The 132,491-nt window shown below is 37.3% G+C and overlaps 2 protein-coding genes across 3 annotated transcripts; one reads left to right on the top strand and one right to left on the bottom strand.

Annotated features, from left to right (window-relative positions):
* The first annotated feature begins 22,816 nt into the window (after positions 1-22,816).
* On the top strand, positions 22,817-42,165 carry LOC115414946 (N-lysine methyltransferase SMYD2-like). The gene is made up of 12 exons (XM_030128316.1): positions 22,817-23,026; positions 24,915-24,978; positions 28,825-28,935; positions 29,014-29,074; positions 31,957-32,081; positions 32,213-32,280; positions 34,325-34,427; positions 36,137-36,247; positions 36,765-36,885; positions 37,250-37,424; positions 39,980-40,088; positions 40,292-42,165. The coding sequence occupies exons 1-12, from the start codon at positions 22,857-22,859 to the stop codon at positions 40,370-40,372; spliced, it is 1,299 nt and encodes a 432-aa protein (XP_029984176.1). The 5' UTR covers positions 22,817-22,856; the 3' UTR covers positions 40,373-42,165.
* LOC115414945 (tyrosine-protein phosphatase non-receptor type 14-like) lies at positions 41,616-105,961 on the bottom strand. Of its 2 annotated transcripts, none has more exons than XM_030128313.1 (20): positions 105,543-105,961; positions 84,519-84,940; positions 79,092-79,267; positions 65,466-65,563; positions 62,946-63,013; positions 62,064-62,134; positions 61,867-61,954; positions 61,681-61,769; positions 60,483-60,570; positions 60,230-60,312; positions 58,098-58,158; positions 56,544-56,622; positions 55,029-55,504; positions 52,716-54,098; positions 49,105-49,245; positions 47,006-47,224; positions 45,376-45,504; positions 44,903-45,137; positions 44,638-44,801; positions 41,616-43,102 (listed from the first exon to the last, which is right to left on the bottom strand). In XM_030128313.1, the coding sequence occupies exons 2-20, from the start codon at positions 84,690-84,692 to the stop codon at positions 42,974-42,976; spliced, it is 3,951 nt and encodes a 1,316-aa protein (XP_029984173.1). In that variant the 5' UTR covers positions 84,693-84,940; positions 105,543-105,961; the 3' UTR covers positions 41,616-42,973. The 2 variants fall into 2 exon arrangements, with proteins under 2 accessions (XP_029984173.1, XP_029984175.1); XM_030128315.1 differs by having other exon boundaries at positions 55,035-55,504; positions 105,543-105,960.
* Positions 105,962-132,491: the final 26,530 nt, after the last annotated feature.

The raw sequence follows: 132,491 nt of genomic DNA, 5'->3' as shown, positions 1-132,491 counted from the left end.
AACAGGAGATAGTGGACTTTAGCTCCTCAGTCTTAGATCAACGGCCCACTATCTCAAAGGCTGCCAGCCTTTCCCAATGTTTGCCCAATGTTTGTCCCTGCTCCGGCACAGAAAACGTTGACACGGTCCCCAAGGTCCCTCTCTGAGCCCCTCCTCCCTTCGTGGTCACTTGTTATCACACACTCAGGTTCAAGAACATTTTCCATTTGGTATGAAGTGTGTTTTTAAGAATGGGTTTGTTTTTTTTCAGCCTTAATTACACATTTAGTCAGGCATGTGTTTTTGAGCTTGGTGGACGTGGAGGTTTTAAGGCACACCAACCCAAAAACAAGAAAAATTTGATAAATATCACCACACACAACCACTGATGTAACTCCTCATGCTGGGGAAACTTTGTGACGAACACACACAAGGACTCAGGACCTCATTTCGATTTCTTCTCTGCAGTATCCTCCTACCAGCGACCAAAATGAGCTGTCCACCGTTTGAACCATTTTGACACCTACTCCTGCAAAATGACTGTGGGCTTGAAACTAAAACAGCACAATATTACTGAAATCTCTTTTAGAGAACTTTTGTTCCCACAGGGTGGTAATTGTTTTGTTTTGTTTTGTTTTTTTTTTCTCTATATTTAAAAAGGTGCATTGCTGCTTTATTGCTCATAATATTGTGCAACGATCTAAGTTTTAATTAAAAACTTACTTCATTTCGACCAAAACCATAAAACAGATTTTGACATTATCCAGATTGATGGAATCAATGTGCATGTGTTAGTAATTAAATACTGGATTTCAGCTATTGTGAATACAGAGCAACACACTGGTCTTATGCCCAAAGCCACTGGCAAAGTGTGGGATTAACTCTAGGTTGGCATCAGTGGATGAGGACACCTAGTGGTCAGTATGTGCAGCTCGTACTTGCTAGGAGACGTTTTTGATGTCTTCTTCATCAAGTCCTAATCCCTTTGTACTCTTTTGTTTAATTCTCTTTGTTCTTCCTTGTCTTTTTTATCCATTTCATTACATCCTTGTTCTCATCCTTTTCTATCCCATCCCCCTTTTTCATCTTCATCTCTTATGTGTGCGGGCGCTCATTTGTTTTGTGAAATTGGAGGATTCCAGTTGGACAGATCATTGTGCCCCCTTTTCCTCCCAGCCTCTCTCCCTCTCTCTCTGGAAAGCTCCAACGCAACTGGAGCCTCGGAGGCTCAAGAGAGGAGCCTGGGAAAGGAGGAACAAAGGGCCGTCCGTCTGCAGCCATCGCCACTCGGCACCTCCTCCCCCTCTTCTTCCCTCCCCTGGTCCCCTCGCTTCTCTTCCCTCTCCCCACTGGCCAGCGCCCCAAATTAAGACTTCAGACAAGAAAATGGGCTCACTAAAAAAGGGAGAAAGAGAGAGAGAAGGAAGTCCACAACAAGCCAAGAGGAGCAGAGTGACAAAGCCTCTGTTGTTGGATGGCAGGGCCCCTCTGTCGCTCTGCGAGGAACTGTCACTGTGTCAACTTGGACCCCTTATTGTGAGGAACACAAACCATAATGAACACACACACACACATAAAACATACACGCACTGTCAGAAAGCATGCAGCATGCACGCATACACACAGAACACTCACTCATACTCACATAAAAAGCCTGTATGAACATCCAGTGTGTGAAACTCATATGAACCACAATACAGACACGAAACAGAGTGAAGCTGACACATGTGAACACACCTTGGTGCAGGAGCTGAAGTGAGTGGTGATACGCTTCCTTTAAAGCGACTGAGGTGAGGGCTTGTAAATGTGTGAGCACAAGTGTGAACATGTGTTGGAGGTAGACAATGATTGAATGAATGATGTAAATTACAGCAGGACACCTATTGATATAAGGCCTTTAAGGTGCACCACAGGCCCCAGGGGCAAACACCTGTTCACAGCGTCTAGGAGGTACATGCACATTCACACACACTCACACACTATAGAGGAAAAGATTAACAATCACACATAATGCAAATAGTTTTGACCAAAAATACACTTGCTCGCTTACATTAACAGGTCGTGGGAAGTAAGAGTGTGTATGTGTGTGTGTACGCGTAACACATAACAGTGCTTTCAGGACAGAGACACAGACTGAACTGGTTTTGGCTTCTTCCAGTCTAAACTGGGTCTAGTGGGTCCAAGACAGATGGCACTCAGGGCAAAGCCGGTCTGGGCTCGCTGTCTCTCTTTCTATCTTTCCCTCTCTCTCCCTCTCACACAAACACACATCCACACAAACTCTTTTAATAGCCATTATTGGCATCCTTTGCCTCTTCTAGATCCCTGAATCAGAAATCACAGAGGCCCATTATATTTCCTATTGACCCATTTGGCTAGATGGTGGGAGCATCGAGTGCTGGATTAAATCAAAAGCAGTTTATAATCCCGTAATTCTAATGTTTTAATTACTTAGATGAACAGGAGGTGTTTGAGCAAAGGCTAATCTCTGAGACATAAGGGGGAGAGAGAGAGAGAGAGAGAGAAAGAGAGAGAGGTGGGGGGGGCAGGAAGAGATTTGTTTTCCTCCTTTGCAACACATACACAGGCTTATTGGTGGAATATTAGCAGTGCATTAAAGTTTATCACCTGTTATCAACACAGATTAAAAGATTCACAGACGTTATATTTCATATTAAGGTGACACTCAAAGTAGAAGTGTAAAACCATTACTAGGATTAGATCTGACTGTGTTTTGGTATCTAGTAAACATTTGCTTCAGACGTCAATATAACGCACACCATGTTGCAATATTCATATTCTTAATTCTGTGATTTACCCCAATATTCTTTATCTGAGACCTGCAGTATCTTGAGTGACACCCGTGGCTGTAACTGATCCCACAATTGTCTTTGATAACCACCCCTCCTGTCAATCACACTGTAGGACAAAGGCTGCTAAACCAAGGCTGATGACCTCATGCCTGGGGTCTGCTTCATACCGAAGGGGTCTTAACACCGTTCAGCTCGCCTTTTGTGTCTGGGGCCGTTTTTCAGACGCTGCTGAGTACCGAGAATTACCTCACAGTATCTCTCGGGGCTCAGGATGCACGCACACGCACATGCATCATTACACATCCCCTTGATCCATGGGCCTGAGTGTAGAGCCAGGGAGTGAGCCTTAAGACAAGGAGTGACAACCGGGACAGCTGCAGGGGCTGGAAGCCAGTCTTAGTCCCACTCCCCCCGCAGCCCCTTCCACCACCATCACCTCCCACACTGCCTCCAGCCAGCCAGCAAAACAGCCATTGTTTCTGGCCCGAGCCTGTGGTATTTCATTTGTCATGAAATGGATACAGGACGACCATGAGGTTCTTTCTCCAAAAAAGACGCAGCTACTGCTACCACCAACACTAGCCAAACTACCGCTGCTAGCTACTGCTACTACTGCTGCTGCTGCTGCTGCTGTGACTGCTGGTTGCTTACTCCCCTCATCCTTAACCTTCTAGTGCAGCTTGCCCCAAGCACCCTGCTCTGAACTATTAATAAACCAGCCTTTTTCAAGGTAGAGAGGTAGGGAGGGGGTGGTCTGAAGGGTATTGTTTTCTGAAGGGGTGGAAGAAGAAAGAAAAAGACAAAGAGTGAGAGTGAGGGAAGCTGTCGGCTTTAGCTTTCATGCCAATCTGTTTTTTTGTCATCCTATATGATCTTCACTTTCTCAGGTTTCTCAGTGGACATTAGGCAGGTTAGGCCTGTGATCCAGGTAGGTCAACGGCATCCTGCTCAGCTGTTGTCAGTTTCTGCTGCATCTGAGTTTGGTTCAGAGGGTGTTACAACAGAGTAACTATATCATCCACAAAATAATTGGCCAACCTTTACACATTCAAATGGAGAGTTGACACTAAGCTACTCACACATGCCACGTCTTAGAGTGACTTTCAGCACGTAGTTAACAGGAAAAAGGGGGAAATGCCAGCGCTGTGATGCATCTCGTGGCATCTGACAGAAGGTGATGTTAAGATGTTCGCCTCACCGTTAGCACTCCATCATATACTGTAAGTAACCGTGGCTGACAGAGTTCATGGGCACAAAAACAATACCCTTCTATCTCCGTCAAGGGCATTCCTTGGCACAACAATAGGACCATCTCCTCCCCCCATATTTTCCTTTCCTCCCCTCCTCCTCATTCCTCCAGCCCCTCCATCAAAGAGCATTCCAGCTCCAGAGCCCCCTAAGCCCTTCACTCTCGGCCTGTCCATGTGACACGGCATGCAGACAGTCATCTTTAAGAATTGATTCACTCTGGTATCCAAAGCCTAGGGAGCTTGGCTGCCAAGATACCCAGCACAGGCGCCACTCATGGGGTCCAGGTACACAACAGCTGCTCCCCAACAATAAAGGCAAAAAATGGGAGGCACTCAGGGGGAAGATGCAGCCCTAACCTCCCTCTCAAGCCTGAACTGGTCACCTTGAGCCAGTTGTTGCCTGCCTGCCTTCAGAGACGGCAAAGGATTGGGTCCAACTTTGGGGTGAGGATAATGGAAGGGGGCTGGCTATTGAAAGACAATAACAATTTGCGACAGAAATGGAAGTAGAGAGCAAATGGGGATAAGAAGGGAATGAGAAATATTTTACCCTCCTTGGAAGAAGCTTAAAGTCATGACTGTGCAACCAAGATATGTGACACACAGACAAACCATAAATAAGACAATGGCATGTTGTTTCTTCTTAGGCAGATCGTCTGGTGGCCCAGCGCGTTGCATGTTGGAGGTCAAGTGAAGGAGATGCAAGCCCATCCCAGAAACCTCACACACACATGCACACACAGAAGTACCACCGGGTATGTTGTGATACTGGAGATAGAGATCACAAATCATACAGTAGGAGACAGCAAGATATTACCTCACCTGAAAGTGTTCCATAAACTCCACTGTACCAAGCCTTGGGAAGTGGTATCACTCTTCAACCAGGTCCTGACCCACACACACGGTGATTTATGATGATACAATCTAGCACATCATCCATCATAAATAAGGGAGATTAAATGAATAGACTGAGGAAGTGGATATAGCAATTCCACCTCCAGAAATTATGGATACTCTTGAGCTACTGTATATTCTAAAAAGCTGAGGAGAAGAAAAAAAGATTGGTCTAAGGAGTAAGATATAATACACTACTTCCACTTCTTTTGATTCAATGGCACGAATATGTATTTATTTATTCTATGATGTCATAAAATCCATCACACACATATCAGTCACAATAGTAAAAGTTGAGTGGATGATTAATTCTACAATGGGGATTAAGATTTAATAGCATTTTCTGTTTATTTAACCCCGCTAGCATTGTAAAAACCCACCAGTGGTTTAATTATGCATATATATATATATATATATAGTCTGTTACCAAAATATATACACTACAAACAAAAAGTTAAGGATATTTAATTTTGTTGTCCCAGGTTTGTGTTTTGGGTTGTAAATAAAACTATGTCTGGTCATCAAAAAAATGTGTTTCAATTCAATTCACACACAAAAAGGTAAAAAGTGCTGTGCAAGAATCCCAACTGAAAAAAAAAGCCCAAAATTTAAAAATATCCTTAACTTTTTGTTTGTAGAGTATATAAAAAAAAAATGAAAATAAAGATGATATGATGATGTCATTAAAAGAGCACCAGTCAAATCTTACACTGCCAAAAATAATGTCAGAATAGTACTAAAAATGTGACATTCCTGTTGGATCGTCCAGATTTTTTTCATACAACTGAATGGATGTAATTATCAAGATAATGCAAAATTATTGCAGTTCACTCAAATAATTCCGAGTAATGCGATTATGTAATAATGTGTTGGCCTAGACACATGAGGACATGGGTGTGACATGTTTAGTCTGTGTGTGTGTGTGTGTGTGTGTGTGTGTGTTAAAAAAGCACCAAGTTAAGACTCATTTGTGCAATTTTTTTCCACATATTTTCATCTCAGTTGTGAAATTCTATGAAACCGTCACCACAATGCAGTAAACATCAGTTACTATAGAATTATTTTATCAGCATATTTCTATTGTGGGTATTGTATCATGAGTTCATCGCTTATCGTGAGGACAGAGAAAGGATAAATTTAGTACTGTCAACACTAAAGAAAGACAAGAGATACAAAAGTAAGAAAAGAAAGAAGACAGCAAAACGAAGAGAGGCAGATCCATTTGGACAGACAGGAACTTGGCATCATCAGTCTTCCTGTTAGAGCAGAAAGGCAGAAGAGGGAAAGCGACAGCCATGGAGAGCTGGGGAGAGAGGGGGAATTTACCAAAGCAGCTCAGGAGGGCCCTCATTACGATATTAAACAAGATTTAATAAGTGAGAGTGATTTGATGAGGTGATTATCCTGGCCCATTAATCAAGCAGGCTTCTGGCCTCGCTGTAATATGGCCCATCTTTCCCCCTATACCAAAGCCTCTTAGATGCTGAGCTCCTTAGTGCACTAACGCCGCTTCAGAAACAACACCAGACCAAAAAATAAATAAATAAATAAATAAATAATGCCATATTACGTCTCATCTCTCAAGCCTGCGGGTATTTTCAATGCTCACTCATCCCTCTACCTCCCCGTCCGCTCTTCTGGTGCATCTGATAAATTGAACTTCTTAACATTTGGGTCAGAAAGTAAAGTCTTATCAGAGGGGAGCTAAGAGTGATAACTGGTAATGATAGCCAGAAAGCATCTGTTGGCTTTAAGGGTTTTGGGTTGAGAACAGAAGGAAGTTGCACCGATTCCACTGGATTTTGGTTTTTGTAGCGGGGTAGGAGGAGTGTGTGTTTGAGGAAGTGTGCGTGCATCAACTGACGTCATGCAATGCTTCAAAGAAAATGAAGCTGCATTAGGGCATGAGGCTCAAGCAGGTCTAAAAGAGAAAAGGTAGTATCAGTGTATCACTGAAAATATCAAGTAATGTTCAGAAGTAAGACCAAGTTAAACTTAACATCATTTGCAGAAACTACTTGAAGATTTGACATGTTTTGCATTTCCTTTCCCATTTATCATCATCCATTAGACATTTTTTTTACATTTACTTTGTAACAGCTGCACTATTTTTTTCAGTCATTGACATTGTTCCTTTAAAAGCTTGTTACACACTTTTCTACACATGTTTTGCATGAGTGTATTTTCAAGCATGGGTGAAAAATATCTTCTACAACCAAGAGCTGAAACAGGTGCCACATAAACAATAGCTAAAATTATCACGGTAGAAACTGTATCATAGATTTTCTGCAAACATAGCAAGATTTATTTTAACAGTTTCATATTTGTGGTATTGTCCCTCAGCACACAAGTCATGGCACGATCCAACTGATTTCATCTCATTTAGTGTATTAGGTGTAAATTGGACAGCAAGGAATATGCCAAGACCATTTTAGGAGGGAAGTTTGTGGATTTTTCCACTTTTCCTTTTACGTGTAAAGTGTTAATCAATAGAAGAACGTTGGATTTGTGATTTTAAGAGGGTTTTTTCAGCTAAATTACTGAGAGATGAATAAAAGTAGTTTTCTTTAAAAATCCATAGTCCATGTATGTGCAATATCAGTAAACCATAACTAAAGGGCAACATTTGCAAGAGTCTCAATGTGCATTATTTGTTGATATAACTTAAAGCAGTGGTTTCCAACCTTTTTTGGCTCATGACCCAATATTAACATCACAAATTTCTGGCGACCCCAGACATTTTTTGCTCAAATTAATTTGTTTTGATCATATAATAGTTTGCTGTCCTATGGTGCAAATAAACGTCAATTTTAGATGACATTAGTCTATAATGTATATTATTATGGATGGAGGAAGAAAAGCCAGGTGTAGATTACTCAGAAAGTGAGAATTATTTTCCATTGGTCAGACATGTACAGTCAGTCCAGCTTGGATTTACAAGGCTGACAATTAATACTGAACAAACAAGAACTCAAACTGAACTCAACTTATGAAAGAGCTGCAGCATCTGAAACTGACCACAATGAACATTTGACAGATAAACAGTACCACAGTGCTTCGGTTTCAGCTTCACAGTTTGTCATGGCTGTTACGTATTGTGATTGTCTCTCTCAAGTTCACCATATATTTTTTATTAGTGAGGTTTTTTTTTTTTTTTTTATGAATTACTAGAAATTTCAGGCGACCCCATTTGAATTCCAGGCAACCCCAAGCTTGAAAACACTGACTTAAAGCATTACTGATAAGCAATAACTGCAGGAACATATTCACAATGAACACATTATGACAAACCAACAGGCTGCATTTTGATTTTTTGTTAAGCATTAAACATCAGAGGTTCCTGATTTTATGATTTTATTAGACTGTAATGTGCTTTTTTTTGTTCTTTACTTGGATTTTATTACCTATACGATTATTAAACTGAGAATGCATTCAACTTCAGCTTCAGCCGTGCATCAGAGTCCAGCTTTCATGAACTGGATCATCCTCTAATGATCTATTTTCGACTACAAATGTGCCAAATAAACTGTAGCTTATCACCATAATGTGTAAGCACAGCTAAACCCACAATAAAAAACACTTCCTGGTAACACATTGAGACATTACTGTAACAGTGGCATAAATCACACCTCTCAGGCTGTTTATCCCTACAGAACTTTCTAAACTTCCTGTCTGGAAATCCCCGAGTCCATATATTTATTAAAGTGAGGAATGATACAGCAGTGTAGTTAAATATAACTTCAAGAGAGAGAGTTGATATTGCAAAGACAGTCGACCCCCAAAACATTTTAAAAGCTCAAGTGGAAGAAGATTACCTTAAAGCAGGCGTGGGACGGAGCTTTTTCTGGGAACTGCCTGAGAGTATTAATACAATAAGCACAGAAAATATAATACAAGAATGTTTTTATCAACATAATCCGGAGAGATGAAGCCAAACCAACCTGGAATATAATCCCAAGGAGACGGTCCCCTGGTTATCTTTCATCAGTCACTGCAGACACATAACACAAACACACACTTACGGAGACACACGCTGTCTCATTGTCTGTCTCTCTCCATGTCTCACTTTAAATTATCATCAGATAATCTTCAAGAGGATGTTGTCCCTTCAGTCTCATCTTTGGTGCAACGTCCGCAACAGAAATGAGGGTCAAGAGGTCAACGGCCGGGTTAAGCTGTTACTGAGAGGTCAGCCTTAACATTTACATTAATGCGGCGTCTTTGGTATGATACGTCCTGACTAACTGGACACTGGACAGGGTGTATCTGATCGGACTGAACTCATCTAGTGAAATGTTCTGCAAAAACAAAACAAAAAAACCCACAAAAACAAATAGAAGTTTTCTATTTGTAACCTCACCTGCGACTATTGCCATGGTGATTTTATTCTGTTCTACTTAACTTAATGTCATTTGCTTGTTAGTTGTTTTTAAAGGTTTTTCTGGTGCATTTTCGTGTATATGTGGCCACCTTTTAATTAAAATTAGCTCCGTTAATTAGCTCTTTATTGCCTATAAAAAATAATTAAACAATAATAACGAAGCAAATAGAGCTGTGTAAGTACTTCTGAAGAGCACCTTGAGGGAGGGAAGTATTTACTTAAAGGGTTTACTTGAAGGACAGATGCAGAATTCGGTAGCTGACACTGAGGGCTGTAAGACAATGTCGCCTTGGTGAGTTACTTTCTCTCTCTCTTGCTCGCTCGCTGTCTCTCTGCCTCCGTGTATCTAAGCAGCGTAATTTGAGTAAATGACAGGAGAACATCTGCTGTGCATAAGAGAGAGGCCAACACTTTAACATGCAGATGTCTCTCTCCATCTGCATTAATTCAATAATTACCGCAATGGAGGGAGGGGAAAAAATCTTTTTTTATAGCTTAAGACAATGTTATCTGTGCCAGTTGGTATGGGGAGGGCAAAATGGGAGGGAGTGAACGAGTGTGTGTGCGTACGTGTGCATGTGTTGCGAGAGGAGGGGTAGATTATTACACCATTTAGCCAGAGCAAGCTGTCACATTGCGGAGAATCTCACTAATTCCATTGTGCCCTTGGTGAGTCACTGACAGACTCCAAGTGACCGATGATGCCTCAACGCCACCACTTGGCCACCAGACGTCCAACCTGCTTCACTCGGGGTGTGTTTATGTGTGAATGTCAGCGAGTGCATAAGTTTCTATTTGCATGTGTGACCTCTTTGTAAATAGAAACATCAGCACATATACGTGTACATGTATGTGTGGCACAGAGACAGAGATTATAGAGTAATGCAAACTTACCCAAAATAAAGCAAATGTTAATTCACAGCAACATAAACAGTACAGGTCGAGGCTTTGGCATATTACCACTGAATCAGTTCTAGTGACATCCAAAATGTCAGACAATCATATTTTGGCTGGCACCATCAATTACGATGAACATATTGGGCCACAGAGAGCATTCGCATGTAATGGTTTCCATTCAGAGAGAGCTAATTACTTTATTAAAAGCATTTACAAAGCAATCAGACAAATTTGATTATGGTGTCCTTGTTCTATAAATGTCAGAAATAAAATGTGGAAAAGATGATTACAGTAAGAGTAACAGGGTACTTTTCACACATTAAGGTCACAACATTAAAATTAGGAGTTTTGTTGGAGAGGAAGAAGAAATGTAGTGATATATGACAGCACTGGTATCAGCTGATATCAGCCTTGTTGACCATCACCAAGATGACATTCAATGATAACAGGAAAGAATGTTGACTTATGTTGTCAAATAAACTTGTTTGACTGAATTTGTATGGAAAAAACCCTTTGACATTTTTTTCACTTGTTTTTAGCATCGACATTTCTTAGTTTCCCTGGATCTAAATTGAAAAAGTCAAAACACAAAAAAACATCTGGATCAGTAATCGGCCAAACTGTTAAACCTCAATATCAACCTAAAATTTACATTTAATGCATCCCTACATCACAGTGTCAGGATGTTAAGCCATGTTCCACCAAACAGCATACCAGTTCACCAACAACCTGCCCGAGCACATGCCCTCTCATATTAAAGGTCGCATTGTCTGAGTGGCTTCAAAACACACTCACACAGACACACACAAACCATTAGAGGATGAATCACTGTACATATACGATTACACACATAAATAAACATACAAACTGACATAATACTCATGAGCATGTACGCGCTTCTGCATCCACCCAGACGTGCATCCACATCCATTCACAGCCACACACACTCATGACTGACTTCAGCATGCCTGCTAAACATAGGGACAAAGGAAAATATTTGTATACTTGGCAGGCCAACTTCCTTTGATTGCAGCAGTGGTGCTGTAGGAAACAATGCACAGGCACTATTAATACACCAAGGAGAAAGAGAATTCCTCTTAGAGGAAAGCTCAAAGGAGCCATCGGCCAGGCTATTTACAGACTTACTGACTGATTGGATGACTGACTGCACTATACTTACTGTAGTCTCTGCATCTTGTCTTACTCGACTCTTTTTCTGCAAGGACTCTGACATGCTGACACATACAGTACATTGTGCATTAGTAATACATATTCTTGCATAATACCTTCTTTTATGCATTTCGCTGACTATTCTCGTTAGGACAGTTTCAGTGTACAGATATCAAATAGAAGTGAGTGCACGAGAAATGAAACAGATCTGTTATGTACTTCCACTGCTGTATCCGATCCACACGGCTGTGACATTTGACTGGTGGTAAATAGCCGCCTGGCCACACTTATGATCGCCTCTCCTTTCTAAAAGTGCCCAGTTAAAGAGCATCAAATCCCCACTCGCTAAACCCACACAAGCCCAACCTTCATTAGCATAGCTAACAAACTCCCTGAAAGAGCAACAGTGAGGGAGAGAACAATGGCAGTCTATTAAAGGGGAAGATGAGGGGGTGAGAGGAGGAGAGGAAGGGGGGAAGCTATTGTTCTGGTCTTATTTAGCCCTTGGTGTCACCCTGCAACTGTTGTCACTTCTAAGTTTAGCCGGACGGCTGAAGAGGACAGTGTGGAGAAGAAGGAGGAGGGAAGGCAGGCGGAGGAGGTGGGGATGAGGACAAGAGGAAGGAGGAGGACAGAGGGAGCATGGTTAGAGATGGGAGGGAAAAAGAAGGATGAAAGGTGGAGGATAGTTTGGAGGACAAGATGCATGAAACATTTAAAAAGGTAGATGATGTTGACATCTGTCCACACATTAACCTTGTGACCTATGTCTCTGCTATTTGAGACTAGAAGGGCCTCTTAAGGGTTTATTTGGGTTTATTTAGGTGTACAATGCCAGTGTGGAAGAAAGTAGAAAACGCTTCATTTCTAATTAAATGCCTTATTAATTTTCCATTAAAGGTCCAGTTGACACTAGTGCACATATGTTTATAGTCTTATTTTCCAGGTCATCTGCAATTTTACACAAAGTAAACTTCTAATCAAAATTTCTTAGAGGTGTTAACATAATACATATCAATAATAAAAATGTGGAAAAGTTGTGTGTTTCTGTTATATGCACTGATGCTAATGTTATGTACCTATTGGTATGAAATAGTAGGATATTTAAAATTTGATAGTATCTAAACAGTCAATGCCATAGTTTCTCGACCCATGAAATCATAAGTCTTAGACAAGCCTTGATGTCTTACCTGAACTATTCTTCTCTGATATTTAGCTGAGTTTTTAAAAAGTGTGTGAAAGGCAACATTATGTTTATGATGTGTGTGCATATTTGTGTGTCTCTGTATTTGTACCGAGGAAACAGAAAAACCCAGTGTCAGTATTTAAAAAGTATGAGTCCAGCCTAGACAACAAACACAACCAGAGGTGCCAAAAGAGGTGATGAGGCAAGAACCAAGGAGAAGGAAAGAGAGAGAGAGCAGGGGGGAGAGGGAGACAGATTAGCCCAGCTGTCTGCTCATAAAGCGGCCGTGGGGTGAGGCGCTAAGCCCTCCAGTGAAAGCAGAGCTTAGGTGGGTGACACAGGGCAGCGGACTCCACTCAGCCCACAGTGGCCTACAGCATAGGGTCTGAGCCAAAGCAAAGACACATGGATAAACAGTGGGAGATGAGGCTCCACGTCTGCAAAGCCCACAGGGCTAAGACGGACGAGCAGCCGAGCATACAGGCAGGCGTCGCATTCCCCCCCAGTCAGGAGTGGAGACAGGGGGGTTAGGTTTGAGGCTTGGCTCCCTCACCGGCTGACAAAGACAGGACAGGATGGTAGACACTGTCTCAAGCAAGTCAACAAGTTCATCAGAAAGAATGTTGATTTACTGTATAGACCCCCGGCTCAGCTACAGGGAATATGGGGATAATTACACAGAGTCTTGGCATGTGGCCCCCACCTCATCCCAAAATAATCCCCTTAACCCCTTAATGTTGACTGTGACAAATTTGCATCAAACTGTTTCCATTACAGAATCAGCTGAGATAGCATATGTATTCCCCCCATGCATATTCAATACGTACCCAGGAACTTTGACCACTTATTGACCATTATGCCTCTTGACACACATTTGCATCAAATCCAATTTTCTGTCTGTTTTATCTGCTATAGTCACATTAACAGTCTCCATTTAATTTAGCATCTACGCGAAGGCAAAAACACAAATAGTATGTTTTTTTTAATATACTTACAAATTCAGGCCTTAAGAGGATAATGACCAAATTCGTTGCTCCTATACTCTCTTCTTGATGCAACAACACCATCCATCTCTGAAGCCATGCCCTGGTGATGACCCCTTGTTAGTACAGCAGTGTGGGAATGGCCAGCGATGACAAGGTCAGAGTATAAGGTGAGGACAAGTACTGCAAGAATGAAAGTAGCTGAGGTCTTTAACCACACTGGATTTCACACACAACACTCATCCACGACCTCATGGCAGAGAGGCATTAGCAGCTGCTGTTTTACGAGGTCCCCAATGTGACAATAGACCACATATATCCATCAACAGTATGGCTTTAAGTTAAACATAAAGCACCTTCGAAGGCTATAACATCAGACGGAGCGCTCGTGTGGTCGAAACCTTGAAGAGAAGTCAGCACGCCGAATAGAGAGCTGACAACACACAGATCAGCTGTGAGGCTATAATGTGTAGGTTGTTCATGCAATTTGAGCTATGAACTCTGCTGTCTCCATGTTGATAACTTAGTGACAACACAAATCCACTTACTATTAGTGGTAGAGTTACAAATACTAATCAGTTAACTCCTATGATTCTAGCCTCATAAAAAGGTGAATATTTTCAGTTTCTTTACTCCTCTATGACAATTAGTTTAGATCCCTCCAATACCTTCAGGAAGGATGCAGCTTTTCTTTCTGGGATCTGATAAAGCTTTAGAACAACTCTGTACAGCACTTTGTAATATATATATATATATATATATATATATAAAGAACAAAAAAAATGAAATTTTAAACTGAGAGGTTATAGTTATTGAAGCATAAATTCGATTTCTTTATTTTATGCTTTAAACTTTAATACATAAACTCATGTCTATTAGATTTACTACATCATAGCAGTTCACATCTATAGATCCAACAATTCAGTCCAGTGTTTGGAGGGTCCATCACCTTCAAATTCCCAGCACATCAAGCAAATAATCACCATGAGTCATTACAATATATACACTGTATACTATAGTATAGTATAAAGAATAAACAGAATATTTTTCATTTTCTAAACAGTCGCCAACAACCAAAAGCACCTGCTGATCTAAAATGTTTAACAAGTGTTTCCAGGCACAACAAACCCCGCCCCTCACATGTATTGTAGCTTATTTTGGCATTGATCCAGCTGATGTCATCATGTCTATACATGTGCTGATGTCAGCATATCAATTGCCCCTATATATGTGGCAAGTTTGAAGTAAATTGAAACAAAATTGATATTTTTATAGACATTCGAAATTTCGCGCTTTATGAGTAAATGGAAAAAAAAAAGATTTGAACTACATTTCCCAAAATATTCTGGGTCACTGGCAATGCATAAATCAAATTTGGTATGAATTCACCCAATAGTTTTGCTGCTACAGACATTTGAAATTTCACATAAGTGAATAGGGAAAAAAAAAGATTTAAAAAATTAATAAAAAATTTTAACTTTGATCTACTCTTCTCAAAATGTAATCACATCTATTCTGGGTCACTGGCAATCTATAAACCCAGTTTGGTATGAATTCAACCAATAGTTTTGCTGCTCAAGTGTTAAACAAACAGACAAACCGAACCAAAAGCACTACCCCTTGCCTCCCCTTTGGGGGGGTGGGGTAATAAGTTTTCAACCACTAATCCTCTCAATCCATGTAAACAGTTGGTATAAAATGCAGTTTGTCATCTTTTCATGGTCATCAGATATGACCCATTTAGACGTTCAGAGGCTCCATAATGAACGTGGAAAAAACGTCATCTTCTACAATATTGATTCACCAGTAAAACCCATGGAGTTTGAAAAATGACTGGTTGTAGACACTTGTTTTCACACTCAAATAATGTTATATTTTGCTGCAAAGGGTCACTTTTCCTTCAGTTTTGTCTGTTTTGATATAATAACATTTGGATTAACTCTGAGCTTTTAGGACCATCTACATGACCAGTAAATTAAAATACAGGAAAATACCTGATTTTCACTGAAAAATGCAAAACTCACAGGATGATACAACCATAAATGGCAATAAATGTAGAGAAAAATTCATCTGGAAGTTGCCACAAATTAGTTCTAGAACTAAGAAGGGTTGCTGAACCAAACATGACAATTGATGATATCAGATGTGTTGTTTGGCTTGGTCGTTGGGAAAGACTGATAATCACTGACTGATTAATGGTGAAAATAGTTTCTTGTATTCATTAAGAGTCAATAAAAGTTATTAATTATTAGAGTCACCACTGTATGCCTCTACTGGTTCAGTCTGTAAAGTATAACGCCCCCTGTTGAAGCATGATGGTCCTGTGCCTACTTGTGATGTCAAGACTGAAAAGTAATTAATTTATGATGGGAATACTATCATTCACATTTTATTGCATGAATAAATTGCACCTTAAGCTTTTTCCAACAGTTTGTCTCACAGCATTTCCATTTGAGATTGCAGAGTTCAAGAAACAGTCTATTTTATGACACAAAGACAGCCTGAAATTGAAGCAAGTAAAGGCATCAGACACATCACATCGATCAGTGACTGCATCAGCATGAGGAGGCTTTAAAAAACTTAATTTAATCTGGAAATGTTTTGATAAATTGCTCTCAAATTGGAAGGGGGACCACAGTCAAGTGTCTATAATTTAGTCATTTAGTAAATGATAAGGTTTACACGGCTATTTCTTTGTAGCTCTACTATGAAGACTAGTCAGAAATATCTTCATCTGGATCAGAGGCAGTAAAACACTCGCAGACTGAAGGTTAACAGATTATTGTGAATTTTACATGAATATTTAACCCATAAAGACCCAAACACCCACTGGTGACCAAAATAATTTACTGACAAAAAAAAGTTAAATAACTGTTGATCCACTAATCCCATCAATACATGTAAATAATTGGTGTAAAATGCAGTTTGTCATCTTTTCATGGTCATCAGATATGACCCATTTGTATGTTCACAGGTTTCATAGTAAACGTGGAAACACCGTCATTCTCTACAACATTGATTCGTCAGTAAAACCCATGGAGTTGGATCAATAACAGTGGATGAAGACACTTGTTTTTATGTTGAGTTAATGATATATTTTACTGAAAAAGTCACTTTTTCCTCCCATTTCTCTGTTTTTGATATAATAACCCTCAACTTTAATTTGAGCTTTTATGGACATGTCATGATCAGTAAATTAAATGTAGAAAAATACCTGACTTTCACATAATAATGCAAAACACTGACCATATCATCAGAATAAATGGTGATAAATCACTTAAGTAAAGAAAAAAGAGAAAAAATCATTTGGGATCTGCCACGAAAGTAGCACTGGGTCTTTAGGGGTTAATGTCTGAACTTTCTGCTTATATCTGTTCATACATCAGATCAGCATCAACGGGTCTGGAATAAAATATGATTTATTTATTATCTTGAAGGATGTGATCTTTTTTAAGATAAAATGTAAAACTCAGCACACATCTCAGGCCAAACAGGTCAGACCTACTGTATCTATTTAATACCGCTGCCCTTCTCTTATTCATTTGATTTACCCTAACAGGGTTTCCTTGAGAACTAAATCTACTTAGGATTTATTGTTTCTTATTATTTCTCGTCATTGGAAATTATAATCCTTTCACCTAATCCCCCCCTCTCCCTCCCTCTCTTTTTAGATCATATTCATCAAGATCATCCTCTCTGACAAAGCAAGAAATCAGCGCAGTGGGGAGGTCTAAAGAGATCGCGTTCTGGAACAGGGGGTTTCTTCCAAATCAAATCAGGTTCCTCTGATGTAATCAAGACGAGACGCCAAAGACGACGACATAATCTCCCACGGACATGCCTCTGTTGCTTGCGCGTTATTAAAAAATGAGGAGGAACAAATCTTTAGATTGAAAGACTGGAAAAATGGAATTATAATAAATCGGGGGGAAACTGGGGCAAGGTTGGATAAAGCCTTCAGATACAGATGAGGGACAAATCTTCACTGTGGTTTGTGTTTGCATGTGTTTATGAGTGTGTGAGAGGCAGAGCAGACGTACATGTGTGTAACGTGTGTGTTTGTGTGTGGTTGAGCTGACCTGTGCACTTCCTCTCCACCTGGTTGTCCTACAAGACCTCAGCCAGTGCTGCTACATAATCTGTGTCTGTTTAAGGTGACTGGCGCACTATGATGCATCGTCTGAGGTGTGTTTACAACAAATACCCACATGATGGCACACTGTGACAAAAGGACACCAGCTGGAACCTCTGAGACTATACCCGTTTGACCTGGTCTGACCTTCTGAACTGAGAAAATATTACACAGCATCAGCATGTTTTCGCTTTGAGACCATTTGACTTGAACGGTCATCTTTATGTATTATTTTACTGAACTGATTTATGAAGTGTGAACTGTCACTAAACTGAAAAAGCAACTTTCAACATAGTCTTGATCTTCACCACCAGATGGTCTTGTTGAACTGCAGAAAATAAAGTGATTCACCTTAAGAAACTGTGTTAGAGAAAAGTGTCAAAACACGTGAGTATCTGATGTTTGGTGTTCTACTTGTACAGTTGCGGAAAAAATGATTAGACCATCAAAAGTCATCACAAACCATAGTCATGCAATAAAGTACCAACTCCTGTGTGTATCATGACTAAAAAAGACAGAAAAGAAAACATGGAATGTCTAAAAGCACTGTTTTTGTCAGTACAATGCCATAGATATTGATGTAAGAACTGAAGTGATTTTTTTTTTTTTTTTATTATCAAGAAAACCATGGAAAATGTCTAAATATCAGCTCTGAAATTAAACTCTTATGAGTCATTATTGTTGTTATCATTATATTTGTCCAAACAAATGTACCTTTAGTTGTACCAGGCATTAAAACGAACAAGAAATTTAAGAAAACAAGGGTGATCTAATAATTTTTTTTCTGCGACTGTATGTGCATTGCAGTCAGCTTCTGAATATACCTGGTCATTGTTGTGATACATTAACCAATATAATGCCTACAGTTATTACTTAGTTCCATTGTCAGTTACACACACAACTCACGGTAAACACACCATCATAGCACATGCCTCAGACGCTGCACCACACCATGTGCTGAACATGACACCGGGGGCCCACTCTGAGCTATGCCTTGCAGATAGTGGAAAGTTGCATAGTAGCAACAGGACCGCACACACATATTCTCACAAAGAACTAGTTCTTCTGCACAGAAATATTTACAAGTAAATAAATAGCTTATATTCAAGAAGAGGAAGGAAGGAGAGGAATATTTATATCCTTTGAGTAAAATTACTAGTATAGCTCTGTGAAAATACTCTAAGTGCAAGTTCCGCATTCAAATCCTAGTATGTTTAAAGGAGTGATATTTTGCTTTTTTAAATGGAATTATACATTTTTAAACATTTCCTTGTGGTCTACAAAAACTGTAAATACTATGCTTGGATCTGAATTCTTCATTAATTCAACTCCACAGGTCTGTCTTCAAACCTATTTCTGACTAATGATGCAAGAAAGGTTGTTTTGAGCGCTGTCCCTTTAAATGCACATGAGCCACTTCACGCCCCATCCCCTCCACGTTGTTGACTGTGCGTTCTTGTGTTCGTTAATACAACCAACGTCGGAACATTTTAAGTAATCGGCTCAAAGTTTGGACATATTTTCAGTGTGGACTACAACCGCTGCTGCTGACAAACAATTATGGTGCACTCGAAAGTCTTGACCTTATATCTGCAAATGTTGTGACAAAACTAGTTATAAAACGTAATGAATGAAGCAGGAATTAAAACGGGTTGTAGAAATCCAGCCTTCCCAGGGGTCCCAGTAGATATACTGTAGGTTTGAAGTTGTGAAAATGTCATGTAAGCTCCAGAGGAAAAGAGAGGCATAGAGGCTGTGAGTGGACATCCAAAGTTAAGTTTCACTTTTGATATTACACGTTTTTTTCCTGGTAATTTTTTTCCCGCTAAGTTTTTTTCCTGGTATTGTTTTTTTACCCACTAATTTTTTCCCTGGTATTTTTTTAACCACTAAATTTTTTCACTTTTTTTCCCATGAAATTTTTTTCATGTTTTTTTCCCCACTATCCACACACACACACACACACACACTACATTTTTTCCCCTGTTTTTCCCTGTTTTTTTTTAACCACAAAATTTTTTTACTGGTATTTTTTTCCCCACTAAATTTTTTCCTGGTATTTTTTTTAACCCACTAAATTCTTTTTCCTGGGTGTTTTTTTTTACCCACTAAATTTTTTTCCTGGTATTTTTTTACCCACTAAATTTTTTCACTGGTATTTTTTTACCCTAATTTTTTTTTCCCTTGAAATTTTTTTCCTGTTTTTTTTCCCCACTAAGTTTTTTCCTCTTTTTTTCCCCACTATTTTTTTTCCTGTCTTTTTCCCCACTAAATTTTTTTCCTGGTATTTTTTTCCCCTAACTAAATTTTCTTCCTGGAATTTTTTTTCCATACTAAATTGTTTTCCTGGTATATTTTTTACCCACTAAATTTTTTTCCCTTTTTTTCCCCATGAAATTTTTTTCCTCTTTTTTTTTTATTTATTTTTTCCTCTTTTCCCACTAAATTTTTTTTCCTGGTATTTTTTTTACCCGCTAAATTTTTTTCCTGTTTTTATTTTACCCACTAAGTCTTTGTATGGTTCTAATTTTTCCCATTACCAATTTGCACATACATTTCCTTCCACTTACAGTGCTTGGGGAGCCTTTCATGTAAGCTTTGGAGTAAAAGAAAGGCACAGAAGATGGGAGTCAGACGTCCAAAGTTAAGCTTCACGTTCATTTCATCCATGTTGTTGCACTTATGGAACACACCCCCATGTACATACACCCCCCACACCACAACAAATTTACAGATACTTCAACTTTATGAAGGGCCCACAACGTTAACCTTTAATGGGGCCCACAATTGCTAGCGGTACCCCAGCCCCAAATACACAAATAAAGGTACCAAAGACTAATAAAAGTGGGTTTAGCAAAATATGACCCCTTTAAGGTATAAGAAGTAAATAAAAAATTGTGCAGCCGTTGTAAGACATTATTGCTTTCATTTTTACGATGTGTTGGCTTGCTTAAGAAATAGGGTACATTTTCAATCCACAATAGATCACTTAAGAGGATCTAACTGCAGAAATGAAAACATAATAAATTCATTAGTGTTCAGCCACATAACAATGAGAATCTTTGTTTTTTTTTGTTTTTTGTTTTTTTTTTTGTCTCAGAGCTATTTATATCCAACTTTCACTGAGAATATCATTTCTATAATGACTTAGAAATAAGTTAATCTTATTGTTTTTGTTATCACGTCACCTATGATAAATTGTGGACTATAGACAATATCTCATTAAATAAAAACAGTAGAGCAGATGAAACACAGTAGCTGCACTCTGCAAATTCTCCACAAGATATCACTAAATATTACTCAGTGAACCTTAAATTCTCCACCACACATTCAGAAATATTCGTTTTCACTGCATAGGAAAGGGCTGAAAATTAACTATTAAAGGTGCAATGCTCGAAAAAATTAAATGGAGTTAAAAGTGACTGTAGCTGCAAAAAAATAAAAATACAAACTAGGGACAAGCCAGCTCCACTTTACATCTCAGAGCATTACTTGAGTGACTGTACTTAGTTACTTTCCACCACTGTTCAGAAATCAATCAGATCAAGAACAGACTCCAAAACAGTCTCTATCCAACAGCAATAACCACCCTCAATGCCATAAAAAATAATCTCTAACAACACATTTATACAGTGACGGGAATGTGCAATGACAAAATGAATAGCTGTGTTTGTTTATGTATTGATTACTGCACTTTTTGTGTTGTTTTTGTATTATTACTATGCACTAACCGTTTGACACTTTTTAAATTGCGTTGTACATGTTACATGTTACAATGACAATAAAGGACTATTCTATTCTAAATGGCAATGGCTCTGTGTAGTTTCATGGAAAGTCATTTAATTAATGCCAAAACAGCAATTTGACTCACATATGGTGAGGGTGCAGCTGTTTCTTCTGTGGTAGGATGCACATCCACCCATGATGAACCTTGACTAATGGCCATTATACAGGTTCCTCTTGGTCTGGATCACTTCTTCTTACCTGGACAAAGATGTTTATCATTAGCATCAGTGGAACACATGGTAACTCAGCTGATGTCCAGTTCTTAACCCAGAGGTTCTGGTTAGATCAGATACAGCTTGGTTTTATTTTACTGGTTTATTTAATAGGGACCATGCACATCTATGAACATCGCTGTATAAAAAATACACCTACACTACAAACAAAAAGTTAAGGATATTTTTAATTTTGGGGCATTTTTTTCTGTTGGGATTCTTGTACAGTGTTTTTTTTACTTTTTTGTGTGTTAATTGAAACACATTTTTTAATGACCAGAGAGTTTTATTTACAAATGGCAAAAATGACCCCAAAAAATGACCAAAAAATTAAATATCCTTAACTTTTTGTTTGTAGTGTATGTCAGTATGCCAGAATTAGTAAAATGAATAAATAAAAAAATTATTTATATATATATATATATATATATATATATATATATATATATATATATATATATATATATATATATATATATATAAACTACTTTTCATCTGCAGTCCCTAGGCAAGTGACAGAAACAAGACATAAAACAGCCAACATTAGTACATCACTCGTTCGCTATAAATTAAAAAAAAATTAAAGATACAAATAATGATGACATAAGTCTCATCAGAACAAACAAACAAATAAAAAAAACAAGTAGACATAGTATGATCACAGGGGCATTAGCCTATATATTCACCTCTATACTTACATACAACTAAACAGACAGTGTACACTGATTCACCTAAGTTTTATCATTGATTTCATTGATGATCTTTAAAAAATTATAGACAAATACTGTTAACAGCCGATATAAAAATGAATCAGAACGCACAAGATGCCTCCATCGAAAAGTGTTGTTTGCAAAAGTGTTGAGTTCCTTTGGATGTAGAGGCAATAAATACATAAATACAAGTAGAGGTTCGTGTCTTGTGTGCACAAGATGCGCTCATAATCGTGTGCGCAAAATAAGATTTGTGCGCAAAACTCATCCACAGCACACCTGTCTTGCGCAAAACTAAAACAATGCATATGAATAAGTGTTTTTCATGTCGGTACCTACAACCATAAAGTGTGACTGTGAGGGTGACGCCCTAAAACTAGGTTGGGCAGCTACTCCCCACTTCTGCCCCGGATCCTCCACAGTGAAAGTCAGTTTGGAGGACGACACCCCCGGAGGAGGCACGATGACGGGCAGCATCGACGGACTTGAGAGGTTCGACAGTCCCGGAAAAGGACGAGGTCTGCGCGTTACCAGAGCTTTTAAAGTTGGAGAGCTGCTGTTCTCCTGTCCGGCGTACACCCATGTGCTGTCAGTCAGGGAGAGAGGCTGCTACTGCGAGTTCTGTTTCACCAGGTAATTCTAGAGGTAGCTATTGCACTTTTTTAAATACACCCAGGCATAATTTCACTTTGTCTAAAGATGCAGTTTATCAAGAACGTCACTCGGGCACCTTTGTTGTATGTTCTGACTTTGGAGCCTGACATCCTGAGGCTGGATATCCTGCCATTCATCATAACATATTTTTTTATTTGCTCAGCTCTTTTAACATTTCACACACCTCAAAGACACTAATAACCTGACTCTCTCTTGCTAAATCACCATAAAGCATGGGAATATACTGGCCACAGAATACAACCCCAGCACCTACTTAAATAATGTCACTCCATAAAAATCTATTTTGGTGATGAGTCTCATCTTTCTAAATGGTGGAACATATATGTCCCCTCCACATGTCTCCATACCACTGCCATGTGATTGCATAACATTATATTTCAACTCTAGATGTGGTTTAGAGTGAAATTATCTCTATATTGTAGGAGATTACACTTGCTCCCAAGGTGCACAGAGGAAGTCTATGTACTTTTAAGTTTACTGTAAACTTTATTTTTCAATTTTATCAGTCAATGTTATTTGAATAGTTATTATTCCATCATATCTTTCTTACTCAAACATCCAGTTAAATTCAGTTTTGGAGGCAATAATTAATGTTTTCAACCTAAATACTCATCTATTAAAACATTGCAATCAAGATATATATTTAAAAGATGTTAAAGCTAAAGAATAAATAGATATATGAATAGAAAAAATATATTATGAATGCTGTCAACGCTGTTTCTTAATTTCTTGAAATATATGTTAGTGTATTTTTTGTCTTTTATCAGCCAACATATACACAAAAACACAGACCTGTCATGTTTTCTCACAATATACTCTCACAAAATTCTGAGTGGACTTCTCTTATGGACTGCTTTACTGTTTCAGAGCTGTAGAGAGACAGCTGCTCTGTCAAGGGCAGCTCTATTAATACCACAGAATGTTTTAAAGCCTCCATTGCTATCACTTACGACAAGCCACTAGCAACTGCTGCTTCTTGTCTAAGAGTAATGAACCAGGATGCCCACAGGGACATCTCTGTACACAACTAGATACTCACACACAGCCTGATGCACACATGTACATGTATTCACCAGACAGATATGTTTAGAATGATCTTTGACATCCTGTGAGCGCTGATGCTTGGTGACTGGTAGTTATAGTCTGTGGCTGATATGCTGATGCCAAATATTTGGAGAGCAAGGCTGGTATCAGCAGTGTTATTGTTCTGCATCCAAACCTTCGTTCCAGTCCAAACGTTCATTTTATGGACTGTGTAGAAGTGTGTGTTTGGTGGAAATGAGTGTATTCAGAGATATCTGGTGCCTGCAGAAGGCCGATATGTAATGCTGATGCAGTGTTTTGTGTGTGTCTTTTTGTATTCAATAAAATGCAACTTAATAATAGGCAGAAATAAGAAACAAAAATCCTGAACATCATTGTGCCTGTATTTCCTCTGAGCTCTGTCTGCAATATATAAAATTTAAAAAAAAAAAATGGAGAGCACTAACATCATATCTCTTCTGAAGCTGCACGTGTGCATCTACCTGCCTCCGTTTTTTTAAAGAATAATAATAATGTTCGCGCCAACTTCTCCTGCCCATAAGGTTGGAATGATATGGTTTACCGACACATTCCTTCCTATTATTCCTGATCACCTTTGACCAAGTGTAATGATTATATACCGAGTCCCAATTACACTTCATCAAGAATAAATCACATTGTTCCAATCATTTCATAAGAGGCAGTAAAAATCTTTTATTCCAACTTCATGGGAAGCAATGTATTTTTAAAATGTAATTAATAGTAGTAGTTTTGTACATCTGTGAGAGAAACCTGTCATTCAATATGTTTTTGTCATTTACAGGAAAGAAGGTTTGGCAAGATGTGGAAAGTGCAGGAAAGCCTTCTACTGCAATGCAAAATGCCAGGTATAACATACATGATTCAGACGCTTTTGACTCAACCTTAAATAAGTTTTGGGTTGGGTTGTTGTGAAATCTGGATCTATATATATATATATATATATATATATATATATCTATATCTATATATATATATATATATATATATATATATATATATATATATATATATATATATATATATATGGTATCACAAATGTTCTTCAGTCATCTTCAGACTTTCATCATTGTCAAACCAAATGATAAAACCCCAATAAATCAATTCCTGCCACCGTTCCATAAGTTACATATATAGCTTAAAGCATAAATCTGAAATCTGAGATATGTTATGGACCAAGATATATCACTGTTGGTTCCAAAAGCAAATTATTTCATCATTAAGTCCAAGTGAAGTTGTGTGAAAATGTTCCTTTGAGCAGTTCTTGAGATATTTTGTTGGAAATGAAATATGAACAGGGTGATGGACTAACCCTAGAGAAATGTCTGACTCCAAACAAATCTTTTTTTTTTTTTCCTTTTAAAAAGCAAATTAATAATGAATATAAAGTATAAAAGGTAAAGTTGAAGATGTCAAAAAATGATCCATGTAGAGTTGAAGCCATAAACAGCACAGAAATGCATCTGAAAAAAATGAAGAATAGTGAGAGTATTGTTCATTCTAGTGCATCTCAAAATAAAAAACAGGTCCAGCTGAAAAACCTTAAAAACATAGAAAACAGCTGATCAACATCCAACCAGCTGATCAACGTCCATCCAGCTGATTAACGTCCAACCAGCTGATCAACGTCCAAACAATATTTCACTCTGAGTTTGAGTAAATCACTATTTATGCAGTATAAACAATATCATCTCACAGTCTGGTTCAGCTCATTCTACCATAATCATAGGAGACTGCTGACTTCAGTAAGTGTCCAGAAGACACTCATGACGTCCTCCACGGTGACAGTAGTCCACAGAAGATCACTGCTGAAAGGACTGGATGTTCACAGAGTTCTGGATGAAAGTATATTCAGGGGAAGTGGGATGTTGGAAAAGGTGGAGAAGCATCAGGAGTGAGTACAGCTTTGATGAGACAGTCAGGAAAAGCAGATACATGAACTTAGAGGAGCTTCACAAAGAATGGACTGAGGCTGGAGTCAGTGCATCCAGAGCCACCAGGACCGATGAGTCTAGAGATGGACGACACATGTCACATTCAAGACAGTCCTGAACCAGAGACACCACATCAGAGTCGTCACAGTCCTCTTTTCAGATGATGTGAATTTTGTAAGTCCAGCATGGAACTTCCACAGTCAGTGATGATTTGGAGGTCTCATGTCATCTGCTGGTGTTGGTCCACTGTGTTTTATCAAGTCAAAGGTCAACAGAACCATCTAAATGTTGCAGAGTACTTCACACTTCCATCTGCTGAGAAGCTTCATGGAGAGGCTGATTTCCTTTTACATCAGGACTTGGCACCAGCCCACAGTAACTACTCAGAACTGGTTTGCTGACCATGGTGTTACTGTGCCAACTCACCTGAGCTGAATACCCACAGAGAATCCAGTCGGTATTTTCAAGAGGAACAAGAGGAAGATGAGAGACACTAGAGTGAACAACCTGGGCTTCCGTAACACATCAGCGCTGTTCACCTCCACAATGTATAACAATGATGCAGTAATTTGTAGTAAAGGGGCCCAGACCAAGTTCCGACTGCATTAAAGAACATACTTTTCAGGAGTTTTACATGTCTGCATTATATATAATTTTATTATTATTAAATATTCCAACATTTTTAGACACCAAATTTTGGATTTTTGTGAGCTGTAAACCCTAATCATCAAGATTAAAAGAAAAAAGGCTCGAGAAATTACAATTAATGTGTAATGAATCTAAAATGTATGAAGGGTTTATTGTCTGAAATAATTTTTGGAGACCCAGACCTTTTGTGGCAACTTCTAAATAGATGTTTCTCCTTATTGAGCCTTTACCAAACCTTTATTTTAATCCAATTTTTTATAACCTTATCCTCTGCACTTTTTATTTTTAGTATTTTTCAGTGAAAATCTGGGTTTTTCCTATATTTAATTCAGTGTCCATGTACACTATCAGGCAAAAGTTTGGACTCACCTGATTTTTCTTTATTTTTATGACTATTTCCATTGTAGATTCTCACTGAAGGCATCAGAACTATGAATGAACACATATGGAATTATGTAGTTTAAAAAGGTGGGACAAAACTCAAAGCATGTTTTGTATTTTAGATTCTTCAAAATAGCCACATTTTGCTTTTACTACTGCTTTGTGCATTCTTGGCATTCTCTTGATGAGCTTCATGAGGTAGTCACCTGAAATGTTTTCCAAAAGTCTGGAAGGAATTCCAAATGATGCTGAGCACTTGTTGGCCATCTGTGGTCCATCATGTCATTTAAATAAGAAGGTGAGTCCAAACTTTTGCCTGGTAGTGTAGATGTTCAAAAAAATGAAAAGAGTTCATCCAAAAGTAATCATATCAAACAGAGAAAACCGCAGAAAAGACCATTTTTTTTGTGAAATACATCATTAACTGATCAATAAACAAGCATCTACAACCACTGTTACTTGCCAAACTCCATGGGCTTTACTGGTGAATCAATGATGCAGAAGATGATATCGAACCTTTTTTAAGTGATTTATTACCATTTATTTATAATTTGATCCTCTGTATTTTGTATTTTATCAGTATAAATCAGCCATTTTCCTATATTTAATTCACTGATCATATAGATGTTCATAAAAGCTCAGATTAAAGTTGAGGGTTATTATATCAAAAGCAGAGAAAACTGAGGAAAAAGTGACTTTTTCAGTTAAATATATCATTAACTGAACATAAACCAAACATTTTCATCCACTGTCATTGATCCAACTCCATGGGTTTTACTGGTGACTCAGTATTGCAGAAGATGACAGTGTTTCCACGGTAACTATGGAGCCTCTGAACGTCCAAATGGGTCATACAGGGACGGGAAGCAAAATTTACAATGAACATTCAGTTGTTTTTTCTCAGCAGGCACTACGTCAGTTGTTTTGAAACCAAACATATATTGATGTTATAATCATACCTAACACTATTATCCATACCTTTTCAGAAACTTTTGCCCATATGAGTAATCAGGAAAGCAAACGTCAAAGAGTGTATGATTTGCTGAATGCACTCGTCACACCAAAGGAGATTTCAAAAATAGGTGGAGTGTCCATAAAGACTGTTTATAATGGAAAGAAGAGAATGACTATGAGCAAAACTATTACGAGAAAGTCTGGAAGATACTATTAAAGAAGAATGGGAGAAGTTGTCACCCGAATATTCAAGCAACACTTGCGCAAGTTTCAGGAAGCGTGTGAAGGCAGTTATTGAGAAAGAAGGAGGACACATAGAATAAAAACATTTTCTATTATGTAAATTTTCTTGTGGCAAATAAATTCTCATGACTTTCAATAAACTAATTGGTCATACACTGTCTTTCAATCCCTGCCTCAAAATATTGTAAATTTTGCTTCCCCACCCTGTATCTGATGAGCATGAAAAGCTGAGATACTGCATTTTAGGTCAATTATTTACATGTAATAATAGGATTAGTGGTTCAAAGGTCATTAAATGTTTTATATCAGTAGATGTTTTTGCTCACCAGCAGCTCTTTAGGTCTTTGGGGGTTAAATTACTATAATAAAAAAATTACAAAAGTACATTTTAAGATGCACATGTATGCTGTTTAGTTGTATATCATATACTGTTCACAGTAGAACCAGTTTTTAACTACAAAGTTACTCACTCCCAGCTGTTGTACTGCATCCAGATCTTCATTCCAATGATATCCTTTATGTGTCCTCATGTAGAAAGCAGACTGGGCCATGCACAAGTTGGAATGCTCGGCTATGATGGCATTTGGAGAGAACTGGTGCCCGTCGGAGATGACCCGTCTGGTGGCTCGGATCCTGGCTAAGAAGGTTCGACAGTGTCTGTTTGTAGCACATAACAGTTCATTAATGTCACTTCAAGTTATTAATTTAATACATTTTTCACAGAAAACACAGAAAGAAAGATGTGGATCTGAGAAGATCTTGCCAGTAGGAGAAATGCAGTCACGTGAGTATTTGCATCTTCAACACATAGACACAAATGTGCAGTTTTCTTTGTTCTTTTCTGCTATAACCTTCTGTGTGCAGATTCAGCTAAAATATCTATACATCAGCTATAGTGTCCCCAGACATCCCACAGCCTGTTCATTTGTGCACAACTCATTAAGACTGCGCAATAACACAAATAGCAATTTCTACCAACACCCTTTATCTGCCTGTTATTATTAGTGTTATCAGTTATGAATTCTGGTTCAGTATAATTTATTAGGCTAATATCATCACTAATATTGCCACTGTTGTCAATAATAACAATAATAATAATAGGTTGTTTTTTTCCCCTCTGTTTTTATTATCATTTATTGTTGTTACCAACTCCTTTGTCTTTTCTTTTAGTTTTTTTCTCACACACACACCCACCCACCAATGTATAATGATGAATATGTAATTAGTATCAGTTTTTGTCTCGTCTCACATTTTTTGCTGTGTTTTCAACAGCAACCATTTAACTGGTTTGTCCCACTGTCTTGTCTTACATCTGTTTTGTCCTCCTGTCTTGTCTTATGTCTGTTTCATCTTATGTCTGTTTTGTTCCGCTGTCTTGTCTTATGTCTGTTTCATCCCTCTGTCTTGTCTCGTCCTGTCCCTGTACACTTCTGTCTATATGACCCCTCTCTCTATGTATATGTATACAAGCAAGAAATTGATGAACATGTAAATATAAAGTTTGAGATTGTTACTTAAACACAGGCTATAATTAAAAATAAAGTTGTCCTCCGAAGAGGGGTGGTAGTGGCGGGTTAAAAAAAAAAAGACTGCATAAGTGAGGCACCCATAGTAACATCTATATATATATATATATATATATATATATATATATAGGACAGAAGTGGGTCAAATGGTCATCAGACAACAAAACAAGTGTAACAACTTGAAGGGAAGCAGGAGCACTTTAGCCTGACACACGGAGCTGATTACATGTGTAGTATCACATTATCTCTCATATTAATAGGAAGTCTTTTAATACACTTTATAATCTAGACAGTTTATCTAAGGTCAGCGAGCTGGAACCCAAGCAGGAACAAGGAATACAGATCAACACTTTCAAAGTAAATGATAGTTATGGAGTATCTGTGTGGGTCTGTCAGTCGGAGTATGTCGTTCCTGTAAATGCTGAGCCAGTGAGTGTCTGAAGTGTGAGGATAAACTGACTCTAGTGTTACAGGTCACAGACAAGACACACACACATGCCCACTGTGGCAGAGTACAGTGTATTTATGGCTTGGCTGACAATGAGTCTAATGCAGCAACAGAGATAAAGACAACATTGTCTATTATTTTTTCATTAAGAGAAAAAAATAAGAATTAAATAGGCTGTTCTTACCCTTCAGATCTGCTCTGACCCAAGTGTGCTTGATTGCGTGCATGGGACAGGTGTGGCCAATTGTTTGTAATTAGCATTATGTGACCACGCCCACTAAATGCCATAAAAGGGCAGGTGTTGTACCTTGTGCAAACAGCTGACACTGGGTCAGCAATTTTAGAAATGCCTCCTAAAAAAGGGCAGGAAGAAAAAGTGAAAGTGTAGCAGCAGTGAATTTGAAATACTTTAAAACTAAATCAAACACAAGAAACAAAATGCAGAAAGACTGGAAACTGAGTTAATTTCTTTAAGCGCTTTTAAGTCCAAACTGAGAGTTCTTGAGGCCAATTCCATAACTTGAACTTGTTTTTCTTAATCTGCTTGTAAATGTTATTTTTCTTAACTTTTTATTGTTAAATGTGTCTGTTATTTGTGGTCCTTTGCAAAATAGGTTCTTAATCTCAATTTTCCTGCTTAAATAGAGGTTACGGTAAATTAAAATAAAAAAGTAATCATTTAAAATGTCAGTACTGGTGTTTAAGGAACAGAAAAAAACAGCAGAGAGACAACCAATTACAGAGATCAGAAGAAAGTGGTTTGATATAAAATAATCTGTGACAAGTGCTTTATAGTTTTGCAAGTAAATGTAGTAAAAAAAAAAAAAAAAGTTGGATCCAGTCCCATCACATATTTGCTGTGTTTTCACATTTCATATTAATATATGAGTATATGCTATAGGAAAGCAAATAGACTAATGCATATGGACGACATGTTCATCAGGGTCTGAATGAAGACTGTTTGACTGCTTATTTTGCTCAGAATTTAGAAAAAAAAATTCACTGCAAGACTGAGGGCCATTGTTTTTTCTCACTTCCAAGAAAATCTGAAAGGACTTATATTGGATACTGGATCCCCCATTTTTAAATTTATCTATAGGATACTATGACAAAAGCAGATCTGAGGGATAACAAGTTAAAGTGAAAAATATTTATTTCTGCTCTGCCTATTTATTTATTTATTTATTCTTCTTATTATTATTTCTGATTCAAAGGTGTCCAGTCAGATGCTCCACATGACAGCAATGCTATAGTGCAATTAACAAATAAGATTTTTTTCCCCCACAAATCTAATGATCAATCATAGAAATTTCTCTAAAACATAAAATAATCCTAAAATATAAAAAATATGTATGTTTCTGTACATTGAACAGATACTTTCTAGGCTGTTATGTTGTTCTCTTATTTTGGTAAAATGCACTTGACCTGTTGTATAATTTTCTCTTACCTGGAGTAAGAGGGAAAATAAGAAAACAATGGTAAATCCTAAAATGTATGCATACTAACAAAACTAAAGACTATTTAGGATACAAACAAAAAAATTGTTGGTGGCCTAATGTGTTCCTCCATAACACAGATTTGTAAATGCTGTTCTGTTCAATATAAAATAAGGTTATATGAAATTTTAGTGGTGCAACAGCGGTATTTTTCTTTGAAATCAAATTTAAAGGTGCGTCCATGTTTCTTTAACAGACGTTGAGGACGTTGACAATGATAAAAGAGAGATGAACGAAGCAGACATTGCAGGACTGCATCGCTTTTACTCCAAACATGTGGAGTTTCCAGACCATAAAGATCTGCTCACACTCTTCTCCCAGGTACCACACACACACACACAGATAAGTTCTCTGTTCTACAAAACACAGATTACAGTGATATACACTAGAGTTTAACTACAAAGCAGCCTTATATGCTTAATTCATCCCTGTCTGTGTGTCTTATACAACAGGTTGCTTGTAATGGATTCACGATAGAGGATGATGAACTGTCCCACTTGGGGACTGCTGTTTACCCAGAGTAAGAAGGAACATTAACATGCATTCATTCGAGCACATTTTCATTCAGTACTGGTTCAACAGTGCATGTAAAGGTACAGTATTCTGCACTGTATATACTCCTGCTCTTTTGTGGTGTTTTGCTTCTGTGATAACTAGAAAAAATATCCACAGACTGACCTGTCTTTCATTCTGTTTTGACTCCAATAAGTCATCTTTAACAAAATGACAGACCCAGTGCTACTTTATGTCAGTTCCCTAATTTTCTCCATATCTAACCTTTCTTAAGTAATTTATCACCATTTATTTATAATATTATCCTCTGCATTTTGTATTTTATCATAAATCAGGTATTTTCCTGCATCAATCAATCAATCAATCAGATTTTATTTATATAGTGCCAAATCATAACTAAAGTTATCTCATGACACTTTACACACAGAGCCAGTCGAAACCAGACTCTCAAGCCAATTTACAGAAACCCAACAGAATCCTCCAGGAGCAAACTCTTGTGACTGGTGACAGTGGCAAGGAAAAACTTCCTTTGCATTTAATTTACTGATCATGACGATGTTCATAAAAGCCATTATTTTAACCACATTTTTATAATGTTATCCTCTGCACTTTTTTTTTTTCAGTGAAATCAGGTATTTTCCTGTATTTAATTCACTGTTCATGTAGATGTTCATATAAACAAAAGGAGTTCATTCAAATGTTATAATATCAAAACAGAAAAAAACTGCAGAAAAGGCAAGTTTTTCAGCAAAATATATCATTAACTGATCATAAACCAAGCATTTCCATCCACCGTCATTGATCCAGCTCCAATGTTGTAGAAGATGATGGTGTTTCAGCGTTCACTACGGAGCCTCTGAACATCCAAATGGGTCATATTTATCTTACACCAATTATTTACATGGATTGAGAGGATTAGTGGTTGAAAAGTTATTAAACATTTTAGATCAGTAGGTGCTTTTGGTTGCTGGTGACTGTTTAGGACTTAAAGGGTTGAATAAAAATATTTAGTTTATTCTTAATTTTTTGACTAGAGAATATAATCTATATAATATAGATGACTCATTATTTACTTGATATGCTGGGAGTTTGAAGGAGATGGAACCTCCAAACACTGGACCGAATTGTTGGATGTATACAGTCATGGAAAAAAAATTATTAGACCGTCAAAAGTCATCAAAAACAATGGTTATGCAATCAAGTACTAACTCCTGTGTGTATCATGTGACTAAAACAGACAGAAAAGAAAACATGGAATGCCTAAAAGCACTGTTTTTGGCAGTAGATATTGATGGAAGAACTGAAGTGATTTTGGTTATTATCAAGAAAACATGGAAAATGGCTAGATATCAGCTCTGAAATTAAACTACTATGAGCTATATTTGTTGTTATCATTATATTTGTCCAAACAAATGTACCTTTAGTTGTACCAGGCATTAAAATGAACAAGAAATTGAAGAAAACAAGGGGTGGTCTAATAATTTTTTCCGCGACTGTATATCTGAACTGCTACGATATAGTAAACTGCATTTATTAACATGTATTAATAGGATTAGTGGATCAACAGGTATTAAACAGTTTAGATCAGTAGATGGTTTTGGTCGGTGATGGATGTTTGGGTCTTTATGGGTTAAAGTCACTATTAGGCCAAAGCGACACAAGTAACAGATCTGAAGGTATTTGAGGAGGTCATGTAGGCAGCTTTTCTTCCCCAGTTGGCCATTTGTTGGAAAAAACGGCCTCCTGTTGTGACCTAAGTTATAAAATCGACTGGGTGAAGGTGAATTTGCCCTCTCAGCTCCTTGTTGTGCTATTTCCAGCCTGCCATCCAGGTAACAGCAAGACTGCTAACATATGTCAGGGACACTCAAGAATTCTCTGTTTGCACCGTTGTACCATAAAGTGGTTATGTCACAGTTATGTAATGCATTTAGCAATAATAAGCAGCCCCTTTTTCTTGTAGCTGCAACTAAAAGTATTATGTGAAGGGTAGAAAAAGTGAAGTGTTTGTGTTGTAATGTTTCTTTCCCTTTGCATGTGTCTTCCTGCAGTGTGGCGCTAGTAAACCACAGCTGTCTCCCCAGCGTCATCGTCACATATAACGGGACTCTGGCTGAGGTTCGGGCAGTGCAGGACATGAAGACTGGTGATGAAGTGAGGAAAGGGAACAGCTGCCCTTAGAGGGGTTTGGGTTTTGTGTTTGGTGCATGTGTGTTTGTAACCTTCAGACTTATCTTATTGAATCTGTGTGTAGGTGTGATTTTAGTGGAGAACTTTGCAGGTGTACACTGGAAGGGTTCATCTTTAACTCTTTCATGCATGAATTGTTAATAAACTAGTGGTGTTTTTGAAATAAAACATATGCAATTGGATTATTTTAGCATAAGACACTGCAATTCATTATAGTGAATTCCATGCATCAACAATTTAACATGTAATGGTATTAATCTTTTGAGTATAAACACATCCATAAAGCTCTTTACGCAAAGAGGATATATCGCTGCTTTAAGAAAACATATAATTTCAGTATAAAATGTATCTGTCCACTGTGGGGAATGTCATGAATCCGTGATTATATTATGGAAAATATGACAAAATGACAAAAACCACAAGGATAAAACTTTTTTTTTTTTTCAAACACGTTTAACATTCACAGTATTGACATAACACTTTTACATTTCTTTTTCTTCCCATGTTTGAAAAGGAGTAGCTAACTGTAGCTTATAAGAGAATTTCTTTGTAACGGCATGTTTTGGATTAATTAAACAATATATAAGGATAAACTACGGCTTTATATCCCATAGTGGGGAAATTCAAGTGTCACAGCAGCATTTACAACAATTAAGACTGCAAATAAAGTAGCTTTAACTGAAGATAGAATAAATGTCCACTGCAGTATATAAGTTATAAGGGTTTTTTTGTTTTTTTTTTTGGTTTGTTGGTTGGTTGGAGTTATGGTGGTTGTGCTGTCTGTCACCTTTACTCAGTGTTTTTCAACCTTGGGGTCACAACTCCACATGGGGTCGTCTGGATTTCAAATGGGTTCACCTGAAATTTCAAGTAATTGATAAAAATTAGAATAAAAAATTACTAATAGAAAATATTTTTAATGATTCAATATATATTTCATTATAATTAAAACACCACACACTTTTCCTAATAAAAATCAAGTTCAAATAAAATGCAGGCCTGGCCCTGCTAAGACATCTCCAAGAGAAACTGAGAAGCAAACACCAAAAAGGTGCATTATATACATTATATAACCTAAGTGTCATCTAAAATTAATGCTTATTTGCAACATCGTGGCAAACTATTACATGATCAAAAACAAATTAATTTTAGCAAAAAAGAAAGTCTCAATTTTGAATGAGAAATTTGTGATGTTAAAAGGGAGTCACGAGCCAAAAAAGGTTGGGAACCACTGCCTTTACTGTTGAGGAAGTCATTAATTTTTCTATATTGTTTAATTATATAGAGAATATAGATGAGACACAGTTCTAACACATAGATGAGCCTGAGAGATGTGTGTGTGTGAAGGCTTTGGCATAAACAGGACATGACATCAGTGCTGGTGTCCAGTACGGGGTCAGTGTCAGAGTACTTGTCACTGTGTCAGGATGCTGCCTTTTTAGCAGAGCAGTATATGAGTGTGTATTTGTGGTTTAATGAGGGGATACAGCAGCTGATTAAAAACTCTGCTGGGGTTATTTTCAGACCTGACCTTTAAACCTGTAGTTTAACAGCCACCGTGCAGAGAACTGGTCTTTAACTATGTTGCACTTCATGAAAAGTATCTGCTAGAGAGTGTATTCTTTACATTATTTAGGATTTTCACATGTTATTTGTCTTATTTGTCCCTACAGGTGCTTATCAGCTATATAGACCTACTATATCCAACAGATGACCGCAACAACAGGCTCAGGGAGTCCTATTACTTCACATGTGACTGCCAGGAATGTAAAAGCAAGTCCCAAGTAAGAGTCCATACATGTGCTGAAGGACAAAAACAGACTACCTCCAGAGAATCTTTTTTTAATGATTATTTATTTATTTATTTGTTTGTTTGTTGTTTGTTTGTTTGTATGTTTAAATCCAGAGAATCTAATCTAGGAGAAATGTCTGTACATATTATTTACTCAAAGTTGTGATGTACAAGGAGGTTTTCACAATTATTACATGATGGCCTTATAACAGTTATTGGAACTAATCACACTTACATAGCATAATTGTCACAACTGTCACATCTGCAGCAGTGGAAAAAAGTTTTTGGACACCATTAAAATTTTACACACTCTCAAATATTATCATGAAACGTTTTAGAAAAAAATCTTTTATCTGTTTTTTTTTTTCTTCTTGTGTGTTTCATTATCTTGCTGAAAGATTAAGTTTTGACCTTGATGGAACAGAGCAAGTGCAGAAGGAGCATGTGGATATTAATGTTTCAGTTAATATTTTTTTTGTAATGCATCATCTGCTGTGTTTCATTTTCAGGATAAAACTAAATTGAAGGTACGTAAGCGGAGTGATCCCATCGAGCCGGAGGTCATCAACAACATGGTGCGCTACGCCAGGAAAACCATCAGGGAGTTCAGGGCTGTAAAAAGTATAAAATATATCCTTTAATTAAAATTAATTAAATTCAGTTCTCTGTTCACTTACAACTCTAAAGCACACTCAGGAAAATGCTAAACATTCAAAGATATGTGTTTCGTTTGTAAAGCTTCGTTATCCTTACTGCTGCTAAACTCTACTTGTCCTTACTTTTTTTTGTAAATAATTCACATGATGATCGCATTAGTTGGTGCACATCTTCTCATTAAACAGAAACGGCTCAGCTGTTACAAACCAGGCTTGTTATTGCAGCCTGAGTTCCTCATCAAAGTGTCTTCCCAGACACTGAAGCATCTGGTTATCTGCCCTTTTGACATGTCTGTTAAGACTGAACTTGTATGGATGCAGCCTTGACTCTACAGCACCCCCTAGTGAGCTGCTGGAGATATGTCAGCAGAGTCTGGAGGAGATGGGGGCTGTTTTTGAAGACTCCAACGTTTACATGCTCCACATGATGTACCAGGCCATGGGGGTTTGTCTTTACATGCAAGACGTGGACGGAGCTATAAGATACGGGGAGAAGATACTTAAACCTTACGGGTACGTCAAATGCAGAAAACAGTCACATTTAAAAAGTATTTTAGGGTCAAAACACAGTAATGTCCCATCAGAGCGAACTTTAATTGACTGCCATTCCAACATTTATTTCAGTATAAAGTAACTGCAAAAATGAATTTAAAAGTAAAAATGTGGGTCATTTAGCCACACTAATCTGTCAAATTGTCTAAAATGTCCCATCAGAGAGATTTCAAATTGCGTGTTTTGACCCTTTTGTATGTTTTTCTGTAGTATTATACAGAGTGTCCCAAAAAAATTTACGTAATTTGAGATGTCCATATTGGAGTGACTACATGGTCAGGAGAAATGATACTTAATAGGATTTATTTTGGACATACAATGCTTTATTCAGTCAGTCACAAGTGTTTTCTTAACACACACCAAACAGTTGACTTAGGGATCTGGGTTTCCAGGCTTGTTCTTCGTACTGACTTCTTTGGACTCTGACTAAACGTTTCTTAAACTTGGTTTACCACCTCTCCTGAAACTGCCAGCCGTCCAGATCCTTTTTTCCGACACAAACAGCCTTCCTCTTGAAACTTCTTATGCCACATCCAAATCTGCTTTCTGCTGGCGCTTGTTTATGAAATTTTATAACAAATTCACATTGCATATAAGGCTGTTAGAAAATATCGGCTATGCAATATATTGCGATATTTCATTTCACGATACTGTATTGATATTGAGAATTACTGTATCAATATTTTTAGGTATTTATTCAAATGCAAATATGGCGGAGGTTCATTTTTGGTTTTTGGTTTTCTTTACTATTTATATCTTATTTATTACTATTTACACTGTTTTATTAAATAATGGTTATCTGAACCATCCTAAAAGCACTTTTTACTGTCTGAGAGGCAGATGTTAGTTCCTTTGTTGGGAGTGCACAAAAATAATTGAGCTGGATCTTAAACTGTAATGTCTGTAAAATATAATTTAAGTTTTAACATAGGAAGATTTTGTGAAATAGCATTAGATCCTGTTGTGATCAAATAAAAATGTGTTTAGTATTTGTGCATATTTCTGGTGTAATTCAATTCTTCCAGGAAAACATCTTCAATAAAAAACAAACAAACCCAATAAAAAAATTGTCTTTTTAACAGTATCATAATATATCATGATATATCATATTGTGATTCTAGTATTGAGATTTGTATCGTATCACCAGATTCTTCCCAATACACACCCCTGGTGGCGCATTCATATATGACTGAGTTTGGGTGTACTTCAATACACAGAACACCTTTTCTGTTGCAGTAAACGGCATGTCTATTCCTGAAAGCAGAACAATAACAATGATTACACTTTTTTGAGCAAAAAGAGCAAACAAATTTTAAACAAGTTATGAGGTGATGAAATGATGTCACATTTTTTGGGACACCCTGTATATGTATCTGTTCATGTTAAAGTATATGTGATGTATCTATAATGTTGTATTCCTTTAATGGGTAATTATCTTCATTTAAGTCACTTACAGAATAAGCACCAGAATGCCAAATATCAAAATGTTTTTATCTGGCATTGAATATAACGGCATCTTTAGGATCCAGTGGTTTGGTGTTTTACTTGCTCTAGAGCAGGGGCGTCAAACATAAGGCCCGTGGGCCAAATCTGGTCCATCAAAGGATCTAATCTGGATGAATTTGTGAAATGCCAAAATTATACTGAGATCAAACAGTCAAAGATGTCAAAACTGTTTCAGTTCAGGGGTCACATACAGACCAATTTGATCTCAAATGGGTCAGATCAGTAAAATATAATCATAATATTAATACAAATAGTGACAACTCCAAGTTTTTCTCTTTGTTTTAGTGTAAAAAAGTAAAATTACATGAACAACCTGAAATATCTTGAGAAGTAAAATAAATAAGAAATAAAATAAATGAAGCAAGTGCAATTTTAACAATATTCCACCTGTTACTAAATGTTTTATTTATTATTATTATTATTATTATTATTATTATTATTATTATTATTATTATTATTATTATATTTATTATTATTATTATTTGTAGATCCAATATGATCTGCAAATTGTAATGCACATGAGTAAATGATCAACTGAGGCGTAATATTTTTAAAATTGCACCTATTTTTCTTAAGAAATTTCAGGTTGTTCATGTTCACATTTTTTAGAGCATAGTTTGTAGATGTAAATATTTTCATAATGTAATTTTACTTTTTTCACTGTTAATATTTTGTTTGAGATCATATTGGTCTTAATGTGGATCCTGAACTAAAATGACTTTGACACTATTGCTCTACAGCCTTTAAATCAGGATATTTTCATGTGTTAATTCACTGTTGCTCAATCTTGTATCTAGTAAAGTACTTCTGAGTAAAAATGTAGACATAATTTTCTTGCCTGTTCTTAAAATTGGAAATGAAGGTAGACAAAAGGATTAAAAAATGCACCAGGAAGACAAAATTTTAATAAAAATCAGTGCAAGTCAGAAATACAGTTTGTCATCATATACTAAGTAATTTATTTTTTCTTTTTTGTAATTTAACTTGGATGTAATCTCTGTTCAATACAGAAAAATCTATCCACCATACTCTCTGAACGTGTCCTCCATGTATCTGAAGCTGGGCCGACTCTACATGGGGATGGAGAGGCACTCACTTGGTGTTAAATCTCTCAAGAAGGTGATAAACATTTACGTTCAACATTCACCTTTAACTGAAGTCATTAAAGCTGCCAGATGAGTTATATTGCAGTAAAATGTCAACAGTGTCTGCCTCCTGTAAATGGCAATGTTCAATATTAACATGAAACAGACAAATATGGCGTCAAATGTACTAAAATGCTGAAAACTGCGGTACAATATCATTTGTTTATGTGTTTATAGGCAATGGCCATAATGGAAGTGGCACACGGGAAGGATCACCATTACCTGACGGAGTTACGCAAAGAGATAACACAAAAATGAAGAAAAGGAAAGGAATTACATAACATGGCTGATCCCTATGGACTGACTACACTCCGATAAAGTGGAGATTTACAGAACTATAGACACTTTCTATTTATTGGGGACTTAAAGATAGAGAGCGTTCATGTTTTTAAGTAATATTTATTTTTGGAGAATTAATTTTAATGTGCATGGAGTGAATTTGTTATGTTACGCACAGGATAATTTTCTACCAGTCGTAATTTAATGGTCATTTTTGTGTAGAAATTGGATTGTTTCAAGTAGTTTTTATTCATATTGTTTCAGTTTTGTTTTTGTTTTTTTTAAATTTGGTGTGTTTTTGCCTTGGCATGTGACTGACATATCAGCTGGACACCGTCATCTATCAGTGTCGAGGTGTTTACATATGTGTGTAGGGGGTCAATGCAACAAAAACCCTGTCAGCCATTCAAGACAGCTGCTTCACCACCAGGGGCCTATTAAAACCTAGAAAATGTACCTGTGTCACAATGGAGGCCTGGGATACAGCACTGTGTTTGCATTAACACCTTGTGTGACTGCTGTGTGCTAATTAATGTCTTCAGTACCACAGGAACAAATGAAACCTATTCATCGCACAATGTTAAGAAATCAAGAACTGATTTAAAATGTCCAAATAAATATGACCAGAGTCTTAAAGAAAATAAGGCTTTATTGCATAATAAGCAAGTACGACAGCTTCATACATGTCTGGGGAAAGAAAAACAAAGACTTTATGCACTGAAATCGCATATACAAAACATATGTACACATATTTTTGAAGATATTTTGGAATTTTGCCCAAAAAAAATAGAGAAAAGAGGGGGAAATTTAAATTATAAACAAACAGTGGAATGCTGTATGAGAAAATACTGTTAAAAATAGAAGTGCAACAAAACACTTATATGTCAAGAGAGCATAAAGCTTATAGGCTAGTTTTCCGAGATATATACACTGAATTATTAAAAAAAACAACAAAAAAAAACGCATGCATAGTTTATTATTTTGCGGTATTTTAAGGGTACCAAGTCAAAAAAAGAAATATATATATATTTATATATATAACATTTGTAGAAATCTTTTGTCACATGCCCATTATGTACAAAGTTACTGTGGACATGGCTGGCTTTGCATTATGTTTCAGAAAAACATGTAAAAGGAAATTCTTCAAAATGTTATAATTTTGATTTAGTTATAAGATAAGGCAGTCTTTAAGAGTTGGATCAGGTTATTAGAATTGCTCGACTTTTTTTTTTTTTTTTTTTTTAAACCAAAGGCAGTTTTATATTATTATCCTTCAAAAACCAAACCAGAACATCAGCATTTTCGTCAGCCATATCCTAACCTTAGAGATAAGTACACGGTCTGAAACATTTCAGTTGATCTTATAGCATGGACAATAAAATACTGATTTAAAGATTTAATCTTTGGAGGTAAAAATTTAATTTAGTTCAACCAGACTCTACATAACCCGAACCCTAAATAAAAGGTAAGGGTCGCAGCCAGGCAGATTCTTTGATTCATGCTTCACTAAGGCACAATAATACAGTATATACAGTATTCACTGTATAAGAGCGCTTCTCTATTAACTGCACATGTAAACAGCGAAATTGTAATTGTAATTGTAGCTGTAACAAAATATTTCCAAATTAATGGACATATATGAATCTGAAATGTTTTTTGGTGTAAGAAGTGAAACATCTGAACACAAAAATGTGTGATTCTGAAAAGAAATGATTGTTTAAGAGTATTTTGCGTGTGGATTTGTGTGCATATGTTGGTGTGTATGTGTTTTCACAAGGAAAATTGAAGCGATCCTCATTACATTTACAGTACAAGGAAGGCCTGACATTAAAAAAAAAGGAAAAATTAAGACATAGTCACAAGGTGGAAAAACTGACAGGGTCTAGATAAACATGCTCATCAATGTTGCATTCAATGAAAAGGTGACAACAATCTTGAGAGAAATAAATAAAAACATTTGTCACAATGTCGAAGTAAATATTTGCTGTATTAATCAATACTCTGATAAAAAATAAATGGCATTTTTAGAACAGTGATTTAATACTTTTGTTTGGCAACTCTTTCAGAGTGTGCATCTAGTAAAATATAATAATAATAATACTGCTGCCACCTACTGTTCATGCAGCATAGTGCCTTTTCTAATCCCGGCTGACTGAGAAATGAGAATAGTAGCAGGTAGACAATCTATCCAAACTGAAACTGAGACCTGGTTTCTTCTGAATATTTTCAAGAAACCTCAAAGAAACACATAGACAGACAGACATTCATGCCTATGGGCAAAAACAAGCTGCTTATTCACCTGACCTGCATGGGGAAAAGAGTAAACACGCAGAAGGACCATGATGAACGTCCAAGGGAAAAAACAACTAAATCTGAACATTAAACGAGGAAAATGGTTGTTAATTTCCATACAGTCATGCTCAAATCCTTTCCTCCCTTGATTAGAGTAATTTCTAACTGTAATCACCCAGTTATCAGCTTCATCTGCTGCACAGCCCCCTTCTTCTTCTTAAAGTACCGTAGTCGTCACTTGTTGCCATTTTCCATATTGAATGAAGGTTGAAGGTCAGGAGCCAGAGGTTAGATGAGGCGCGAGTTCTTAAGGAAATGGATGAGGACCTGGTAGACGAACTTGTACTGGGGGATAGTCTGCACCATCAGCATCCTCTGCTGCCTCAGCTTGGACAGCATAGTGGGAACCTCCACCGGCTGAAACCAGGAGAAAGGACAAGAAAGGACAGTGAGGGACAAATAAAGAATAAAAGGAAAGGAAACAATCCCCCTGTGAGATGTTTTGTTTGGTTATGTATCATATTGTACTCTGTTCTGTACAAGTTGAACCACTGAATTGTTGATTAAGCACTACTCGCTATAACCTGTCTGGGGACTACAGATGAAAATTAGCTCAATAACTCACTCCAGTATATACACTATTGGGTGAGCTGAAATGTTGATTAATGTGGATTGTCCAATGGTAAATTAATAAATAAACGTGAGTTCTTTATGCAATAACAAGGCTGTATGAATACTAGCAACAATACGTACTCCAAATGAATAGATACTTATGATTATGTTATGTTGTCTACTGTTCTTTCATATTAATTAAACTTTTCCATGCAGAAAATCAGTTAAGTGATCTTGATAATTGTTACCTTGCTTTCATGAATTAACGTTTTATTTCAGACATATAAAAAAAAAAAAAAACACAATAAACCACCAGCAAAGTAAATTCCCGAGGCAAATAATCAACATAAGACAAAAAATAAAACAAAAAAGAAATTTATACAACCATACAAAATAAACACTTCAGACAATTTTACAGTTATTTAACATCCAAAAAGGAGAAGTAAGAAGTAAACACTTATTTAATTCCATTCAGGATTTTAACTGCAAATCTAACCATGTATTTGTGAGTCTGTCTTGGTTAACCCTCAAATACCTACACAGCTGCAGGCGACCAAAAGCCTCCACTGATCTAAAATGTTTAATAACTTCTGAACCACTAATCCTCTTAACACATGTAAATGACTGAGGTAAAATAGTTCATTATCTTTTCATGGTCATCAGATATGACCCATTTGGACGTTCAGAGGCTCTATAGTGAATGCAGAAACACCGTCATCTTCTACAGCATTGATTCAACAGTAAAACCCATGGAGTTGGATCAGTGACAGTGGATGTAGATGCTTGTTTTTATGTTCAGTTATTAATATCTTTGCTTAAACAAGTCACTTTTTTTCAGTTTTCTTTGTTTTTTAACATAATAACCCTCAACTTTTAACTGAGCTTTAATGAACATCTACATGATCAGTAAATTAAATACAGAAAAACACATGATTTTCACTGAAAAAAATGCAAAATACAGAGGATAATATAATAATAAATGGCGATAAATCATTTAAGAAAGGTTAAATCTAGAGGAAAATTTATTCGGAAACTGCCACAAAAGTAGCATTGGGTCTTTATGGGCAAGTTAATAATATATTTTGCTGAAAATGTCACTTTTTCTTCAGTTTTGATATAATGATGTTTGTATTTACTGAGCTTTTATGAATATATGTATAGTAACTAAAATAATTATTGGAAAATAATTGCCGGTCACTCAAAATACAGATGATAATATTATAATAAATGGAAATAAAATGGTTGGGAAAGGTCAAATTTAGACAAAAATTCAATTTAAAGTTGCAACAAAAATAGTAGTAGGTCTTAAAGAGTTCAATTAACTCCGACGGTCCACCCACCTCATTGTGCTCCAGGCAGCTGATCATGAGCTCGGTGAGGATGACCACTCCGGTGCGACCCACCCCGGCACTACAGTGGACCACCACAGGAGGATTGAGGCTCTTCGAGGTGTCCAGCATGGAGTTAGTGTGTCTCCTTACAGACTGGATCTCCTCTAGGTAGGCTGAAGAGCAGACGGAGTGAGGATGATGAGATGGTGAGCGCAAAAATACAACAAACTGCTGTTGATGATGATGATGATGATGATGAGGCACTCCTGCTTACCTAGGAATCCCTGGACATACTCAGGACAGCCCTGCTCAGGCCAGTCAGTGTACTGCAGGTGCCAGACCGTCCTCTCCTGGCCAGACAGTAAGTGTTTGACCTTTAACCCTGTGGTGGCATAGCAGCCCGAGTCGGTACGGAATTTGGTGGTCACCTTGAACTTGCCATGAGTGGCTGAGTTGTGTTTAGAGCCCAGTTTGGGCCAGTAGCGATGACTCTTAGAGCGACCACCCTCCTAGATGGAAGAGAGTTAGGACAAAATGAAAAACAATGGATTAGTCACGTGTGGAGAAGAATAAAACAGACAGTATTCAAAAGGAAAATACATACACAGGTCGGGTTCTGATGTCTTCGTATACACACAAAAACACACACCTTCCCCATCCTATCTCTCTCACACACAGATGCCAGCTGTCGGCCACTGAAAAATATCCACATCTGTGTGTCCCATGTGTGCATATATGTGTGTGTACCTCCTCAGCAGTAACCATGGCGATGACGTTGACCCCCTGCTCCCAGACCATCTGCCAGAAGTCGGCACAGGTGTTGGCGAGTGGGCCTTGGGTGGCGATGTAGTGCCACTCTTCCCCTCTGATCACCATCTGGGAAAACACAAACACACACACACACACACACACATTGAGGAATACTAAGTGCAAGTAGAGATTGTAGATGAAAAATCACACAAAAAATATGTAAACAAAATCTATTATTTACTCCAAAAACAGGAAATGACTTCATTTATATTTTAAATGACACTGACAATAACCACATTTACCACTAGAGGGCAGTATAAACACCACTTTTCACCTATAGCGGGACCCTTTACCTCATTTATAAAACTATCGACCCCCCTCTTGTCCAGCACTCTTTTGTTTCCCCTCATTAATAGTCATAAGGTCACACACTGCACTAAAACACATCCAGTCTTCAAAACATTTCAACAACAGGAACATAGTGGCATTACATAATGAACAAGTCCCAGCTGATGCCTTAGGTCACCTCGTGACTGTAAACACAGCATTATGGGACTGATGGCGAATAAACAAGGCCCTTTGTTCTGTGGCAGCTACCTTAAATGACGGGAAAATAAGAGGGTTACACCATGATAGGCAGAGATTCAGCGGTGCTTTGCTAACGGCGCTCGTTCACTGAACATACAAAATGCAAACTCACCAGCTTGTGCACACACGGTGCTTTCAGTAAAAAATGAATAGAGGGCTGGTGAGAGCAGCTCAGGTTGACTTAAGAGGGTTTGGAGTTTGGACCACATTCCTTGGGAATTCTCTGTGAGCTTAAATGCACAAACAGCTTTCAATAGGTTCCTTTCATCATTTCTTTCTACCAATTCGCTGCCTAGAAATGACCACAACAAGAACTAGGACAGAACTGCAGATCAAGTTTATGCTTTTTGTTTTAATTCACATTGTATGATGTGGATGTGGCAGAGTGCTTTTACACTGTAACTATGATTAAGTGACATACAAATAAACTTAAATGTCTTAAAGAACCTATAAATATTTCACTACCTGGTCTTTAATATTCTTTTCTTTGATACGAGTTCACATAAAAACCAACAGATGACTAAGTTTAAATTAAATCATTCCCTGCAGCCCATTACAAACTTAACTGCCCCCTATAATATTAAATCATAATAAGAAATGTATGTTGTAACTGTTACTGATATGAGCCTGAATGATTATTCTTAACTTTAATGAATAATCAAGACTAAAACTAGCAGATGTTGATGGTTCATGGTGTGCAGGAATAAAATACTTTGCACAATATGGGACCTTTAATAAACAATGCATTTTTCTTTCAGGCTAACTTTTAAGCTTCTATACATAAAGTAGTTTCTCATAATATATGAAAAACTGGAGCTAAATAAAAACTAAACTAATTGATTCCTCAAAATAAAAATAAAACTAATTATCTTCTTGAACTGAACAGGAATTAAACACCAAACATAAAGATTATGTAAAAATAAACAATACTGTAATAACATCAGTGTTGATAACAGAATGGTAGGTATTATAAAGATCCCCACAAGTTGTTTTTGACATCACACTTCATAACATTTTACCCATGATTCCTTGAGCGCACCTTTATGTGTGAGGCGTTGATGTAGCCCGCGTTGTTCTCTTTGTTCGGAACGAGCTCAACTCGATTCTCTTCGTACGGAACAACGTCGCGAAAACGGTTGCGCTCTGCGTTTTCAGGCAGAGTTGCCGTGGTGAGAACACAGTCCATCCTCTTCTTGGGCACTTGTTCATATTCAGTGAAGACCTGCTCCTCTTCCAGCTTCAGTTCCAAGGTCTTACACTGACACATGAATAGAAAAGAGACAAGATGTTACTTTACTGAACTGTGAGCATCAATCAAAGGATTCACTCTCAGTCTTCAGGGCTTTTGTCCATTTTCATTCCATCTCACCCAAGAGACTATTCAGACCAGAGGATTCTAGAAATGTCATTATAACGTACGTCCACATTTCTAAACGGACGTCATCTCACAGCTGAACACTGACTTCAGTATCAAAGAACTCAAAGCATGTCTGATGTATCAACACAGCTGTAAAAGAACAAAAAATGCAGCCGAGTGGCATTAATTCTTATTGGAGTTATATGTTTATTAGGCCAGAGATGTTAGAAAGGGCAGCTCTCTCTCTCTCTCACTTTTTTTTTTTTTTCTCTGTGGCCCGCTCACTCGCTCTCGGGTCACATTCTTAACATACCAACAGGCCCAAGCGATAAGCACCACCATGCCACACGTTCCACAGCCCACTTAGGGCTTGCCCCCGTTAGCTTAGCAACAGTCGGGACAAAGGCTGGGTTTCACACCTCCGATCTCAATAACAGGCGAGTGGACATTATACGAGAAATGGAATGCGTTAAAGTGCTGAGGTTATGGGAAACAGTCCATGTCATTTTATGGTGACAACTATAATAAGACAGGCTTTGTTTGTCAGTGTAAACAGGTGTGAAAGTGGTTGGTTGGAAAAGGTCGAAACTGTGAACACTGAGTTATACAGCGAGAAAGTTCAGTTTTTAATACAGAAAATTATCTGATTGCACTGGTCTATGAGTAAAATACCTCCAGAATAAAAGTAGCAAAACTTAAGTCAAATTAAGTCAGTATTTGGTGAAAATTAGAGATTCTGAGAATTAATGAGAGAATGAGTTTTACTCCAGAGGAATGTTTGTCTCAGAGCTACCAGATTTACTTTATCTACAAACACTGTCTGCACGTCTTGTTCCTGTGGTAACTTATTAATTGGTCTCATAATTTACATACACCAAACTCTGTTATTATTTTATTTATTTTTAACCATCAACCTGTCCAGGGACTACAGGTGTAAATTAGCACTTATGCTATAACCTGGCATTAAGCATCTTTCCTCTGACTCTGTCTAGGTCAGTGTATTGTTGTGCATTGTCCCTGTACAAATAAAGGCATACCATACCATGCCATACCATGCCATGCCATACCATACCATACCATACCATACCATACCATACCATACCATACCAATTCATTCACTTTGCAGTTTCTTTCAAGTGGGAGATTTATCATCTATTGTATCAATGCACATGAACCAACATACACTACAAACAAAAACTTCAGGATATTTTTAATTTTTGGGCTATTTTTTTTTCAGTTGGGATTCTTGCACAGCGCTTTTTACTTTTTTGTATGTGAATTGAATTGAAACATATTTTTTAAATGACCAGACATAGTTTTATTTACAAATGGCAAAAATTACCAAAAAATGACAAAAAAAAAAGAAATATCCTTAATTTTTTCTTTGTAGTGTATATGTGTAATAACACTTTATCATACAATTTGAAAACATCAGCTAAACAGCACTTGGTCATTTGCTTTGCAATTCCTCTTACTAAAGTATTTAAAATAAGTGATTTTGAATGAAATAGTGCCTAAAAATCATGTTTACTACTCTCTATTGCATTGCAAAATAACAAGAATTTACATTTGATCTGAGTTTACCGTGTAGCACATCAAAAATTCTTCATTTTTTGGTTATATTTTAACAATCAAACTGAGGATTGTACTTCAAAATTTACATATTTATCTGAAATATTTTTGTTAATAATCAGCAAAAATTGATTGATCGTCATAACCTATGTTATTACAGTTACAGATAGGTCCGCTTTAAGTTTCCACGGTCACTCGGAGCATCTTACCCGTTCATCTGTTGCAGACTTGGCGCCTTCCTCTGCAGGGTTTTCTGGAACCGGCATCCGGGCCACGCAGAGGCCGTTGAGGGCGGCCATCATCAGCGGTCTCTTCATGGAGTCCACGGACATCTTCTGCCTCTCCAGCGTCTTCAAGAGAGAGGAAAATCCCGGCGTTACGGTCACAGGTACCGGCAGCATGGCAAACACTGACTGACCTGAACTGGCCTCAAATCACTGCGAGCCTGTTGTGCGTTTTGTGGGTGGAGAGAATCTGGCATGTGTATGTGTATATGTGGGACAAACCTGGATGTACCATTCTGCTTCTTTTCTGTTTAAAGGTGTCAACAAACAAGATCTGCTACAAAAGCTCATTAGGAGTTGACCGGTAGCCTCTTATCTGTCTCATATTCCTCTAAACTTAGCTTTGATCCTTATATCCATATTTTCCTCCTTCACATATTTTTCATTCCTGCACCCCTTTGTTTATTCCCACCTACCTCTTTGGCTTCGTTTTCTTTTCAGTGAATGAAAACCCACTGTCACCACGTCTCTTTTTCTGTCTACCATGCTCTGCAAACTCTGACCCACATTGCACGGTCCCTCCTTCCTCCGCGGATTACCTCTAATAATCTCTTATGCTATTAAACCTTTAGGACAGCTCCACCCTTCCCCTCTCCACCTCCTAAACCCCCGAGGCCCAGCCAAAACAACAGCTTGGGGGTCAACAGTTTACCCTCAAGGTATGAGATAAACCAGCTGCTCTTAAACACAGGTCAGGAGTGGACATACTGTAACTGAAAAGCATTTCTGAATGTTGTAAACACACAGACATATCAGGTCAATCTCAAACAGAGAGGTTTATCGCAACCAAGTGAGGCGATTAAATGATTTAACTTATACCTCGACTCTGGTGCTGTGTCAAATGTTTGCTCCTTCACAGAAAGCTGACCTACACTAGAACACCGAACCCAAAGTATAATCTGTAGGATTTGGAGGGTTTTACCTGCCTGGGGGGACTCAGAGCCTAGTGCTACCCTCTCAGGTACTGAACACAGGATTACTGCTAATTGGGAACTATGTATGAAACCAGCCTGCAAATAACAGACTGCAGGATTTAACACCCTACTGGTAAGGTGTTCATTATTTTAGGACTTGGGTTTCATTCATATTGTAGATGCAGCATTTGGGATATGAGAGTATATTACGTCAGTAACATTTGGGTGAAGTCAAGGGAAGGTTAACATCTGGTCAAAAAAAATTAAATTACAATAATCTACACCAAACTTATACTTTTGGGTAGGTAATTACTTATATTTTCAGCACAATGTATTTTGAAATGAGAAAAAATTTGTGAATGAGTGTGCATGTTTGGAAAGTGACAAAGTTTTCTGCCGTCATTCTGGGTTCTCCCATAAATAACCTAAATTCATAAATAAACTAAATTTATTGCAAATACATTGATATATGTATGTATGTATCTTTATTTAGGCAGGACAGTGCACATTAATGAACACATTTACACATTCCATTTCAGTATAAACATGTAAATATGCCGGAGTTAGCGTCAGTACTAATTTTCATACGCAGCCCCCACCGACTATTATGACTATTATGTTATTTATGTCATATTTTAAACACAGTGTTTAAATTTAATAAATGCATATATCTATGCAAAATACATTTGAATACAGTGTTAATATTATTTGTATGTTGTAAATAATGTAAAAAAAAAAAAATGTATATGATATTGATAATTGAAATAAAAAAAATTGAATTTGATATTTACTTTTGTTGTCCATTCGAGACGCAGCCATTTGTCAAAACTCTTGCTATTTAGGTATGATCAGATATTTTTTAAGTTGTAAAATATAGGGTTTAAGGTATACACTGAATACATTTTAGGATGAAAATGTCATAGGAACTTCACTTTTGAGAACTTTGTAATTCTTACAAAAAAATAGATGTTAATTTTTTGTCCATCTGTGAAGCAGTAGTTTTTGATATTTTCCATTTTAAAATATTTGAAACTAAATGTTGCCCTTTGAGTATGTTTAAGATGGCATTTAGACCTTTCCAATTATGTGGAATATTTGTCTTAAACTTGTCTGGTTCAAAAGTTATGAATCAAAAAGTAGTGGGCTGTCCATCTGTAACGCCCTTGACCTCACCCATTTATGATTCCGTTCCACATATTCATCAGTAACTACTTGCTCATATAGGCTTTTTATAAAGTATTTATCCTGTATGGCCGTGTTCTACAATTATTAGACAATTAACCAACAATTTATACTGAAATATTACTTGAATGCTGTTTATTGATTGTGAGGAAGCTGAACATGAATTAGATCTTAACACGCTTTATACCATGGATGTTAAACATACAGCCACGGGCCAAAACTGGCCCACAAAAATGCAAAAATTACAAAGAAAAATATATATGAAATATTATATTATCCAGGCCGACACAGTGGTGCAGTGAATAGCACTCCTGCCTCACACCAAGAAGGTCCTGGGTTCGATTCCAACACCAGTCAATGTGGAGTTTGTATGTTCTCCCCGTGTCTGCGTGGGTTCTCTCCGGGTACTCCGGCTTCCTCCCACCATCCAAAAACATGCAATGATAGGTTAACTGGTTAATCTAAATTGCCCATAAGTGTGAATGTGAGAGTGATTGGTTGTTTGTCTCTATATGTTCAGCCCTGCGATGAACTGGCGACATGTCCAGGGTGAACCCCGCCTTCGCCCATAAGTAGCTGGGATAGGCTCCAGCGACCCCCGTGACCCTAGTGAGAATAAAGCGGGTTCAGAATGAATGAATATATTATTCATTTCTAGATGCCTGTTACTAAATGGTATGTGTCTTTGTAGATCACCTGTAAATTGTAATGCACATGTGTAAGGCATAATATTTTTTTAAGAAATTTTGGGTAGTTCATGGTTGTTCAGGTTATTCAAATTTGTGAGGAAGGATAGTTTGGAATTTTGCAGTTTTTGCACTAAAACAAGGAAAAAAATTTGGAGCTGTCATTATTTATAGGTTATTATGCTATGGACATTGTACAGTAGGAGAACCACAAGTCTCCATTAATAGCGCTCAGTAAATATGGTCTAAAAATCACAAAATTGCAAGTGTCTGTTGTGTAGTTTAGTTTAGTTAGTAAACCAAGCATTTATTACTCAATATGTTTCATTTTCTTAAGTGAGGTCTTACACATAGGTCAACTGGCAAATTTAGAAAAAAGAACCTGCCCATTTAGATTAATAAATGTCAAACTACAAGTGAATTGGTTGTAAGATAGGATTTTAAAATGAGGAACATATTACAGTTATTATCAATAAGCAGCATGTTGTATGTAATTGAGAGAAAACCGTTGTAGAATAAGAATGCTTATAAAGATTATTACCGAGTAAATATCTTACTAATAAATACAAACAAGCAACTATTCAATGGTGAATATGTGTACCTTCATATCAAGAATTGCAACAATATACTCATAATTAATAGTATGATGATAATTTTCGTGATTTTTTCTCATATTCAGTTGATTCTTTGGTCCATAAACTGTAAGAAACTTCAGAGGAACACCCAAAATTATTTGCATGTATTACTTTCTTACCCTCTGAGCGATTTCCCTCTCCACGATGCTGTCCTCTAACGAGAACATCTCCGACACCGGCCTCTCTTTGACCGGCTCCTTCCTCACTCTCTCCTTCACGCTGGTCAGATCCGGTTCTGAAATGGATGGACCTAAAACAGCTCCGTTCACCCCACCCTGGTCCCCACGTGTCAGTGTCCCACCAGCCCCTGCACCACCACCACCACCACCACCACCACCACTACCCCCACTACCCCCACCATTAGGCCCACCACCACACTGGCTGTCAGTTTTTAGCGCTCGGGCCTGTGCTTGGTTTGGGTCCATGGGTCCCTGGTTGCTTTGCGGTCCTTGATTGTGGTTGTGGTGTTGGGTGTGGTTATGATTGTGGGTGTGGGTGCGAATTTGAGCGCTACTAGGAGGTCTAGGGGGACCGGGGTACTCGGGAGGGGGTTTGTTGGGTAGTTTAGCCAGAGCTGCCTGGAGCTGCGCGCTGATGCTGATGTCCTCATTGAGACCAGGGATCTGAACGTCCAGCTCAGGACGCTCCTCCTCTTCCTCCTCTTCTTCACTCTCGCTGCTGTGGATCAGCATGGTGGCATTAGAGAGAGTCTTTTGGTGCTGGTAGGCAACTGGTCCAGAAGGGGCTGCGGGTGCCTCGGGTGCTTTCTGGGCGGGGATCTGCATTGGTAGCTCCTTCGGCTGCTGGGGTGGAGGTGCAGGTGGAGGCTGGGGCTGTGGCTGTGGCTGAGGAGTCTGTTGGGGGGGCTGTGGGATAGTCTGAGGCTGAGGGGGCATCACATGCTCCCTCAGAGTATTTCTCCGATGAAGGGGCGCATTCATGCTCTTCATCACCAAGCCTTCCATCCCTCCTCCTCCTCCACCACCTCCTCCTCCTCCACCTCCTCTCATGCTGCTGATCACCTCCATGCTGTGCCTTTTGCCCAGGGTGGAACGGTGTTTAGCAGCCGCCGTTAAAGGTTCGCTGGCCTCCTGCAGCGACTGGTGCACCACAGCAGAACTGTCCGGTTGGAAGGTCTTGACTGACAGCTGCACCATCCGGGTCACCAGCTCCGGGCTGCTGCCTCCGATGCAGCGGTGTCTGTGACTGGCCAGGTCGGGCGTGCTCGTGGCTGGGCGGAAAGAGTTGGAAGGGTAAGGCGGGGGAGGACGTGACATGTGGTTTCGTAGCATGTTTGCTGTAGCAGCGTAGCTCCCTGCGTTGGGCCCTTGTTTGGTGTTTGCCAGCTCAGGAGTACTGACAGTGTGAGAAATGGAGCTTCCTACACCTCCACCTCCTCCACTGCCTCCGACTCCATTAATGCAGACTGACTGGGAGGGGCCTTGGGTGCTGGCTGGTCCTCCCTGGTGGGGGCCATGGGACACTGGTTTACTGTAGCTGATCTGCAAATCACAAGAACAGGAAAGTGTGAAATACAGCAAACAGCAAGAAAATAAAAGTATGTGTGCTAGGGGTCAAATTTTATATTTTTAGGGCTGATATTGATAATAATTATTAGTGATCAGTGAGGCTGGTAATATATTTAGATAACAACGATTGGAACTTGTATAGATTTGAAGTAAAAATTAAAAATCTGTCCAGTTTCTCCGGGATTAATGCCAAAATCCATTTCAAATTTAAATCACTTCTTAAAACACATTTTTATAGACGTGCCCTTATGTGATGTTGTCCCTTTTTAATGTTGAATATTTTGGTAATTCATTTATATTGACATACATGATGTTGTTTCATTTCATTCCCTCATTTTTGCATTGATTTGACAGCATCATGTTATGTTGTTCCTGCCCTCTCTACTTCTATACACACAAATTTATTCGGAGTGTCATGTCTTTGCTTGCATCTTGTATTCTGCTGTTGTGCTCTTCTGCTTTGTCTATCAAAGCACTTTGTAAACTCAGTTTTTAAAGGTGCTATATAAATAAAGTTAATAATAATAATAATAATAATAATAATAATAATAATAATAAAAGATTTTGGTGAAGTGCCTTCAAGCTGCCGGGCAAATAAAAAAAAAGTAGAAATACAAACTATTTTAACAGGATTTATTGTCAGTTTTCACACTGAACTGGAGAATTTATGAGTAATATCTGTAAATAAATAAATGTGCTTTTCCTGATTTCAGTGTTAATAGGCTATTACATGCAGCTAATGAGACAGTATTGTAGGTGTATAGACTAAAGCTGTATTTAATTTATTTATTTTATAGAAATAAAAAACAGCATCATCATAAACTGTAGAAAATCTTAGTTAATCTGGTTGGCCCATAATCAGTCAATCCCTCGTGTTAAGTGCCACATAATCAGGACATCCACCTCTACCTGTGGTGTATAAGGTCCAGGACTGGGCCCCAAGCCGTGATAGGGGCCCCTCTCCCTCATCTCGGGTTGGCTGTACACCAGAGCCTCAGGTTGGCGGTAAGCACACGCATTACTGATGTTCAGACTGCGCAGGGATTGGCTGTGGAGGTCGTGGTGAGCAGGGAGCATGCGTCGCTTCTGCAGCATGACGGTGTCGTACTCAGGCGTGGGTCTGTACGACGGAGCGATGATGGCGCTGTGGCGGTGGCTGGGGATGTAGTCGGGACGCATGAGCTCACTCCCCGGGATGCTGAGGTTGGAGGACATGGGCGAGGGCGGGACAAACGTCTGGGAATGATTGAGGGAGCTCAGGCTGGGGCTGCTGTACATGCTTCCATTGGGCACGGTACCATTACGGTAGGGAAAGTCCACCAGGCACCGGTCCAGACTGGTCTCTGATTTATAGTAGGGGTCGTCAGGGAAGATACTGTCTAAAAAGCCAAAACAAAGACAGAGAAAAAATAAAATTACCTCTTTATCCACTTAAACATAATTTCATAAAGACGTAAATTTGTAAGGAGAGATCTGTTTATCCATTTAATAAAATAATTCGATAAAATAAGGAAAAGAGGTTTTTTTTCTTCTCTTTGTACTATGACTACAAATACTACTTTGTGTGTAGATGTATATATCTATTTATGCATAATTTTCTTTGTCTCACTTTCTAAAAGTGTGATTAGCTATGTGTACAAACTTGTCAATATCATTATTATTATCCTTTTTGTTTTTACTTATTTGCTTTATTTATTCTACTTTTTTTTCACTTTCTTTTTCTTCCGTTCAGTGAGCATTATTGGTACCCTTTTGTTCCTTCCAAAAAAAAAAAAAAAGAGAGAACAGTGTACTTTGTACTATTGATGTCCTGTATTATGTCTTATGAGACTGCTCTGAATGAAAACTTGAATTTAGAAAAAATAAATAAATAAGGAAGAGAGTAAGGGGACTGTATTTCTTTCCCATGTAATTAAATAGACAGTGATCTGCATGTTATTTCTTTTCACTCAATAAATAGATGATTATCTCATGTGAAACAATCTCAAACCCACAGACAGGCAGGCAGACATAATCTCCATCCACGCTAACAGAGTGTGATTCCTGAGGTCACCCTCCACAGTGATCTCACACCCACGCACAGAAGCACACCCAGAATGCTTTTCCACACATTCTGTTTTACTGTCGAGCCGCTATGAATCGGATTAAAAGACATAGTAAGTGTGTGAACAAGTCAATGAAAGAGTAAAGCACAAATGAAGTCACCGCTCCGGACCCCAAACGTTGAGCTTTAATTAGCTGAGAGACCGTTAAAATAAAAACGGGCTCTGAGTCACATGTCTGATGGGAAAGACACAATTAGCTCCATTGAAATGTATCAGGGAGGCAGAGATCTTAAATCACATTGTGGCTGAACAGAGCGAGGCTTGGGCTTTGGAACTGACTGTGAATGTGTGTGAGTGTGTGTTTTGCACATACCTTGAGAGCTCTGTGTGTCCTGATAATGCTCGCCGTACTGAGAACGCATTGACTGGAAATTGCAGGACTGGGGCCGTGGCTGAGTGAAGAGACACACATTTAAGTATTAACACATAAAAGAATGCAACACAGAGTTACACTGCAAAAATCTAAATCTTACCAAGTGTATTTTTCTCATTTCTAGTCAAAATATCTCATCACACTTAAAATAAGACACAATCGCCTAAAGAGGAACTTTTCAGTGAGATATAAGATACATAAGATAATTTTCACTTGTTCCATTGGCAAATTTTTTTCGCTTAATTCAAGATTTTTTTTTGCTTAATTCAAGCAAAAAAATCTGCTAAAAGCATGATTAAATTATAAGATAGCAACAGTTCAATCAAATACCATAAATATGTATAAAACAATAAGACACAACACACAGTGATAAAAAAGACCACAGACTTAAAACCTAATAGTGTCTCAGTGCTAATATTGGGCTGAATGTGGCCCCTCACTGCAAAAATCTAAAGCTTATCAAGTGTATTTTTCTCATTTCTAGTCAAAATATCTCATCACACTTAAAATAAGTCATAATCACCTAAAGAGGAACTTTTCAGTGAGATATAAGAACTTTTTTTCAGACAATAGATCTTGAAAATCTTACTTCAAGAAATCTTACCGAGATCATTTTTACTTGTTCCATTGGCAGATTTTTTTTCTCAATTCAAGATTTTTTTTGCTTAATTCAAGCAAAAAATCTGCCAATGGAATAAGTGAAAATTATCTCGGTAAGATTTCTTGAAATAAGATTTTCAAGATCTATTGTCTAAAATAAGTTCTTATATCTCACTGAAAAGTTCCTCTTTAGGTGATTGTCTTATTTTAAGTGTGACGAGATATTTTGACAAGAAATAAGAAAAATACACTTGGTAAGATTTAGATTTTTTCCAGTGTATAATTCATTAACTTTGCATATCATCATCACCTACATTCCAGTTCATGATACAGAGCAATATCCTAAAAACTCTTCACATACCAAACATTTTCTCATAAGTTTCTTTGTGTTGTACGTTCAATTAGATCTTGCATTTCCTCAGGTGACTGTGACCCACTCAGATCTACTTTTGGTTTTGGGAGATGTCAACAGCCAAAGCCTGTGGTTCTCCAGGCAGACATCTGAGCATTCGACTTGACTGAACTGAACAGCTATTGTGCCACATTTAGCCGAGCCATTGTCTGGCCAGCAGGGAGGGAGTCGCACAAATCACTGCCTTCATTGTCGCACCGGAAATCAGACCAAGCAACACCCTTGCAAACTTTCCAACAACACCCACCACACCACCAACACACGTTAAAACCAAGACTCTGCGGCACAATTAAGAGTTGCCCTGAGTGGGAGAGCAGGGTCAAGTCTTTAACCAAGGCCATTTCTGTCGTTCCGTCCAAACTCTCCCTCTGCACAGTGGCTTCTGTTTTTCATTTATATAGAAATAAACAGGGCTGCGTTAAACCACAGAGCAATAAAAAGCCATATTAAACTATATCAAAGAGCGGCAAAGGAGACAGTACCAGAGAAAGGCGGTGAGTCCAGGTGGATCGCCTCCTGATTGGTGCAGGTGAATGAGTCGGCCTAAACAAACACAAACACAGAAGACAAATTCACCATCAACATTAAATCTCTTCCGGCATTAAGATTTTGTAGAATTATCTCTGTGTATGAGTGACTTCAATGGTATTTTCTTAATACATAAAGATCCAGTGCTACTTTTATGGCAGTTCCCAAATGGATTTTTCTCTCTGTTTAACTTTCTTAAGTAACTCAGCACCATCTATTATAATATTGTCCTCTGTGTTGCGCATTTTTCAGTGAAAATCATGTTTTTTTCCTATATTATATATTTATTAGGTTCATAAAAGCTCAGATTAAAGTTGAGTTTTATTGTGTAAGAAACAGAGAAAACTGAAGAAAAAGTGACTTTTTCAGCAAAGATATCTATAAATGAACATAAACCAAGTGTCTCCATCCACTACCACTTATCAAACTCCATGGGTTTTACTGGTGAATCAGTGTTGTAGAAGATGATGGTGTTTCCATGTTCACTACAGAGCCTCTGTCTATGACCATGAAAAGACAATAAATTGCATTTTACACCAATTATTTACATGTATTGATAGGCTCAATGGATCAGCAGGTATTAATCATTTTTTAATCGATGGTGACTGTTTGGGTCCTAATAGGTTAAAGTCGTCTTTTTAAGGTGCTTGGAAATAACACAATATCCAAGCATTTTATATGAAAATGTTAAGGACAATCTCAGCTTTATGTTATTGTCCTAGAGTACTGTACAAAGAGATAATTCAGCCAAAATGCTGAAAATTGGAAGTCAGATTTGTGAAAACTTCCAAATCTCCTGTGAAAACACACCTTCACTCATACACACAAAATGTTTCGGAGATTGAAATAGGTTTACCAAAGTCTCAGCTTCATAAAAGTAGTGGAATATATGAATAAAAATTTGTAATACTGTCCTCTGAGCTTAAATGTCTGTCATTGTATTTTCACCAAATGTGAGATAAATGAGGCAGAATAATGACTTTGTATTACATACCAAGCTTTGCTAGATGTGTGAAAATGAGAAGGAAGCATTAAATAATATACAGGGTGTCCCATAAGTCTCCATACATAGGAGACATAATTAAATTCCATACATATATGGTTCTAACATGTATTTCTTTACATTTCTTCTTTATAGTTCTTCAGCAGTGGAGGACACGCATTGAAATGTGTTCCCGACAAAATGGCAGTCATATAGAGCATATTATATAAATAAAAATGGTTTATGTCAAGAAACGTTTATTTTTCCTATGTACGGAGACTTATGGGACACCCTGTATATTTACCAAGAACACACCACTCACAATATTTACATACTCTATATTCATTCCTTTTTTGTTTTTTTCTTTTTTTACTGATGCAGTGCAGCAAAACAGTTCCTGTCCATCACATTTTCCACAAGTTTACAATATTTCTGTCCCCATAACTCTCCTGATAAAACTTTAATGGGGAGGGCCTTAGTGATTCCAGAGTGACTATTGGCTGGTAAAAGTTGACAGACAGACATGGGGTTCTACTGATTATTTATGCACAAGTTGAGGGACAAACTTGTGCCACAAACTGATCCAATGCTGTTCAGTGAGAGGTGAAGATATGTGTTTGGCCTCTAACAACAGCTGTCAATCACATGGACATCAATGGGGTGATTCCCTGTTCATGGAAGTATTTAAACCGCTTTTTTATGGCATAAACTGACAAAAATATTAATAGAACATAGTGAAACTGTCACAAAAACATGCTACTCTTAGCAGGTTTTTAAAACTATCATATCTCTTCGAAGATGAAAAATGTGTTTTGTAAAGCCTGAAAATGTGTCCTATAAACACTTCCCCCCAGGATGTCCATATAATGAGTTGTACATTATTTCCACGGCACTTTACCAAGGTTGAACCTGTGGAACAGATCTGTGACGCATGAGTGGCAGGGGTCAACATGTGAAATAGACCGCTGATCTTTTGAAGGTAATTGAACTGAATTGATGTATTTCACAAAGTTGGAACACAGAGATAATAATGCGTGTCGTGTTGTAATGGCCTTCAACCAGCCTCTGTGTGTGTGTGTGTGTGTGTGTGACCTCCAGACTCACTCTGCACAGATCTTGTTCTGTTTGTAGAATTTGTGTCTGGCCGTGAACAGGCGAGCGATGTACTTGGCCATTTCCATATCCTCCTGGAGATCCAAACACAACACAAAATATTGTTATTCTAATTCAGTTACATCTGCATGCAGGGACACGCAGGAATGTGTGTGTGCGGTTTTGTTGTTGCATTTCCCACTAGAAACCTTGTAAAAGTGCTTTTTGCGTATGTGCTAAGGCTACCTGCAGCCACAACACTCACCATGTGAAAAATGATGGTGTCGTCTCTACTTGTTATCTCCACTGTGATGGCTGACTTGTTGTGTGCGATGGTACCAATGTCCTTCCATCTGTCACACACACAAAACACACACACTGATGAATGCTTCCCAGAAAAGGAATACAGAGATTATTTTAAGGCATGGGTGTCAAACTCATTCACGTTCAGAGGCCACAGTCAGCCCAAGTGGACCCGACCAGTAAAATAATACTATAATAACCTGTAAATAATGTCAACTCCAAACTTATCTCATGTTTTAGAGTTAAAAAAAAAAAGAAAACTCTATCAAGGAAATTAAGAAAAATGTCTACATCTACAAACTATCCCTAAAAAATGTGAACATGAACAACCTGAAATGTTTTAAGAAAAATAAGGGCAATTTTACAATATTATGCTTCAGTTTAACATTTACACATGTGCATTACAGCTTACAAATCACAGTGGATCTACAAATACACAAAACATTTTGTAATAGGCAAAATACTGTTAAAATCATACTTACTTTTCTTAAGACAGTTCATGTGTTTCATATTTGTTCAGGTTATTCACATTTTTGTAAATATGAACATTTTTATGTCAAATAACTTTTTTTTACACTAAAACAAGAGGAAAATTTGGAGTTGTCATTATTATTATTATTATTATTATTATTATTATTATTATTATTATTATTATTATTATTATCATTATTATTATTATTATTATTATAGTATTTTTCTGGTCCAACCCCCTGGAGATCATATTGGTCTGTATGTGGAACCTAAACTAAAATGATTTTTACATCACTGACTTGTACTTTTTACATTTCACAAATCTATCCCACAGGCCAGATTGGACCCTTTGGTGAGCTGGTTTTGGTCCATGGGCTGTATATTTAACACCCCTGTTTTGTTTTTTTTTTTGTTTTTTTTTAATTCAAGTTTTTATGTGATTTTGTATTAAAGAATTTAAATATTTTACATTCACATGCACATATTACCTTTTACAACGTTGTTTTTCTATATTTCTTTTCTTTTCAGAAAAGAACGAAACAATCTATCTGTACATTTATTTTCCTGTATATATCTCCAGTGCTTTCGCTTCTTGTTTTCTTATCCCCTTGACACCCCTGTTTTAAGGCATGCATTAACATACATAAACCACATCTGCAGAATTTTTTAAAAAAATTCGGAACACTTGCCTGTGAAGCATGATAGATCTGCCATTTCGGTGTTTGACAAACACTCCGATAAAGGACACACCAATAAAAATATCATTGGTGTAGTTGTCCTGTAGAGAAGTACAAACATTACACAGTGCTCTAATAACTAAAAACCTCTGCTCTTCGGTATTTGTATGAAAGAGAAGACACAGGTAATGGATGTACCTTAGCAGCAAAACTCTCCTGTCCAAAGCCGTCCAGTTTCTCCACCTCCTTGATGTACGACAGCTCTGCGTCAGCGATCTGCATTCGACTGGAAAGTACAGACAATTATGGTACAAGGCACTAATCTAATTATCCCCACATTATTTTCTCTACAAACACACAAAGAAGGGATTTAAACACGGCGAAGCTGACAGTACCAGTGAGTCTTGTGCTCCTCGGCCACTCTTTGAGTCCATTCCTCCAGAACTTCATCTCCATTTGGCCAGTTCTGAGAAAAAAAAACAAAGAGAAAGAAGCATTAGGCATTAGGTGGAGAAGGTGAATTTTTGCAGAAGAGAAGAACAGGTCAGAATCAGAACCGCCTTTACTGTCATTGTGTGTGCAATGAAATTAAGAGTGTTACCCCAGTCAGTGCAATAATATGAATGAAAACAAATACGTCAGAAAATAAGAATAGAGTGAATATAAAATTACAAAAACTGAAAAGTAAAGAAAGAAATATATGTATATATGTATGCATATATATATGTATGTAAAATTCTGCAAAAAGTAAAATAAGAATAGATTAAAAGTAGACATAAAATATGAATAGACACAATATTAACAGTATGTAAATCTATGAACAAATCTATAAAAATAGTGCTTTCATATCTGAATAAATATTGCACTGTTATTGCAAGAACAGAGGATTTTGCGTGCATTTATTGCACATAATTCACATTATATAGTGTTATTGCACATTATTGGAAGTGATTGCATGAGGATACACTGAGGGAAGTGACTGTGATGAAAGACAGAGAGCGTAAAATGTCAAACAGACTGTACTAAACTGTCAGTGGTGTTTTGTACATAACAGCCACAGAGTTTGAAGTTTAACAGGTGTGTTAATGTAACAGAGGTGGTATTTTCCGACTAGATCTTTATCTCCGCTCCACTCTGATCCCGTCTTTTTCCTCCTGTGCTTTTTCTACCTGTTAATCAGGAATGCCGAGGGAGGAGATGCACAGGTGACTACAAGAATGCGTGCCTGCAGGCAGCACATACACATATGTTCCAACAGCGAAGGTTAGAGGACTCACCACTGGGAAGAGCACGTATTCCCTGAGGAAGTCCTGAGACATGAACTGAGTGTAGTCTCCAAAGTCAGCTGAGAGAAAAAACACAAAGAATCGTACACTTTGTAAGGCAAACAATGGTTTTTAATGCAAGAGGTTTTAATATCACACTATTTTATTTACTTACTTTGCTATGTAAAAGCCTTAACCCATCTTTAGCTTTATTTTTGCAGGGTTTCATATACTGTATATAATTGTTTTTGTCTCTAATACAGGAAAATGTGTACTAATATTTGTATAATATACACAAAAATTTGATCTAAATGACCGATGACAACCAGGAAAAGTCAGTATTTAGTGTGACCTCTGTTTACGTGACCAAAAATCATCCAAACAATAACACATATCTGGAATATATTGAATGAAACCTCGTGTAAAACAGCTAGAGATTAGTGCGGTCCATCTCATATTGTTTAAACAAAGCATTTCAAGACATATTTAGTGCAAAAAGCTGTCACACTAAATACAGTGTTGCCCATTAGGTGGAATAATGTAGTTTTCAGACACATTCCACTTTTTTCTTATTTATTTATACACATTAGATACACTTTATCTATAAGAAAAAAAATCACATTGTCGCAATCATTTCATGAGAAGTGGTAAAAATATTTTATTCCAATTTTATGGGTAAAAGTGTATATTTCAACTGTATTTTGATCCAGAGACAGGACATTATATAATAGCAAACCTAATGGTGACCGAAAACCTTTACGCATTAATGTACATTTTCACATATTACAACCTGCATCACATAAGAAATTCGACAAGTATACAATATGTGGAGAAAACACACAGAAAGACGTGGTCAAAATGAATAGTCTTTTACAACACATCTTCCCTTTCATAGTTTTCTTGGCATTTTGAATAATAAATACAGCAAAAATATTTTTGTATCAAAGCCGCGTTTTGTTTGTTTAAACAATGTTTTCATTCACTTACTGGACTTCCTTCCTTAAATATGTATATTTTGCTTGAGTTCAATTTACTTTTGTGTGGCTCTGTTACATAGAATTGTGGAAAAATATATACATGCAAACATAGCCTATGATATATATGATTTTATGCTCATTAACCCATAAAGACCCAGTACTACTTTTGTGTAAGTTCCCAAATTAATTTTTTTCTCTATATAAGCTTTCTTAAATAATTTATCACCATTTATTAGAATATTATCCTTTATATTTAGCATTTTTTCAGTCAATATCAGGTATTTTCCAGTATTTAATTTGTTGATCATGAAAATGCTTATAAAAGCTTAGACTGAATTTAAGTTTATTACATCAAAAACAAAGAAAACTGAAGAAAAGTGACTTTTTCAGTAAAACATTTCATAAACTGAAGATAAACAAAGTGTCTCCATCCACCGTCACTGATCCAACTCCATGGGTTTTACTGGTGAATCAATGTTGTAGAAGATGACGGTGTTTCCACAGTAACTACAGAGCCTCTGAATGTCCAAATGGGTCATATCTGACGACCATGAAAAGATGACAAACTGCATTTTACACCAATTATTTACATGTATTGATAGAATTAGTGGATCAATGGGTATTAAACAGTTTAGCTCAGTAGATGGTTTTGGTCACCAGTGGCTGTTTGGGTCTTTATGGGTTAACATAGTAAGTAGCTCCTCATCTGGTTTTCTAACTTAATTGTACATAATTACCTCCGCCAAGGAGGTTATGTTTTTGCCGGCGTTGGTTTGTCTGTCTGTCTATGTGCAAGACAACTCAAAAAGTTATGGACAGATTTGGCTGAAAATTTCAGGAAATGTTGATACTGGCACAAGGAACAAATGATTAAATTTTGGTGGTGATCGGGGGGGCGCACTGATCTGTCTTGGCGGAGGTCTGTACTCTCCAAGTGCTTTTCTAGTTTAATAAACGTCTGCTATGAACTTACATTCCTGGTCTGTGATTTGTTGCTTTTGATGGATTTTCTGTCCATCATTGTGTTACAAAAACACCTTTCTCTCTCAAAAATGTTCATCATGGAAGTGGTATCCCAGCCGTACATGCTGAAGCCTACAGACAGGGTGTGTGTAAGTGCATCCTAAGTGCTGTTCTGCTGCCTGTCAGACCAAAGGAGATGCAGTGGAGGATCTTCATCTCCGGCAGATAAGGGTCTTCCTGAGACTAACCTTGGAGCTAGTGATAAGCTAACTGTCTGTTTACATTCCCCTGAGACACAGACAGCACCCAGGAACACAACCGAGGAGATGGAGTGTGGTTTTGTGTATGTGTGTGTGTGTGTGTGCGTGTGCGTGTGCGTGTGTGTGTGTGTGTGTAAAGACTGATACCATAGGAACTCAAGTGGACTGGGCTCTATCCGTGGTATGCAGCCATATTAGGTAGTGAAGTCAAGATGACCTGAGAAAGTGTGAGTTTGTGCTCACTCTTTCTCTCTTGTTCTGTGTGCATCCCTTTTCTCTTGGTAGATTATTCACATGAGATGTTTGTTCGTGTGTGTTTTTGTGTGTTTTACCTTGTACTGCTAGGCCAGCTAGTCGGATGCCCTGTTCTACTGTGCAGTGGAGACGTCCATCCAACACCTCCTTCTTCACCTGCAGGTAATACTGATACCTGGAAAGACAGAAGACAAAGGATGTAGGACAGGGTGTCAAACATGTGGTCCGTGGGCTAAAACCGGCCCACCAAAGGCTCAAATCTGGCCCATGGGATAAATTTGCATAGTGCAAAATTACACTGAAGATGCTGTCAAAGGTGTGAAAATCATTTTAGTTCAGGGACCACATAACAACTCATTTAATGTCAAGTGGATCAGACCACTAAAATAATAGCATAATAACCTATAAATAATCGCAACTCCAAATGTTTCTCTATGTTTTAGTGTAAAAATGTGTAAAAAATGATGTATGACTTAGAGACTGGTAAATCTGGCTGCAGATGTTTTGTCTGATGCACTTTATCTTCATCTCGTGGGCACTTTTAGCAAAGCTGACTTCGGAAGGTTTGACTTGATTTTGTTTTGTGATGTCTTGAAAATTTGTTTTTATGTATGAAAGCTTGTGTCTGTTTGAAACTACTTAATGTACTGCTGTCCATCTTGGCCAGGACACTCTTAAAAAAGAGATTTTTAATCTCAACGAGGTTTTCCTGGTTAAATAAAGGTAAAGAAGAAAGTAAGGAGAAAAAAAGTAAAATTACATGAAAATGTTTACATTTATAAACAATCCTATCACAACAAAGGTGTGTGAATGTGTGTGAACAACCTGAAATATCTTAGAAGTAAGTGAAGTTTTAGCAATATTCTACCTGCTACTAAATTTTTTATTATTTACAGATATTTGTAGATCCACTGTGATCTATAAATTGTAATGCACATGAGTAAATGATGAACTGAGGCATAATATTGATAATGTTTTGTGCATTTGTGGATCCACTGTGTAAATGAGAAGCTGAGGCATCATCTTGTTAAAACTGTCATTATTTATAGGTTATTCTGTTATCATTTCACTAATCTGGCCTGTTTGACATCAGTTTGGGTTGTATGTGGCCCCTGAACTAACATGAGACATAACTTATCAGTATGTTTCACCTTGACAACATTCATGTGAGGCTCCATATCAGAGCTTCTATAAACCGTACACATGCTGTAAAACTGCACTAAGTGGGTGGCATCACATGCACTAAGACCAGCATTTTAACCTCACCAGAATTCAACCTGTGGTAAATGTTATTTTTTCAACTGACCGCGCTGCCTCTGAACACCCATTAACATGAAACAGCTAGAAAGTTAGAAAACACCATTGTCTTAGTTCAACATATTGGTGAGGAGACATGTTCCTAACACATTGCACATTAACAAACTGAAGGATTGCAAACATCTACTGAGATGCCAAAAGAAAGATGTCTTCTGCTTCTGGTTTATGTAATAGAAAGGCTGTGTCAAGACGGCATTGGCAGTAGGATTACAGGTCAAAACGACGCCAGAGACGTGTGTTGCAGAATCCAAGTGAGGAATGAGTGAATCACCTCTATTTGAAATACCGGTGACTCATTTCTGACTTGAAAAGAATGCCAAATGTACACTAGGAGAGGCTAACAATGTGATTTTATAATGCTGTAAATTTTCAGTGAACAGTGAGCATGTTACACGGAGCTGACACTAATAAGGTCTGGGTTTTCTCTTGGATGGGACCGACACAAGCTGGACCAAAGAAGTGGGTATTACAACGTGAGGACGAGCAGGATTCGGCGAGCGCTGAGGTTTTGGCCGGTGGTTTGGTCGAATGTAAGCTGATATGATGACATTGTTCAGATTGCTGAGCCTACTTGCAGTCTTCACAGAATGCGGTAGCAGTCCCGAAACAACCAAGAGGCTGAAACTGACCGCGCTCCTTGGGTTTCTGAGCTCCTTTTGTCCACTTTTAGCTGTGGTCCAACTAAATGTTTGTCTTTTGAAGAATAGAGCGGCCACACAGGAGGAGAGAGAGAGAGAGAGAGAGGGAGCGAACTGTCAGGGTGACCAGGCTCAGCTGCATAAAACTTGCGCGCTGTTTCCTGTTTGTTGCCATGACGACCACAGGCTCTGAGTCTTTCCAATGTGGGCTGCGAGACACCTTTCCTGACACACACCACCACCGGAGAGAAAGAGAGAGAGAGAGAGTCCTGAGTGGAAGTGTGCATCACCGTGCCAAAATACACAAATATCTATGTGGAAACCACCGCGCTTTAAATGCTTAGTCATTCGTCACAAATTTTAAGTCAATTCCTTGTTTAAATAATTTTTTCATCCACTGTTTTTAATTCCCTACTCACATTTTCTGTGTTCATATTTCTTTTCACATTTCTCTCCCCCACTTTGGTCTCTTTTTTGGAACGCCACTCAGCAAACTCCTGGGCCTATAATCTGACCCCGCCCTCCTCCCTCACCCTGTCATTACACCAGTTGGCTAAGCTGCCATTCCGTTCCCGTGGCAACCCTCTAATTAGCCAACCCCAACCACCGCGGCTGCAACGGGAGGAGGAGCTTGATGCGGTTTAGAGGGAGGAGCTTGACAGGACACAAAACCTTCAAATGATTGTGGACTTTGTTTTTACAAACTGGCCATGTTTTCCCAGCGTTCTCGGTATGGGGTCTGGGGAAACGTTGAGGTTGAAAGTGGTTGCTTCTCATTCTGAGGTTCGATGGTAACTACATGGTGATGTTTATACATATGTGAGGCCAGCGGTGAAGAGGCGGACAGTAAACACTAAAAAAAAAAGACTATGAACGAGTGAAAGCGTGACAGAGAAATGCAGTAGACAGAGGTGAGAGCGGGCCGATGGGAGTGCAAGAAGCACAAAAAGAACCACAAAACATCCCAAAGAAAACAGTTTGGGACAGTGTTTAATCAAGATAAAACTAGAGATGAAAACTACAGATTTGGAGAGCGCTCCTGTATCATATATTTACACATAAAAGCCTGTATTTCACGCAGCCAAGTTTATATTGTATACTTTAAATGACTGCCTGAATCAGCTTTTTTAGTTTAGACAATGAAAAATAAATCCTCCTACCTGAAAAATGCACTTTTTGAGAAAATTTTAAATATCTTGTTGTTTTCTTACAGAATACTATTTGTAGAAAGTAATGTAGTTCAAAAACAGTGCATTATTTATTGGATTCTGCAAGAAAACAGAAAAATTTAGTTATTTTTTCCTCCCCAAATGTGCATTTTTTTTTAGATTGGAGGTTTTGCATTTCAACCATCACATTGATATCCATCTATCTAGAAAAGCACTGAAAAAGCTTCTGGTAAGACACAGCGTTCTATGTATTATATAAAACCATGACTAAACTAGCAATGAAAAAAATATTTCAGTTCAGTAAACTAACAATGAATAAAACAACAAAGTACAAAAAAACTGAATTGAAAATCAGCTTCATTTTACCTCAGAGGTGAGTTTTTCTATGGAATCCAACTATAAATAAATGTCTTTGCACAACATGGTGTCTTTAAGAAACAATAGTTATATAAATCACTTCTTGTGCCATTCTTTTATCCAAACGCCTTCAGTTTTACAAACATTTAATAATAATGATACAGAATTAACACGTTAGAATTCATTAATCAGTAGGTTAATTCTTAAAAGTAAACGTACAACGTGGAAATATCTAAACGGCATAATGTGTGCTACAGTATTCATCCATTTTTCTTCTCGCTGCAGGGATTTATCAGAGTAGCTTTTTAAAAATGTATATTTTATGGTTAATCAATGTTAAGTGGTCCAGGGTTATTCATTTATTGATTTAGGTATTGATTACTTGATTTAGATGCAGCTAGGGAGTGGTACTGCGATCAATCAGCTGTCATAAAATCTTTTATGAGTAACAGTTTAAGCACAAAACAAAAAAACATTGATCCAGGGCATCTGCTGGTTTGAGGAAGTAACAGTTATCACTTTTTATGACATTTTTGGTCAGATTTGAGACTTTACATTCACGTAACTAACGGTACAACAGGCCTCAAAGTTATTGTGTTGAACCAGTCTTAACCATGTTTCAATCCAGCTAGCGTTGCATTTCCATGTCTACATGACTAATGTTGAATCTATGAAGGATTGTTGGAGGTTCCACTCATTCCCATCTCCATTATGATAAAATGATCAACACGTCTGATAGATTCTTTACAGAGATTTACAAAGCCAATACAGCAATATTATTTATGGTCTGTGGGATTTTTAAGACCTTTCAGTGTCAGATTTAAGGATTAATTATCAATTTTAAGGATAATTTGAAAGTTTTTTAGTCTCAAAGTCAAAGTACATTATATATAAAAATCTGAAATAACAAAACTCTATGGCTCCACGGTGCAAAACAGCAAAGCAGAAAAATACAAAAAATAGGGGGAAAAAATAGAATATAATACAACTATAACATAGAACATAGAACATAACTATAAACAGCAGGGGGTTGAGGAGACAATACATAGACAATAAAGGTGCAACAGCGAAGTTTAAGGTGTTGGTAATAGAAGTTATTGATTTAAAGTATTAGAACACGATCCTATAAAAATATACACTACCAAATCTGTATCATGCTGGCATATGTGACTCAAGTCGCCCCCGTGTTTAGGCCACACATGTACACAAAGACGTCTTCATCTTGCAGACACATGACATGTCCTGACATCGCAGCCATGGCGTAATAACAGGTGACGCTCCACACACATGCATACATGAGGTAGAGCCTTCCATACAAGGACTTACTGGTGGCTTGCACCATGGCAGAGTGTTCTGCTGGCACTCCAGGCAGCCACACAGGCACAAAGAGCCCTTTATGTGCCCACGCATGTCCAAACCCTGCTCAAGACATGCTGCCAGATGTCCAAGTGGCCTGGACAACAAGCCTGGGAGCGTTTGTGCATGCATGCATGAATGTGCATGTGGCTACATATGCTTCAGCCCCCCCACACACACACATACACCAATCCACTCACACACACCCCCCTCTGCAGTGATATGACCCTGACCACCCCCTCACCCCGGATGGGTCCAGACAGCTTGTGTGGGAGGCAGGAGGATTTCACTTTGAAATGTGTTGAATCAGCAAGGGGCAGAACAGAGTACAGCTGTGTGTGTGTGTGTGTGTGTGTGTGTGTGTGTGTGTGTGTGTGTGTGTGTGTGTGTTAGCGATAACTAGCCGAACAAAGCTAGGATTTCAAGGCTGTTGGTGCTTTTAGCCTTGGGGGCCGCTGAGGCCAGCTGCCCTCTACAGCACTCTGTTTAGGTTCCTCGCTTTCTTTCTCTATCTCGGCCACTTTCCCCCAACTCCATATCAGTGGGTCAAAAGGAACAGAAGGCCGACCCCTCGCCGTCTGCAGCGTGCATGTGTGTCCTGAGGTTAAAACGAGTCAAATATAATGATTTGGGCAGACACAGGAAAGCAGTATGGGATATCTAGTTACAGATCTGTAGTATGCATAGACTAAGTAGTCTGGGATTAGTGCAAGAAGCAGTTGAGGGTTCAACTACGGTGCAACTGATGATTCACACACCTTTGAACACACACACACAGAGCAGCCATTCTGTTACTCCTCCTGTTCACACACAATAATTAGGTTTTTCCCCCAAACTAAAACACAGTAGTGATTCTGCCCAGTAATCTGAGAAAGGCATTACTCTGATGAGGATGTTTACATGAGTAGAGTAAAGGATCATTCTGCCTGAAAACACACACTGCAGATTCAGTTACGAAGTCAAAAGCGATGTGTCAAACCAGGCCTGGTGCTGATGTGTTTTATTTGTGTCATGGATGGGAATGTTTTTACAGTTTTTCATCCTGTGAAAGCTGAGTAGTGTGAATTTGCTGTTCTTCCTAATATAGACGTAGACATATTTTGTCATTCCAGATTTACATCTAAAAATTAAATTTCAATGCAACTGGCTCAGGAAGCAGCAACAATAAATAAAACAGACACTATATATATACAAGATAAAATAAATATGCATATAAAAACTATGGGTCAGTAATAAAAAAAAACCATTATCAGTAATAAAAACCAATGTGTAGTTTAGTTTGACATTGTTGCCCATAAAGTTGGAATGAAATATTTGTACTTCTTCCCATGAAATGATTGGAACAATGAGATTTATTCATAATAGATAAAGTGTGACTGGGACTCAGTATGGGATCATTGCATCTGGTCAGAGGTTAAAACTCATGTGTATAAAAAGAGGAATGTGTCTGAAAACAAAATTATTCCAACTTTATGGGCAACGGTGTATATTATAGGGTTTGTCAAATTCAGTTTAGTTCAGGGGCCACATGCAGTCAAATATGATCTCTAGTGGGTCAGACCAGTAAAATAGTCATATAATAATTTATAAATAATGACAATTCCAATTTTTCTCTTTATTTTAGTGCAGAAAGTATGTAAATATTTACATTTACAAACAATCCTGAAACAAAAAATGTGAATAACCTGAACATCCATGCACAACGTAAGAAAAATAAGTGTTATTTAAGAATATCATCCCTCAGTTTAACATTTACACATGTGAATTACACCTTACAGCTAACTTTATGATCAGTACAACTTGTCAAGACTCAGTGATGCCCCTGACTGTCAATGTCTTCTGCGTAATTTGTGAGTGTGATTTTGCAAATTTATCCTGTGGGCCGGACTGAACCCTCTGGAGGGCCGGTTTTGGGCCGTGGGCCATATATTTTACACCCCTGTTGTAGCTTACAAGTAATAATTAACCCATAAAGACCCAAACATCCACCATCGACCAAAAGCATCTACTGATCTAAACTGTTGATCCACTAATCCTATCAATACATGTAAATAATTGGTGTAAGTTTGTCATCAGTTTGTCATCTTTTCATGGTCATCAGATATGACCCATTTGGGCGTTCAGAGGCTCCGTAGTTACCGTACAAACACTGTCATCTTCACCATGGAGTTTGATTAATGATAGTGGGTGGAGACACTTGGTTTATGTCCAGTTAATGCTATATTTTAGTGAAAAAGTCACCTTTTCTTCAGTTTTTTCTGTTCTGATATAATAACCTTTGACTTCACTCTGAGTTTTTAATGAACATCTTCATGATCAGTCAGTTAAAGCATAGGAAAATAGGTGATTTTCACTGAAAGGATAATATTGTAATAAATGGTGATAAATCACTTAGGAAAGGTTAAATAGAGAGAAAAATTCATTTGGGAACTGCCACAAAAGTCACAGTTGGTCCTTATGAGTTAAATTTGACAAACAAGACTTTTGAAGATGATCGTGAGTATCTTCACAGTCAGTTATGCAAAGATGAATAGTTTTGAGCTGCAGCCATACATACAGTCGTGGAAAAAATGATTAGACCATCAAAAGTCATCACAAACAATAGTTATGCAATCAAGTACTAACTCCTGTATGTATCATGTGACTAAAACAGACAGAAAAGAAAACATGAAATGCCTAAAAGCACTGTTTTTGGCAGTAGATATTGATGGAAGAACTGAAGTGATTTTGGTTATTATCAAGAAAACCATGGAAAATGGATAGATATCAGCTCTGAAATGAAACTCCGAAGAGCTATTTTTGTTGTTACCATTATATTTGTCCAAACAAACATACCTTTAGTTGTACCAGGCATTAAAATGTACAAAAAACTGAAGAAAACAAGGGTGGTCTAATAATTTTTTTCTGCAACTGTACATTATACACATATACATATATATATATATATATATATATATATATATATATATATATATATACAGTGATTATGAATACTGCCACTACGGCCTCAATTACATTAACACACGGGGGAGAGTTTGGCCCCCTGCTCTGTGTAATTTTCACAGCTGCATGGAGGGAGGAAGACAAGGAAGGAGAAACAGATGAATGGACGGTCGGGAAGAGGGAGATGTAGTATCACATTACACATCAGTCAAACACTAGACTTCAAAGACCTGACCACATTATAAAACTCACGTTACTTTCTCAGCCAGTCTCATTGAAGCTGAAGACACACTTAGCTCCGTCTTTCAAGTTTCAACGTATTTGTTACTAAGCCCGTATAATCTGTTAATACTTAACAGATACACTTTGTCTCAGTGTCATTCCCAGTGTTAATCAAAAACAACCTCTGTTTTGCAGTAAATGCTAATCGGATCAGAAACAAAAACAATCATCTATACGCGTTTGAGCTGGTAATTCATGATTATACTGTGAAGTCATAAACAAAGACAGACGTAACACTGAAGATTTTTAAGTACGTTTCTTCACTAGAGTTCTGCGCAGCAATAAATACACTGTTGTCCATAGAGTTGGAATAATTTGTTGTCAAACACATTCATCTTTTTATTCAATTTCTACACATTAGCAATCACCTCTAATCAGATGCAATGATTACACACCCAGTTGCACTTATTCCATCAAGAAGCATTTCATAACCAACCACTTTCACATCTTCTGGAATTGTCCCACTTTTGCTCCTTTTTGGAGATGTGTATATGTCCTCCTGGAAGCAGTTCTTAGGTTTAGAATTTGTTTTAAAATTAGTTTTGACTTTAAAACCATGTACTACGAAGATTTAGAAGACCTCAAGTGTACAAAGAGAGATAAATGTTTATTGAGATTACTCTTAGTAGCAAATATGAAGGCCCTGACCAGAAAATGGCTAAAAAGAGACATACCTACTATAAATGACTGGATTGATGTAGTGTACAATATATATGTTATGGAGAGAATCACATCTAAACTGAGATGTAAAACTGATATTTTTGCTCAAAATTGGTCAAAATGGCTCACTTATGTCTTAACTGCAAAGCCGGATTTTGTATAATTTCAACGGGCCCCTACAGGGAGCATAGATTCAAACTTTACCATAAAGAAAAAATTAATATGGGTATATGAGCATATTGATGTACGTGTGGACTAAATGCTACTCGAATGTTGGACTCTCCCTCTGCTGTTTGTTTGTTCTATTATTGTATGTATTTGTGTTATGTTATTCTTAAAAACAAAAATAACTAGAAGCACTCGGAGAGCACAGACCTCCGCCAAGGCTGATCAGTGGGCCCCCCTGTGGGCCTCCCCACCCCCGATCACCCCCAAAAGTTAATCATTTCTTCCTTATCCCATTTCCAACAAACCCTGAAAATTTCATCAAAATCTGTCCTTAACTTTTTGAGTTATGTTGCACACTAACGGACAGACAAACAAACAAACAAACAAACCCTGGCAAAAACATAACCTCCTTGGCGGAGGTAAAAAGTAAATTTATAAAAAGAAGCATTTCATGAGAAGACTTAAAAATACTTAACCCATAAAGAGCCAAACAGAAACTAGCGATCAAAACCATCTACTAATCTAAAATGCTGAATAACTGTTGATCCTCTAATCCTATCAAAACATGTAAAACGTGAACATGGAAGCACCGTTATCTTCTACAACATGGATTCACCAGTAAAAAAAGTCAATTTATTTCAGTTTTCTTTATTTCTTAACATAATAACCCTCAACTTTGATCTGAGCTTTAATGAACATCTACATGATCAATAAATTAAATACGAAAAATACATGATTTTCACTGAAAAAATGCAAAATACAGAGGATAATATTATAATAAATGGTGATAAATCATTTGAGAAAGGTTAAATCTACAGGAAAATTCATTTGGGAACTGCCAAAAACATAGTACTGGGTCTTTATGGGTTAATTCCAACTTCATGGGCAACAGTGTACTAGGATGGCAACAAAACAAAGCAAAATCCATGAAGTATCCATGATAAACACTCAATGTGAATATATAAATATGTACAAGCTCCAGGGAAAATATGTGGACAATGAAATAAAACCACATAAATAACAAGGTACAAACCCAAAACCGAGTCTCGCTGCCAAAACTTTTACTTTCTCTGTCCTCACTTGTCTTACTCTTCTCTTTTGTCATCGTTTCTCCATCTTTGAATCCTCCCCCTCAACCCCCCACATCTCTCCAGGTGCGTAGAAGCAACAACAGAGGCTGGTAACGCCAAAAATCTACGTTACTGGATTGGACCCAAGTCGATAAATTACCTACGTTCTTAAAAGATGGCTGCCAGTTATAACAGTTTTCCTTCCCACACTGACTGATGAAGAGTACAGAGAGTAAAATCGAAATGAATATGTCTGGATAATAAAAAACAGTTTAGCTATCATAAAAAAGTTGTGACGAGTCAGTCTGAAGAAAAAATAAAACGATGGGACTTTTAGAAAATCCTGCCTGAGGGAGTGTGTATGTTCTGACAATGTGTTGTATTGTGACTCGCTGCACTGACAGGACTGCAGCTGGCTTCTGAGAGATTCTTAGGGGTGGGGGGGTGAGGTGTGTGAGGTGAACGACTGTGTGCGTATGTGCATGTGTTTTGTAAACCAGACACAGGTCCCCCCCACCACCACCCTCCCCTCTTTTTACCCCCAGCACTTCTGCTGAGAGGAATGTGTGGTCCGCCTCCTACGCTGGCCGGCTGTGCCAACATTCCTGACTAACAGAAAAAGGGAAAAGAGAGAGGGGAAAAAACGAAGATGAAGGAGGAAGGGACAGAGAGAGAGAGAGAGAGAGAGAGAACGCCGGGGAAAATGTGGGCTGAGAGTTATGTGAAGATCTGCCCGTGATAAAAAAGGTGTAGGAGAGACAGTATGTGCAGGAATTGGACGAGAGTAAGAGGGAGTTTGGGGAAAAAGAAGGGGCTATTGTTCGCTAAATTGCCCCTAAGGCCCCATCATAACCCCTTCAACCCCATAACCCCCATACACACACACACTCAGACCATAAAAGCCCGCAGGGGATTCCTGGAATACCATCCCCTTACCAGAGCAGATCCTGGCTCCTGTGTAACAAACCTGCAGATACACACTGTGAGTGGACTCGACCAGTGGCTGACCCATGGTGATTTCATGCATTTCACTGTAAAAAACACTAAAAACGTGCACATTCTTACCTGGTTTAAACCCTACGGAAAGTCTGGTGCAGAAATGGTTAACGCAGTCCCGTACTACACACCTTAAAAGCAACTCTAGTGTCAAAAAGTCAAGCTGTGACCTGCGCTCGACCTTTCTCACATCCAGCAAAGCAGAAGCCACGAATTCACCAGCTCAGTGTTAAACAGACCCGCAGTGTGTGTGTGTGTGTGTGTGTGTGTGTGTGTGTGTGTGCATCAGAATCAGAGATGGCAGACTGTCCATTACACGCTGACCCCTGGACGCCCTTTTTCACAGATAGATAAGGTGATAATTCACACCTTCTGCTGCTTCTGTTGATGTAAAGTACTATCAGTATCAAAAAATTACACAAAAATTCAAACAAATACCTCTTTTCTTATGTAAGCATTTTATTACAACACCACTGACTCCTTAAATGTCTGTATTTGGCTACAGCCGTTAAACTAATGAATGAATGTTTTACTTTTTCAGACATATAAAAATCCCACTATAATGCCAACAAACTCATTTTTTTTCCCTCCTCCACACCCAAAAAATAAGCAAAAGAGAACTCACTGATATTCATACATGCTGGTTAATTCAAGATTTTTTGTTTAATTCAAGATTTTTTTTGCTTAATTCAAGCAAAAAAACCTACCAATGGAATAAGTGAAAATTATCTTGGTAAGATTTCCTAAAATAAGATTTTCAAGCTCTATTGTCTAAAAATAAGTTCTTTATATCTCACTGAAAAGTTACTCTTTAGGTAGTTATGTCTTATTTTAAGTGTGATGAGATATTTTGACTAGAAATGAGAAAAATACACTTGGTAAGATTTAAATTTTTGCAGTACATCTTTATACCGCTGTTTAAGTTTAAATATATTTGGATATTGTTTTATTTTTCCATAATTTCACCCCACAAACAGGAACACAAATGTTCCCTCATACTTTTAAGATAAAAAAAAAAAAAAAACTTAAATTGTGATTTCCTTCACTATTAATAAATGTTTTCTGAAAATTCCTTGGTAGATGATTATTTTTTGTCTGAAACATGATTTGTGCTGTTTGAAAATGGATCTGATCATTAAATTTTAGTATTTTTAACTGGATGAATAATGAGCTATATGATATCTGCACCTGACTTTGTTAATCAATCCTTTCTTTTCTTTTTAATAATGTACTTTTTTAGTTAATTTCCCGGACTTTAGGATTTTAAGGACACATATGCTAAACTGCTAAAGTGCTAATTTATGGTCATTCACTTGGAAAAATGTTACTTCTTTTACCTATAAAAAGGTTTTCAGAAAATGTGAATATGCACAGGATTTATAAAGGAAATAGTACAGAATAGAGTAAAATGAATAAACACTTCCCTTCCCACTTGGGACATTTTGGCAGAGGATACATGGAACATGTCAGGGTGCATTTGCACTATTCCACATTTTTCAGAGCTGCAAATTTTTTCTTGACATTAAAGTTAGCTCTCCTCTTTGACAGCTTTCTAGGTATTTTTAGAAATGATTTACCAGGATCATTTAAACGGTAAAATGTCCACATACTGGCTGCGTCACCTGTTGACTAATGCCAGTCTTCCAAGCATTAATGCACATCAATTCTCCAGAACTTCCTGGTAAATTTCCAGATTTGCAAATTCCCCTTTCACCATGACTCAACATGACTGTCAAGTCACTTCGCTGCTTTGACTAAGACGAGTTTTATCAATGTAATCTGTCTCGTTAATGCTTGAGTTCTACTTCGATAACATTTAACTCAGTCAAAGAAACATGACGGCTTCGGGGAGTCAACCTGTAATTTCCACCGAGCGTCGAAAACAGGGGTGTCAGCACTGGAAAAAATTGCAGTCTTACCAAGTGTATTTTTGCCATTTCTAGTCAAAATATCTCATCAGGCTTAAAATAAGACATAATCACCTAAAGAGTAACTTTTCAGTGACATATAAGAATTTATTTTCAGACAATAGATCTTGAAAATCTTATTTCAAGAAATCTTACCAAGATAATTTTCACTTGTTCCACTGGCAGATTTTTTTTGCTAAATTCAAGATTTTTTTTGGCTTAATTCAAGCAAAAAAATCTGCCAATGGAACAAGCGAAAAATATCTTGGTAAGATTTCTCGAAATAAGATTTTCAAGATCTATTGTTTAAAAATAAGTTCTTATAGCTTACTGAAAAGTTATTCTTCAGGTGATTATGTCTTATTTTAAGTGTGATGAGATATATTGACTAGAAATGAGAAAAATACACTTGGTAAGTTTTTGATTTTTGCAGTGCATCTTTATACTTCTGTTTAAGTTGAAATATATTTGGGCATTGTTTTATTCTTCCATAATTTCACTCCACAAACAGAAACAGAAATGTTACCTCATACTTTAAAAAAAAAAAAAAAAAAAACTTAAATCGCGATTTTCTTCCCTATTAATAAATATTTTCTGAAAATTCTTTGGTAGTTGATTATTTTTTGTTATGTTTTTATGTCTTATTTTAAGTGTGAAGAGATATTTTGACTAGAAATGAGAAAAATACACTTGGTAAGATTTGGATTTTTGCATTGTATGAACTTTTTTTTTTTTTTTTATCTGTTTGTTTTCATTACCCCTGTCACATTATTTGTCTAGCACTAAATAAATAAAAGTAAAAAAATAAAATAAAATAAAATGTGTCTGGTGATTCTTTACCTGGTGACTTCTTGCTCCAGCCGTGAAACATTGGGCACATAGAACATAACCCCGAAGAACAGCAGTGGTTCATTGCCAAACTTGTCCAGTTGCTTCTTGAGGGGCTTCTCCAGCTCCACCCAACGCTGAGCCGGAGCCTGGGTCTTTCCCTGGAACCACAGCCCGAAGTAATGGGTCTGGAACCGAAAACAAGAAGCAAAAACAGGCACACATGAGAAGCAGAAGGATGAAAATAAAAGGAAAGTAGATATTGTGTTGACAAGAAAGCAAAGCTGGACTTTAGTGCATGGTGGAATGAAAGACGTGACTGTAGAAATGAGTGGGAGAGAAACAGGGGAAACGGATGAAAATGGATGAGATATAGTGTTGAGATGGGAAATGGAGGCTTGAATGGTTGAAAACAAAACTGTCAAAGAGGGAAAAGGAAAACGAGTTGTGAAATACGTTTGGGGCAAGAGAGGAGAACAGAGAGGAGATTAATAAGCAGCTGAAATACAGCGAGCACATATTTCCCCTCCAAATCTGATCAACCCTTTGACGTCAGCAGCATAACTCTATTAAACATAAATATTTTACTAGACCCGTTACAATTAAACTGACCCTGGGAGAAAAGAAATCGGCTACGGTCCTATCTCACAGAATCAGAATAAAAGCCAGGTCCCTTGCATGTTATTTATTCTAGAAATTGATAAGCTAATTGAAATGAAACATGATTCAACTGAATAAACAGAAAAACATCATTCAGAAACAATAACAAAGGAATTTCTAAGTGATAATATTATCTCTAAAAAACTTATGAACTTTCTCTCCCAGAACATACTCCACTGATTACAACAGGGGTGTCAAACTAATGCTAGTTCAGGCCGGACCAGTAAAATAACAGCATAACTGACAGATATTAACTCCAAATTTTACTCTTATTTTAGTCAAAGTGCCATTTTAACAATACCATGCTGCAACTTCTCATTTACACATGTGCATTACAACTTACAGAGTGGGTCTACAAATGCACAAAATATTATTATACTGTTAAAATTACACTTATTGCTTTAAAATCAATTTCAGGTTGTTCATGGTTGTTTAGATTATTCACTTTTTTTTGTAAAAGGATAGTTTGTAGATGTATTTTCAACATGTCATTGTACTTTTTTCACTCTAAAATAAAGACAAATATTTGGATTTGTCATTATTTATAGTTTAATATGTTATTATTTTACTGGTCTGATCCACTTGAGATCATATTGGGCTGTAAAAGAACTCTGAACTAAAATGATTTTGATGAATGAATTAATTTTTGCATTTCACAAATTCATCCCATGGGACAGTTTTGGTTTTGTTTAACATCCCTGCTCAGTAACCTTTAAAAGAGTGATATTTAGTATTTTTAAATGGAATTATGCATTTTCAAACATTTCCCTGTGGTCTACATAAACTGTAAATGCTATGCTTGGGTCTGAATTCTTCATTAATTCAACTCCACAGGTCCATCTTCAACCCTGTTTCTGACAAATCACACGAGAAAGGTCATGTTAAGGACTGGCCCTTTAAATGCAAATGAGCCCACCCCCTCCAGGTTGTTGACTGCGCTTTTCTGTCCCATTCAGCCACTTGTGTTCGTTAATACAACCAACAACTGAACATTTTAGGTGATCGGCTCGAAGTTTGGACATATTTTCAGTTTTTACTACAACCGCTGCTGCTGACAAACAATTACGTCGTACTCTGAGAAATGTTTGTTGGAAGTCTGGACCTTATATGTGCAAATGTCGTGACGTAACTAGTTGTAAAACGTAACAAATTAAGAAGGAATTAAAACGGGTTGTAGAAATCCACTCAATTTTTGCCAGAATGAATATAAAGATAGCTTTGCAGCACCTGGAGGGTTCAAATTCAAATTTTATGAACTATTAGGGTCCAAATACACAAATAAATGAACCAAAGACTAATAAGAGTAGGTTTAGCAAAATATGACCCCTTTAAGCCAGGATATTCTTATGTATTAATTCAGCTCAATTCTGCTTTTTGCATTCATTACACGAGTAAACACACTTCTGAGTAAAAAAGTAGATGTATTATTTTCTTGCCTGCCCTGGATCTTTAAATCTGGAAATGACAGAAGGTAAAATGTTTTAAAAACGCACCAGGAAGACAAATTTTAATGTAAATATTTGTGATACCCCCGGATTATAATGATAGGAACTGTGAGGTGCAGTAAAGAGCCCGTACAGCTGTGTCTCCCTCGTGTCGTTTGGAATCTGAAGGCAGTAAAATCCTGTTAAATTTCATGAATTTGTGTGTGTGTCACAGGTTCTGACTTCGGAGTAATGTACATCACATCTGTTTCACTTCTATGAATGTCCAAATGTGTGATGAGAGTTGTAAAGCTGCCGACTGTCGCTGCGAGAACACACGCGAACACACAGGATCCCGCTCAAAACCTCAGGTGAAGCAGGAAAGACGAAAACAACACATCCTGATGGACAAGGCACCTTGAGACGGGGGGACAGACGGCAGCTGAAGCGAGGGGTGTCACATCCCCTTATTTATAACATCGCCGACATCTGGCAAATACCACAACACTACGCGAGTACGCACAACTACACCGCCCCTTTCTCTCACTTTGTTAGCAGTCCCAACTGGCGCAGACACACAGTCCAACACACACATTCATCAAAGTCAATCAGTGTCTCTCTGATCTGTGCACAAACTGCCTCTTTATTGTTTGCAAACTTGAATGAACGCAAACAATACAGACTGCGGAAGAGCTACATGCATCTGATTTGTGTTATTAGCGTTCCAAACAACAGGAAACAAACTGTCAGAGGATGGAGAACAGATGATGTGGCTTAAAAGTGAAGCTAAATTTAAAAATAATAAAAGAAGACAATGAAGGAAATAGGAAACAGGAGAGAGATGAAAAATAAAGAATAAAGAGCAGGAGTGAAGAGCAGTTTGTCTTTGTTCTGCAGTGACCCTGAAGGAAAGGGACGGTAAAGGGCACGAGGACACACGGACAAACAAACAAATGTGTAAATGTGTGAAGGAAACATGTTTATAAGACAAAAAGAGGTTTAAATGATTCTAATGGCAGTGGTAATCTGCACATTTAAACAATTTGCACACATTTTGTTCCAGTTCCTGGCCTGGATTTGGAAAAACACAAGAAACACACATGGAAGTTGTAATGAGAGCGTGTTAAAGAGACACTTTTTGTACTTTCAGTGAAATTCTGTGAAACTGGTAACGCAGTGCAGTGAATAAATATACACTGTTTCCCATAAAGATGGAATAATTTTGCTTTCAGACACATTCCTCTTTTTATTCCTGCTTATACACATCAATGATCACCTTTGACCTGGTGTAACGATGACATACTGAGTTCCGTTTACACTTCATCCATCAAAAATAAATCACATTGTCATGTCATAAGAAGAGGTAAAAATATTTTATTCTAACTTTATGGGAAAAAGTGCACAATTCCTGCTTTTGGCCGTGGAAGGGGATATTTACAGGGTTATTCAAAAAGAATGAACCGATGTCATTACGCAATATTTTAATAAGGAAAAGCAATAGAAAACTACAGCCAAGTCACAAGTATTCTACTCACAATCAACTTGTATTTCCTCTTATAAGTGTTCACTGTGTCCACCACCTGCAGCACGGACAACACCTATGCGATAAGAGAATTCCTCCCAGATGCGTATCAGCATATCACGATCCGCTGAGTTGATCGCTGTTGTTATTCGATGTTTAAGGTCATTGAGGTTAGTGGGTAGTGGTGGAACATAAACGCGATCTTTTATGTATCCCCACAAGAAAAAAATCAAACACGATGAGGTCTGGGGATCTCGTAGGCCAAGCACAAAGAGTAAGGTCTGGGGCCCCCTTCCGACCAATTCATCGCTGGGGCACTTTTTCATTTTAAAAAGCTCGAACCATCAGCCTGTGGCATCCATTCAAAACTTAGAAAACTCCTCTTTCAAATGGTCCCTGACTCATTCCATGACGATGCTTGAGAACTGAAGCATTGCGTCATGAAATCAGTTCATTCTTTTTGAATAACCCTGTACAATGATTTGTTGCTGGTTGTATTGCAGTGCAACACAGAATTGCTGTATCATGGTATCATCATTGTCATGTGCCTCATCTCCTTCCGCTGTATGTTCAACTTGATACGAAATGTGACTAAAGGACTGATGGGAAAGAAATTTTTTTTTTTCCTCTCAGTTTGTGCCACCACTTACACATATGATGTTTGTCTACGTAAACTATTATTTTACAAGACAAGAAAGTCAGTTTGTGCAAAGATAGAAAAGAAACATCTAGTTTTGTGTTAAACAGATCAATGGACTGCATGTCTCACTGCACTTTGTTTTAATTGATTATTATTTAGAATTTATTAATTATTGTTTTGTGAGTTTTTAACTTGTCTCTTTTCCATTTTTGTAAAGCACCGTGAATTGCCCTGTGTATGAATTGTGCTATACAAACAAATTTGCCTTGCCTTGCTTTGCCATGTCTCAGTGCACAGGATACACATCACCAACGCTAAAATGGCCATCGCCTTCGTATGTTTCACCTCAAACTCAGAGAGCGAAGTGATTAGGCATTAAAAGAGGTAAAAATGATTATGTCTGGTCTGCAGCTGTGAACAGATCATGAAGAGACAAAATTACTCTGTGACTTTTGGGTGTGTCATTTATGTATTTACATATCACCAGTCTGATAGCTGAACAGTTTTACACCAAACTGTGACTTTCTTAACTTGTAAAATGATCTTTTACACTGACCATCATGATATATATGTAAATGATGGTGTGACCAAAAAATAACTTCATTGGCTGCAATAATTATTTTTTTTAATTTTTTAATTTATTTTATTTTTTTATTTTTTTTATTTTTTTCAGAAACAGGGAACCAGAAGGGGCAGGACTTTGGCTCACTATGAGTTAACCTGCCACTCCAACCCCTTTTCATCTCTGTACATCAAGAAGAATGTGACTTTAGATCATAATCCTAGATGGTTGTTTTTCTTTCTTAACAAATGCATGTGGATTTGTGTTATATTTACATGGACCTCCACACAACTGCAAAAGCATCCGCCATGTTATATGTACACCAATTTAAACATCTCAACTTAAAAATATCCTGTATATAACCTTATATGTTGTATATATTTCTTTTATCTGTAGTATAGAGCTAGCTTTTTGTATATATCAGTAGTATTTAAGTTGTGTTTGAATATTTAATATTTTGTAGTTTTTGTATATTGCAAATATTTTTCAGTATTTTTTGTGGTATTTTTATACAGTTTTTTGCGCTTTAAGTGTTAACAGAGCTGCTGAACAGATTTTTATTGTTCCTGTAACAGTGACAATAAAGATCTATTGTATTGTATTCTATTCTATTCTTCGGACTCGTACTCACCTCCCGGAGCTCCAGCCTCTGGGCCACCGCCTCCAGACATTCCTGTCCCGTACTCTCCACCGACAGAGTGCATTCGATCACATTGTTGTCCAGCAGGCGTATCCGTGTCACAAAGTAGTTCTTGCTCAGGACGTTGTAGCGTCGCGTGCGCCGCAGCTTCAGGCGGAAGGGCATGGCTGGCGGGAGGTCGCGACGGGGTCACAGCACAGTCAAAGGTCAAAAGTCACTTGGGAGCAAGCGAGCGGAGAGAGACAGGAGAGGGGTGGGCGGGCTCTATGACCTGGACGCTGCCCTCCTCACTCTCGCACGACGCCTGCCACACCACCGGGTGGAGAGATGCACCCTGGCAAGGCGCTGGCCCATTCCCAAAGATGTCCGAATTAGAGGAGGGGGACGACGAGGAGGACCAGGATGAATGGGTTCTGTTTGGAAAGAAGCAAAACAGGAAGATCAGTCAATGCCCCTTAACGCTTGAATTTATATACACACTGTCAAGCAGAGGCTAAATTAAGTGAAGACAGTTAATTCGACTATAGAGACAAAACAGATAGAAATGTGGGTATGGTGTGAATTTGCAACAACAGGCATAATGGTCAAAATGAAAAAGTAATAAACACACATTTTTCAAGGTCAAATTCAAGCACTTTTCAAGCACTTTTAAGGGTCATTTTCAAAGTGCAGCCCCTTATTGCTGGGGTCAAACACATACCTACAGGAATACATATACTCATGATTATTTTTTTCACTTTTTTCAGGCCCACATGTTTTATTTGTTCTATATAATACTAAAAAACTTGGATTAGCAATTCACTCTTTCATTCACATTTGAGGTGTGGACATTGAATTGTACCCGAAAGGGAAGTTTTGTATGCTCTGCTTCTCCAAATAAACACAGAATTTAAAAAAAAAAATTACGTTTTTTTATTTGTCTGACAAAAAAGAAAAGGGAACTCTTTACAGGTTTATACTGAATATGCCCTAACCAGAATTGAGGGAATACACAGACAATCTCAGCTGATTCTGTAATGGAAACTGTTAGTGGCTGGCAGACAGGTTTACCATTTTGGATTTTTCTTTTTCTTTTGGTTTCTGCTGGATTTTCTTTCCATTTTGTTTTATTGTGGCCCCACCCCCTTTTGGAATAAATGAGGCTGACTGCCACATGCATTTGGGTTGCCATACAGAGCAGAGCAGGATTGTGCTGAACAGAGAAGTGAGGTGAGCAGAAAGAACATGTAAGTTTGACATATTATTCTGAACAAATATCAACCTTGATATTCATGCGGAATGGGTTGGGGTTTTTTTGTCAAAGCTCAGTTTGTGTTGCATACCTATTGCTTGTCACTGGATGAATGAGGAGTTTGCACCCTTGGTGGGCGGAGCAAGGTATGTGGTAGTTAATTGTAGTGGCATGTTTTGTTCTTTGTTTGAAATATGTGTGTATTAAATTACAATTTTAATTATGAGTGTTTTGTTTGATTGTAATAATGTCTGTGCTTTCAAAGAAAATATAACCTAAGTAAACTTTGCGAAATAACTTATGTACAAATGTTTGTGTTTTAGTTTCACAGTGCTCGATGATGAAATAAAGATTTGTACCAGTCGAACTCCACACCGTTTCATTGATGCCAAGGGCTGCTACAGAAACAGTTAACGTCAATGTTAAAAGGGATACAGTCTTCATATCTGTCTTAATTTTTTTTTTTTTAGTTTTGTGAAGATGTTCTTTTCAAGCTTTGGAATGCAGAAGCTCTAATCAGTAAACCTCTTATCATAACCTCCCACATCATATTTCCCCATATTATCATTCTGTGTGCCTCCCCTAAACAAGCAAAAAAAAAAAAAAAAAACTGACAAGGCTAGCAGAATCACCAGCGATAACAGAGCGCTGGTGCAGCCACGGCACTAGCAGAGGCAGGAATGGCACTGTAGCAGACGGCTTTATCCTTTAGTTATGGCAGCTGCGCTCTTTCCAGCCCAATGAGGCCCAGTGTCAGGCAAAGCTGGGAGACAGAGGCAGAGATGTAAGGCTATGGATGAATGGACATCAAACAGCAGAGCACAGACATCCATCTGAACCCGGCAGCTGGCTTTGAGGAACTAATGGAGCTTCAGAGTCTCATATCTGGCTGTGTGGGAGGCCTTTGCTTTCCTTTTTATCTCCCCCCTTCTCCCTCTCCAAACCAGTGCCAGAGACTTGTAACATACAGCGAAGCAGCGTGTAAGATCACACACATGCGGTGGCACATATGCTTCCACACTTCCTGTCATCTCCTGCTATTACACAGAAAAACGTCCCTGTAGCTTAGCGCTGTTTAGGAAAAACAGAACATACGTCAACACACACTGTGGTTTTATGGTCGAGACGTGGGAAACACTTTGAACACGTCTCCAGGTTGGACATAAATTGTTGGCTTTCATGTCAGAAATGAAGGAAAAAGCTTTCAACAGGGTAAAACATACATGTACATATACTTTACATCCATCATCCTTCATCTTCATCAGTTCCCAGTTCATCAGGTCAGAGTTGATGAAGTCTTTTGGATGAGCGACAGAACGTTTGTGGTAGTAATATTTTTTGCTCTAATTATTTCTGTGATTTATTTCTTGCTTTGTAGTTGGACTCATTAAAGGTAGGTGTCACTTACATTTTAAAGAATGATTTACCAAAACAATTTTTATGTCACTACTTATAAAATATAGACTCACATCCTTTTCAAAAGTCTGCTCTCCCCAGCATAAAAACTACCACATCTACAACCCGGGGTTTTCCACTGGTCATATACTAGTATAATATAAGACTATTACACAGCGATTTAAAGTTATGTAAATTATCTTTGTGTCATAAACAAAGATTTATGCAACTGTTAATCCACCTGTCCACAATTATCTAATATAAGATTATTATATCCTGTGTAGATCAATGTTCGTATTTCATATATCGGCCAATATATCTGTTATCGGTCGATATCGGATATTGGCTGATATATTGGATATCGGCTTTTTTTTTAGCCCCCAGTATCAGTATCGGCATCGGCCCCAAAAATCCCATATCGGTCGGGCTCTAGTCAAAACACAGGAATGTCCCGTCAGAGAGCGAACTTTAATTTATTACCATTACAACATTTATTTCAATATAAAGTAACTACTTGTTTTAGATAATCCCTTATGGTCCAACTAAAGCAAAAATTAATTTAAAAGTAAAAATGTGGGTCATTTAGCAACACTAATCTGTCAAATTGTCTCTAAAATGTCCCATCAGTGAGATTTTGAATACCATGTTTTGACCCTAATGATGAACAATGACCTGAGCAAATGAGAATTTACACCGACATCCACACCTGTACTGTATTCTGTACAAACAACAATAATATGAGAGCTTCAGTTTAAAAGACAGGGTTAGTACACATTTTTCAAGGTCGAATTCAAGCACTTTTAAGGGTCATTTTCACATTTTTCCAGCACAGCACCTCATCGCCGGGGTTAAATACATATCCACGGGAATACATATACTCACAATTTTTTTTTTCCACTTTTTAATCACAATGATGTACATTGTATTATGCTATAAACATCTAAAATTGTGTTTTATAACAGCAAAAAGTTTAGACATTAAAGAAGAACACAAAGATTTATCCAAAAAGAGAGAAGCCTCTTTGTGTTCTTCAGACACACTCGCACAAAGACAAAGATTAAGAAAAAATGTAGCTGGAGTCGACCTGAGAGAGCCTGGGAATTTTATTTTTTTACAAACTTTTATTTATTTATTTTCATTTACTTATTTTTAGCTGCGTGAAAAAGTTTTATTCCATAGTTTTCACACAGTATATTGCTTTCTTTTTTTTAAATATTTTTATTTTATTCAAGAAAGGAAAAACAATACTGTATATATTGCATTTTCGATACAGCGTCTTGAATTATTTTTCTTAGTTTAACCAACCAAATCCCCTCCCTCCCACCCTTCCCACACACATACAAACTACCACTAAACATGAAACAAAACAAAACAAAAAAACCCTAAAAAAACAAGTTTTATTTTTCCAAATGGATCACCTCTCTGTAAGTAGCTCTGGCTTGACATCTAACATCTTTCAAGCACTTAAACTACAATTCCAACACTTTTCAGACCAGAACATTGAAATTCAAGCATTTTAAAGGATTTCAAGGACCCGTACGAACCCTGGAAAGATTTCTCTGACAGTCACACATGAACTTCATTTACAAAATAATACGGTTGTCATCACCTGGAATTAACTCAAATAGCTACGAGCAGTGTCATTTAAAGGGTGGTGGCCACTTTGTAGCCTTGTTAAACAGGAATTAGACTGTATATCCCTTCCAAAAAAAAACAAAACAAAATACAACAAACTATCCATCTTTTCAGCAACGAAACCACAACCTCCAAAAAAAATACAGCAGGTAAGTGGGGTTACAAGGGGCAGAAAGTTGAAATATGAGCGTGAAAAAAAAACTAAACAAAATACAGCTCACAATGCTCCAGTGATTAGGAGAGGAGAAAAATAGGGAGGAGGGAGAAGGAGGAGGAATACAGATGGAGTGGATGTGTTGCTTCTTGTCCTGAGCTCTGGCAACATGCTGTTGATAGTCAGCTTGGACCCTGGCCCAGATTCCTCTGTACCCTGACTGGAAAAACAGAGCACACCTGACACAAATATGCACCACAACCAAGGAAAGTGCATGTGTGTGTGACATTGTTGAGTGAGTAAAAAAAAAAAAAAAAACAGTGAGTCTTGAATGAAAAAAGGGTACGAAGCAGTAAATTTGCTGACTTACAACCGTGCAGTTTTGGTGCATCTGAATCAGACTTGACTCACATGTCTTTTTTAGCACATTCTTTCCTCCTGAACTGATCCAAAGCAGCATACCGTAACGCAGCATCATCATATACAATGGGTTTTAATGGACGTTCATGCCAATACACACAGTTTGCAAGTGACTAACTACGCTACAACTGGTGAGTAAATGTGTTTTGCTTGGAGTTACGCGGCCGCTGTAGCCTCAGTCATCACTTGACCCCGAACCGCATTTCCTCCGAGCCTCCCCTCTGCCTGGGCTTTAATGGAAGTGACATCACAGGCTGACGGTAAACCCCTCCCCCCCCAGAGGCCTCGTAAAAAAAAAAAAAAAAAACACAACACAAGCCCCGCAGGTCAACAAGTATACACGAAAACACAAATAAAAAGGCGCATACTTTCACTGTGTAGTGTACAAACATAGACACGCATGAACAGGGCGCACCGCAAATACACAAACACACACACATGCACACAGGATCACAACACACCCACCAGGTTCTTCAGAGGTTAGCCAAAGGACCAGACAGCAGTTAGTGCAACTCTAAACTAGCAATCAGTGGCATGGTTGGGAGTGTGTGGTTGAGTAAAGCCAGACAGACAGACAATAGGTTGGGACCAAACCCACTCCTCCACACTAGAAAACGCTGCTTCGACGCAGCTACAGCTCTCCAGCGACATTTTCTCCCGACCATCGTGTTTATTTCCAGCGTGCAAAAACAGCATATACGTTTATGAATTTGCACGTTGTAATTTTGTGGCGCGGCGAAAGCGAGAGGAAAAAACTGAGGGATAGATGGTTGTTTTTCCTTTTTAGGGTAGCGAGCCGTGGCTAAATATATATGAAACCATTCCCAGCATTTGTTGTCTTTTTGCTTTGTGACCCCCCGCTTGTGTGGCAAGGGGCAAAAACAAATGAAATAGGGTGAAAATAAATAAAAGATCTTTGGTGTTTGGGATCAAAAAGTGTAAAATAACATTATAAGAGGAAAATAATACAAAATACTCAGCTGCATATCCACCTGAGACCCAGGGAAGTAAATGTTTTGGCTTTTTTTTTTTTTACATTAAATAATTGTCTTGATTGGAGACAACAGTTTTTTCACATACATTCTTTAGTTGTTTTTTTTGGAATGTAATTTGCAGTGGAGAGCGTCTCTTGTTTTTTTGTTTGTTTGTTTGTTTTTTTAAACTCATAAAGACCCAAACAGCCACTGGCGACCAAAATCACCTACCAATCTAAAATGTTTAATACCTATTGATCCATTAATCCTATCAATATATGTAAATGATTGTTGAAAAATGCAGTTTGTCATCTTTTCATGGTCGTCAAATATGACCCATTTGGACGTTCAGAGGCTCCGTAGTTACCATGGAAACACCATCATCTTCTACAACATTGATTCACCAGTAAAACCCATAGAGTTGGACCAATGACAGTTGATTGAGACACTTGATTTACATTCAATTATTGATATATTTGTTGATGAAGTCATTTTTTCTTCAGTCTTCTCTATTTCTGATAGAGACCCTCAACTTTTATCTGAGCTTGTATGAATATCCATATGATCAGTAAATTAAATATAGGAAAATACCAGAAATTTACTTAGAAAAAAGCTAAATACAGAGGATAATATTATAATAAATGGTGATAATACACTTAAGAAAGGTTAAATAGAGAGAAAAAATCATATGGGAACTACTACAAAAGTAACGCTGGGTCTTTATGGGTTAATTAATGCTGTGAAACTCATGCATCTCTGTGTCACAAGACACATTTGCAAACACCACATCTCCTCCACTTTTCATTAGTGTTTATCTAAAAACTTTAACATTTTCATGAGTTTCCTTCACTACTACTAGTTAATTTTTAGTTTACATGCAGTTATTTGAAGTCTTCTCACTGTATCTGAACATGAAAGCTGCATGAAACTCAAAGATTAAAAGACAGAACATGAAAAAGGCCCTTTTTTTGAAGAGAAGGGGAACATAACCTAATCGTGAGACCTGGTTGCTTTGATCTGAATGCTTTATTTATATCCTCTTGAGGCTCAGCGATGCATTTATGTCCTCTATAGGGGACCAAAAAAAGCCATCCACTGGATATAAGATTCCATAACATTTTTTTTTAAATATGTCTGAAAAAACTGTTGCATTATGTTGTTTTCAATCAAGATAATTACTTACAAGGCGGGGTCAAGGGCATCATGGATGGACAGCCCACTATGTTTTGATTCATAACTTTTGAACCAGACAAGTTTTAGACAAATATTACATATAATTGTATTTTATGCAAGAATTACAAAGTTCTCCAAAGTTATTTTGACATATTCATCCTAAATGTATTCAGTGTATACCTTAAACCCTCTATTTTACAATCTAATAATTGGTTAGAGGGAAAAAAAAAATTTTGATCATACCTTAATAGCAAAAGTTTTGACAAATGGCAGCGTCACAGATGGACAACAAAAGTAAATATCAAATTAAACTTTTTTTATTTCAATTATCAATATCATATACTTTTTTTTTTTAATATTTACACCTAACAAAAATATTAACATTATATTCAAACGTATTTTACAAAGATATATGCATTTATTAATTTTAAACAGTGTGTTTAGAATATGACATAAATAACATAATAGTCAAATATCAATTTATTTGGAATAAATTTAGTTTATTTATGAGAGTTTATAGAATGAACCCAGAATGACGGCACAAAACTTTGTCACTTTCCAAACATTCACACTCTTAAAACTCCTAAAAACAAATTTTCACTAATTTTTTTCTCATTTCAAAATACGTTTTCCTGAAAATATAAGTAATTACCTACCCAAAAACATAAATTAAGTGTAGATTATTGTAATTTAATTTTTTACACCAGATGTTAACCTTCCCTTAACTTCGCCCTGATGTTAACAAAAGCCAAAAATAGGATATGGTTATTCTTTATGCAGCAAAAGTGGAGGCAAACAGTGGTGTGTTCTCTGTCAGCCTGGCGTCAGATTTATTTTTATCAGGCATTTTTTACACTGGTGCATCACTGCATGTCAACATGACAAACCTAAACAAAGATAGTTGATTGATTTAGTCCCAGCGTGTTGTGTTATGATATGTTGTATAATATGCAGTCAATGATACGAATAAAAGAGGAGTCGGCCATCAAAGAAGCCGCTTCATTTTTTCGCATATGATATTGATGACATGCGCTAACAGCTGACAAAAGAAAGATATGAAATGTTGACACAGGTTTCCCTCCTCCTGAGGGTGTGATGTTTTGCAGCCAGTCAGCTTTGTGCCCACTCAGGTGTGGATTCAGCACAGAGGGGCCACCTGAGACTTAACCCAACCAAAACATGCTGTGACAAACACCAGCCTGGCAGCATTACACAACAGCTGGGTCAACACAAAGAGTCTGCTTATGTGTCATTAATCGAAAAATCAAAAAGCTACTTTTTATGCATGGAGATTTTTTTTACTTTTATATACAGTTCAAACAGGAGTGGAGCTGCTGATCTGGGTGCAGCGTGCTGGCTCTGTCTCTCTCTTTAAGGGTAGCCAGTCTGTCGCTTTGCTCCATTCACATCCACACAATAGCGGGAACAAAACAGCACTTTGTCGCCCACTGCTAAGACCATTAGACGCAGGCCACCAAGAGCCGAGGACGCAAGTGTAGCGTGTGTAACTCAATCAATCTGATCTCCGCTGCTTGTTTCGGTCTGAAATACCAACACCAGCCCCTTCCCCTCCTGTTACACATGAGTGCTGTAGCAAAACAAATGGGTTAAGTGCTTCGCAGCTCAGATGTGCAGTCCTCTTCCTCCACTATCCTCTGCTTACAGTTTTATGTGCTGGACTAAACTAGTGTTACTTAAAGTCAGTGTTCTGACAATAGAAGTGGATTACTTTCTTAAGATGTACCCTGTCTATAATCAGGAACAGAACATGCAAAAACACACACGCAAAGGCTGTTTTCAATAGAAAGCGAGTGTCTCAAAATGTCACAAAATTGTCCTTAACCCATAAAGATTCAGTGCTACTTTTGTGTCAGTTCCCAAATGAATTTTTCTCTCTATTTGACCTTTCTTAAGTGATTTATCACCATTTTTTATAATACTGTCCACTGTATTTTGCATTTTTTCAGTGGAAATCATGTATCTTCTTATATTTAATTCACTGATTGTGTACAAGTTCATAAAAGGTCAGATTAAAGTTAAGGCTTATAATATCAGAAACAGAGAAAACTGAGGAAAAAGTGACTTTTTAAACAAAATATATCATTAACTGAACATAAACCAAGTGTCTCCATCCACTGCCATTTGCCAAACACCATGGGTTTTACTGGTGAATCAATGTTGTAGAAGATGACGGTGTTTCCATGTTCACTACGGAGCCTCTGACCGTCCACATGGGTCATATCTGACGACCATGAAAAGACAATAAACTGTATTTTATACCAATTATTTACATGGATCGATAGGATTAGTGGATCAACAGGTATTAAATGTTTTACTTCAGTAGTTGCTTTTGGTCACCTATTACAAATTGAGAATCTATAGTCAATGATGCCAGAGGATATGTTTTCCTTCATATCTTTACTTTACATGCATATCTCTGGTATGCCGATAGACAGAATTTTGCTTTTACTTTGGCAAAAAGGCCAAGTGACATTTAAACCTTTCAAATGCAACCTCTGTTCTATCTGTAGCTAACCCAGAAGCTGCATTCCTTTCATTCTCTTATTCATTCAACATTCATATGACACCACTACAGCATGAATATCCTTAAAACCCAGGATGTCATTTGTGTGATTGTGCCTTACAGAACTGAGGTTTTATAAAATTTAATACACAAGAAGACGAGGCAGAAATGTAAAGAAAACACCTTCTTTTCCATCTTTTGAAAATGCCTTTAATATGCTGAGAATAGGACATTGTTATGACACTGAATAGAATACCAATATAAATAGATCATGTTATTGGGTAATAAATTTAACAGCTCTACTCAAATAATATGAATATATGTTAAAATGAATAAGAAAGTAGAAACTGAGGTGTTTTTAACATTTAGTGCTAAAGTCTATTCATAATAATTAACTTAAGCTAGTTTTGACACTGTCCTTCATTCCAAACGAGGCAAAAACAAAAGAATCTCAGAATATTATTACACCAAAGTCTGCTCCCAAAGAGTCAGATTTGGTCCGATATTTACTGAAATCTTCTTAGGACTTTGATCCTCTTTTGCCCCCACTGGCTTACCGTAGAGCTAAGACGAGCTCAGAAGTGAGATGTTTTGGGGAAACACTGCTCCGAGGTTCACACACATTCCTGCACACATATCACCAAAGTCTGTCTGAGCAGCACAGATTTAACTCCTGGGATCTGACCCTGGATCAGACTTTATCCTAGTGCTGCTTGAAGACAAAACACTGTTCTGTCAGAGCCCCGCTGCCAAAGTCACTTGGCAGTAAAACATATTTTGTAGTCTTTTCCTATTTAGAAAAAAAACATGTGCAAAAGCAGATGCACATACTGAGGGCAATTGTCCTCCCAGCATGCCAAGGGGACAGAGGGACCACCATACGGACTCCCTTTACTCACTCTGACCATGTGTGTTTCTGTACAACACACAGTTCTATGTAGGAGTACTTAATTTAAAAAAGGCAACACATTTTTATTCTTGTTAACCTTAAAATGCTGCAACACAAATTCACACTGTAGATTAGGTTTGCCTGCACAGAAACACTTCCTAACATGCATAAACATCTTAGGTTTTCATGCATTTAAACACAAATATACTGCTAGACATTTCTAAATCAGCTATTTTCTGTTATTTCTTACCACAGTAAAAGCTTTAACCATGTATAGTTGCAAAAAAAATTATTAGGCCATCAAAAGTCATCGAAAACAATGGTTACGCAATCATGTACTAACTCCTGTGTGTATAATGTGACTAAAACAGACAGAAAAGAAAACATGGAATGTCTAAAAGCACTGTTTTTGTCAGTACAATGCCATAGAATGATGTAAGAACTGAAGTGATTTTGTTTATTATGAAGAAAACCACTGAAAATGGATAGATATCAGCTCTGAAATTAAACTCTTATGAGCTATTTTTGTTGTTATCATTATATTTGTCGAAATAAATGTACCTTTAGTTATACCAGGCATTAAAATGAACAAGAAACTGAAGAAAACAAGGGTGGTCTAATAATTTTTTTTGCGACTGTATGTGTACTTAATAAGAAAAAAGGCAACACCTTAAATGAATTAACATAAATTCATACTGTAGACGGTGTTTCCCTAGTATACACAAACATCTATGGTTTTCATGCATTTAAACACATATATACTGCTTGGCATCTTTAAATCACAGTTATTTTCTGTTATTTCTTATCATAATAAAAGCTCTAAACATGTACACTGCAGAGGTAATTCCCTAAAATAGCTTAAAGTTTAATTCATGTTGCATTTACTGATGTGTATCCATGGTATATGTCATTTAATTCAAGAGAAAGAGTCAAAATAACATAGTTTAGACACTGACAAACTCTAAGCTAAATAAATAAATAAAACAGGTACTATGTAACATACAGGACAGAACAAATATGTATATAAAAACTGTGAATTATTAAAAACTATGGTTGTCTAATAAAAAAAAAAATATTTAAACTGTTTTTTTTAATTTGTTAGTAAATGGAATATGCCAGCTACATCAACATGTGACTAAATTAAATGTACCTTTTTATGCATTTCTATCAATTTTTTTTTAAATAATTGAAAAGTAAGTACACACATCAAGAAAGTACAGTACATAGACTTAACATGTTTACGAACTGATTCATATGTACATTTATGTTAAATTTATTACATTTCATTACTTTTTCTGTGATTAATGACCACTGATGGGTGCATATGTAATTGACTTCTTGATTTTATTGTTTTTTTAAGTTGTTCATTCTTTTTAATTTCAAAGTTTGAGACAAATAAACAAATTTTTAAAATAATATATATATATTTTTTTTATATTTTAGTCTAGAAATACATAACTAAATATTGCGGTTATAAAAGGAGATGAATGTTGACCATAATCACAACATAAACCTTAACTTAACCCCAAAACAAGACAAGCCTTAAGTCTGAAATGTAATGATTTACATTGTACAGTCCCCACTCCCCACGGTGTCACATTCACCCCCTGTAATGTAGGAAAAACATGGCCGCCTGCACACACACACACGCACGCACACACACACACACACAGACACACACAAATATTAGCAGCTGCAAACAGATGGTGGAGCCAGGCGGACAGACGATGTGTTTCTAACAAGCGCATCTGCTTTTTCACTTTCCAGCTCTCGTTTTTTTTTTTTTTTTTTTCACTCAAGCTCTGTCTCCGAGACAAAGACACACATACACACACACACATTCTCTACTGTATGAGAACAGAGTGAGGGTGACAAACGCATACAGCAGAGTGTTCACACAGAGGTGACATCCAGACGGTGAAGGAGCCTCCGCTGTAGCTTTACAATCACAAACATCACCTCTTCACACACTTTCACATCGGCACAATGTCACAATAACCGCTTTAAAAGTTATTCCGAATTTCATTGTTTCGAAAGACTCTTGTTCCTGCAGAATCTTCTACTAGCGCTGAAACTAATGATCATATTCATTGTTGATTAATCAGTTAGTTTAATTCACAATCAACTGATTCATTACTTCTTTCTATAAAAGGGTGAAAAAGGTGCAAAGTTGATGTTTTTGTTTGGTTCACAACGCAAACGCATTCAGTTTAAGTGTCACAGAGAAGAAAAGAAACTAGAAAATATCAGATATATACAAAAAATTGTTGTTTAACTTCATTTCAGGAAATTAATGAAGTGTTAAGTTTGCAGTTTGCTCATGCTCAAATGCTCTGTTAACTGCAGCTTCATTATCAAATCCTTAGTCATACAGTAAAATGTGCCTGTTCATACATCTGACTATATATTGAGAAAGACATTGGAAAAAAATGATCGTTATCAAAGCCTGTTTCATCTTTTCTATTTTGTCAAATAAACATATTTTTTCACTTCTATTCAAAACATTATAGTAGACACAGATAAATTCCCAATCTTATATGAATTGGGAGCATTAGCAAAAAAAACCTTCACATTTACTGAATATATTGATTAATCACATAACTTTGTGTACCATTACACAAATAACACTGGTTTACTTTTTTTTCTTTTTTTTTTTCCAGAAATGATCTGCCTCAGACATTACATAAGCTAAATCTTACATATTTTAATAATAACAATTGGAAAACAAATCACAAAACCGTGCTGTTTATCTAATGTTTTCAGTGTATCTGACAACGTGTTATTGGTTCATGTACTTTTATCCAATAGATTTATAAATCGTCCAGTATAAAGAACATGTAAAGTGAATGTATTGTGACAGTGTTTTGAAGCACATCTGGTAGCTCTGAGACAGTAAAACCCATTCTATCATTAATTCTCAGAATTTCCCACTTCAACCCAACACTGCAGTATTTTCCAACCTTGGGGTCGCAACTCCACATGGGATCATCTGGAATTTCTAGTAATTGATTTTTTTTTTTTAATTACTAATATATATATTTTTGTAATAATTCAAAACATATTTTAGTATATTTAAAACACCACACACTTTTCCTAATAAAAATCAAGTTCAAATAAAATGGATACAATATCGGAGAGGGTATATCTTGATTGACCCGATCATGTGACCACACACGTTACTACGCTTCAACCTGTCGCAGGTCAACAGTCACAGTCAGAAAACCGAGAGAATGGAAAGAGAATGGAAAGATTTTTTTTGCCCACCTGGCCCCGCTAAGACATCTCCAAAAGAAAAATCTTTGTGTTTTGAATGTCTTGGGGTCACCAGAAACTTGAGATATTAAAATGGGGTCATGAGCCAAAAAAAGGTTGGGAACCACTGCTATACAGTATCTCGGAAACTGCAGCCAACCAGCATTTTTAATAGGGCTGCACGATACTGGAAAAAACTGACATTGCGATTTTTTTTAACCCTGCGATATATACTGCGATATGAAATAGCTGTGTGGTGCTGATGTAAATGGTCAAACGATTTAGTTATGTTATCTCTTGTGGTAACAAAAGCAAGATCGACACAGAACAGACGTTTATAGCTGACATTGCTTTTCTTTTTGGCACCAAGTCTTCATTTTGGTGATTTTCTCTTGTTCGCGCCTCATTTTTCAATGTTGTTATCAGCAACTTACTAGGGATGTGTATTGGCAAGAATCTGGCAATACGATACAAATCACAATACTAGGATCACGATACGATATATCACGATATATCATGATACTGTTAAAAAAAAATTTGTTTGTTTCTTTTTTTAAATGATTATTTCGTAGAAGAATTGAATTACACCAGAAATATGCACAAATACTAAATACATTTTATTTTATCACAACAGGATCTGATGCTATATCACAAAATTTTCCTTTGTTAAAACTTAAATTATGTTTTACAGACATTACAGTTTAAGATCCTGTTCAAATGTTCATATTCTATTAGATCATAAGTAACATCATGACATTATTTTTGTGCAATCCCAACAAAGGAACTAACATTATTTAATAAAAGAGTGTTATATAATAATAAATAAAATATATACAAAAAAAAACACCAAAAAAACAAAAATGAACCTCCACAATATCTGCATTTGAATAAATACCTAAAAATATCGATACAGTACTTTTTAATATCGATACAGTATTTTGAAATGAAATAACGCGATATATTGCAGAACTGATATTTTCTTACACCCCTACAACTTACTCCATGTGCAGGGGTGTGGTCTGCTTTGGCAAACTGATTAAGAATGATTCCGACTGGTGGATCGCTGTGCGCAGTGAGAACACGTTGAGTCCGTTTGCCTCCTACATTGCAGGACCTGCGACGTGACTATTGCGAACACATACATTGCGATGACGATGCTCAAACGATACATTGTGCAGCTCTAATTTTTAACTTATTTTTCTTTATTAGTGGCCAAGGTTATTATCGTTACCGAAAACTAACGAAATGACGAAAACTAGAATTGAAAAAACATTTTCATTAACTGAAATAAACAAAAGCTATAGTTAAAAGAAAAACCGATAACTAACTGAAACTGGATTGTGTGCTTACAAAACTAACTAAAACGGATTAAAATTATGGATAAAATTCCCTTAGTTTTCGTCTTTGTCAGCATCGAATTGATATGAAATCGATTTATTTTGCTCTAGAAATTTTAGCTAGCAGCACCATATGGCACTTCACGGTCCGTCATTTCTTGTCACTTGTCGTTTAGAGTCGTCTTCTCGTCCCCACTAGGGGTGTTAGAAAATATCGGTTCTGCAATATATCGCGATATTTCATTTCATAATACTGTATTGATATTATAAAAAGTACTGTATTGATAGTTTTAGGTATTTATTCAAATGCAGATATGTTAATATTTATTATTATTTAACACTGTCTTATTAAATAATGGTAATTTGAAGCATCCTAAAGGCACTTTTTACTGTCTGAGAGGCAGATGCTCGTTCCTTTGTTGGGATTGCAAAAAAAGAAGTTCTGATGTTAGTTCTGAACTAATAGAATATGAACATTTGAACAGGATCTTAAACTGTAATGTCTGTAAAACAGAATTTAAGTTTGAACACGGGAACATTTTGTGATATAGCATTAGATCCTGTTGTGATCAAATCAAAATGTGTTTAGCATTTGTGCAGATTTCTGGTGTAATTCAATTCTTCAAGGAAATAATCATTAAAAAAAAAAAAAAAAAAAAAAAAAAAAAAATTGCCTTTTTAACATTATCATGATATATCGTGATTTATCGTGTATTGTGATCCTAGCATTGTGATTTGTACTGTAACGCCAGATTCTTGCTGATACACAGCCCTAGTCCCCACTCTACCTGGAAACATGGAGACTAAAGTTGGGAGAATTCAGAGTCCTGTCTGGGATTTATTTGAAAATGACGGCGAAGAAGATAAAAGACACGACAAAACTAGCAAACCTGCTCTAAAAACTAATTAAAACTAACTGAATTAGAGAAAAAAAAGTCAAAACTAAATAAAACTAAACTATAATGAAAAATCCAAAACTATTATAACCTTGTTAGTGGCTCCAACTTGATAAGGTTTCACTAATTTTCTTCCAGAACAATATATTTGACAGAACGAGGTTTTTTGAGTCCAAACTATCACAGAAGCAAAAGAAACTGCGGAAAATCAGTAGAAATATGTGCTTAGCGGTGCTGCAGTTGACAGTAATAGATAGGGAATGCCCGGAGGTTTTAGCCTGGTATAACCATCTAAACACTGTCACTAGAACACGAAGAGGGGGAGGATCAAAGAGGGATCCAGCTTTACACTGGCCAGAGACTGACTTTCTAAACCAGGAATGACGCAGCTCTGCCGACTCATCCTGCGGCAGTGAAATCAAGGGGATTGATGTCATGGAGGCCGAGAGAGTTTGTAGATATGAGAGGACGGTTGCACGGTGTGAATACGAGTCTTAAAAATGCATACAAAGCGTGGGTGATTCCCAGCACCCCAAAGAGAAAATAAAAGCTTTAGATAAGCAGCAGGGACACAGGGATGTGACACCGGGCTTTCTCAGGCTCTTATCATGTTGGTACAGTTGGTCAGGAGAGGGGGGGTGGAATGAAGAAGTGAGTAAACATGGATGACGAGGCTGATAGCGGCGGCTCTGCACCTCAACAACAGAAACATGGGACCATCGACTGTCTGAACCAGCCAAACCGCTGTGCTGTTCACATTTTCCATGCCCCCTCCTCCTGGGAACCACATCACACTCACACAACCATACACACATATACAAGTCCACACACTCACTATCACCAAAAAAAAAAAAAAACCCACCAACTACTTTTCTCACAGCTCAACCCTCAGGCACAGGACAGAACTTCAGAACAGGACTTCAATAGATCTGGGTTTACAGGCCTATGAAAGCAGCAACACATTGGTTTTTGCTACTGTTTACATCCGGCTGTTTCGAACACACATGACAACCGAAAGGAACCACCAAAGGAAAACTCGCACATTTTAACATCAGACGGAAAAATTCGGACTCAGGGCTCTGTTAGGAAAACAGAGGCTGAACATACATCCTCACAAAAAAACATCATGGGGGAAACCACACTTGTGAATTCCTGGGCTGTGAGGTGGCAGATGGGTTTGATGGGGGGGGTGGGGCAGGCGGCGGTGATTGACAGTTCACCTGTAGCACCTGGAAGGGAGTGTGTGTCAGTGTGTGTGTGTGTGTGTGTGTGTGTGTTGGGCAGGTCGTAGCATGCTCCTGGCGCTGTTGTTGTCTGCTAGAGAGCATAGCACTTACACAACTCTGAGATCCTTTGACAAAAGCCTGAAAACACTCACCACACACACATGAGGCAGTCCTATCAGTCGCATACCTACACATGTCTTATAAAAATAACAGATTTGATTTCATTGCTAAATTATTGACGAGTGTATACGTTAAGAATGCATGTGCACTTTCTATTTATAGCTGAGAAATGACTCCAACTGTGTGAAAACTGATGTGATAATCATAAAGGATTGAATAATAATCTACTTTACATTCTAGCGTGTGAAAGAAAATAAGCCACAGGATGTTGTAAAATATGATTACACGTTTACATATATTTATTATCATTCCTCATAAATCTACCAATTATATTCCTGATTTACTGATCTTTACAAAAGGGCTGAACAAAGCGTATACAAAAAAGTGTATATAAGTGTATACAGTTGTGGAAAAAACTATAAGACCACCTAGTTTTGTTCGATTTCTTGTTTATTTTAACCCATAAAGACCCAAACATTCACCGCCGACCAAAAGTACTTACTGATATAAACATTTAAATACCAGTTGATCCACTAATTATATCAGTACATGTAAATAATTGGTGCAAAATACAGTTTTTCATCTTTTCATGGTCATCAGGTATGACCCATTTGGATGTTCAGAGGCTCCATAGTTACCATGGAAACAGTCATCTTCTACAACATTGATTCACCAGTAAAAACAATGCAGATGGATCAATGACAGTTGATTAAGACACTTGGTTTATGTTCAATTATTGATATATTTGTTGATAAAGTCATTTGTTTCTTCAGTTTTCTCTATTTCTGATATAGTAACCCTCAATTTTAATCTGAGCTTGTATGAACATCCATATGATCAGTAAATTAAATATAGGAAAATACCAGAAATTAATTTTAAAAAGCAAAATACAGAGGATAATATGACAGCGGATGGACACACTTGTTTTTATGTTCAGTTAATGATATGTTTTACTGAAAAAGTCCCTTTTCCTCCATTTTCTCTGTTTTTGATATAATACTCCACAATTTTAATTTGAGCTTTTATGGACATCAATCATGATCAGTGAATTAAATGTAGAAAAACTTCTGATTTTCACTTAAGAATGCAAAATACTGACCATAGTATTAGAAAAAATTGAGATAAATCACTTAAGAAAAGTTAAAAATAGTGGAAAAAATCATTTGGGAACTGCTACAAAAGTAGCACTGGATCTTTATGGGTTAATGTCTGGTCCAACTAAAGGTACATTTGTTTGGACAAATATATTAATAACAACACAAATGGCTCATAAGAGTTTGATTTCAGAGCTGATATCTATCCATTTTTCATGATTTTCTTGATAATAACCAAAATCACTTCAGTTCTTACATCAATATCTATGGCATTGTCCTGACAAAAACAGTTCTTTTAGACATTCCATGTTTTCTTTTCTGTCTGTTTTAGTCACATGATACACACAGGAGTTAGTACTTGATTGCATAACTATTGTTTTTGATGACTTTTGATGGTCTAACAATCTTTTCCGTGACTGTACATGTTTAGAGTTTTTAACACTTTAAGAAATAACTGAAAAAAAGTTGAGTTAGAGATGTCTAGCAGTAAATACACTACAAACAAGAAGTTAAGGATATTTTTAATTTTTGGGCTTTTGTTTTTTCAGTTGGGATTCTTGCACAGCACTTTTTACTTTTTTGAGTGTGAATTGAATTGAAACACATTTTTTTAATGACCAGACAAAGTTTTATTTACAAATAGCAAAAAAGACAAAAAAATAAAAATAAAAATTATATATATATATATATATATCCTTAACTTTTTGTTTATAGTGTATGTGTTTAAATGCATGAAAACCTAAAATGTTGCAAATTGGAGAGTGTTTCTGCGCAGGCAAACATAATCTACAATCTGAATTTATGTTAATGCATTTAAAGTTAACAACAATAAAAATGTGTTGCCTTTTTTAATTTTTAATTAAGTACACATACATCTGTTTTAGTCACATGACACACACAGGAGATAGTACTTGATTGCATAACCTTTGTTTCTGATGACTTTTGATGGTCTAATAATTTTTTCCGCGACTGTATTTTGGAAATGATACCTTTTGTATTCTATTTTTTTTGGGAAAAATAGTGATAATGTTATTTTTAATGCATGTATGCTCCTTCCTTTGGATCTGGGGAATATGATTTGCAAGCCCGAGCATCTCCTACCTTCATCATCAATATGTTTATCCTGCCATACTTACAATTGAAATCTGCAGAGCTACCCTACAATGTCAAAACACATACTGATCACAATTACCATGGCAAAGCCCCAGGTAAGATATGAGCATCTCTTTCAACATATTTATGAAGCTCAAACCAACAACTGTGTGGTGTTTTTGTAAGGTCACAACCTTAGCCACCGTATTTACTTGACATCGCATGCTTTGGTGCAGAAAAACACCAAGATTGCCACAAATGAAGTTTGAGGAATTTCTGTACATTTCTTGGCTTTTCCTTAAACTGGTACAACAATAACTCCTGCTGCCTATTTTTCCTCCTTCTCTTCCTGTGCTGCAGCAGGAGCACTCGACCAAAATTACAGGTATGGATGCCCCACATTGTAATCAAATGGCCTTTAGTCTCAAATGACCACTGGCTACACAAACAATAGGCACTTTTCTTTTTACATGCAGCCTCATATTATGCTGTAAACACCTATTATAACTTTACCATTCTGACCTTCAACAAAACATGCCACTGGGACTTTGGGTTGGCACTTAGAAATTTTCCTTTTGTTTTCTGAAGTATGACAGCAGGATACAGATGACCAGAAATGCACGACCAGAATGGGAGTGATTAAAAGAGATGCCAAATATTAGACCATATCTTCCTCGCATCTCGACTTTGCAACAAATTGTGTGAGGTGACGAGGAAGGATAAAGTCTAAACGCACTCTACTGTGACTTTTTGGTGCTTTAAATTCTCCACCAGTGTTTTAAAGATGCTGTGTACTCCCCAAGCCACTTGCCTTGGCACCATATAATTTTCACAGCATGCCTTTGAGCTTATAAAGGCAGCCAGATGTGTATGTGTATGTGTGTATGGCCTACGCCTCCTGCAGCTATGCTATATTTACCTTTACAGAACTCTCCCCTTTTACAGTAACGGCGCTTGTCCAAGGTGCGTGTCCAAACAGATCCTTTACATCCTCACACAAACATGCACCCAGGATGTGATTGGGATGAACAGTTTCAAGTCAAGTCATCAGCAATGCACACAAAAACACAAAAACAACAGGAGCAGCAATTACTTTAGAGGTGGGTGCATGGGCAGGTCTCATTTTTTATGCATACACAGACCTTGGTGCTGCAACTGCATATATATTTTTTTCAATATGTGCTGCAGGATGGAGGTCTAATGAGGTTTAGGGTGCAGACTAACCCATGCACGCACCTATTTGGATGTTATTAGACTTTTAAAGTGTATAGATAGATTTCATATTAACTGTGATGAACATTATACAAAGACATATTATCTGTTGCAGGATATCACACCCAGCTGTAACTTCACCTCCAATGGAAATGAGTCTAATGTATGTTTATCTGCTGCTGGTGGTGGTGGTGGTGGGGGGCTTGGCATTAAAATATTTGGGATCCCCTGACTGCCCTACGTGGCCAAGGCATTTGGCCTACATTTTAGCTCTGCCCTTTGAGATTTTAAAGTGCCCCCCCCCCTCCTCTAGTTTTCACTCAGGACGATGGAAAGAGTCAACATGACAAAAAACTGTGCTCAACATTCCCAGATTTCAGTCCCAACTCACCCTTGATCCTGCGCTACATGCCGATTTCTGCTCCTTGTTGGATGAAAAAAAAAAAAAAAAAAAGAAAGAAAACTCGTTTTGCTCGACGACGATGACGCTCAAAACAAATCGATAATCCTCATATAAGTTGTTTGTTTTTTTTCTGAGGTTGCGTTCAGGCTCCAATGATGATAATAAATATCTCGAGACTCTTTAATTAAATGAGCGCAGCTTTTTTAGAACAAAAAAAAAACTCGCAGAGGGAAACGCAAACTCAGCCCAAAACCTCTTTCAACTCCATGTTTTCGGAGCGTTTTCAGGAGTTTTTCTCGAGTGCAAAACGCGTAGAAAACAAGCAGAAAAGTTCTCCAACTTGGCCGTGGATAACGCCGTAGTCTTCTTCTCTCCTTGGGACTCCTGGTATGTTTATAGTAGTGGTCCCTCCAGTCCAATGGAGGCGTTCAGGACAGGGCAGAGAAGCGCTTATGCTGCGTTCAAATGCCACGGAAAATATCGGAAACATCAGAGTCCCAGGAACGTCAGTGCGTAAAAAGTTCCCAACCTGGGGATCGGGGAAATCAAAATAGATCGACAGCTGTGAAAAAAGTGAGAAATACAAATAAATATAAAGTGGAAAGTAGAGAAACGTTTTTGTTGCACATTATAATTAATTAGAACGAGCAACAGGATTTAGTTTTGGAATATTAACCCTTTCATGCATAGTGGTCACTCCAGTGGACAGCTGTTCAAAGCTGTACTATTATATGTATATTCATGGGTTTTGTTGGTTTTTTTTGTTGTTTTAGTTCCAATACAGTAGACGTTTATGCACCATCACATAGACTGTAATTAGGTTTAGGTTTAGGTTAGTTTATTTCAGATACAGACATAATACAAAACATATGGAGCAAAAAAATAAAATAAAATAAATAAATAAATAAATAAATAAATAAATAAATAAATAAATAAAATAATAATAATAATAATAATAATAATAATAATAATAATAATAAACAATACACAAATAAAAAAAATCAAACAATAGAAAAATAATCATGACAAACAATACACAAAAAAACAAATAATAGAAAAACAAAGAACAACTGTTGTGCCTGAAAGGGAGTAGGAAGAAGCCACTGCTTATCCAGTCCTACCCCCTAATTCCAGTTCTAATTCTAATTCATACCATTATTGTAACTTTGCTGTTTTTGATAAACCTGATCTGCACTAACATGTTTGAGTGTAAATCAATTGCTTACTATAATTAACAGTTTTTTTTTTTAACATTTTTTTTTTTTTTTTTAGCTCCTGGAATATATTAAAATGTGAGAAAATACATCAGATTAGCAGCATTAACAATGTTTTTATTTTATAGTTTTCACACAATATATCAGTAAATACATGTTTCTTTGCTTCAAAAATTAAATGCATGGTGTCCAGCTGAGTGAACATTTTTGGAACTCCATGAAAAATAGGTTCATGAGAAAAATTTCAATCGCATTGTTTTTTTGTTTTTTTTTATGCTTAAAGACTAATAAAAACCCTCAGGGGAAAAAAATCTTGATTAAGGTTCTCATAATTTATACATGAAAGGGTTAAAAAAGAAAAATCACATGCCTTTTGATTCAAAACAATTTGTCTTTTAAAGCTACAAAAATCTGATGTGCAAGAAAAAGCAAGAAAAAGTCGTGATTTTTTTCCTTATCATGATTAATTAAAGATAAATGCATAATTAAAAGTCTGAATAAGATAAGCAAAAAAAACACATGCACTTTGATCCAGATGAGAATAGTTGCAATTTGTCATGAGGCTGCAAAAATTTTATGTGCAGGAATCGTAAGAAAAAGCAAGAAAAAGTCATATATACACTGCAAAGCAAAACAAAAATATAATGGTGCAAAGAAGCAAGCAGACTGTAAGAAGAATCTGTAACAAATAAGGAAACACGCTCATCTTGTGTTCCCATCTTACCCGACTGAAACCATCCAAATGTGCGCAAAAACTGCAGAATTCCTTCAAACCTCGACTGGAGCTGTGTTGTCGTATGGTCGCGGCGGACCGTGAAGGCATCAGAGGGTCCAGATGCCTCCGCTGCGCCGTCCCCTCTGCTCTGACATCACACCGGAGGAATCTGAGGAATGCCGGGCTCCTGGGAGAAGTCCTCTTCGTTTAATGGTTTTCCAGGGGCCACAGAGGTGACTAAACGCCGAACAAAGGAGGACCCTCACATATTTATGTCCCCCCCTTTTCTGCCTTTTTGGCCGTGGATGAGTTACAGCCTCACTGGGGCAATTTATTTGCATAACCTACATTTTTACAGCGTGTAACTTCAGGTTCTGTGGATGGGCAATTAGGATGAAATTATATAGAATGCAAAGGATATACTGAGAAATAACAAACTAATGTATGAATATAGAATAAGAATATAAAGTGGCAAATATGATTCTGTCTATATGCACTGTTGTGTTTGTATAGATAGAGTTCAAATGTTTAGTTATTTATTACTATTTTTTATTTTTTGCATTACCGTATACATGCACATTTTCATCTATCTATCTATCTATCTATCTATCTATCTATCTATCTATCTATCTATCTATCTATCTATCTATCGTTCTATCGTTCTATCGTTCGTTCTATCGTTCTATCTATCGTTCTATCTATCTATCGTTCTATCTGTCGTTCTATCTATCTATCGTTCTATCTATCGTTCTATCTATCGTTCTATGTTCTATCGTTCTATCGTTCTATCTATCGTTCTATCTATCGTTCTATCTATCGTTCTATCTATCTATGTATCGTTCTATCTATCTATCGTTCTATCTATCGTTCTATCGTTCTATCATTCTATCGTTCTATCTATCGTTCTATCTATCTATCGTTCTATCTATCGTTCTATCTATCGTTCTATCGTTCTGTCTATCTATCTATCTATCGTTCTATCGTTCTATCATTCTATCTATCTATCTATCTATCTATCTATCTATCTATCTATCTATCTATCGTTCTATCGTTCTATCGTTCTATCGTTCTATCGTTCTATCTATCGTTCTATCGTTCTGTCTATCTATCTATCTATCGTTCTATCGTTCTATCATTCTATCTATCTATCTATCTATCTATCTATCTATCTATCTATCTATCTATCTATCTGTGCTGTTATTGTATTGTGTTGTATTGGTGACAGACTGAGTAGTGAATGTGTTTACGCTCTAAAAATTATGCAGAATTCATTCATTGTATTTCCTTATTTTTGTCGATTAATGGTTATACCTCAGTCAGGAAGATGAAAATGCTTTTTTTTTAGTTATTATTATTTCAAATTATATATTTACACAAACATGCGCCCATACATAGGGAACCACACAGACACAAAATATACAAACAAATTATACAACAAACCTACAAACCTACCAAAGCCCCCCAAAAAGAAGAAAAAAAAACCCACAAACAAACCAAAAAAACAACAAGATAAATAACATTATCAACTCCTCTTTACAATACTCAATGCATTTTTTACTGCTTTTTCATATGTTTAAGTTTTTATTAATGTCTGTTTTTTTAATGCTAACATCAGCCTGCCCAGGGACTACAGGTGGAAGTTAACACTAGTGCTACAACCTGGCACATTACACCTCTCCTTTTTAAGGTTAATGTAAAATGTGCATTGTCCCTGTCTAAATAAATAAATAAAATGAAATGGAGGGGGGAAAAAAGGAAGGATTCAGTAGAGAAAAATAATTCATTTTGGAGTCTAAAGCATCTATTTTCCACTTTCTAAATAAGAGAAAACAAACTTCTTAAAGGGTCTGTCTGTGTTACACAGTAAAAAAAAAAAAAAAAAAAAAAAAAGTTTTGCTTTTTTAATGGTAGTTTCTTTTTCTTCCAAATTCATGTTTGACTCATTCATTTTCAGAAAATTAAACTGTAAAATTGTGAAATCAAAAGAATCAGATGTAAGTTGAGGATCAGGTGATATTTGTCACAGTACAGGTCATGTGCTACCAAAGCTGTTCCACATTTCTGAGGGTTAAACTTCTAATACACCCTCATGTCTGATTGGAATGATGAAAATAATGAGCCTATGATGAAGAAATGCCTTATTTCTTTACCTTTAGGTGAAGGTCAAGGTGAAGTTTATTTATATGGCACATTTTACCAATGCAAAGTGCCCAAAGTGCTGTTCAAATCTGCAGATATATCAAAAACTAGTAAAATAACGATAAATACAAGATATACTAAAACCGATAAAAAACAGATACACAGTAATAAGATAAATAACATCAAAAAACACAACCAGAGGATAAATATTTAATCTTTATTATGTATATAAAGTTATTAAAATACCTTTAACCATAAAAACCTTTACTTTAATGTCACTTCCCAAATAAAATTTTCTCTAAATCTAACCTTTCTTAAGTGATTTATCACAATGTATTTATATTGTCCTCTGTATTTTGTATTTTATTGGTATAAATCAGGTATTTTCCAATGTTTAATGTACTAATCATGAAGGTGTTCATAAAAGCTCAGATTAAGTTGAGAGTTATTATATCAAAAGCAGGGAAAACTGAGGAAAAAGTGACTTTTTCAGTAAAATATATCAATAACTGAACATAAAAACAAGCCTCTCCATCCACTGTCATTGATCCAACTCCATGGGTTTTACCAGTGAATCAATGTTGTAGAAGATGACAGCGTTTCCATGGTAACTACGGAGTCTCTGAACATCCAAATGGGTTGTATCTGATGACCATGAAAAGATGACAAACTGCATTTTATACCAATTATTTACATGTATTGATAGGATTAGTGAATCAACAGGTATTAAACAGTTTAGATCAGTAAATGCTTATGGTCGCTGATGGATGTTTGGGTCTTTATGGGTTAATATAAGTATTTATTTTAACAAAGCAGACTTACATTCACACTGCAGTCAAAAGTGGTTGAAATCTGACTACCCATATGCGACACAGGTCTGATTTTATTATGACAGTTTGAAGAGCTCAAATCTGATCTGGTCATTAATCGGATACATATTTTTGCAATTCAACTTCAGTCTGAACTGTCATGTTGTATTTCAGCCGACTTTTACGTTATTGAAATGCAACAGATGTCACAATTTGGGGCCGGAGGAGGCAGGATCCATCATGTGATGCCCCTTCAGGACTGTAGCCTGTTTACATATGAGTCTGATGGCAGGTGCGTTGGAATTATATGCAAAACAATCAGATTTCAGTAAAAAAAAATCTGAATTGAGCATTAAGACCTATAGTGTAATCATAGCCTTACACTGCAAAAATCTAAATCTTACCAAGTGTATTTTTCTCATTTCTAGTCAAAATATCTCATCACACTTAAAATACGACATAATCACCTAAAGAGTAACTTTTCAGTGAGATATGAGAACTTACTTTTAGACAATAGATCTTGAAAATTTTATCGCGAGAAATCTTCCTTTTTTTTTTTTTTTTTTTTGCTTAATTCAAGCAACAACAAAAAATCTGCCAATGGAATAAGTGAATAATTTCTAGGTAAGATTTCTTGGAATACGCTTTTCAAGATCTACTGTCTAAAAGTAAGTTCTTGAATCTCACTGCAAAGTTACTCTTTAGGTGATTATGTCTTATTTTAAGTGTGATGAGATATTTTGACTAGAAATGAGAAAAATACACTTGGTAAGATTTTGATTTTTTCTAGTGTAGTCCATATATAGAGGCTCCACATTAGTATGAGTATTACAGTACATCAGACTGTCAGTGGCCATTTACAATCACATGTTGCTCTATTCTATTCTATTCTATTCTATTCTATTCTATTCTATTCTATTCTATTCTACTTAAATACTCATGCTGAAACACGCCGTCACCCACTCACTACCGTTCTGTCATCCAGCTTTGTGAATAATGTCCGTGGTGATTTTATTATCCAAATTCAAAGCAATTTACATAAATATCAGAGTCAATTATCAACCCTCGCATCCTTCAAAGACATCACAAGAACTTTTAATGATACCTCAGGAGGGTGGGAAGCGCAGAAAGGATCTCGAGAGCCCTTGTAGGTTTATGAAAGAGGTGTTATGGTGATCTCCTGTAAGGGATGAGTGTGTGGGTCGCTGAGAGTGGAAACAAAAGGCTATTTAAGACTGCGAAAACAGAGCATTCACACTGTATGTGGATTATTTGTGGAAACTGTAACCATGATTACTGCAGTTTCTTTATTTTTAGTTTTCTGCTCTGTACAGTTTGCAGTGAAGATGAAAAACAATTGAACCTCTCACCAAATTGTGGTTGAACCTGCCTTATTTTTTACAAAATTGCAGCCTCTGGTGGCTAACATGCAGTATACAGTCCCAGTCTCATGAGTACAAATTTCAGCGGGTACAAATGTGTTTATCATTTATAGTATCATCTTTGCAGAGCATCATTTTCTACCTCCTTTATTTCCAGATATCACAGTTTATCTAATTTGTTTGTATCGCACCCTAATTGGCTGTTTCATACTGTTATCTCCATCTAACACTCAGCCGAGCTCCACCTCTGCTCATCAAAATCTGTGAAAGAGAGCGTTGTATTCAGCTTTAATGGCCCTTAGAAGATCTTCATGAAAAATTACAGAGTTAATTACCATCATCATGTGTTTGCACAGTTGTTTATCTGTGCCCGAAAGGCTGCAGAGGCTGCAGAGGTCAGACTTTGACAGCAATGAAACAGAAGAATGTAATCCATCGTTGTTAAAGATACATATTTATATAATGATTGTTAAATCCCAGAGGGCAAAAAAGTCACAAGGATTTTTATAAGATCAGGATTTAACTTCTCGGCTTTTTTCCAAGAGACAAACATTCATTTCAACACTCACCATATCAATACATGATACATATACATTCAGTATATGGCTGTATATACCCTTATTTGTAGTATAGAGTTAGCTTTTGTACATTTCAGTAGTTTCAGTAGTACTTTAGTAGCATATGTATATTTACATATATGCTACTATGGTAAATATATTTAATATTTTATCCTGTAGCTTTTTGCACATGCCTACATTTTTTAGTATTTGTGTGGTATTTTGTTTGATATTTTTATACAGTCTTTTTTGCACTAAGTGTTTTTGCTGTAGATAGAACAAATAGAACAGAGCTGGTAAACTGATCTTCATTGTTTCTGTGATAGTGACAATGAAGATCTATTCAGCTCCTTTCCTCTGGATGGAGGTTCTTAGTCCCAAGGTGCAGGACACAGCGTTATAAAAACAGCTTTGTTCCTGTCACCGTCACTGAGCTCAATAAGAAATAGTGACATTGCACTTTACTAACTTATTTTAGTTATTTATTCCATTTCTTTGCTCTATTTATTATTGTTGTGGCTTCAAATTTTTAAATTTTTAAATTTTAAGTTCTTATCCTGGTTTTTATCCGGAATTGTTTTTATCTCTTCTGGTTTTTATTGTGTTCTATTGCATCTTGTTTTTATTTATTTGATCTTATTTATTTATTTTATTCTTTTACTTATCCATGCTGCTATACTGATGAATGGTGGAACACTGAGCACTTTTTGTCCTGTCTTTTTGTCCTGTCTGTAAGCGTGATCAAGTACCTGTCCTACATGTTCAACGTATGTGTTGTTGTAATACCAAAGCAATCACCTAGACTGCAAAACAAATCTACCTACGGGTACAAATAAAGTAACCTTGACCTATTCTATTCTATTCTATTCTATTCTATTCTATTCTATTCTATTCTATTCTATTCTATTCTTCATTGACAAATGTATTCTTGGGCTCCTCCCATCTTACCTCTGTACTTATATGTGGAAAAACCAACCACAGTATGCTCTGCGTTCACAGAAAAAACATACTGATGGTGTTTCCTAGAGCCAGAACAGAGTTGGGTAAGACTGTATTTCAATATGTTGCCCCCTCTGCATGGAATGACCTGCAAAACAACCTACATCTATCTGAAGTAGTTACTATAGGCGAATTTAAAGCTAATTTAAAGGAGCATGAAATCAATGAGCTTGGTCAATGTAACTGTTTTTAAACTTCCACAAATGATTGTTTTGTAACTGTCGATTGTAAGTTTTTGTATTGTGTTGATTATGTTTTGTCTTGTCAGAATATATTCTATTCTATTCTATTCTATATACATAAGATTCTTTAAGAGTTTTTCATTTCATTTGTTTAACCCATAAGAACCCAGTGTTATTTTGTGCCAGTTCCCAAATGAATATTTCTCTATATTTAATCTTTCTTAAGTGATTTATCACCATTGATTGTAATATTATCTTCCTTAATTTGCATTTTATCAGTCAAAATCAGGTATTTTCCTATATTTAATTCATTGATCATATAGATGTTCATTAAAGCTCAGATTAAAGTTAAGGGTTAATATATCAGAAACAGAGAAAACTGAAGAAAATGTGACTTTTTCAGTAAAATCTGTCATTAATTAAACATAAACCCAGTGTGTCCATCCACTGTCATTGATCCAACTCCAATGTTGTAGAAGATGAGTGTTTCCACGTTCACTACGGAGCCTCTGAACGTCTAAATGGGTCATATCTGATGAGCATGAAAAGATGATAAACTGCATTTTACACCAGTTATTTCCATGGATTGTCAGGATTAATGGATCAGCAGATTTTAATCATTTAAGATCAGTGGATGGTTTTGGTTGCTGGTGGCTGTTTAGGTCTTCATGTGTTAAAACTGAGCTTGAGATCCAATCAAAAGCCTATTGTATCGCTCTCCTTCTATGTTAAGAATCTGGGAAAAAAAAAAAGCCTTATGACTGTGTTTCCTGTGTGATCCTGTGGGAGATGCTGTAGGAGTGTAAAATACCAGCGATCCTTGTGTCTTTTTACACCCGGTGTAATGCTGACTAACATAAAAGGATGCGAACCTTGGACACTTTCTGAGTCAAACTGTAAAATTATAAGGGCACTAAATCAGTCAGAATTGGTTTATGCACCAGCTATTTTAAGAGACTAAGCTGTATCTAAAATCTTGTAATGAAGATAAAGTACCTCGGAGGAAATATGTAACACATGGCCGAGATACATCAAAGAACAGAACCTATGACTGCTTTATGTGCTGTAGTTTCCTCCAACACTTTACTCCTTGATTCCAGTGCAGATCGCCTACAGGATGTGTGGCCTAATGTTAGATATGCTTTTTTTTTTTTTTTATGTGAAGGATTTAGCCGTAAGTGTAACTGAAGGCTTTTTCTTCTGTGGAGCACATTGGAAAAAAAAAAAACATATATACAGCATGAATGTCTCTTGTATTTCCTTTCTTTTGTTGTGTTGTCAATACCAAGCCGGTATTTCCCGCCTACAGCCAGTGACCTTCTGTGAATGGGTCTTTCATGGGTATCTTAAAAACATCCATCTCATAAGGCTTTTTTCTGATGACCTGTTAGAACCTTTTGCAGCAGGTAAAGATGCCGCTCACTTCTCTTTTACTTGCATCTTTTAGCTCCTTCCTCCCACCACGCAGGGGAGAAATCAAGACACACAACACATCGACCAAATGGGACATTCCTCCTCAGTCTGGGAATAGTTCTGCAGTGACGTCAGCCGGCTCATAGTTGTATAACATAACATAACACTGAGCTTGTAATAAATTACTCTGCATAATGAGAAAAGCCGGAAACACACTAGATAAGTCTGTAATTGGTTTGTGAGAGGTTACAGGTACAGTAAGTTGGTCCTTATTATAGGCCTAACAGACTCATGAGACAGTATAATGGCCAGCTTTACAGCTTTGGGAGAAAATAATTGGACTCTCCTGCTCTCCAAGAGTGAGATCGTAAGCAGTAGCAAAGGAACTGAGGTTATCACAAATAGAAGTTCCTAGCAAGCTAATGAAGAGACACCATACATGTGGCAAGACTTTTAATGAGTCATTTATCAGACAAATCACACACACCTCGTACCTCTGACTCAGTAAAGAACAAACTGGGAAAATGTGGCATCATCTCATGCAGAGTCTGTATGGTGGTGCTTTGTCTTGTGTTGTTCCCACACAGTTTGACAAATCCAGCGGGAAACGGTGCAGGGATTCTTATGTTACAGTATTTATTACATCGCCCACAGAAACCACATCCTGTCTTTAAATGGAACACTTGAAGGTGAAGGCATGCTTTAAAAAATGAGGATGATTTATATATATGATTTATATATATATACACAACAGTTATGTTAGTTCCCAAATGAATTTTTACTTCTATTTAACCTTTTTTAAGTAATTTATCACTATTTATTATTATATTATCCTCTGTATTTTGCATTTTTTCAGTGTAAATCATGTATTTTCCTGTATTTAATTCACTAATCATGTAGATGTTCATAAAGGTTTACATTACAGTTGAGGGTTATTATGTCAGAAACAGAGAAAACTGAAGAAACAGTGCTTCTTCACCATATATCTCATTAATTGAACATAAACCAAGAGTCTCCATCCACTGTCATTGATCCAACTCCATGGGTTTTACTGGTGAATCAATGTTGTAGAAGATGACGGTGTTTTGCACACTTTAAAAAGGGAGGATCATTTTCTGTGATGATTTCCAAATGTTAGTGTATACAGTAGTTGTGTCAGTTACCAAATGAATTTTTCTCTCTATTTAACCTTTCTCAAGTAATTTATCACCATTTATTATAATATTATCCCATGTATTTTTGCATTATTTCAGTGTAAATCATGTATTTTCCTGTATTTAATTTACTGATCATGTAGATGTTCATAAAAGTTCAGATTAAAGTTGAAGGTGATTATATCAGAAACAGAGAAAACTGAAGAAAAAGTGACTTTTTCAGCAAATATATCATTAGTAAAACATAAAACAAGTGTCTCCATCCACTGTCATTGATCCAATCCTATGGGTTTTACTGGTGAATCAATGTTGTAGATGACGACGGTGTTTCGCACACTTTAAAAATGAGGATAATTTTCTGTGATGTGATTATTTCCAAATGTTAATATATACAGTAGTTGTGTCAGTTCCCAAATGAATTTTTTACTCTATTTAACCTTTCTTAAGTAATTTATCACCATTTATTATAATATTGTTGTCTGTATTTTGCTTTTTTCAGTGAAAATGATGTATTTTCCTATATTTACTTTACTAATTGTGTAGATGTTCATAAAAGTTCAGATTAAAGTTGAGGGTTATCATGTTAAAAAACAAAGAAAACTGTGTTATGGAAATGTTCAACTGATAACCCACACACAAAGAGGAGGAGAGAAAGTTAGAGTTAAAATAAATAAATGCATTTATTGAGAAGTCAGTCACAGAGAAACTCTGTAAGTGAAGTCTGCTTAAACAAGAGAAAACTAAAGATTATATAGAACCAAATCCAACCCCCTCAAACTATGATGTCATTCCTTACGTACATCGTACCACCCCATACTACTCCTTCTCTGCTCCGTGAAGAGGTCATGATGACCTCTCCACTCTAACCTTGCTTGGATCCAATCTGGAGTGCAGGCGCCATTCTCTATCTACACATTCAGACATTTAGGTGTTTGGGTTTTAACTCAAGGCAAGAACTCCGTTCCTGGGTTGGGGGTGTTACAGAGTGGTAAACATCACACATAATGACTAATGACTCAGCATTAAAAGAAGATGTACTAACAGTATAAAATATAAAGAGTATAAAATATAAAAAGTAAATTTTTCCACCACATTTCCTCCCTTTTGATTATTCAACCGAATCAATCATGCAAAAACATAAAATTTACGTACGAGTATCAATAAATGATTATAAATGATCATCAAACCATAAGGATTACAGGATTACACATTGCTTTCTTCGTCATCCTCAAAATCATCTAAGTCATCAAAATCACAATCGTTATTATCATCATCAATCACTTCATGCAGTACCATACTAAAAGTACCAATCACATTGCTGATCATTGACCGTATTATTGGAATGATGCAACAGGATAATACAAGGAGTAATACAAACACACCAAAAATCATAGCAACAATTTTCATCAACATTGTCTTCCATCCCCCAGACATCAGCCAGCCCCAAAAATCCCAACCTGTTGTAGTGTATGCAGTGTTTTCCTCATGTAGGACCCGTCTAAGGTGATCAAGCTGATTGTGGACATCTGACATGTTAGCAGTAACATCAGGTACATAGGTACAGCACTGATCGCCAATAAGATGACAGACACCTCCCTTTTCGGCCAATAGGAGATCCAAAGCTGCCCTATTCTGTAACGTGACAGTGCGGAGAGCCTTCATCTCACTGGTAAGAGCATCAAATCCTCTTTCAACTGACGCTGTGAGATTTTCTAGCTCCACAGAAAGCTCCTCTATGTACCAAGATAAACGAGCAGGGCCGTACATGGGAATAATACTGATTGCAAACTTATGGCCACCTGAAATCCGGTCCCGTTTTACACGGGTGTGAGGCGGTGACATAACTGGGCTGATGGTCAATTTGGAGGTAGCTGGAACCAAATAAGAGAGGTGACATGTACCTGCCCATCATGCTGGGAAATACAAATAAGAGTGTTGACCACACGTCCACACCATATCTGTAGGACAGCCATACCCATAATCAGAAGGAGTTAGAGCTACGGTGGCATTATATGTGGTAGTAACATTAAAAATAAAATAAAATAAAAAGATGAGGTCTTAGCATCATAATGTGTCAGTGGGGATGGTGTACCTAGTAATGCCGTGAGATTGTAAAGGACTATAACTGGAGAAAAGTAAATTTATCAGCCCTTTTTTCACAATTTGCTAACCCGCATGCTACCTAGAGAGTAATGTTACACCCAGATGTGTGTCCCAAATTATACCGTGTGTGTTCTGTGACTGGGGAATGGAAGCAAAACTGTGGAGTGAAAAAAAGATTAGACAGATCTCTGAGCCGAAAACCAACATTTTTCTGTACCATAGTAATATTAGTGTCTCTAGAGAAATTTCTTGGATTTCTGAAGGAAGGTCACGTTGGGTCTCAACCCCAGCCAGGGGTACGCCGTGACAGACGGCCACTGTCCATTTTATCATTGTCAATAGTGTGTGATTGATCGAGAGAGGATAAGGAGCGAACAGAGTATCTTCATGTGAGCTGTGTGGCATCAAACTACACACATAGCATGACTGATTAGTGACACGTCGTGTCAGATCACGTGTCACTCGCCACCATGTGTTATCGCTAGTCGTGGTGATCAATGAGGTGGAGGTCACGTCCGTGACGTCCCCGAAGCTCCTCTGACCCTAGCTGTCCTCCGACAGACCAGGGCGCAAACAGGAATGTGATGCGGTGGTGAAGGATCAGATACCTGATAGAATGTGTCCATGTACCACATGTACAGGCACAGGAGGGTGATGCAGATGACAGCTGACCCTTTGATCACCTCCATCGTCGTCGAATCAGTGTATGTGTGGGGCAGGGGGTCTTCAGTCACTCGCCAGTGACCAGGCAAAGGATAAGTGTATATGAGACGTCACTGGGGTCGTTACCACCGCTAGGTTTCAACCAGTGAGTCTTGTGAGTGTAGGTGCGTGATACAGCTGTGTCCAGCTCCGGTGTCCAGTCTACGCTGTCGATCGATGCTCCGGCCCGTCCTCGGCTGCAGCAGTTGGCGGTTCTCCCAGAAACCGCTTACAGTGGATCGCGTGGATCCACATGGCACGTTCAGCAACCTTGACCGCTGTGTGCGTCGTCAGGAGCACCTGGAAAGGGCCTCGCCACCTGCGCTGTTTCCAGTGCTTTCGTCTGAAGTCCCGAACCAGGATCCAATCCCCCGGCTGCAGCGGATGGAGCAGCCCCTCTGCAGGAACCGGTAATGCTGATTTCACCAGTACCTGTACTCGAAATAGTTCAGAGGAGAGTTTTCTACACTAAGACACCATGTCATGCTCCAACAATGATGTCAACCCGGTTAGTTGGGGGGCCTGGAGACCTGTATATGGGGTCTCCCAAACATAATCTCAAAAGGACTCAGCCCACTTCGACTCCTACGTCTCATTCTCATTTGCATGAGAACCAGAGGTAGGGCCTTGACCCAGTTAAGACCTGTTTCCTCACAACATTTAGCCAGTTTTGATTTTAGGGTGCTATTTTCCCTTTCAATAGCCCCCCCCTGATTGTGGATGGTATGCACAGTGTGTTTTGAGGTCAAAACCTAGCATTTCCCCTAACTCAGTTAGTGCTGTGTTCACAAAGTGGGACCCATCGTCTAATGAGATCCTCTTTGGGATCCCCCAACAAAACAAAACAAAATTTCAGTTACCAAAGCCTTAGCCACTGCAGAGCTGTCTGCATGCTTTGCAGGAAAACATTTATCTAACATTCCTCCCTTAGACACATGATCTACGCCATGTGTCAGCTTAGCAAACCAGGGGAAGAAATGTTTGGGCAGACAAGGTCGTCCATCAGCTGCCTCAAGTGAAACAAAAGACACAAGCCTGTGAAGGACAACAAAGGAGAAGGTCATCAACATACTGTAAAGGAGCAACACCTGGTGGGAGGTCAAGGTGGGACAGCGAGTTGGCCAAAATCGAATTGTAAATGGTTGGGGCCTCGCAATACCCCTGAGACATGCGCGTCCATGTGTACATTTTGTTTCTGAACTGAAACGCGAACCAATATTGGCTATCTGCATGCACGGGAACAGATGTGAACGCGTTCGAAAGGTCAATGACAGAAAAGTGAGATGCAGACGGCGGAATTTGTGATAAAATCGTGTGTGGATTTGGGACCGTGGGTATGCGTGGAACCACGGCTTTGTTTACTGCCTGCAGGTCTTGAATAAACCGCCATGTGTCTGGGTCAGGAGGGTTCGCACTTTTTTCCACAGGAAAAATTGGGGTCCTGACCGGTGAATCAGGACATGGAACTATAATTCCCACATTCAAATAAGCTTAGAACTCGGACTGTTTTTGACATGGCCTGTAATCAGATCGCGGGGTAATGATGACCAGTGGGCAGTTCCGGACGAGACCCACATCATGTGGACCAGTAGCCCAGACACCAGGTGGGATATCAGCCAGTTTGGGTGGCACGGAGACGGGTGAGAGGCCTGTGGGAGATGTAGACATACAGGTCAGCGCTTCATCATTTAACAACTGTACAGTTTTCTGACAGTGAAACACTGATATCATGCTCTGTCTGTATACCCCCAGTCGGGGAGCGAACATGATGGCAGGGTCAGAGGTGGGACACAAATCTGACACCTGCAAGGCCTTTTCCACAAACGGGCCCACGTCTTTCCAATCTGCATGGCATGGTTTGGAAAGAGCAACATGCGTGGTGCAGCACCAAGCCTGTAAAAAGAATGTTGGTTATCAGTCAGTGACACAGACAATGCCCAAAAAAATATGAATCCCAAAACATGTAACCAGTTGTGAGCTTATCAGACTCTGTGTGAAAAAACTTTTCCTCATATGTGGGGTCAGGGCCTCCAGGACTGAAATGAGAAGCACACTATAAATCATTTGGGGGTGAGACATAAGCGCCAGGCTGAAGTCTGCTGTCACTTAGCTCGACCCATTTTTCTGTAATTTGGGGGGAACAGACTTTCCAGTGGTATACAGAATCTGGTCACCCAGCAGCATACCTAACCATTGTGTGTGCATACACACAATGTGAGTGGAGATCTGTGCCTGCGACTGTGTTTTGTTGAGTTATCGTTAACCCCTCTGGACCCGATTCAAGTTTTACCCCCAATTTGCACATCAAATCCCGCCCACACAAATTAATGGGACAGACGGGTGCGAGTAAAAAAAGAATGTTAGAAAGTACATTCTTGTGAAACACATGTCAACGGAACAGTAAAGCTCTCTCTGTCCTGTTTACCACCAGCCGACACAGAAATAATAGTTTTTCCACTCAACTTTAGTGTAGGTGTTAAGTCTACATGTCTGATCACAGAGTATGTAGCTCCACTATCTACTAAAAACAATAACTTAAACCTGCTTATAGTAAGATCAACCACAGGGAGCTTCTGATAGGAGTCAGTACACAGCTGAGCGTGTGTGTGTGTGTGTGTGTGTGTGTGTGTGTGTGTGTGTGTGTGTGTGTGTCACCTCCTCCTCCCTTGGGCAGTGCAGCAGAAGCTGTAGTGGGTGTGGAATCCGTGTCTGGAGACCCGCCCTCCAGGGCCGCGAGCCAATCCCCTGCCCCGTTCCCTCCACGTGGCTGTCTCCGCCTCGCCTTCTCTGTGGGCAGTCCCTTTTCCCATGTCCTGGTTGGCCACAGAGGTGGCCCACCCCTCCACATGTCGGACCACCCCTTTCCGGGTGTAGGTGGGCCTCGAGTGTTCTCCGGTCCCCGCCCACGCTGTTCCCCGGGGGGGGTCAGGCGGACCAGTCCAGAGTGTCTGATGAAAGTGACCCCTGCCCTGCGTCTGGAATCTTCCACTGTCTCATCAGGCCTGTTTCAGGTTTGTCCATGCAGACAGACAGCCTCAGGTGGGAAAAAACGTCCGGCAGAGGCTAGGGGTCATCTGTGCAGCCAGAAGCCGCCTGAGTTCGGACCCAGTGGGTCTGTGTTCATTGCAGAAAGTCCCTCGGATGGATCAGGTAGATGTTTCAGTGAATGTCCATGCCCTGAACACCACAACAGGACCGTCTGGTCCACCGTGGGCATTTGTGCAGCTGTGCCAGAAGTCAGTCCTCCCCCCTGCCTGCAGCATCAGCAGCGGGGGTGGAGTCGGGTTGTGTGGAGTCTGGCTCCGGTGGTGGAGAAGGCCGGGGGTCAGCAGACCTGGGGGGGCCTGCTGGGGCCCGTTGACGTTTGGCCGGTTCTGGAATTACGGCTGAGTGTTCCGGGAGGGGGGGCGGGTTCTCGCGGCGTCTTTGTGGGCAGGCGTCCAGACCCGGACACCAACTTCGCTGCCTGCACAGAAACACAAGGGGGGGGGCATATAGTATATGGTAAAGTGGCGGAGCTCAAGCTCCTTGACAATCTAAAATATAACTGTTTAATCTGTATAATCTGTTTTATATCTGTTTTTATAACCAGCAGCATAATTTACCAGATCTTACAGACGTAGCACAGACGTCGCACAAAAATACAAGGGAAGTATAAAGTTATGAATGAAAAGAAGTGGTTTAAATATTCTAACAAATTAGGCATAAAGGGAAAAAAACACAGCTAGATGGTGTCATCTACGGTTACACATGCCTCAGTTTGTTTTTGCTTCATTCACCACATCTCAAAACATTTGTTACAAGGTTCCTATTGTTTAAATTCCCTGACTTTGTTTTTTCTCTCTTTGCCTCCCTTTAACTCATTCAGTTTTTGCACACCCAAAGTTGGCATTTTAGAAAAAATACCCATGTTTACCCAATAATCAGCACATTCAAGCACAATTTCCCCATATTTTCTTTTACCCATGGGTTTTGGAATAGGGGCCTCTCTGTCCACACCCCCGTCACTGTGCCCCGGCCGGTTTCCCATTTTTACACTTAGAACGTCTTCTAAGTGGTTTTTGTTCCTTGGCGAACAAAATACTAAAAAACCCTGATTTTTCTTTTCAGTTGTCAGCGAAAAAATCACCTAAAACGCTTTCAAGTTTGTTATAAACTTTACTCTACTGTATTTACATACAGTAGCAACCTTATACGATTTTTCTTTTTGGTTGAAGGCAGGCGAAAAAATCTCCCAAAAACGCCTGTACTCTATTGCATTTGCATACACTAGCAACCTTATACGATTTTCTTTTTGGTTGAAGGCGAAAAAATCTCCCAAAAACGCCTGTACTCTATTGTATTTGCATACAATAGCAACCCTATACGATTTTCTTTTTGGTTGAAGGCGAAAAAATCTCACAAAAACGCCTGTACTCTATTGTATTTGCATACAATAGCAACCCGACTCAGGTCTATATATATATATATATATACTTATTCTTATTTTTTATTTATTATTTTTTTATTTTTCATTTTTATTTTTTTTATTTTATTTTATTTATTTATTTTTTTTTATATATATATAAACCCGAATCGCACGCCACTATTGTTTCAGTGACGTGCCCAGTGACGTGAGTTTGGAACACAGAGAGTAACAGCCCCAACACCCCAAACTGTAACTTTCTCACCGTGTGTGGCGTTGAACTCAGTTCCGATTCCAGTGGTGAGACGGGCGGGGCTCGGGGCCGGTCCCCCGTCTGCGGTGTCGTTTTACCACGGGGCTACAGCCGCTTTTTGGCCCGTAGGATGATCAGTCCACCAACCTCCGTTCCCCGCCCGACAGCACACATGGAACCCTGCCGACAACGCCAATTTGTTATGGAAATGTTCAACTGATAACCCACACACAAAGAGGAGGAGAGAAAGTTAGAGTTAAAATAAATAAATGCATTTATTGAGAAGTCAGTCACAGAGAAACTCTGTAAGTGAAGTCTGCTTAAACAAGAGAAAACTAAAGATTATATAGAACCAAATCCAACCCCCTCAAACTATGATGTCATTCCTTACGTACATCGTACCACCCCATACTACTCCTTCTCTGCTCCGTGAAGAGGTCATGATGACCTCTCCACTCTAACCTTGCTTGGATCCAATCTGGAGTGCAGGCGCCATTCTCTATCTACACATTCAGACATTTAGGTGTTTGGGTTTTAACTCAAGGCAAGAACTCCGTTCCTGGGTTGGGGGTGTTACAGAGTGGTAAACATCACACATAATGACTAATGACTCAGCATTAAAAGAAGATGTACTAACAGTATAAAATATAAAGAGTATAAAATATAAAAAGTAAATTTTTCCACCACAACTGAAAAAAGTATCTTTTTCAGCAAAAATATCATTAACTGAACACAAAAATAAGCATCTACAGCCACTGTCATTGATCCAACTCCATGGGTTTTACTGGTGAATCAATGTTGTAGAAGATGACAGTGTTTCCACACTCACTACGGAGCCTCTGAACGTCCAAATGAGTCATATCTAATGACCATGAAAAGATGAGAAACTGTATTTTACACCAATTATTTACATGTATTGATAGGATTATTGGATCAACAGGTATTAAACAGCTTACATCAGTTAGATGTTTTGGTCGCCTGTGACTGTTTGGGTCTTTATGGGTTAAAACTTTACACAATCTCATATGTTATCATGAATGTGCGTATATTTCAAAAGGTGTGGCTGCATCAGACACACACAAACACATTCACATATTATTTTGTTTTGTTTGTTTATTATTAACAAGTAAAAATAGAGAAACTAAATTCCAACATGTCATGTTCTGGATGGGTTTTATTATTTTGCCCGAAACATCCAGTTTTGACCTTGATGGAACAGAGCATGTGTAGAAGGGAACATGTGGGTTTGGAGAACGGAACAACACATGACAGAGTTCAATGACTCAAGGGTGATTCTTAATGCAATATATCACAAATACATGGGGTGAACAAAAACTTATATAAAGTTTACATTAACACACTACTCACAAACCTGCACACATCCCATAATGCTAATGCTAATGTTTATATGGAATAGCCGTATACCTATCAACAAGATGAGCTTTTCTTTTCTCAAGTATTAATTACTTTAAGCAATGAATATTACCCTTAACCCTATATCAGGCAACTGACTATTTTTGGTCATTTCCGCACACATTACAAGACAGTGGTAGCAACAGTTCCAGTGAGGACAGTGAGTCAACAGTCTCAGGTCCAATGTGGTCTGCAGGGTCTGTAAGGTCCACCTCTGCATGAACAGTGAGTGGACCTGCTGTGTTTGGTACCATAAAGTAATGGTACTAATGTAAGGAATGATGTTCAAAGGGAGAATGTGGATGTGGACAGGGGTCTGGATCAGCACTTATGTTGGTCTAATGTTCTAAGAGTGATGTTCTATTGTTCTAAAATACATGTGCCTTACACCGTACATGTGTTTTTCTTGTATTTTTTTATGTTTACTTATTGGATTTTTTTTTTTTTTGCCACTTGTGGGGAAGGAACCAAATATGGGAACTTCATTAACCTTGATTTTCTACATAACAGTAAAAATGTTAAAAATTTCACAAAAGTAGTAACGTCTTGTTATGTCCTCTAATAACACACTAAGGTTGAAATTTAGAATTTCAGAGTATTTTCTATGAGTGTCCTATAGCTCTGTGCAAGGGTCGTATAAGACATACAGACACACATTGTGAAATCATGTTACACAGAGCAGAGGCAAACAAAAGAAATCAGAGCAACAAACAGTTAATTCATGTGGATATTTAAATGAGAAGTCATAAACATAGAGTGTGTTTCCTGTTTAGTGTGAAATGTCTGCCCTCTTGTTGTCCTCACCTGCTGTGGGTCTCTCCCCTGAGTCACCTCTTGCTTTTATTACAATAATCACAACCGAGAAAATAGTAACTGTGAATATTTTCCTGGTTTCCTTGCCCCCCAAAGGGGAGGAAAGGGGTATTGTTTTTGTTTCAGTTTGTTTGTTTGTTTGTTTGTTTGTTTGTTTGTTTGTTTCTTTCTTTCTTTCTTTCTTTCTTTCTTTCTTTCTTTCTTTCTTTCTTTCTTTCTTTTTAACACTCTAGAACTAAAACTATTGGTTGAATTCACACCAAATTTAGTTTATAGATTGCCAGTGACGCAGAATAGATCTCAATACATTTTGGGAACAGTAGGTCAAAGTTTACATTTTTTATGAATTTTTGAAATATTTTTTTTCCCCATTTACTTACAATAGGTAAAATTTCAAATGTCTGTAACAAGAAAACTATTTATGGATTTCATCCCAAATTGGATTTATAGATTGCCAGTGACCCAGAATAGATGTCATTATATTTTGGGTAAAGTAGGTTTAAGTTTAAATTTTTGGAGAAATTTTTATTTTTTTAATTTCTTCTCCCATTTACTTATAATTGGCGAAATTTCGCATTTCTATAAAAACGTCAATTTTGTTTCATTATACTTCAGACTTGGCATATATATAGAGGCAATTGATAAGCTGACATCAGCACATGCATAGACATGATGACATCAGCTGGATCGATCCTAAAATAAGCTACAATATGTGTGAGGGGCGGGGTTTGCTGTGCCTGGCAGCACTTGATGTGAATTGAAGCTTTCTCTTCCGTTCTTCCTTTGTTTTCATTGTTTCTGACTTCAACCACTCAGCATCCATCTTACCTACCTGCCTCTAAGCTTTTATGAATTCATCGATAAATGCCTTGACCTTGTCGTGTCTCAGGGTTTACATTTCGGTGCTTTCATTTCTTACATCAGTTAATCCTTAAAGACCTACAAGTATTTTTGCATTATGTTCCAGATGAATGTTTTTCTACATCTAACCTTTCTGTGACATAGAATATCTATGTATTAGTCCAACCTCTGCATCCTCCAGTGAAAATCAAATATGTTCCTAGGTTTACTGATAACATAGATGTTCAGAAAGGATAAGAGTAAACTCAAAGGTTATTATATAAGATCAGAGAAAATGAAGAAAAAGTGACTTTTTCAACTAAATATATCATGAACTAAACAAACAAACAAGTCTCTACAACCACTGTCGTTTATCAAACTCCATGGGTTTTATTGGTGCATCAGTGTTACAGAAGATGACGGTGTTTCCATGTTCACTATGGAACCTCTAAATATCCAAATGAGTCATATCTGATGACCATGAAAAGATGATAAACTGCATTTTAGGTGAATTATTTACATGTATTGATAGGATTAGTGGTTCAAATGTCATTAAACATTTTATATCAGTAGATGCACTGCAAAAATCTAAATCCTACCAAGTGTATTTTTCTCATTTCTAGTCAAAATATCTCATCACACTTAAAATAAGGCATAATCACCTAAAGAGTAACTTTTCAGGGAGATATAAGAACTTATTTTTAGACAATAGATCTGGAAAATCTTCTTTCAAAAAATCTTACCAAGATAATTTTCTCTTGTTCCATTGGCAGATTTTATTGCTTAATTCATGCAAAAAAAAAATCTGCCAATGGAGCAAGTGAAAATTATTAGATATTTTGACTAAAAATGAGAAAAATACACTTGGCAAAATTTAGATTCTTTTCCAGTGTGGTTTTGGTTGCCAGCAGCTGTTTAGGTCTTTGAGCCTTAAATTACTATAAAAAAAAATTTACTTTTCAAATTTTTTTCAGATACACATGTATACTGACTGACGTATTTATATGTAGTCATAGGATTAGTTGATTAAAAGTTATTAAACATAAACAGTAGATGCCTTTGGACTTGGGGGGTTAACCCATTATAGATTATAAGTGGATCTTCAGTTTATCTTTATTTAATTCATTCAGGGCTGGAATGTTGTGCAACAAAATTAAAATAGAGGTTTGGTTCCACATATATACTAAATATATACTCAATGACCTGCACATGTTTTTCATAGTTTGACTTGTCCTGTAAATCATTGTATGCTGTAAATATATTTTGTAACTGTGTGTTGTATTTCATGCTGCCTCTTGGCTGGGACTCCCTTGGAAAAGAGGTTCTTAATCTCAATGGGATCTTATTTCCTGGTTAAATAAATAAAATATAAATATTCTTCTTATCTGTGGCTGATAGTGATGATAAGAAAGTACAGAAACTCCAAGTTTTAGTATGAATGTGAACATTATCTACCATCTGTTGACAGATTCTGACATGTATGATGTCACACTGCAGTGAAACTCATCCTTGAAATGTATGTTAATAGAGCACATTTACTGGAAATGATGTAATCGCATTAAATGAAAACAGATGCAGGTAAAGTGAAGGAAAAGGAAGTTTTCTTGTTATTTTTGGTGTAAGCTTTTACAGAACTGGATAAGTGTTTTGTTTTTAGACTTTCTCCACTTGGGTGTAAATAAACTTTCCTTACATTATGACACCAGGGTGGACAGTCCACTAAACTGTTCAGTCAGGGTGGTCTGAAAAGAGAATAATTTGTAATGTATGATGTTTTTTTTAATTATACTTATAATATTTGAGGCTGTAAGTGTACCCTTTTAATATGTATCTGCAACATAATCGAATGCAAATTAAATACATGAAAAATAACTAGACATGGAGTTGAGATAATTTTAGAGGCAGTAAATCGATGGGCCTCATTTTCCTTTTTTTTTTGGGGGGGGGGGGGGGGGGTCCTTTTATTTTATTTTTATTTTATTTTTTCATTTGTTTTGTTTTGTTTTGGTGGCTGGGAGTTTGTTGTTTGTCCTGGGTTTGATTCCAACACCAGTCGACGGGGGGTGGGACCTTTCTGTGTGGAGTTTGCATGTTCTCCTCGTGTCTGCGTGGGTTCTCTCCGGATACTCCGGCTTCCTCCCACCATCCAAAGACATGCACTGATAGGTTAATTGGTTAATCTAAATTGCCCATAGGTGTGAATGTGAGAGTGATTGTTCGTCTCTATATGTTCAGCCCTGCGAGGAACTGGCAACTTGTCCAGGCTGTACCCCGCCTTCGCCCCTATGTAGCTGGGATAGGCTCCAAGCGACCCCCGTGACCCTAGTGAGGATAAAGTGGGTTCAGAAAATGAATGAATGAATGAGTTTGTTCTTTGTTTTCTGCATTGAAAAACTTTGTCTTTAATTGAACATGTATTGTATCTCTTCTTTCATGCCAGAAAATCAATAAAAAAATATTTGATTTAAAAAGAAATATTCAATACAAAAAACCTTTTCCAGTCAAATAAACTTACTATTAATGTACTTGCCCTGTCTTCCTTTAGTTTGCATAACTTGAGAAGACAGGTTTTAGTTTTGCATTAACTCAAAATCAAATTAAACTCTAGTCAAATAAGCATCATAATAATTCACTAAACTCATTTATTACTGTTTAGATAATTCAACCACAATTTAATTTATTTATAATTCTATTGTGAAGTCACCTTTATTTGATGTATCTTCTTAAATAAATGGCTTTAAGTCCATGTTCTTACATACTTAGCTATTCATTTTGCTCTTATATGACCTCAACTCTTTGTTCCTCAAAACACACCAATTCCAGTTCCTCCAATAATTAACCCATAAAGACCCAGTGCTACTTTTGTAGCAGTTCCCAAATGAATTCCTCTCTATATTTAACCTTTCTTAAGTAGTTTATCACCATTTATTATAATATTATCCTCTTTACTTTGTGTTTTTTTCAGTGAAAATCATGTGTTTTCCTATATTTAATTTTTTGATCAAGTAGATGTTCATAAACACTCAGATTTAAGTTGAAGTTTAAACTGGGTTATTACTACAGAAACCATGACTTTTTCATCAAATCTATCATTAACTGAACATACCAAGTGTCTCCACTCACTATCATTTATCAGATTCCATGGGTTATAATGGTGAATCAATGTTGTAAGTAAGTAAGTAAAGCTTTATTTATAGAGCACTTTTTAAAACAACATGTTACAAAGTGCTTCACATAAAGCAGAGATAGATCAAATTAAATCAAATTTTAAGCCAATTTACAGAAACCCAACAGAATCCTCCAGGAGCAAACACTTACGACTGGTGATGTTGTAAAAGATGACAGTGTTTCCATGTTCACTACGAAGCCTCTGAACGTCCAAATGGGTCATATCTGATGACCATGAAAAGACGACAAACTGCATTTTACACCAATTATTTACATGTATCAATAGGATTAGTGGATCAACAGGTATTAAACAGTTTAGATCAGTAGATGGTTTTGGACGATGGTGATCGTTTGGATCTTTATGGGTTAAGTACTGAATGAACAAGGCCACTGAAAACCAACAGATTCCATCAAATACACATATTTTTCTCACCAAAACAGTACGTTCGTATGTATTTAACACTATGAAGAGCCCTGTAGTTCAGTTCAAAGTTGTCTTTAAAAATAAGTGTTGCTCCTAGTGGGAATTTCCTAGAGAAACTATAAAACCAAAATAACACTGGCATCTTTCAGAAATCTGATCATCTCACATGTTCCCTTCTGCACATGCTCTGTTCCAACAAGGTCAAAACTGGATGTTTCATGCAAAATAATAAAACCCATTCAGAACATGACCTGTTTGAATTTTTTTTCCTATTTTCACTTGTTAATAATATGCAAAAAAAAAATCATGTGAATGTGTTTGTGTGTGTCTGATACAACCACACCTTTTGAAACATACACACATTCATGATAATATTTGAGACTGTGTAAAGTTTTAACCCATAAAGACCCAAACAGCCATCGACTACCAAAACCATCTACTGATCTAAACTGTTTAATAGCTGTTGATTGACTAATCCTATCAATACATGTAAATAATTGGTGTAAAATGCAGTTTGTCATCTTTTCATGCATTAGATATGACCCATTTGGACATTCAGAGGCTCTGCAGTTACCATGGAAACACTGTCATCTTCTATAACATTGATTCACCAGTAAAACCCATAGAGTTTGATAAATGACAGTGGATGGAGACACTGAGTTTATGTTCAGTTAATTATAGGTTTTACAGAAAAAGTCAGAAGTCGTTTTTTGATAAAATAACCCTCAACTTTAATCTGCGCATTTATGAACATCTACATGATCGGTAAATTAATTATAGAAAAAAACCTGATGTTCAATGAAAAAACACAAAATACAGAGGATAATATTACAATAAATGGTAAGAAATCACTTAAGAAAAGTTAAATATAGAGAAAAAAAAAAAATTTTGGAACTGCCACAAAAGTAGCACTGGGTCTTTATGGGTTAAGACAAAAGGAGCCTAAACACTGCCTGTGTAAGCTTCATTGCATTGCCAGTTCCTCTAGATCTGCTTGTGCAAAGGTGAGATGACTATAATCTTAGCTGTCTTTTGTTTCCACAGTCCTAAAAAACCCTCCAGATTGATGAGATAATAATACCGGTATAAATGGCAGTTGGTGAAATGGCAAAGTCTTTATTAGGCGGTGATTCATGCCTTGCGCAGCCTTGAATCATTATTAAGCAGTGGAAATAAAGCAACATCAACAGGAAGATGAATTACACTCAGAAGTGTTGTTGGGATTCATCATCTCCATTTGTGTTGTTTGTTTTTTTTTGTCTTTATTTATCAGCTGAATTGCCACTGTGGCATGTGTGCTCTTGTTTTAGGATTAGATACAGTATTGACACCGATTCAGAAGCAGGAGCTCCCTGGCAGAAAGCTGCTGAGTATTGACCAGCTCCATGGAGGGGCTCATCAAGGTTAAGTGGGTAAAACTATGGAGGTTTCTGCATTTGTTGCCAAGAGACAAGACAGAATTACTCCCATTGCACACTTTCCACATTCAGGCTTAAAACCTTATCCAGTTTTTTTTCAATCCATAATTTACCGCCATCGTACTCTAAGCCATAAGATACCGCCATGTGTGTTTTAACATGATTTTATGAGGTTCAGAGCAACAAATTACACCACCCTGAGCTGTAAAGTCAGTAGAGTGTCAAATCTTTTTCACCTTTTGCATTAAAATCTTAGCAAAAGCTTAACCCATAAAGACCCAAATAGCAACTGGCAACCAAAACCATCTACTGATTTAAAATATTTAATAACTTCTGATCCATTAATCCTATCAATACATGTAAATAATTTTTGTAAAATGCAGTTTGTCATCTTTTCATGGTCATCAGATATGACCCATTTGAACATTCAGAGGCTTCGTAGCCACCGTGGAAACACCGTTATCTTCTACAATATTCATTCACCAGTAAAACCCATGGAGTTGGATCAACGACAGTGGATGGAGACACTTGTTTTTATATTACGTAACTGATATATTTGCAGAAAAAGTCACTTTTTCTTCAGTTTTTTCTGTTATTGATATAATAACCTTGAACTTTGATCTGATTCTTTTATGAACATATACATGATCAGTGAATTAAATACAGGGAAATACATGATTTACACAGAAAAAATGTAAAATACAGAAGATAATATTATAATAAATGATGAAAAATCACTCAAGAGAGATAAAAAATAATTTGGGAACTGCCATAAAAGTAGCATTGGGTCTTTATGGGTTAAATTAGTGGTTGCATGGTAATTGATGTATTTGC

Source organism: Sphaeramia orbicularis, chromosome 24, assembly GCF_902148855.1.
Source record: "Sphaeramia orbicularis chromosome 24, fSphaOr1.1, whole genome shotgun sequence".
Taxonomy (NCBI): Eukaryota; Metazoa; Chordata; class Actinopteri; order Kurtiformes; family Apogonidae; genus Sphaeramia; species Sphaeramia orbicularis.
This window is presented reverse-complemented; position numbering and strand designations above follow the sequence as displayed.

What these genes read in the sequence shown, in the direction of transcription:
- LOC115414946 (XM_030128316.1), top strand. Translation starts at nt 22,857, where the DNA reads ATGACGGGCAGCATCGACGGACTTGAGAGGTTCGACAGTCCCGGAAAA. An exon ending in TGCGAGTTCTGTTTCACCAG is followed by an intron (nt 23,027 to 24,914) that starts GTAATTCTAGAG and finishes TGTCATTTACAG; the next exon opens with GAAAGAAGGTTTGGCAAGAT. An exon ending in AGTAGGAGAAATGCAGTCAC is followed by an intron (nt 29,075 to 31,956) that starts GTGAGTATTTGC and finishes TTTCTTTAACAG; the next exon opens with ACGTTGAGGACGTTGACAAT.
- LOC115414945 (XM_030128313.1), bottom strand. Translation starts at nt 84,692, where the DNA reads ATGCCCTTCCGCCTGAAGCTGCGGCGCACGCGACGCTACAACGTCCTG. An exon ending in CTGGAGCAAGAAGTCACCAG is followed by an intron (nt 65,564 to 79,091) that starts GTAAAGAATCAC and finishes CTGTCTTTCCAG; the next exon opens with GTATCAGTATTACCTGCAGG. An exon ending in GGACACACAGAGCTCTCAAG is followed by an intron (nt 55,505 to 56,543) that starts GTATGTGCAAAA and finishes TTGGCTTTTTAG; the next exon opens with ACAGTATCTTCCCTGACGAC.